We start from the raw sequence: 144,179 nt of genomic DNA, 5'->3' as shown, positions 1-144,179 counted from the left end.
GACCTTTTTTCTGTGACATTATTCTCTGCACTTTTGCTTTATTTTGCATGACCCATTATACTGATGGAAAGTTTGGCTTGCCTGGGTAACATTTCACTGTATATCTATACATGTGACAATAACAATAAACTTCAAAACTTTTCATTTGGCAGACCTGAAAGTAGGGTGTTCCCTCAGTATCACGTACCTTGCGTGGCTGTGCAAGTCATGATAAGGCAGATTATCCCATCATGTTTTATTACTCTGGAGCACTGAAGCTGCTCAGATGGGTTAAGAAAATGGGTTTTCAGTTTGTGTATAGAAGTAAAGTCTGTCATCTTAAGTGGGGTGAAAAATAAAACAAGAGAGAATTTAAAGGTGCGAGTTATCAGGCACATTTCAATGGGACAAACCTCTGAGATTATTTGCTGCTGTACATTCATCCCACACAATAATGAACAGTTCAGCTCCCCCAGCTGCGGGCAATTCATTGATCATCTGACATAAATAGGCACCATTTCCTGTACTCTACCTTATTTATGCCATCGAACTTTTCTGAACAGACACAAACAAAGTTGATCTAATGCTTGAAAAGAACGAATTCACTGGTATCTTATTACTAGGATTCCTTCCTAATTATGTCATGGCCTCAGATGAAACAGATGATAATGTGGTGAGAGGTGAAAAAGGAAGGAATGAGAGGAAAAGGCAGCGATCCTTTATCATTTGTACCACACACTATCGTCTTAGTTCTCCACTGTACTAAATTGCACTTAACTGCTCAATATGCTTCAAGGGTGGGTGTGTGTGTGTGTGAGAGAGAGAGAGAGACAGGATGTGTGTGTGTGTGTGTGTGTGTGTGTGTGTGTGTGTGTGTGTGTGTGTGTGTGTGTGTGTGTGTGTGTGAGAGAGAGAGAGAGAGACAGGATGTGTGTGCCTATGAGTGTGTGAGTATGAGTGTATGTGTATAATTGTATGTGTGTGTTTGTGTGTGAGTGTGTGTTTGTATGTGTGTGAGAAAGACAGGATGTGTGTGTCTGTGTGAGTATGAGTGTATGTGTATGATTGTGTGTGAATGTGTGGGTGTGTATTTGTGTGTGTGTGTGTGTGTGTGTGTGAGAGAGAGAGAGAGAGAGACAGACAGAGAGAGAGAAGTCAACAGCATTTGAAGGTCTCTTAAAAAGCAGAGGGTCATTGTATGGGGCTCAACTGACAGCAGCCACACAGTGTGAGAAACAGTCAACATGAAACACCCTGACAGATGTTATGAAGGGGATCAGTGTTTAAGTGCCTTTTCAGGATATTAAACCACCTTCATAACAAGTGAAAAAGTGAATTGTCATTGACATAATGCGGGCCTCCATGGAGTATCTCCCTGCCCCTTCCCTCCTTCTTACCACACCCATCCCCCATCCCCACCTTCCACTTCTAACCACTGCTCACCACCAGTAGTCTGGGAACCATTACGGGCCATAGATCAATAATCTTATCCGTGTAGGAATTTGAATAACGATTTCCAATAAGCCACATTTTATGCAGCTCTGGCTCGAGGACAGAGACAAGCCATGAATATAATACAGTTAAGGCTTTTATTCAGAGACTGAAATAATGGAAGAAAGATTTTAGTGATAAGGCACAAACAGGCATTTTGACTAACCAATCTGCTTCGTTACTAGCTGTAAACCGACACCTCTAAATGAAATAAAAATGCCTTGGTGGAAGTATATAACTGCACAATTGTTGCAAACACTAAATTCTGTTTGTAATCTCAGTGATGGGTGCTGGGCAGTATGTTGATGCTTCAGAGATTTTTCCATAAAAAAAAATTACATCCAAAATAAAATTAAATAATTTTCCAGATTCCATTGGGGGGAAGAGATTACAAATGATACTTTGTTTAGCATGCTATCTGCAGATGAAATGTTTGCCTAATACTGTGGAAAATCGCCAGGACTTTTCCCGAAGTTACTTTCCAATAAATAATCTGTCCATTGTATTTACTATTTTGGCCTAATTTGAGATTTGAACAGTTAAAGGACTTTGTCAGTCATTTTTATACTACTGTTTCACCATCACATGATAGAGTGTGGCGCTGAGGTACTTGACCCTGTGTCGCAGACTGCAGACAGAGGAAGGACCTTCCAAGTGCATTGGGAGAGAACAACTGCAGTTATAATGGTTTCCCCTGTATCCCCTTCACAGCTTGCAGTTGTCTGATTCCAATTTGGTCCACATGTCCAGCCATCAATCTTTGCCTACATTTGGGTAAATGTACAGGATTATGATGCATGCTGCAATCATTACAATATTTTCATTTTGAGGCAACCATCCGGTAAGCAATAATCGACATGTTTTTACTCCTGAAGTTCTGGCATTCATATGAAAGGAAACACTTTATGCTCATTAGGACTATTGTCACAGGTAGTAATCAATACTTTGATTGTTCTAGTGCGGCTCCAAAAGTTTCCTGTACACACTAGTACAGTTGGCCCACTTACAGTGGCCAAAGATAAAAGCACTGCAAGCTAACCTTCGTGTTTTTCCTGTTCTCTGTCTACCCCTCCTCCTCCACCCCCAATACCTCATAAATCTGCTATGTCAGCTCTGGAGAACGGATCACAAATTCCAGCCTAGTTGAGGGAACAAGAGAGCCAATAAAGTGCTTCCAGCACTTCATAACTAGTTATTGATGTTGGATAATTATCTTCAAGGTATTTTGCCAGAGAAAGCTTGAACATTTTTGCATACAATGGAAAAACTGGCAATCTACTGCTCTCCTTAATCTAATTCTTCTCTTTGATTTTTATAGTGTCCTACTTAAATATGCTATCTGATGGTAAAATATATAACCCCCTGGGCTTAAATACAGTTGCTTTTCAATGCATTTGACCTGGACCTTTGTAAACTTAAGCTCCTTTGTGGCTGTGAATGACATGCCTATTGGGGACTGAACAGTGATTTCAGACCATCTTGTGTTTTTCCTTTCATTCATTACCATGGGCTAACAACTGTTCACATCATACAGAATTATGTAAAATTATATCAACACGCTAGCATGCAGATATATTTTTAAAATTCTGATATCATAATCTACAGCTGATTGCCATGTCTGAGTAAGTAAAATTCTATTATTGTTAAATCAAAGTCTGAAAAGAGATCCCTGCTTTCAGAACATTTTCCTTGGATAGAATTGTTTTTGGAAAGAGCTAATAAGAAGAACTTGCATTATGTAGTGCCTTGAATAGGACAATGTAGCAAAGGTCTTCACAGGAATGGAATTGAATGGAAAATTACACCAAATCAAAATAGTTTTAGGGCAGGCATCAAAAGCATGTTACTTCGAAGCTCTCGTGATTCTCCAAGTCATTTTCTCAGTTTTGCCCAATTGATCACTGCAAGAGCATAAGAAGTAGGAGCAGGAATTGAGTGACGCATCACTCTGACCAGCCACAGATACAGTACGTCGTCATTTTCAGTCAGGGTAGATTAATCACAGGGAGTGTTACTTGGGAGAGAGCGTATCTTTAGCATTTACCCCAACGTAAGGCCACTCAAACCTGTTCTGCCACTTAGTAAGATGTGGTAGTTCTGATCTTGGTGCAACCTGGTCTCTATAACCATGACTTCTCTGACAACCAAACCTTTATCTTGATCTCAAATTCCGCTCCTCTATAAGTGTAGAAACTTCCAAAAATTCACAACCTTTTAAGAAAAGAAATGAATTCACCTCTCCTTTTTCAGTGACAACCATTAATCCTAAATCTTTGCATCCTTATTCTAGGTTCTCCCAGGTAAATCCACTCAGAATGTTGGAACCGCAGAAAATTACAGCACAGAAACAGGCCCTTCGGCTATTTTATTCTGTGCTGAATCATTTTTTTCTTGTCCCACTGACTGACACTCATCATTGGGATCCATTAAATCTCATTGAGAAAAAAGCAGGGTCGCACAAAATTGGGGTTTCACTGTACTTGCATTTTGCCAGATGTCCCTCCTCCTGCTTGGAGCCCAAAATCCCCACTGCTGCTGAGAGCCCGAGGTCCCCAATCGTGACGGGAGTATGAAGTCCTGCTCCTGCTGGGAGCCTGATGACCCCGCTCCTACTGAGATGCTGACGTTCATGCTCCTGGCGGGAGACAAAGGTCCCCACTCCTGCCATGAGCCTGATGCCCGAGTCGAATGACTCATTGCATTATATCTGAAGTTGCGTTAGATTGGGGCGCGTAAAATTGGGGTTTCTCTGTATCTGTCCAAATTCTTCTTAAGTGTTAAAATTGAGTCCGCATTCACCACTTCAGCTGGCAGCTCGTTCCACACCCCCACCACTCTCTGTGTGAAGAAGTTTCTCCTTGTGTTCCCCCTAAACTTTTCCCCTTTCACTCTTAACCCATGTCGTCTGGTTAGGATCTGTGATTTGTATTTCACCTACCCTCAGTGGCAAAAATCTACCTATACGTACTCTGTCTATACCACCTCCAAATTTTAAATACCTCTATCAAATCTCCCCTCATTGTTTTACATTCCAGCGAATAAAGTCCTAACCTGTTTAACCTTTCCCTGTTACTCAGTTACTGGAGTCTGGGCAACATCCAAGTAAATCTTCTCTGCACTCTTTCAATCTTATTGATTCTTTCCTGTAGTTAGCTGACCAAAACTACACAGAGTACTCCAAATTTGGCCTCAACAATGTCTCATACAACTTTACCATAACATACCAGCTCCTATACTCTATATGTATGAAGGCCAATATTCTTTAAAACCCTATCCACCTGTGATGCCACTTTCAGGGAATTATGTATCTATATTCCCAGATTCTGCTGTTATACCGCACTCCTCAGTTCCCTATCATTTACCATGTATGTCCTTTCTTGGTTTGTCCTTTCAAAATGCAGCACCTCGCACTTGTCTGCATTACATTCCATCTGTCATTTTTCAGCCCATTTTTCTGAATGGTCCTGATCCCTCTGCTAGCTTTGAAAACCTTCTTTGCAGTTCACAATGCCTCCTTTCTTAGTGTCATCTGCAAACTTGCTGACCCAATTTACCCTATTATCCATATCATTAATATAGATGACAAACAACAATGATCCCAGCACTGATGCCTGAGGCACACCACTAGTCATGAGCCTCATACTGTAGAAGCAATCATCCACCACTACTCTCTGGCTTCTCATGTCCGGCCAATGCCAAATCCAGTTCACTATTTCACCATGAATACCTAGTATTTGAACCTTCCTGACTAAACTCCCATGTGGGACATTGTAAAAGCATGACGAAAGTCATGTAGACAACATCCACATCCTTTCCTTCATCATCTTTCCTGGTAAACTCATGTAAAAACTCTATAAGATTGGTTAAACACAACTTACCACACACAAAGCCATGTTGACTATCTCTAATCAGTCTCTGGCTATCCAAATACTTGTGTATTCTTTCTCTTAGAACACCTTCCAATAATTTACCTACCACTGACATCAGTCTAGCTGGCCTATAATTTCCAGGGTTACATTTGGGGCTTTTTTTAAACCATGAAACAACTTGAGCTATCCTCCAATCCTCTGGCACCACACCTATAGCTAAGGAATTTTAAATATTTCTGCCAGAACCCCTGAAATTTCTACACTAGCCTCCCTCAAGGCTCAAGGGAAAATCTTGTCAGGCCTTGGAGATTTTCTGACACTTATTTGCTTTAAGACATCAAGCACCTCCTCCTTTTTAATCTGTATAGATTCCATGAACTCACTGCTTGTTTCCCCTACTTCCCTTGACTCTGTGCCTGTTTCCTGAGTGAATACCGATGAAAAAAGCTTTAAGATTTTCCCCACCTGTTTTGGTTCCATACATGACCGACCACTCTGATTTTCGAGAGGACCAATTTTGTCCTTACTATCCTTTTGCTCCTAATATACTTGCAGAAACCATTAAGATTTTCCTTCACATTGTCTGCCAAAGCAACCTCATGTCTTCATTTAGACTTTCTGAATGCTTTCTTGAGCTTTTTCTTTCATTTTTAACCCCCTCATGTACCTCTTTTGCTCCATGATGCTTATACACCTTGTTGCAGGCTTTTGTTAGTTTTAATCTTTATTTTTTTTTGTAAAGTTACTTTGGGGGTTGGCACAGGGAAAGACACTCACAGATAGTAACATTTTAAACAGACAGCCTTGCACCTAACGCAAAGCTCTAAACAGCATTATTGTTCTCAATTGAACGACTATTACAACACGGAAACAGGCCAAATTGTTGTTGCAGCCAATGATAACGGGCAGCTATGATACTGTACTGATCTCACATCGTTGAATCCAAAGCACCATATAGACCAGTTGGGGTCACCACTGTAGAACATTGCTACAGTTATAGCTCAGGATTATTGCTCAAAGAAAGAGGCTCACACCAAGAGAATGCTGGCCCTTCTAGTCCGCACTGATCCAAGTATCCTCCTCTAATTCCACTTACTAGCGGTCTGCCCATATCCCTCCATCCCCTTCCAATCCATATACTTATCCAACTCTTTCTTAAATCTTTTCTTAGAAGGAAGATCTCTGGATTTTTTGGTATGTTGCTTTTTGTGATTTTATTTAATACCTGGTTTAGATCTTCCCAAAACTTTTCCACTTTCTCACATGCCCAAATTGCATGTACTGTTGTTCCCTTTTCCTTTTTACAGTGAAAACATCTATCTGATACTGTTGGGTCCCATTTATTTAACTTTTGGGGCGTGGTGTATAGCCTGTGTAACCAATTATATTGTATCATGCGTAACCTCGTGTTTATTGTATTTCTCATAGTTTCGGAGCATAGCTTTTCCCATGTTTCATTCTTTATCTTTGAAGTAATATAAGAAGTAAAGAACTTGGACTCGATTTGGTTGAAGCACAAAAAAGATTTATTATGATAGCCTTAGCTGTTGCAAAAAAATGTATTATGTCAACCTGGAAATTAGAAGATAGCCTGAGAATACAGCAATGCTTCATAGAAATGAATAAATGTATTCCATTAGAAAAAATAACATATAATTTAAGAAATAACATCACAGTATTCGAACAAATTTGGGAACCGTACATGGAACACAACAGAGAAGTCCTACCGCATACCTCCACCACCTAAAATGACAGAAGGAGAAGAAAACGAAATGAACTGACCCAGTGTGTAAAAGTAGATGACACAAATTTCTTGTTTATTTTCATTGTGTGATGACATTGTTTAATGGGTTTAATGTATTGTATATGTTGAACGTTGAGTGAGTGGGGGGGGGGGGTTGAAGGAGGGAAGGAAGGGAGGGGGGAAAACGGGGAGAAAATGACACTGTGTATATTCAAGAGGGAAAGGTTTATGTGTATTTTGGTCAATATGTTCATAGTATGAAATTTAAAAAAAAAATATTGTGCTTGATCCATTTATCTGCCTTTACAACATCCTCATCCAGCACTTTGTTACTTCTGGTCTAGAGTTTTCCAATGGCCTTTCATTTACCACCCAGCCACTCTTCATAAACATAAATAATCAACTGGGTTCTATCTGTATCTTAATACATATAGGTACATCTCATCGACCATCATTCCTCTGCTTATGGCATATATCACCTTGTTTTCCTACAATGTATCAGTTTTAAAAACCTTATCTTAGTTTTAAATTTATCAGTGCCCTTTAAAACTTAATACAAGTTGAATACATTGATTGTCATAACATAGTAACTGAAGCACAGTGAAAATATTTGTTTTGTGTGCTATCCTGAAGGTCTCCCTATACAAAACTACAAAAGAATAAAACAGCACAGTGTATTTTGGTCAGTGTGGTTCATAGTGTGAAAAATAGAAAAAAAAAGACATCTTTTCAAAGACAAGGCCATTTGCTTATGACTTACGCTTTTGGTATATTGGAACTAAAGCTAGTATTGATCAAGCAAGTCATGTGATTGAGACACAGGAAAAGCAGCATTCTCTCGGTGTGAGCCTCTTTCTTTGAGCAATAATCCTGAGCTATAACTGTAGCAATGTTCTACAGTGGTGACCCCAACTGGTCTATATGGTGCTTTGGATTCAACGATGTGAGATCAGTACAGTATCATTAAAGGTGCTGGGCTTCTGGAAGGTGCAGTCACAGATGTGGTTCTAGCAAGTCAAAAAACAGTTTGCCATTTGCCAGATCTTCCCCAACAACACGCATTACTTCTATGTAGTAAGCGCCCTTGTCCAGGACACTGAGGCTTGGTTAATTGATTTCCTTCAGCAGCTCCCAGAGCAAGGGAAGTATGTGGCCATCAAGGAGTTACTAACCCACACTTTCAGGCTCTTGAAGCACGAGTACATGAGCCGACTGTTGCATATAGATAGCTTGGGGAACAGGACCCTTTCTGCCCTCATGAGTGACATGCTCACTCTCAACCATAGTCACATCTCTTGTCTGCTGTTTCAGCAGATCTTTCTGGAGCAGCTGCCTGAAGAGATCTGGCTGCTCATCGCAGAAGAGGATTTTGATGATGCCAGAAAGGTAGCTGCCTGAACGGATGTAGTATGGCAGCAAAGAGAGATACCTCCACTATGCTGGAAGAGGTGACGACACCTCGACAATAGTGACCAGCCAGGAAACCCACCGACCGATTGACCACCTGAGTGACGGATACCAACGGTGATCCACATTGTTTATATCATCAATGGTGGGATTCCGAGGTCTGTCAATGCCACTCCCCCTGCGAGTTCCAGGGAAAAGCCAAAGCCAGCTGTCATTGGTGGCTGCAACGACCAGCCGACTAGACAGTCTCCTGCACATCCAGGACACCCTGTCGGCCCACCGCTTCCTGTTCGACAGATGGGCCCAAATCAGCGTCCTTCCTGCATGTAGCAGGAAGGTTGGCCAATGACTCTAATATCCGGACGTTTGGCCCCCCACACAATTCCCCTTTGCTTTGAAGATGAACGTTTCACATGGAAGTTCACGGTGGCGGCAATGCAACAACTGTTACTGGGTGCCAACTTCCTCATGGCCAACTCCTTGTTGGTGGGCATTAAGGGGTGTCACTGGTACATGCCCAGACTTTCCAAACTCTCTCATTTAATGGCGCTGAACTTACTGCCCCCAACCTGCACTCGGTGATTACTGCCAAAAATAAATTCGCTCGAATCCTAGCGGAATTCCCCTCCGTCGCTATGTCTCATTTCAACTCAGTGGAGCCTAAACATGGGGTAAGCCACCAGATTGTCATGGAGGGCCCTCCCTTCCATGCCAGAGCACGGAGCCTCCCCACAAGAAACTCAACCTGGCTAGAGAGGAATTTCAAAAGATGCAGGTACTTGGGATTGTGCAGTGCTCCGACAGCCTATGGCCCTCCCCCTTCCACATGGTACCTAAGGCGCCAGAAGGTTGGAGGCCTTGCGGAAACTACCATTATCTCAACCATGCCCATCAGGTATCTCGTGCACAATATCCAGGACTTCACCGCTAACCTGCAAGGGGCATGGATATTTTCTAAGGTGGACCTCACAGGGGTTATCATTAGATCCCAGTCCACCCTGATGACTTTGCAAAGACTGCCATTCTAACCCCCTTTGGTTTGTTTGAGTTCCTCCGCATGCCCTTTGGGTTAAAAACCGCAGCTCAAACCTTCCAGAGGTTAATGGATGAAATGGGCCAGGATCTGCAACTCGTCTTTGTTTATTCAGATGACATTTTGATGGCCAGCTGCAACCATACTGAGCACGCCGCTCACTTTAGACTATTGTGCTCCAGTCGAAGTGAGTTTGGCTTAACCATCAATCCGGTCAATGGGCGTTTGGTTGAGAGACAATTGATTTCCTGGGGCATCACATTGACCAACACGGGGCCAAGCAGTTGCCTGCAAAAGTAGATGCGATTCGATCCTTACCTTGACCATCAACTGTGAAGGGCCAGCAAGAGTTTGCAGGTATGGTCAATTTCTATCACTGCTTTATACCGATGGCGGCCCGCATCATGAGCCTGTTATTCCCCCTCATGACAGGGCCCAAGAAGAACACTGAATGGAAAAAAAGAGGCAGCTGAGGCTTTCCACGCAGCTAAAGATGCCCTGGCCAACGTCACCCTCCTTGTGCCCCTGAGAACTGCCCTCACAGTGGACATCTCCAGCACAGCGGTCGGAGATGTATGTGTGAAACTGGTTAATAGACAATGGCATCTGCTAGCCTTTTTCAGTAAACACCTCAAGTACAGTTCCTTTGATCGGGAGCTGTTAGCATTATACCCAGCAATTCGGCAGTTCCACTACTTCCTGGAGGGCAGGAAGTTCAAAATTTTCACAGACTACAAGCCACTCACTTTTGCTTTCAGCCAGGTGACAGACCCGTGGTCACCCAGGCAACACTGGCACCTGTCCTATATCTCTGAATTTTCAATGGACATTGAGCATATTGCTAGCAAGTCTAACGTGGTAGCCGATGCTCTATCATGACCAGCTATACTAGCAGTGCATGCCCCTACCCCAGGCATCGACTATGCAGCCCTGGCTGAAGCACAGCAAGCGGACCCCGATATCCCAGCATACCTGACAGCACTCACCGGCCTCCGACTAGATCCAAATCACCCCAGGTAACTGGACACTGCTGTGGAATACCTTGACCGATAGGCCTCGCCCCAACATTTCAGCCGCATTGAAAAGGTGGATGTTTGACTCTGTCCATAATCTGGCTCACCCTGCCATAAGGACAACAGTAAAAATTATGGCCAGTAGATATGTTCGGCACGGCCTCTGGAAAGAGGTCACTTAGTGGGCCAAAACATGTATGCGTCAAAGGTTCAAACACACATTAAGGCCCCCCCACCCCAGTCCTTCAAGCCAGCAAACCAATGGTTTAGCCACATGCATATAGACATTGTGGGCCCCATACCAATATCCAGGGGCGCATGTTATCTGTTGACCATGGTCGATCGGCTGACTATGGAGGCATGTGCACGGGCATTGTTAAACACCTGGTGGCACGTTTTGGGGTCCTCAAAAATCTGACATTTGACATGGGGGCTCAATTCACTTCCAGCCTGTGGGCTGCTTTGGCAAACGCCCTGGGGACCCAACTCTACCACACCACAGCATATCGCCCACAAGCCAATGGGTTGGTGGAGAGGTTCCACAGGAAAGGGGATCTTGAGGCCGAGTTGGTTTACAGTGCACCATTAGTCATCCCAGGCAAATTCGTAGCCGGATCCGAGGATATGGGGGAAACACCCGGCGGTGACCTTGTCTTGCCTGCTTGAGCGCCTAGGCGCACTGGTCCCTATGTAGCCTAGGGCCTATGGTCAAGCCACAGCTTTTGTATCCAAAAACTTTACAGACTGTGGGCATGTATTTGTATGGCACGGGGGATCCAGTGGCCTTATGAAGGGACCTACTGCATCATCAGACACAATGGCTCCACCTGCGTGTTGGACATTAGTGGCAAGGAGAAAACCTTCATGGTCGACCAACTAAAACTGACTCAGTTGGACTTTAGTCAGCCAGTCCCTCATCCGACCCCACAGCGCAGGGGCCGGACTCCAAAAAAACAACACTCTTATCGCTGGTTCTGGGGCGGGGGGAGGGGTCATGTAGCTGCTGGCAGCCTACTCCGCAGTCTGACACAGGAAATGGCTGCCAAACATGGCAATGGAACAGATGACATAAACTGAGCTGCCCGTTATCATTGGCTGCAACAACAAAGGCTAAACCAGCCAATCACCAGCAGCGGATTGCAGGGGGACCAATTCGGGCCAAACGTATTTATGGAATGAGTTGCTAGTGGAAGCTGTGGAGGTGTGTACGATTATGACACTTGCGAGGTACAATGGAAAGGGAAGGTTTGAAGGGGCATGGCTGAACAAAGACAAATAGGATGTATGGTAAACTAAAGGGATTGGTAGATGCTGGATAAGTATATTTTCTGGTTGCTTGAGACTTAATCTTACAATGCCTAACTGCATTAAGAATACATACCTTAAAATTCCATAGGTGGTTTGGTGGCTAATAAAATATATTTTGCAGTAAACAATGTTTGAAATATGTAAATGCTCAAAAGTAAGTGCCCCTCATCTACATTTATGAGATTATGTTATATTCCAAACTGACTCTCTATCGGAGCTTTGTACATGCCCACTGCAAACATTTTCATGGAGGTGACTTCTAGATTGATGTTTGCTGCAATCAGTAATTTTCTCACCTCCATTCAACCATTTATTAATGTAGGCTGCTTTGAAATGTCGGGAGCATTTTCCAATGCTTGAGTCCAGAAAAAGGTGAATTCAAGAACTGGTGTCACATTCAGTTAGTTAGTTTCTTCACTCTTGATGTGCTTTCTGGCTGTGAGTTTAAAAGGATGGAATGTTTTCATTGGGAAATGAAGTGGAGGATTCCTGCTGTGGCACTGCATACACATTGCACTCACTGGGAAAATTGAACGGGTTGAAAGATTTGATTTTAAATGTAGCGTACTATTAAAAGCAAAAACACATATCCACATTGGATAAATGCACAATGGATATCTTTTTCAAAGATATATTGTTTTGCCATAGTCATATTCGATAAAAGCATATTTTACTATATCATCCAATAGGCATACGACAAATTTGAGATTGAAAAATATATTTCCACTGTAGAAAAAAAATCCTGACAGAAAAATTCCTTGCAAGGAAGGTTATTTTCATTTACAATACACAAAAATGCTGTAAAAACTCAGCAGGTAATGCAGCATCCATAGGAAGTAAAAGGTAATCATTATTTCAGGCCTGAGCCATTCATCAGGAACCTGGGAAAACAGCCAGGTGTCTGAATAAAAAGGTGGCGGGAGAGGAGAGGAGAAGGTGAAGGGGGAGGAGCTCAGATGAGGTCATACAGATGGGAGGGGAGAAGGGAAGGAAGCTGAGATGTGATTGGGATAGAGGACCTTGGGCTAAGAAGGGTAGCTCTATGATAGGAGAAGGAAGGTAAAGGGATAGGGAGAAAAGGAGACAGTGGGGTAGCGAAAGTGATAGACCAGTGGTTCTCAACCTTTTTCTTTCCATTTACATACCACTTTATTCCATAAGTATTTAAGTATGCCATAAGTGCTTTGTGCTTAGTAAGAGATTAGCTTAAGGTAGTATGTGGGTGGAAAGAAAAAGTTTGAAACCACTGTTTTAATTGTACCTAATTGACTCATTATGTGCACGGGTTCATAACTCCAAAGGAAATGGACCAATGAGAATTTTTCTCAACCAAGATATTTCAGTAACATTTGGGTCTAGACCAGTGATTCTCAACCTTCCTTTCACACTCAAATACCACCTTAAGCAATCCCTTACTAATCACAGAGTACTAATGGCATAGATATTACTTAAAGTGTTATGTGAGTGGAAAGAAAATGGTTGAGAACCATTGTTTTAAAACAATAACCTTTATACGGCCTCCATTATTCTCATTAGCTGCTTTCAGGTGGATTCTCCGCCAAGAATGCGCCTGGAGAAGCGAAAGCGTACCTGTGGAATTGCCGTTCAGGTGGCAGCGTTAAAAGTGCAGCACTGACCATCTGAAAGGGACAGTTGCATGGGAGGCGCCTCTGAGTGCACTCTGGCTCCTGTCCAGTGTCAGCTGTACTCCCACCCACTGATGTGATGTCATTTTGAGTGTGACTAGAAGAAGCACAGGATTATGGCAGACCCGGAGCAATCGAGAAACATAATGATGATGGTTTTAGACTTTCTCAGTGTTCAGAACGAGATACATCAAATCCTTGGTAAGGCCATTAATGCTGTTGATGTTCTTCAAATGTCCTTGAGATCTGAAAATCATATAGGTTCAATCAGGAGAAGGTTCCTGCAAAGGTTATGGGCAAGAAGGCAGCAGTTAGAGGCTGAAAGGTGCACAGAGCGTAGGCGCCGCAGACGAAGGCGAATGCTGCTGGTCAGTCAATTAGCTATGGTGACACATCGGTCTCTCTGGAGGTTGAACCGACCCCAAGGTGCTGAGTTCTGGAGTAATGTCCTCACCAAATTTGATGATGCTGAGTGGAGGAGACACTTTTGTATGTCGCGTGGCATCTTTCACTTCGTGCTGGAACTCATAGAACCTCACCTGAAGGTGCATAGACCAGACTTGCAGCAACCATTAGAGCTGGGACTTCAATTAGCTGTGGCCTTGTGGTGGTATTCCACCCCTTGTGAGTATCAATCCATCAGTGCCAACTTTGGAATAGGCATCAGCACTGTGCGCATTGTGGTGCAGGAGGTGACCGCTGCCTTGAGGATGTTCCTTGGTAAACATTTCATCTCCCTGCCAAGTGGAACACGTCTCCAGGAGACCATTGATAGCTTTGCGCAAAGGGGATACCCAATGTGTGGTGGTGCCATTGATGGGTCGCACATTCCCATTATCACACCCAGTGTAGATGCTGCAGCCTACTACAATCACAAAGGGTGGGACTCAGTGGTTCTGCAAGGGGTGATCGACCGCAGGTTCTGGTGAGTTAAAGCCTTTATTGATCTTTATCATCTCACGTCTCAATGTCTATAACTTCAATGTGCTTTCCATTCATGTTACAGTTTCTCAGATGAGTTTATGGGTTGGCTGGGCCGCACGCATGATGCCTGAGTGCTTACCAATTCTCCTCTGTATAGAACGGCAGAGGACCTGGCTGGATACCTCTTCCCACATGACGTGAGTGCTCACCTTTCAAAGCTCTGTGTGTCAATGTTATGCATGCTTACTGTTCCAATGAGCTCCCTTTTCTGGGATTCCTGAGACAGATGGTCTAGAAGGAGTCTTACCTCTGCTTCACACCAGTTTGAAGCCTTTTATGGAGCCATAGTTCAATTATATCATTTTTCTGTAAGGCTGAAAAAAGTGACTGTACCTGCAATACCCTGCCTGCACACTGTGTTTCAAAATTCGTGCCAAGTCTCTCGGGCTGATGACATCACAGCGGCATCATCAGCCCGCCCCTTTGGCAATCACTTTCAGGCAGCTGCATTCAGGTGCCTGGGGGGACCACTGTGCTCCAGCGATTATCCCTCTGGGAGGAAGTTTACAAAGTGCGCATCCTGCGCTTTCAGGTGGCACCCCAACAGCCGCATATGGGCATAATATGTGGCATTACATTGAGGTATTTTGGCCACCTGAAAGAGCCTATTGAGAATTTCAGGTTAGGCCTTGTGCAGATCATCTTAAATACAGCAAACACTTCAACTGCTTCATCCAAGGTAAATAAATAGCTAACTTGGATCACAGGCACTGGCCTCCCATCCACTGAAGATATCGACATAAAACACGCTTCCTCAAGAAACCAGCCAGCATCATAAAGGACTCTCATCTCCAGGTCACACCTCTTCTCACTGTTACATTTGGACTGAAGGTAAAGAAGCCTGAAGAACCAGCACCTCTAAGTTCAAGAACAGTTTTATCCCCCAAATAACTATTAGACTTTTGAATCTCCTTGTAGTACCTTAACTGTATACTACCCCAGGACCACCAAAGATCCATCTGCACTATTGTTGCATCACCTTTTTGGACAAACTGCAACTGTATGTATTTTTGATCCTTTATTATTTATTATATATTTTTTCTCTTGTGTGGTAAGTTAATTTATTCTAATTGTTGTTAGGGCTTTTAATGTACCTGTATAGCTACAGCAAACAAGAATGTCAGTACATCTGAACATTGTACTTACGCACATGACAATAAACACTCGTCGTCGTAATCATCGAGTCCGGATGCAAGGTGGAAGGGAACAAAGGTGAAAAGACAAAGAGTACTAAAAGGCACCAAAGTAGAGATAATAATAATTATTATTAATCATTCAGTTACACTTGTAATTGCATCTTCTAGTGATTGCTAACTTCAATTATTAAATGTTTTACTAACATAAGATGGTGATCTAGAATAAGTAATACATTGTATTCAAGGCTATGGAGATCATTATGTTCGTGTAACAATGACAGAACTGAATGACAAGTATTACAGGCTCCTGTTTTACTTAGTGAGTGTCACTTTGGGGGTTGGTGCAGGCTGCAACCATTCATAGCTTTCACAACATTTACAGATTTCGTGGCACCATCAGGTCCAAACTATCAACAAGGTTGATGCTCTCAACTAAGGCCAAGAACAATAGTTGCTCATTCAAGGAAAACAGATGGTGAGAGATGGTCATGTGATTGGGACACTTAAAGGAACAGAATTCAGTATTGATCGGTCAGTCATCTGATAAACACAGAGGTGGAATGACTTTGTGTGGAAATGGACATTTCTGCTAATTCTCCTTACCAGAGGAATTGAACCACAGTGACCATTATAATGGTCATTTTGATTGACCCATATCTGGGTAAAGGAAGCAGGTAAATTCCTGGATTGCATCGTGACCATTCTGATGGTCATTTCAACTGACTCATGCCTGGGTTTTGGAAGCATGGTGGAAGTCACACAGTTTGTTTCTCCTGCGCAAGGAAAAGGGGAGTTGTGACAATCATTTATATAAAAGGACATTTCTCTGAAAGCAACTTGACAAGGATTTGTGTGTTTCCGCCAGTCTGATCACTCAGTCTTTCACCTCCTTCGTAATTAATTCTGAGCATCAGTTTAAAAGTCTGAATTTCAACACAGGATTTTGAAGACTGAACTTTGGGAATGACTTTCCAGATTGATGCCTAAGCTGTAATGGTTTGGGTAACACACACCCACACACACGCGCACGAAAATAAAACTGACTTGGTGCATTTCTATTGCTCTGGTCTGCAACGTAACACAGGCCAAATATTTATGTGACCTTTATGAGGAGGTGACTTACTGAGATTATAAAAGCAAGAAATTTGTATGTCAGAGATGATAAGTACAACTTGTAGTGAAATGTTTATTTTGCCGTTCATTACACAAGAGCTGAAGATCTTGTTGAATTGTTCATGGTCATGTGTAATAAGATACAGTAAAATAACTTTGCTTTCATACTTTCCAGGCAAGTCACCCTACACTTATGTAGAGCAGGTTAAATAAAAATAGAGGTGCACTGTATAGTGCCACAGAGAAAAGACTCACTTAAGACAGTGTAAGGGCAAAATCATTTTATGTGAGATATCTGTTCAATGGTCATCTAATGGAGAATAAACTGATCTTAGTTCCAATGGTACATGATTTCAACAGGGTGTTGGTGTGTTCTCACCTGGAATACTGGCTTTGTCCCCTTACCTAAAATAACCAATATAGTAACATTGGAGGTAGTGCAAAGGGGATTCACCAGGCCATTTCCTGAGAAGAGAGGGTTATCTTATCAAGAGAGACTAAATAGTTTGAGCATTCCTTGGAGTTTAGAAGTAAGAGAGTTGATCTTATTCAAACATTAAAAAAATTTTTTAAACACTACACCATGGTAGAAAGCTCTCTGGCCCATCACCTAATTAACCTATCAATTCTGTACTTTTTGGACGGTGGGAGGAAACCAGAACACTTGGAGAAAATCTGTACAGTTCATGGGAAAAGTGTACAAACTCCTTACAGACAGCGTTGGATTCGAACCTGGGTCGTTGGCTCTGTAATATTGCACTAACAGCGATGCTAATAAGGTAGATGCTAGGATATTTTCAGCACTGAGAGTCGCGAACCTCTAATGCTCATTACTTGTGAGCAAGTTCACTCTCAAACCTTAGCTCTTGTCTGCAGTGTGGTGGGTGGAGAGCAGAGGGAAGTGTTGCCTCCTTAGCAACACCGTGTCTACTCATCAAGAGCCATGAAAAATGGGGAGTGTGGACTGATATATTCAAATTTCCTTCTCCCCTTATGCAGTGAAACAGAGGCAAGCAGTGATCCTGGCAGCAACAGGGGAGTGAAATATTGTTAGATCAGGAGATGCTCATTTAAAACTGAGACATGGAGGAATTTTCAGAATTCTCTGCATTGGTGGTTGTGGATTTTGGATCATTAGCAGGTATTTATAGTGAAGGTTCATTAGATAGTTGATCGATCAAGGAATGGAAGGGAATGTAGAAATGGCACAAAAGAGATGAGATCAGCATAGATCAGGCCTGATCATAAGAAAATGGTGGGGAAGGCTTGAAGGGCATGCTAGCCCTCTTCTGCTCTTACTTTCTTGATGTCTTGTATGTTCTTGTGTTATGGAGTTAAAGGAGAAGAGTGTGGTTATTATTGTTTATAACTGCAAAATATATTTCTCAGAGACATTTGTTCATTTATTTAAGTCATTAATCATTTTTATGGGTCTGTTCTTTTTTGTCAGGATAAGTAGTGCAGTTGTGTCAATTTGAGATTGGTTTCCTTCAATAAAGAATGCTCTTTTGTTAACTCTGCCTGGTCTGAGAGAAAGTACATCAGTAAAAACACAATTGTGGGAAAAACTCAGCAGGTCATACCATGCAATTTATATAGCAAAGATAAAGATACATAACCAACATTTCGGGCTTGAGCCCTTCATCAAGGTAAGAAGTAAAATACTAAAGACTGCAAACACTGTCGTTGAAGTAAAATACAATTGCTGGAGAAACTCAGCAGTTCAAACAGGGTACTTTAGGTAGCAAAGATAAAGATTAATAACCAATGTTTTGGGCTTGGGCCCTTCATCAAGTATCCATTGCAGCATGAAACCTTATCTATTTTTCCCTTTCCACAATGCTAGTTGTATTAATGAGTATTTCCTATTTTATGATTTATTATGCTGGAAACACCAACAGGTCAGGCGGCATCTGAGGAGAGAAAGAGTTATTGTTGCAGGTTGATGAACTCCCGTTGCATTTCATAATTTTCTCCATTTAGGACTGATTTCGGCTTCTGCAGTTTTTTATAGATATTTGTTTCATTCCAGTCAACCAAATTGTGATTTTTTTTAGATTATATTTATTAGAACCTGAAATTGCTCATTATCATGCAACTGTTATTTTGAATTTAAATCATCTTACAACATGGTATTTACAAATGTAAGCTTTGAAAATGTAGGATATGTCAGAAATTAGTGCAGCTGTAATACCACTTATCTAAATTAGTGGAGCATTAAATAGTCAGTATGTTTATATTAAAGACCTCTTGAGACAATAGTTTTTAATTAAACCTTTACCTGTGACCCATGTAATCATATAATTGTTAGCAGATTACCATAATTAACTAAGGTAATTACAATCATTTACCATTGCATGCTTCAATGCTTTGATATTTCAAGAGAGAAAAGTAAAACTTTTGCTTTTGTTCCAGAATCAAAGTTAATTTTTAAAGTGCTTCATTCTAATAAAATTATTATTCATGTATTCGTGGGTTTAGGGGATTGGAAGGAGTTTAGACTTAGGCCTGATAGGTTCTTTTTATTGTCACGTGATAATACATTGAAAATGTGATCTACATGATATACTTCAACTTTTGCCTGTCGTAAGGCTAACAGAGTCGCTATGAGCATTGACCGGCATCTCCAACAATAGGAGAAAGGGAAGCAAAACAGAGTCCCGACAGTCACTGAATGTCCATGGATTTGCTTCAAGCACTCCCGTGGCCTCTGCAGCTCCACAACTCATGCTCCAGATCCAAACCATTGATCCAATCAGGGAGCCTTCAGTGCCTGATGCCCTTTGGGAGCCCTTCTTGCTCTAACTAGCTCTAACTTGTTACCATGCGCTAGTCTCCAGCAGCCTGCAGCCTATGTGAGTCCTTAGACTGTAAGATGCCAAAATAGATTCTAAAGCTAATGTCTAAAGCTTAATCTAAATTGTGGGATGAACTTAAAACATTTGTAACTAAGTAACAACCTAAACAGAGAAAGTTGATGAAAAGTAATAGTTTTTATTAATTATTGTGGCTTACGAAAATCAGAAGACTTAGTTACTTTTGGGGAAGAAAAGAGCTTAAATAACACAAACACATTTTATACTTCTTTATAAACAATTATTTCACTTCATTAAGTCTGCATTAGTGAATATTATTGGTTTTTTTTAAATGCGCAGGTCAAGAATTTCCACCCAGAGGCAAAATTGTGGGATTATGTGTCTGTGTTCTGGGATTGGGAGCCCTAGCAGTGGGCATGAGGAACCTTGGGAATTTCCAGTGGAGAGGTCGAAGTATCTGATTTTGGCCAAGATCGAGGTCAGAAACTCCAGAAATGGCCAATGGGGTTGAAAAAGCTTTGAGTGACTGTGATGGAGGCCAGAGACTATTAAAATGGAAGATATTCAGATGACCTGGCCCATTGTGGTAATTTCTGACAAAGAAATATTACCATTTAAATTTAAAATTTTGAATTTAGACATACAGCATGGTAACACATCCTTTCGACCCTCAAGCCTGTGCCGCCTAATATCATCAATTGACCTACAACCTGGTACATTTTGAAGGGTGGAAGGAAACCATAGTACTTGGAAGAAACCCACACAGATGCGACGACAGAGCTGGATTTGAAATGCGGTAGGTGATGCTGTAACAGAGTTTGCTAACCGCTCCATTAACCATGCTGCCCATGGTAGCTGGAGTCTTGGTGATAGCTCTTCCTGATCAACCAGTGCCTTTATAAATCAATGCAAGTAAACAATAGTTATTTATCTGTTTACTTAAAATGCAGTGTAATAATATTAGAGCTAAAAATTGAATTGTTAAAATGGTAACAGAGTTGAAGATTACCCATTTCATTTTAATTACTGAACATGAGTTGTTTTACACCAAAAAAAAGTTTCAATGAGCATCCAGGTAATGCTCAAAAAATCTCTTATTTTCTTAGATGCTTCAGGAGAGGATATCTATTATCTTTCCTCGGACATTGTATAATAGTTGACTCTTTTTTTTTAAAGACTTTATTTAAAATTTTATAACATGAATACAATAAAGAATTACATTTAAATAAAAATAGAAAAAAAGAATTTAAAAAGGTATGATTACAATATTACATCAGAAAACTACACAAAATGACCCCCCCGTTAATTGTAACACAATATTAATAGTCTAACTTAAAATTAGTCCAACCCTCCCCCCCAAATAAAGAGTGAAGAGTTAATAAAATTGACAATATTATATATGAAAAAAAATACCCACTTACAAAAAAAGAGATAAAACTTAACCTAAAACAATTCTAACAACAAAAAAAATTGTCAATACTAAAATATCACACTTAAACATATATTTAAATCAAACTTAAATGCATATAATTAGCAAACAGAGTCCACTTTAACTTATAAAAAGACATCTTATCCTGAATTGAAAAAGATATCCTTTCCATAGTCAAACAAAATTTCATCTCCAAATACCACTTATCTAAAGTTAGTATATTTCTATCTTTCCAAGTAAGTGCTATACATTTCTTAGCCACAACTAAAGCTAAATAAATAAATGAAATTTGATAATCCTCTAAACCTAAATCGATTTATGATTGCATGTTCCCTAATAAAAATATATCGGGATCTAATACAAGATGGATATTATATAAACTGTTAAAAACAGATTGAATACCTTTCCAAAACTGTTGCAATCGATCACAAAGCCAAACAGTATGCAAAAAAGTATTGGCCGTCTGATCACATCAAAAACAAGAATCCAACTTACTAAAACCAAATTTTTTTAATTTCTCCGGCGTTAAATATAGCTGATGAATAAAATTATAATTAATCATCGCTAATCTAGCATTAATTAATTTCCGAATGCTATTCTGGATTGATAAAGGCTTTATATAATAGCCCGAAGGCTAGAATTGCTGTTAATGGCCAAATTTCAGAATCTCTTAGTTTGACAAGATCTACTAGACAAGGATGTCCGTTGTCACCTGCTTTATTTGCTATAGTTATTGAACCTTTAGGACAATTAATACGTCAAAATGAAAATGTTAAAGGTATGAGAGTTCTGAATGAGAAATATAAGATTAATTTATTTGCTGATGATGTTTTATTATATTTGGTGGATCCGGATATTTCTTTACCTGCAATTCAAGAATGTTTAGAAATTTATGGCCAATTATCTGGTTACAAAGTAAATTGGGCTAAAAGTGAAATTTTGCCAATTTGTAAAGGTGATTATTCAATATATAAAAATATTACAAATTTGAAGTGGACTACACAAATTAAATATTTAGGAATTAATGTTAATACGGAATTTCAAGAATTATATTCAATTAATTATTTTCCTTTAATAAAAAGGATTAAATTAGATTTGATTAGGTGGAGGGATCTACCTTTGGGTTTACTAGGGAGGATTAATACCATAAAAATGAATATTTTTCCTAGAATACAATATTTGTTTCAATAAATTCCTTATTTTTAAAAAAAAAGTTTTTTTAAGGATTTATATAAAGCGATTAGAGAATTCTTATGGAAAGGAAAATTTCCGAGAGTAGCAATGAGAAAATTAATGTGGGATTTTCAATTTGGAGGTTTAAGATTACTGAATTTTCAGCATTATTATGAAGCAGCTCAATTCAAATTTCTTAGTGCATTAATGAATATGGATGACCCACCTAGTTGGGTAAAGATAGAAATGGCGGTTATTTTAGAAAAATTTCCTCATGAGTTTTTGTTTTGATGAAATAAAAATTTATTACGAACTTATGATGTGCCAATATTGAAACATTTATTGAATTTATGGACAAGTAAACTAAAAAAATTGGGACTTAAAATATATATATTCTGGAAGATTGCCATTATATAATAATCAACTTGTTCCTTTTACGTTCTCTAATGCCACTTTGAAACAATGGGAAAAGAAGGGAATAAAAAATTTATCTGATTGTTTTTCTGAGGGTTGTTTTTGTTCCTTTGACAAATTACAAAGGAAATATGATATTAGTGGAAATTCTATATTTGTATATTATCAATTAAGATCTTTTGTAAAACAGTTATGTGGTCGACATATGATTTTATTGCCTGAATCTAGTTTTGAAGAATATGTACTTTCAATACCAAAAAAGGGATATGTCACATTTGTGGCCCCAAATGTGAAGTTAATAAAACATTAAACACAACTTTTATCAGGTAAACTTCTCAGTGGGTCTTTATTCTCCGGTTTCCTTTGTTCTCCTGCTTGTGCTCTTATCTCTCTCTCATACCACGTGACTTCCGGTACATCTCATACATATTCATTATCATGACATCCCTCCTTTAATCAGAAATAAACTTTACCTTCACTTACCAATATCTCTCGGAAACATACAAACATCGTAACTAATGGTAATACTATAACTCAACTACATAAAATTTACTTCCTCCAGCACTCGTACATGCACTGTATGATATAAGATTAAAATACTGTCCCAAAGTTCTTATTAAAACTATGGCACAAAGTCTTCGTATCGTTTGGGCACTTTCCGGTTTCGTTTCGGCCTGCCTGCGATATTGTCGTCGCTTCTCGGTTGTTCACTCTCGGCATCGGACATACTGCTCGCCACGGCTTCGGGTGTTTCTGGCGCTCTAGTCACTTCATCAAGAGGGCTGGTAACTGCCTCTGGAACATCATCAGGTCTCTCAGTTTCAGCATCTCGTATTGGCCTTTCAACCTCTTCGCTCGATGTATCTCTGGACTGGTACCTTTTTACACCTGAGACATTTCTCTTATACAGGACTCCAGTCGGAGACTTGACTGTCACCATACTGCCACTTCTGGATACGACAGTATAGGGTTGATGGTAATAAGGTGTATCTAGCTTACCACCAGTTTCATGTCTCACTAGAACATTATCTCCTGGCATGATGTCTGAGTACTTGGCTCCACGTTTCGAATCTGTGTTCAGCTTTGCTGCACCTTTCTTTTCAGCATCGTGGTCCCTCATCTCCTGGTCGTCTCAGATTTCCTTTATTTCTGGCATTTTTGTGCAGATTTTTCTCCCAAAAAATGCTTCTGCAGGACTTTTTCCAGTGGTTGCATGAGTCGTTGCTCAATAGACAGCCACATAAGATAGCAATGCTTCTCGCCAATTTTGTCCTTCTGTGTGTGCAATTCTCAATCGTTTTTCAATGGACTGATTTTGTCTCTCTACTTCTCCATTGGCTTGCGGCCATTTCGGAGTTACTTTATGATGGTGGATACCTGTGGTCCTCATGTAATCCGTAAATGTCTCTGAAATGAATTGTGGACCATTGTCAGAGTATAATATAACAGGTAATCCATATCTTGCGAATATCTCTGCTAATGCTTGTATTGTTTTTTCAGTGGTTGTGGACTTCAACACCACGTACTCATAGTATCTGCTGTAGTAATCTATCACTACCATAATTGATTCACCCGTCGGTAAAGGTCCAAGAAAATCAACAGCTACGTCGATCCATGGTCCTGTCGAAAGTTGCGTACTCCGGATCGGTTCTGGCGGATTACTCCTACTTGTGATTTGACATCCGTGACAAGTTTTAACAAATTTCTCTGCGTCTTTATCACAACCTGGCCACCAAACCTTGGTCCTGAGGTTTTGCTTGGTACCAACAATACCTAGGTGTCCTTCATGTGCTAAGGATACGATCTTCGTTCTCAATCTTTGCGGTATCACCAATCTGCAACCTCTCAATACACACTGTCCGATGCAACAAAGTTCGTCTCTAATGGGAATGTAAGCCTTGTGAGTACACTTGTCCTATTGTCCACTCTGTATGCATTCTCTTACTTCCATGAGTTCTGGATCACGTTTGGATTCTCTCTTGACTTCCTTCGTAGTCACAGCTTTCCGTGTCGCCTGAATAGCTACGAAGCGTACAAAGCTCTCTGTTTCTGTTCCCAATTCTGACTTGGAATGTGGACCTCCATCCTTCACTAAACTGGACAGCGGATCAGCAATGTTTGCTTTCCCTGCAATGTGGATTACTTTATATTTGTAGGGTTGTAGTCTGAGTACCCATCTCTCTATTCTGGCACATGGTTTTGATCTAGGTGCATAGATCACCTCTAATGGTTTATGATCTGTGATGAGTTCAAATTCAATGCCGTATAAATATGCATGGAACCTCTCACAGGCCCATACAAGTCCGAGTGCTTCTTTCTCTGTCTGAGAGTATCTTCTTTCCACATCTGATAATGATCTGCTGGCATAGGCAATGATCCTTGGTCCTCCATCATGCATCTGGACCAACACGGCTCCTAAACCAACCGGGCTGGCATCCGCTATGACTTTGGTTGATGCCTCCGGATCGTAATATCCAAGAGTTTTTGCATCAGTCAGGCTTTGCTTCAGCGCTGTGAACGCTTTCTTCTGCTCAGATCCAAAATGAAATGGTACACCTTTCCTGGTTAGTTTCCTTAGTGGTTCTGCCACTGTAGTGAAATTAGGAATGAACTTTGCACAAAAATTGACCAATCCCAGGAAACTCCTCACCTCTGTTGCGTTGTGAGGTGCACGTGCCTCTGCAATAGCTCTCACCTTGGCCTCTGCAGGGTTTAGTCCTTTCCGTGTAAGTCTGTGTCCCATGAAGTCCATTTCTGACACACCGAACTGGCACTTGTTTCCATTCACGGTAAGGCCTGCCTCCTGTAGTCTAGATAGTACACGCCTCAACCGTTTGTCATGCTCTTCCTTCGTTGGTGCATGGACTATGATGTCGTCAGAAATGTTGGCAACTCCAGGAATGCCTTGAATCACTCAATGGATTTCATACTGGTAGATCTCCGAAGCTGCATTAATTCCAAATGATAGTCTCTTGTAACGATACAATCCACAGTGAGTCACAAATGTTGTCACATCTCGGGAACCTGGATCCAGCTCTAATTGATAATAGCCTCATTTCAGATAAATTTTTGAGAATACCTTGCTGGTAGTTAGTTCTTGAAGTATTTCCTCCACTGTTGGTATAGGGTGTCGTTCTCTAATTATAGCTTCATTGGCCATTCTCATGTCAACACATAGTCTTATGTCACCCTTTGGTTTGGGCACAATCACTACGGGACTGACCCATTGTGTCGAATGTTCCACCAGTTCAATAATGTCTTGTTCGATCAATTCTTTAATTTTGGCTTCAACTTTCCCACGAAGTCCAAACGGAGTTCTGCGCACTGGTTGCGCCTTGGGTTTGACCGTTTCATCTACCGCTAGCTTCAATTGTCGACCTTTCAGCTTTCCTACTCCTTGGAAGACTGCGGGGAATTCTTGCTTCATATCCTCATATGACTGAATTGAATTGACACAAGCTCCAATATGAAGTATTGCCAGGTCTTGCGCTGTGCTTCTACTCAACAATGGTTCTCCCCTCTCTTCTATGACCATAAACTCTGCTTCGGTGTACTTATCTCCAGCTTCAACAGTTGCAGTCAAACATTCAATGGTCTTCAATGGCTTTGTTGCTGTGTATGGATACAGTTTCTTGGAACACTTCTTTGAGGTACAGATGATCTTTTTCCTTTTTAACTTCTCCCATAAATGTCGATCAATCACATTACTGTCACTGCCTGAGTCTACAATGACCTGCACTGTCACTCCACCAATGATCACTGGGACCTTCTCATGACGTACTTCATTCAACGTAAATTGGTAACAACTCTGTTCCTCCTGGGTATCATCATCGTCACCGTCTATCTGGCGAATGGTATCTTTCTTTCCAGGATACTTTCCTTTCCCCCAGGCTTTGCCTTTGGAAGTTGTACTCTTCCTCTTCTGGTCTGCATTGGACTTGCTTTTGCACTTCTTTGCAAAGTGGTCCTTGCCTCCACACTTTCTGCAAACTTTGCCTTTGGCCGGGCAATATGGGTCTTTTCCAAAGTGACCTCGGTTTCCACATTGATAACACTCCACGTCCTGTGTCGACGCATATCTTGGCTGATTATGGCGATGTGAGAGCCTCTTAATTTGCTGGCTTGAGTTGTCTTTCAGGGTCATGGTATGAAATTGCCCTTCAACAGCCTCTAATGCAGCAGCAATGGTTAAAGCATCGGTGAGTTCCAACTCACTCCCTCTTTCCAGTAGACGTCTTCTGAGTTTATCTGATCTGCAGTGCTGTACAACTTGATCCAGTAATTGGTTGTCCAAATCAGCTGGCATGTAATTGCATCCAACAGCTAGCTGGCGTAGTCTCGTCACGTACTGAGCAATTGTCTGGCCATCTTCTTGTCTCGTTCTCCGAAACAAATGGCGTTGAAATGTAGCAATTCGGTGTCACTACATAGTGTGCATTTAATGCATCTACCGCTTTCCGGTACTCATCCTTTCTTCCAGTATTCAAAAGTGTCTTAAATGTTTCCCGAACTGAGGGTCCTGCAGTGAAAAGAAGTAACGCCCTCCTTTGCGCTTTTTGTTCAACCGTACCGGTATGTAGAAATAGGCCACGACTGTCGGCGTAGGATTCAAATTCTTCCAGCCATGCCTTCCCCTTCACACTTACAGTGCTTGCATCACCTGTTGGGTCAAAATGAGCAATTCCACTGTGTTAGAAAGTCTGCCCCAGCCATGAGGAAATATTCCAGCCCAAAAGTACTGAGTCACAGAGAAAATTCTTATCACCTTGAAGTTGTCTGTAATCCTCTGTAATCTTGTTTAGTCTTTAATTTTCTTCAAGCTTCTTTCATCCTCGTCGCCAATGTCACATTTGTGGCCCGAAATGTGAAGTTAATAAAACATTAAACACAACTTTTATCAGGTAAACTTCTCAGTGGCTCTTTATTCTCCGGTTTCCTTTGTTCTCCTGCTTGTGCTCTTATCTCTCTCTCATACCATGTGACTTCCGGTACATCTCATACACATTCATTATCATGACAGGATATATATCTGATTTGTATTGTATTTTACAAGAAATTGATAGTAAAAAAGACTGGGATAAAGATAAGTTGAAATGGGAAAAAGATTTAGGACATAAAATAGCTGAAGAAGCTTGGATGGAAATTTGTCAGAATAATAGTTGACTCTTAAAGGCCACGAAGTGGACAGTAAATGTGAGCTTGCTGGTGAAGTCGGTATTTGCAAGAAATGAATGTTTTTATAAATGCTTGACTCTACTTTAGGAAATTGCCTCATCAATACCACATTTCTAAGTTAGTAAAGCAGGACCAAGCTGTATATTTCACACCTATCTCAAATGCTCATTCTTTGAAAGTATAATTCACTGCTTACACATGGGATGACCAAGTTCACTCTAAAATCTTAGACCTTGTCTGCAGTGTGGTGGGGAGCAACGGGAAGTGTCACCCCTTCAACGACACAAGTATCTACTCATTAGGAGCCATGGAAAATGGGGTGGGCTGATATGTTCAAAGTTCCTTCTCCCCTTGTGCAATGAAAGGGAGGCAGTGATCCTGGCAACAACAGGGCTTGAGTGGTGAAGCAGCTATATCTCATTACTTGGTCTTTTCTTTACCTGATGTTATATTCCTGAGTTTCAGGCTTACATTATCAATCATGCTTGCTGAGCCTGCTGTCTACGATGGATGACGATCAAAGACCAGATGTACGGATTACATAGCCTGCAAGGTAAGATGTATGGATTACCTACCTTGCAATCCAATGCTTTAAAGCAACTGTACCACACTGTGATGCAGTTGACCAGGACCCTCTCAATGGAGCTCTTGAAGAAAGTTGACGGAATGTTGGCCAGTAGACTTGTCTGCCTCAGGCTTCTCAGGAAGTGCAGTCGCTGTTGTGCCTTTCTGATGTCAGGAGATATTATGTGACCAGGATAGGTCACTTGTTAAGTAGAGTCTGAGGAACTTCGTGCTCTCCACTCTCTCCACTACCAAACTATCAATATGCAGCGAAGGGTGGCTGTCTTTACTCCTCCTAAAGTTCACAATCATCTCCTCTGTCTTGTCCACATTGAGACTCAGGTTGTTATTCTCACACCATTTCATGAGATTTTCCACCTTTTCTCTGTAGTGAGACTCTTCATTGTTATACCTGCTTAGAAGTCAGCAAGCAAGAATGCACATTGTACAAATGGATATGACCATGAACATATTGAATATTGAACATTTAAAAGGTGCCTCATTGACTCAGAGAAGTTGTGCCATTCCTTGATTTTGTGTGAGATTCCATATAAATGTAATACACAAAAGAGCTGGAGACACTCAGCAGGTCCCATAGCGTCCATAGGAGGCAAAGGTATGTATCCAAAGTTTTGGGCCTGAGTCCTCCATCAGTGCAGGAGATTATCTTTGCCTCCTGTGGATGGGATGGGACCTGCTAAGTTACTTCAGCACTTTTGTCTATTAACTCCAATCGTCGCTCGCCCATCATCATCAATGAAGACCCCAACACCATTAGTCATTTTAAAATTGGATGCTGTGTGTTTAAAGATGACTGGTCAAGCCAACTTGAGCACAGAATTTCCTGGCACATGTTGGGCAGACATATGTAGGCACTGCAGTTGTTGCACTGATGGCTCTGGACTTGCACAACATGAGTTTCAGAAGTGTGCCTTGCCTCGTAAGCTTGACAGCCCATTTGGATAAGGCCGCATCAGTTATAACCATAACCATATATCCATTTACGGAGCGGAAACAGGCCATGTCGGCCTTTCGAGTCCTCACCGGTTCACTAGAACAACTCCACTAGCTCAAACCTCCCACTCACCGCCAATAACTCTCCAACCCCCTCACCTCCATGTACACATCCAACCTTCTCTAAAATGACAGAAGGGTCCCTGCCGCAACTATCTCATTCGGAAGTTCATTCCATTCTGATGACAATTTTGTGCCAGTGTTTTCCAGGTGGTCATGACAATGTCAAGCAACTTCAGGGAGGCCTTTAGCATGTCCTTTTAATGTTTCTTCTGCCCTCCAAGCGAATGTCTACCAGCAGAGAGTTCCCCAAAAAGGAGCTGCTTGGATATGCACTCGTCCGGCATATGGATGACATGACCTGCCCACTGGGTCTGTGCTGTCATCAGCAGTGTGTGGACTGATTGTAGACTTGCTCTAGAGAGCACTTCAGTGTCTGGGACTTTGTCTTACCATCTGATGCCTAATATTCTGTGAAGACAAGACATGTGAGAATGGTTGTGCTGTCTTGCATGCCTTTGATACACAGTCCACTTTTCACAGGCGTACAGGAGGGTAGTGAGTACCACAATTCTGTAGACCTTCAGTTTTGTTGCTGGATTGATTCTTTGACATTTCCATAGAGTGGAATGCAGCATTCTGAAAGTAGAACTTGCCTTTGCTATTCTGCATTAACTTCTGTATCAATAGTCAATATTTGGTAGAGAATGCTGCCAAGATATGTGAACTGGTCGACTGGCTATAGTTTCTGCCCTTTGTTTGTGATTTTGGGTTCTATGCATGGAGAATGAAGAGCAGGCTGGCACATGACTTCCGTCTTTTTAATGTTGGATGGTGAGTCCAAAGTTGACACAAGCTGTGGAGAATTTGTCCATACTGACTTGCATCTCTGGCTCTGAGCCAGCATACAGGGCACAGTCACCGGCAAAGAGAAAGTATCTCAGAACAGACTCCTTCACTTTGGTAATAACTTGAAGTCTCCTCAGGTTGAAGAACTTCCCATCCACTCTGTACTTGAGGCTGATTTCAACATCAATGTCCTGGTAGGCATCATTCAGCATGGTAATAAATGTCATGCTGAACAGTGTGGGTGCAAGCACAAAGCCCTGTTTGATGCCATCAGTGAATGGGAATGCCTTGAAAGATTCTCTGCTGTCCAGCACTCTGGCTATCATGCCATCATGGAACTGGTGTACTATCTGAATGAATTTGGCAGGGCAGCCAAATTTTGACATGATTCTCCACAGGCCTTGTCGGCTGACAGTGTTGAAAGCTTTCGTGAGGTCAACAAAGGTTGTGTAGAGTTTGCGATTCTGCACCTGACACTTCTCCTGAAGTTGGCGCGTGGCAAAAATCATGTCAATAGTCTAACAATCTTTGCAGAAGTAACACTGTGACATTGGCAGCAGGTCCAGCTCAGATGAGTGAGCAGACAATTTAGCAGGACTCTTGCAAGGGTTTTTTTCCTGTGATGGAAAGCGGGGAGATACCTTGGTGATTGTTGCATACTTGTTGATGCATTCATCTTTAAGTTCTGGGGAATGGATCCTTTTGTCCAAAAGTACTGGAACAACTTGGTGAGCTTCTCTATAATGCAGGACCACTGGTTTTGTAGATCTCTGCAGGTAGGGTGCCTGCCCCTAGGGCTTTGCCTCTGGTTAGCTGGCTGACAGCTTTTGTGACTTTGGCTGCTACTGGTGGGTCATCCATGGCATTGTTGATGTGCACTTTGGGAATCTTGTCTATCGCCTCATTGTTGATAGATGATGGTTGGTTGAGGATGGCTTCAAAGTGTTCAGTCCATCCCTACAGGATCTGACCCTTCTCTGTAATGAGAGTTGCACCATCTGTACTCAGGAGGGGGAACTCCCAAGAGACTGAGGTCCGTAGAGAGTGTTGAGGGCTTCATAGAACTGTTTCACATTGTTTCTGTCAGCATATATCTGTATTTCATCTGCCTTAATGCTCAATCAATCATCTTGTATTTTACGCAGTCTATTCTGGACTGTCCTGTGAGCACTGGTGAAGACATTTTTCATGGCAGCTGATGATGGGTCGTTCCGATAGGCATGATAAAAGGGGTTCATTTCAACAAGTAGAGCCTGTATCTCCTCATCATTTTCATTGAAGCAGTCATGCTGCTTGGGGTAGAGGGCCTTAGCATCATCAGTGCAGATGAATGGACAGCATCCCTGAGGCATTCCCAGTCCCCGTTAGCGCTGCCTGCAAGGTGTAGGTCAACAAGTTTGGTTTCTAAGTCTTCAGCTGGTGCTGAAGCTATGCTGGGGTTCTTCAGCCTGGCCATATTGATTCTTTTCATGGCCTTGCTTCCTTGCGGAACTTCATTTTAGAGACAATGAGCCTGTGATCTGTCCAACAGATCAATTATCTACAATCACAGCATCTGCAGACTTTCTTGTTTCACTTCATATTGTGACAGAGTATATGGATATATATATATATATATATATATATATATAGATAGATATGTTTTACATATACTTACACACACATTACATACACGTACACTTAGAATTAGAAGGGGGTTAAGTTAGGTTAAGTAAGTCAATAGAGATAAGTTAGTTTGATCCTGTTTTCATGTTTAAAGATAATGAAAAGCAACTTTTGTTTAAGTAACCATTTGTCTTGGTTTTGGGGTCCTCTGGGCTCATAACAATATCAATGTAGGTTTTTTCTTTTGACTGTGACTATTACTGAACATCAGAAATACATCTATTGACTCTAATTCCCTGTCATTTGGTCCTTTTTGTGCAAGACTTTTAATTTGCTGTGTGAATTAAGATTGTTGTACTTCATCTCTGGACTTAAGACCTTTCACCACAGTGAATGCTGATTTTGCTTGATGGGTTAGAAAGAGAAATGATGTTAAACTTGCTGGAAGAAAGACATGTTACACATGTCAAGAAGTAGTACGTAGAGTAATCCATTCCCAGCAATTAAAGTTCAATTGTAAGTAATGCCTTTCTCTTCAAGAGCCTAGCATGACAACTTGAAGTGGTGCTGTCTGTCATTTAGCCCCATGTCTGGGCCAGCCATCCACAATTTCACGAAGGGTTCTGTGCATTAAGCCTATATTGAGTTAACAATCTTCCAAGTGATTTGTTACATGCTTAGCAATTTCTGTTTTAGTTCCCCACTTGGAAGGGGGATTTTTATGTCACATATACAAGGAACAGATAAAGTTTCAGCAAATGATCTTGTGCTCCAGCCAGTAGTTAAATGTCAGGTGATGGTAAAAATCAAGCAAAGATAGGAAACAAAATTATGAAATACCTGTCAGGAATATTGGTAAGTAGATGCCCCAGGAATATAATTAATCAATTGATATCAGACAAACACTTAGATCAAATCTTATATAATGTGAGCAAAAGGATCATTTCTTACTCAAAATGCTAATAAGTGACAAAGGTACTTGTAACAGAAGCTTAAATTCAAAGCCACAGCCTATCCAGCCTTTCAATGTAACTCATGCCTTCCAGTTCAAGTAAGATCCTCATGAAAATTTTCTGCACACTTTTCATCTTTCCTTGGTTGACCAGAAGTGTGCACAGTACTCAAAGTGTTGTCTCACCAATTTCTCCAATCATAACATGACATCCCTGCTTCTGTATTCAATGTCCTGACTGATGAAAGCAAACATGCCGAATACCTTCTTTGCCTCCCTGTCACCAGTAAACTAATGACAGTTTCAGATATTTCTGTAATATCCTTGTTAAATAATTTGAAAATGTAATGTCTTTTTAATGTACTAAGCCATAAATATTATTTGCTTTTCAAACTTCCCATGCCCAAAAATCTATATTTCATAATAACTGGATTACAATTGCCTTGCATAAATATTTCAAAATATAATTAATGTTAACTAAAATAATTATGCAATTTTATTGATAATGTAACATCTTTTACCTTGATCAATCTTTATTTTGAATTCTGTAAATGTGTTAAAATATTAACTGAAAGTGGGGATTTTCTTTGTTAGAATTCTTTAATGTGATGGGTCACCAAGGCAATATAATGGCTATTGTTGCTTGGACTAATGTCTGGTTGGAACTGAAGTCAAAAAAGGGAAGCACATGCTATGATTGTCACTGGATTACTTAGCAAATGGCTTTCTTTGGGTCAGCAGCAAAGGATGTCACTTCATCACTGACCACAAAACGCAGGCAGATGTACCAGTGGTTATGTGATTTCAGAAGCCAGAGCTGGTGGGTGGGTGAATGTGTTGGTAGTCTGTGATCAATTACTATGTGCAATCCATTGATGAAAGTACATACACTTTCATTACCAAAATACGGTGGGTACTGGCAGTTCAAGAGAGTTCTAATATCTGTTTGCGGGATGAATTTAATTCTTGGGAAGTTCTTTTTTCTTGAGCCCAAATGTTTTATAGCCATTTAACTGAAACCAGAATTTGAGAAGCCTAACCATCAACATATGTTAAATATTAAATATGAAGTTGCTGCAAAACAATATTTCTCTTTGCCTTGAAATTTGCAGAAAGTGGCCATGGTGCCTTACTATAAGATGTACTGATGTAAAGTTATTTTAACTGAGCCTTTATATTGCATTGGCATCACAATCACAAGATCGGTCAGTATTCTGAATTTCATAAGGCTCTGACAGGGGTGCCATTAGTACAATAGTGTCAGAAGGTAGCCCTGCATAAAATGGCAACACCATAAGGCCAACATTCTCTGAAACATTATCTATTGATATTCTACCCTGACACAAATATTGGTCCTAATTCCATGCTCTCACTGTTCCTCTATCTTGTTATTATTTCCCCTTCCTTCAACCGCTAACTTACCCGTTTCATAATTGTTGATGTGTCTCTGCCATGATTACAAAACTCAGCACAAAATCTTCTTTGCTTTGTCCAACATCTCTCATACATATTCCTTCAGCTATGTTTCACCTTTCTGGACATCTATTGATAAAATAAGGATATGAATTGAATGGATATTTGGTAAGTAGGTTCATGAAGTAGTCTCCAGTACAATGGAGAAAGCAAACACAATCTCTTTCTTTCTTTACTCGGTTCTGAAGAAGGTTGTTCAACTTGAAATGCTAATGCCTGCATGGATGTCATCCAACCTGCTGAGTGTTTCCAAAGCTTTTTGTTGTACTTCTTTACTGTGGAGGGTACAAGTAAAATCCTAGAATAAGCTGTATACTGGGAATGGGAAAAGTTTGAGGAATCTGGCATACTTATGATCACTGGCAAAGTGGCCCATACATTGTTGCAGTGCAATCCTTACATCCTCATGGACTTCATCATTAGGTTTTGAAGCAGGTGGTTTGTGAGATAGTTGATGCTTTGGCTTTATTTTCTATAATTCCCTAAATTCAGGGAAGATTAGGAAATAGCAATTGTGTCTCCTTCATACAAAAATGGAAGAAGAAAGAAAGCAGAACCTCCAGATGTCATAAGGAAACTTAGCAGGTACCATCAAAGTCCTCAGAGGAAGCCAGAAAGTGACAGACAACATGGTTTAATGAAGGGGAAAAACATATTTGACTCATTTATCAGAATTCTGAAGGTCTGACATGAACTGAGAACTGCTAGATGTATATATACTTAGATTCCCACAAGGCATTTGAAAGAGTGTGGCCTCAAAGGTCATTGCAGAAATTAATAGCTCATGATGACAGAGGTGACACATTGACAAGGACAGAAGACCAGTCTTCTACCAGTCAGGAAACAGAAAGCAAGCATAAAGAGGTATTTTCTAGTTTTCCATATGTAAAAGGTCAAGTGGTACCCGGATTAATACTAGGGCCTCAAAACTGTGAAGTTTATATAAATGACTTGGAAGAGTGCACAAAGCTATGGTTGATAAATTTGGTGATGATGCAATAATTGATCAGAGAACCGGTTATGAAGATGACATAAGGAAGCAGTAAAGAGATGTAGATAGTTTATGTGAAAGATCTCTGAAATAAAGGATAAATAAACAGTAGTTTGCAATGCTCTGAGGCAAATTGCAATCAGATGCAAAACTAAAAGGATTATAATAGGAGGATTTTAAATTTACCAATGTTGTCTGGGATTGTCTTAGTGTAGGGTGGAATTCATAAAATGCATGGGGGAGAGTTTAAAGTACAATGTAGAGAGTACTGCCAGGCAAGGGTGTTATACTTGATCTTACCTATGGTAATGAGGATAGGCACATGGTGAAAGTGTCTATAGAGGAACTCTTTGGAAGCAGTAACCATAGTTCAGTCAGTCTCCAGGTCGACATGGAAAAAGATAAGGAGACACAAGGCACCACAAATTGGAATCTTGTTTGAATCTGGAGCATAAAAAAACACCCTGGTGGAGGAACTCAGTGGGCCGACCATTGTCAGTGAGAGAAAAGGAATATTTGAAGTTTCAGGTCAGAACCCTTCATCAAGATTCAAGGGAAAAGATAAGGTTGGTCTGAGATTGTGGTCCTAAATTTGGGGAGGGTTGATTTCAACAACGTAAGGCACAATCTGGCAAAAATAGATTGAGATCAGTTGTTAGAGGGGAAAACAACATTAGATAAGTGGGGGCATTAAAAGGTGAAATATTTAAGAGCTCAGAGTCAGCATGTCCTGTAAAGGTAAGAAGCAAAGACAGTAAGATTAGGGAACCTTAGTTAAGAATGGAAATCGAAGGTTTGGTTAGAAATAGAAGTATTATATAATCAGGATAATGTGAACTATTTTTGTAACCGCATAAGAGTACATCTTTTTGATGAATGGAAACTTAGAGTAGTGACAGGCTACTATTAAATACCACTCTTGATTCTCAGTGAAGCCTGCTGTCACTGTGTGCCATGGCCTGCCTGGTACTTCTGTGGAAATCATTTCCTCTTTTTGTTGTGTGTTTCTGTACTTGTACACTAATTTATTTGCACAACTATTTTTAAATAGTTCTTATCGATATCACACTGGCAGCAGTATATTGCTTTGCCATCTTGTGGATTTGGCTGTGATCTTTGGACTTTGTGTTGCTGGTCCACATGCAGGTGATGTAGCTTGTTGTGCTTCACCTGACAGCTACTGTGTTGATGTTTCGGTATTAGTGGTTGTGGTCTCTTCACTTGATACCTCACTTGATATTGGTGTTGGAGGCTTTGCTGGTATTAAACTTAATGCAGACAAATGCATTATAAAAGAGAAGAAATGCCAATTACTCCTGATGGGGTAAAGCCAAGCCCAGAGAAGGTTAAAGCCATTGCTGAGATGGAGCACCAAAAGGACAAAAAGGAACTCAGAAGTTTCCTTGGGTTGGTCCAATACATGAGTTCCTTCATATCACATATGTCAGAATACACAGCAAACACTAGAGAATTGCAGAAGGAAGACGTGGAATTTCAGTGGTCACCATCACATCAGAGAAATTTTGACCAGCTCAAAGAAATAATACGCAGAGAAGTGGAATTGAGATACTATGATAGAGAAAAATCCCTCTCTCTGCAAGTAGATGCATCTAACAGATGCCTTGGTTTCGCATTAGTACAAGAAGGAAAACCAATAGCTTTTGCCTCAAAAGCACCAACAGCAGAGGATAACAGATATGTCAATATTGAGAGAGAGAGCTATTGGCGGTCGAATACGGATGCAAGAAGTTTCACAAGTTTCTGAATGGAAGAAAGTTTATAGTGGAAAGTGATCATCACCCACTAGAACACATCCAGATAAAGAACCTAAACAAGGTACCAACTAGACTGCAGAGATCATTTCTAATACTACAATGCTACAACTTTGACTTAAAATATATACCAGGCAAAGAGATGGTGCTTGCTGATACCTTGTCATGACTTTCCTCGAATGAAAAATATGAAATGAAAGACATGGGGATCAAGATACAAACATATTGTCAATGTGACCAGTAATAAATTAAGCCAGATCAGATTAAAAAAAAAACTCTAAGGATGATGTCTTGCAAATGCTTTCTCAACAAGTAATACAAGGATGGCCAGAGAGGATAAAGCAGAAACAGCCTTCAATGCATCAATATTGGTCTGTCAGAGATGACATATCATTGGAGAATGGTGTTCTGCTGCCTGGATCAAGACTGATTATACCTGAAACAATGCCAAAAGAGATTCTCCAGAAAATACATGAAGGTCACATGGGAATAGGGAAATGCAAACTCAGAGTGAAGTCAGCCGTGAGCTGGTGTATACAAAGACTTTGAAAATATAGAGGCTACATGTCAAATAAGTCAAAATTACAGAAACACATAACACAAAGAGGAAATGATTTCAGCAGAAGTACCTGCCAGGCCATGGCACACGATGGGAGTAGACTTGTTCACCGAGAATCAAGAGTGGTATTTAATAGTAGCCTGTTACTCTAAGTTTCCATTCATCACAAGGGTGTATGTGGTTACAAAATACTTCACATTATCCTGGCTATATAAGAAGAAGGAAGCATGTCAGGTTTATGGACTTAGTTTTCAATATGTCCTTTTAGGTTTATAAGGGATGTCCAAGAGACCATAGGAAGCAAATTAGGAGGGAAAAGAGAGGACATAACATAACCTTGGCAAGTAGGATTAAGGAGAATCATAAAACCTGTTAAAGGTACATTAGAAACAAGTATGTAGTTATGAAAAAGGACCAAGATCTACACATGGAACCAAAGGATATGAGTAGGATCTTAAATTAATAGTTCTAATTGATACGCACTAGAAAGAAGGATGTGGAGGTTAGAGAGGGGGTGAAGAGGTATAATGCCAGAATGGAGAAAAGGCAGAAATATTGGGAGACAATAAGGTGACAAATCTTTAAGGCCTGGCAGGATTGATCCCAGGATACTATGGGAATCAAGAGAGGAGGATACTGAGGCTCGGACAGAGATTTTTGCATCTTTGTTTACCATGGATGAGATACCAAAATACTGGAGGATGGTTAATGTCCTTTTATTCAAAAAGAGACAAAAAAATTATAAGACTTGAGAGCCTTACACCAATAGTAAGGAAATTATTGGGAAACATTCTGAAGGGCAGGATTTACCTTCACTTGGAAAGGCAGGAATTGATTGGAAGGAGTCAATATGATTTTGAATAGGGGAGATTATGAATATTTGTGGAGGTAACAAAGGTAATTGATAAAGGCAGAGCTTAGGTATGTTCACCTGAAGTTTATTCAGATGTTTGACAAAGTCCTGCATGATAGGTTGGCCCAGAAAGTTATGGGATACTAGATTTGTTGTCAAACTGGATCCAAAATTTGCTTGGTGATAGGAGGAAGGAGGTTATGATTGTGGGTTGTTTCTCTGACTCGAAGTCTGTATCCAGTTATGTACTGCAAAGTTTGATGCTGGTACTACTGATGTTTGTCATATGATTGTGACATGCCTGGGGCGGAGAATGGCTAAACACTCTACAGGATGAAAAATAAGTCCTGTTAAAGGGCGGACGAACTCTCTTGTAGGTATTGGTGTTTCCATACCGGACCGAGATATAGCCAGTCAGCACACTTTCCACCACACCTCTGTAGAAATTTGCCTTAATATATGTTGCTTATTGAATACTCTTTATTTGCCCTCTGGTGAGGCTTCTTAATGTGCTCTTTCAATAGATGCAGAAAAAGGGTTTGATTGGGTAGAATGGTTGTATTTGTTCATGATTTTTAAAAATATTAGTCCTGATTTCATTAAATGGATTAAACTGTTGTAGTTGAGCCCTACTGCTTCAATTCTTAACAACTTACAACAGTCACAACTTATTAATTTTCAATGTGGTGCTTGTCAAAGATGCCCTTTAAGTCCATTACTTTTTGATTTGGCTATTAACCCACTAATGACTGCATTTGGTGAGTGTAAGGATATTTCAGGGATATGGAGGAAACAAAATGAGCGTAAAAGTTCTCTTACATGGATGATCTTTTACTTTTCATTTCAAGCCCTGATGCTCCTTACCTCTTTGATGTCATTGCTTTCACAATTTAATCAGTTTTCAGGTTATAGATTAAATGTGCATAAAAGCGATTTTCACTTGCACTCACCTTCATTGTTATATGCTAGTTTTCCTTATAATATTGGATCGGACTTGTCAGCCACAAACGAGCCTGCAGCTGACGTGGACTTTTTTACCCCCTCCATAAATCTTCGTCCGCGAAGCCAAGCCAAAGAAAGAAAGAAGATTGTTAGAAATCAATTCACTTGGTATTACAATTACAAAGAATCAAAAAACATCTTATTAAGGAATTTCCTTACTTGGTTAAAGCAAGTGAAACAATCTTTAATGCAATGATTGCCTTTGTCTATATCTTTAGTTGGTCATATTAATTTCATTAAAATGAATATCTTACCCAAATGTTTATATCTTTTTTAATCAATACCAATTTTTATTCCTAAATTGTTTTTGATTCGCTTCATTCAACTATATTGTCCTATATATGGAAGGGTAAACACTCTAATCTGCAAAAATGTAAAAGAAATGGAGGTATTGTGCTACCTAATTTCAGATTTTATTATTGGGCGGTCAATATACATTGACAATATACATGTTTTGGTCTCATTTTATACAATATACATTGTATAATATATACAATTTATAATAACAATTTATACAATTTATAATAATACAATTTATACAATTTATAATTATACAATATATATAATTTATACAATATACATTGACAATATACATGTTTTGGTCTCATTTTATAATTGTGACGACCATCTATTATGGGTAGCAATAGCATCAAACTCAGCAAAAATTATATCTTATTTAGTATTTCTTGGATCTTCACTTCCACTTCCTTTAACCATTAATTGAGAATCCTTTTGTTAAGCATTCTGTAAGAATATGGGTATAGTTTAGAAAACATTTTGGATTCGACAATTTTTCTCTTTCAAGTCCTATTTTATCTATTTTTCAACCTTCTCTATATGACTTTGTCTTTCAGGAATGGCATAGAGTAGGTCTTCAATGTTTTAAAGAATTTTTTTTATTGACAACAACTTTGAATCATTCAAATAACTCTCTGAAAAGTTTAACTTAACTAATACTCATTTCTTTAGATATTTTCAAATTAGGCATTTTCTCCAATCTCAGTTTTCTGATTTATCTGGAGCTCCCAATTTGAACTTTGTGAATGAGGTTTTTGTTTTGCAGCCTTCTTGTAAAAGTTTAATATCTATTATTTATGATAAGTTACTATGATTAAGATAGGCTCCATTATTTAAAATTAAAAATGCCTGGGAATGGGATTTAAATCTTTCAATATCAGATGAAGTTTGGGAATTAATTTTTAAATTGGTCAATAACTCATCATTATGTTCTTGTCATTGTTTACTACAATTTTAAGTTGTACATGTCCAAAGCTAAATTATCTAGTTTTTATTCAGATATAAATTCTTGCTGTGATGGATGTAAGTGATGAGAGGCTTCTTTAATTCTTATGTTCTGGTCTTGTCCTAGTCTGGAAAATAATGGAGAGATGTCTTTAATTCTTGGCATAAATTTAGTTCCAAATCCTTTTTGGAAAAATAGGAAAGGATGATGTTCTTTTGACTTCAATTAAATGTCAAACTCTATCCTTTACTGTTTTGGCTTAGATGTGCAATGTTCCTTAGATGGAAGGATGCTGCCCTGCCGACTCAGAGACTGAGAGATAATATGTCATGTTTGAACTTGGAAAAGATTCATTATTCAATTGATAATTCAGCTATATGATTTCAAGTGCTTTGGGGGCCATTTATGAGCCTTTTTCTTAGTTTTTAATATAATATAACATTTGACCTTTATTTTTTATCTGTTTTCATTTCAGTATCAAATATTATACAACATGGATAAAGTAGGGATAGGGTTTGGATTTCTCTCTAATTGGGAAAAAATTATTAATATGTTTATAAATTTTGGATTTATCTTTTTTTTAATGATTGAATCTGTTATTTACACTTAAAACTCCATAATTGCTTTTTGTACTTTTATAGTTTTTTTCAGCTTTAAAATTAAATTAATAAAAATATTTTAAAAAGAAATTTGCCAGGGTTTTTAGTGTCATACCAAACCTCCACAAACTCCTGAGGAAGTAGAGGCGCTGACGTGCTTTCTTCATGATGCCATTGATGTGTTGGGTCCAGGAAAGATCCTCTGAGATAGTGACTCCCAAGAACTTAAATTTGCTCACCCTCTCCACCTCTGATCTCCCAATGATCACTGGATTGTAGGCCTCTGGCTTTCCCTTCTAGAAGTCAACCATCAGCTCCTTCGTTTTGGTGGCATTCAGTGCAAGGTTGTTGTTGGTGCACCATTCTGCCATAGTGTCATCAGCAAATTTGTAGATGGTGATATTGAGATACCGAGCCACACAGCCATAGATGTAAAGAGAGTATAGTAGGGAGTTAAGAACACAGCCCCATGGTGGTCCAGTACTGATGGAGATTGTGGAGGGGAAGTTCTTACTAATTTTCACTGATTATGGTCTGGAGGTGATGAAATCTATGATCCAATTATGCAGTGGGGTGTTAACTCCTGGATCTTGGAGTTGGCTGATCAGTTTTGAGGGGATGATGGTATTAAATGCCAAACTGTAGTTGATAAAGAGCATCCTGATGTATGCATCTTTACTCTCCAGGTGTTCCAGGACTTTGTGTAGAGCCAGTGAGATGGCATTCACCATCGTAGGCCTGTTGCTATGATTGGCGAACTAGAATGTATTCAGCTGATCTGCTTCATCACCAGCCTTTCAAAACACTTAATCACTGTTGATGTAAGTGCTACTGGTCAATAGTCATTAAGGCAAGTTGCTACACTCTTCTAAGGCACCGGTATGTTTGATGCCTGTGGGTACCACACCATGTGGGAGTGAGATATTGAAAATATCTGTGAATAGCTTGGTAAGTCGGTCAGCTCAATTCTTTAATACTCAACCAGGCACTCCATATGGGCCAGATTCTTTCCTCAGATTCCCTCATCTGAAGGCAGCATCCTCAGACATGGACAGCATGGGATTATCAGGGGACGTGGGGATGTGAAGGGGTGGTAGGCCTGATGGTAACAGTGAGTACAGAGTATATGCCAGGTGGTGTGGACCCTTGATGATTGCTGCTGCTCTCTAACGCCAGTGTTTCGTGTGGATGTTCTCGATAGTGGGAAGAGTTTTGCCTATGAAATCCTAGGCTATGTCCACTACCTTTTGCAGTGTTTTCAGCTCATGGGTATTGGTGTCCCCATTGGGTACTCAGACTATTTTAGCAATGATGGGGTCTAAAATTAGAGAGCATAGATTTAAGGTGGGAGGGGATGCATTTAAAGGAGTCCTGAGTGGCAAGTTTGTCACATAGAGGGTGATGGCTCTATGGAATGAGTTGCCAAACAAAGTGGTAGAGACTTCTACAATTACAATAGTTAAAAGGAATGTGGACATGTAAGGATAGGAAAGGATAGATATGGGCCAAGTGTTGGTAAGCAGGTTCAGCATGGAAATAAATCATGGATGAAATGGGCAGAAGGACACTTTATTTTACTGTACAACTCTATGGGGTGCAGAGGGATCTAGATATCCTGGTGTTCTGTTCACAAAAGGCCAGTATGCTGGTGCCACACATAATTAGAAAAGCTAACAGTTTGTTATTGTTTATAGCTGAGTTAATTGAATACAGAGAGGACAATTCCTCTTCAGGGAGAATCTAGAATTAAGGCTCCCTATTAAACAAATAATGATTAATTTATTCAAATCAGAGATGATGTGATTTTTTTTCTCAGAAAATTATGATTATTTGTAATTAGAAGGCAGAAGATGATGAATTTTTGAATATTTTTGAGGTGGAGGTAAATAGATTCTTGATAAGCAAAGTGGTGAAAGGTTATCATTGACAATTAGGAACGTAGACTCAGAATCAAAATTTACTGTCATGAACATGTCACGAAATTCATCATTTTGCGGCACGTCATAGTGTAAACATTTATATAAACCACTTTATGCAATAAATTAAAAAAAAATAGTGCAGGAAAAAGTCAAAGTAAGGCAGCGTGTGTGGGGTTCATTGTTCATTCAGGAATCTGATGGCAGAGGGAAAGAAGCTGTTCTTGGGCCCTGAGTGCTCGTCTTCAGGCTCCTGATTGCAGCAAAGTGAAGAGGATGTGGCCTGGGTGGTGAGGGTCCTTAAGGATAGAGGCTACCACCACCAATTGTAGGTGTCCTCGATGGAGTGAAGACTGGTCCCTGTGAAGATGCAGGCCGAGTTAACAACCCTCTGGATTTTTTTCCTGTCCTGAGCGTTGGCAACTCTATACCAGTCAGTGATGCAACCAGGTAGAATGCTTTTCATGGCACAACTGTAGAAGTTTTCAAGAATCTTTGGTGACATACCAAATCTCCTCAAACTCCTCATGGAGTATAGCAGCTGGTGAGCCTTCTTCATGATTGAGGTTACAATGAGATCAAAGTCATTTTATTGAAAAAGGGAGTGGGCTCTATAGTCTTGGAGGCCCTCTCCTGCTCCTAATTTGTACATTTATAGGTAACAAAATGTAGCTGTGGGATTGTTAAGAATAAATAACAAAGTAATTAGGGTAATTTCTCAGTTATCACAAAGATATTACAGTGCCAGAGACCCACATTTGAATCCACCCTGTCTGTAAGGAATTTATACATCCTCCCCGTGATTGTGTGTGTTTCCTCTGGGTACTCCGGTTTCTTCCCACATTCCAAAAATGTACAGGGTTTGTAGGTTAATTGGTCACATGGATGTATTTAGGCAGCTCAGGCCAGTGGGCTGGAAGGGTGTGCTACTGTGCAGTACGTCTAAATTAAAATTTAAAAATTAAAATTAAATTGCAGGCAATGATGAGGATGAGGTGGGAGGGAACAAAGAAGGGCTTATCACCCAAGAACTGAATTATACAGAGTTTACAGGAATTATGCTCATATCTAAACATATCTATGTTGTCTCACTGAACCTGCACAGTTCATGTTCGCAGAGCAATCCCTTCAGTTCCATTCCTCAGTATTTTTCTCCCTCAATGAGCTGGAAAGAGAAAGGCTCTCCACTTCCATAGGCTTCACAGGATCTTTTTGCTTTAATTAGATCCTGCCAAGTGATGCTGCAGTGCGCCAGGAATGTGGCAAAAAAGAAAAAAAAATGACTTGGGAATTCATTTAAACAAGATTCTTGATGAAAGGTTTTTGCTCAAAACATTGACTATCTTTCACCTCCCATGGATGCTGCCCGACCTGCTGAGTTATTCCAGCATTTTGTGTGTTGCTTGAGTCTGGGTATTCACCTTTCTCTTCCTCCTTGTCCTTACAAGTGCTTGAAAGGGGAGGAGGAAGTATCAGTGATCATCCCATGTGTGTGATCTGTGTGAAATAGTCTTCGATGTATCATTTTGTCACTGGTTATACTGACATGTGCTTGTGTCCTGTTCGAGAAGTGATTTTTTTTTACCAGGAGCATATTATAGTGATAATGGCTTGTTCTACATTCCCATCCACACCCTATTCTCCCATCCACATGCACCTTCGTGAATGCAGGTCTGGTTGAGCACTTTGCTCCATGAACAGGTCGTGGGTCTCTGCCATTAAATCCTGAGTCCCTACTCTTCCTGACTTTTAACGGCATATTAGTAGCTTACAGCTTGCAAATGAGCCAATCTAAACAGTTTGAAACTATTGAAAAATTAGAAAAAGTGAATGGATTACAAATAAGTATTGGAAGTGTCTTTAAATAATATACAACTTCAGCTTTCCATTTGAGGTAACAAAAGAAATTGATGAGGGTAAGGTGGTAGATGTGGTCTACATGGATTTTAGTATGGCATTTGACAAGGACTCCCTTGAGAGACTTATTCAGAAAGTCATGAGGCATGAGGTCCATGGAACTTTGGCTGTGTGGATGAAAAAAAATGGCTTACAGTTAGAAAGCAGAGAGTAATAGAGGAAGGAAAATATTCTGCCTGGAGGTCACTGATAGCGGAGTATTGCAAAAATCTGTTCTGGGACCCCTGTTCTTTGTGATCTTTACAAATGACTTGGATGAAGAGGCAGAATGTTGGGTCAGTAAATTTGCAGATGATACGAAGATTGGAGGCGTTGTGGTTGGGGCTGAAGTTAGTCAAAGGTTAAAAGAGGTAGACAGGATGCAGAGCTGGGCGCAGAAGTGGTAGATAGAGTTCAATCCGGATAAATGTGAGGTGATGCATTTTGGAAGGACAAGCCAAAAGGCTGAGTACTTAAGAGTGCAGATGACCAGAGGGAAAATAAGTCTTATGAGCCAAGGATAGCAGAGATGGGGCTTTTATTTAAAAAGTATGAGATAGATGTAGTAGGATGAGAGGAGACCTAATAGAGGTCTACAAGTTATGAGAGGCATAGATAGGGTGGACAGCCAGCACCTGATTCCCAGGGCAGGAATAGCAAACAGCATAGGACAGCATAGGGCTTTTTTCTCTGGAGCGTAGAAGATTGAGAGGGGACTTGATAGAGGTGTTTAATATTTTAAAAGGCTCAGACAGAGTAAATGTGGATAGGCTTTTTCATTTAAGAAAGGGGGAGATTCAAACTAGAGGACATGGTTTAAGATTGAAGGGGGAAAATTATAAGGGCAACATGAGGGGAAATTTCTTTACGCAGAGGGTGGTGGGGATGTGGAATGAGCTTCCGGCAGACGTGGTCGAGGCGGGATCATTGGTTACATTTAAGGAAAGACTGGATTGTTACATGGATAGGAGGGGACTAGAGGGGTATGGACCGGGTGCTGGTCAGTGGGACTAGGAGGGTGGGATTTGCTACGGCATGGACTAGTAGGGCTGAACTGGCCTGTTCTGTGCTGTAAGTGGTTATATGATTATATGGTTATATGTACAAAGTGAAAGGAGGGAAGTTTAAGGGAGACATCATGGGTAAGTTTTTTACACAGAGAGTTGTGGGTGCCTGGGATGGTGGTGGAGGCTGAAACTTTGGGGGAATTTAAGAGACTCCAAGACAGGGACATGGATGGAAGAAAAATAAAAAATTATGGGGTAGGGAGAGTTTTTTTAAGGGTCAGAACAATATTGAGGGCTGAAGGCCCTGTACTGTGCTGTTGTGTTCAATGTTCTAAGTCAGTGATGCCCCCCCCTAAACTCATAGTTCACCTTAAGCAGTACCTATGCCATAAGTGCTCTGTGATTAGTAAGGTATTGCTTAAGGTTGTATATGAGTGGGAAGGGAAAGTTGAGAACCACTGCTCTAAATCCAATTGTTCTGAAATATTTTGCTTGAGAAAAATTATCATTGGTCCATTTCCTTTGGAGTTGTGAAATGGTGCACATGACGAGTCAATTAGGTATGATTAAAACAGTGGTTTTCAAACTTTTTCTTTCAACTCATATACCACCTTATGCAATTCCTTATTAATCACAGAGCACTAATGGCTTCAGGATTGCTTAAGGTGGAATGTGAGTTTAGGGGGCAGTTTGAAAACCACTGTTCTAAATGGGTGGGGCATACTACTTTCTGACATGATGTGGAATGCAGGAGACAGAGGGCTCAGCACCTGACCTCTGATATTTATACACTGTCCCAGACTCAGAAATAAGGCGTGCAGACAAGGTTGGATAGCTTTCTACATAGTGGGGGAATTAAGGGATATGTGGAAAAGGCAGGTAGTGGAAGATGAGCCTATCATCAGATCAGGCATGATGACATTGAAGGGAGGAGCAGGCTTTACAGACTGATTGGCCTACTCCTGCGTCTATTTTTTATATTCTTATGTTCAGAGGAATCGGAGGTCTGAGATACCTGACTGAGAATGCTGTCAACTGATGAGTATATTGCAGTCATTGTTACCACCATGTTATTGCTTGTCCTTTCTTTGGCAAGAGCAGCTGGACCTGTGTTCCACTTTGATAACTTTGCTGAAAGGCTTCCTTCAAACTCCCTACCCCTTCTGATCCTGGCAGATTCATTGCTTCTCTGGTCATAGGGGGCAAATGAAGAGAATTAATTCCACCTCCCTTTGGGGGTAATGGCATGTGTCGTATAAAGGAGTGACATCTTCATGAGGCAGTTTATTTCTCTGCTCTATTTCAACCTGACCTGCTCCACTTCCCGCCTCTCCACTAACCCTCCCTCCTATAATGCTGGTTCCTGGAGGGGCGAAGGGAGGAATCAAATTCAAATACCTTGTTTTTGCAAGGAGTGAAAGCAATCACCTTCATCGTTTCATGTAAAGGTTAATACGATGACTTATTCCTCTAACCCGATGCATTTGGTATTTACAAGCAAATTATATCAAAAGGCAACCTAAGATTTTTTGTATTAAATTTGCACATTTAATGATAATTGAGGAAATTGCAATTTTATTCTTCTATTTTCACTAAAGTGAACAACTAATAATAAACAAAAAACTAAAATCAAGGGTAAAACAATCTCATGTTAATTTTTCCCCAGATCACAGAACTATTATAAGGAAAGTGAACTACAAAGTATTTATTCTTATCTGGATTCTGTTCTACTTTAATAGGCAAACAACCACTCCAATTTTTTTTACTTAAGTGCTGACTAGGATTGCCTGTAACAAGCCGCAGAAGTAAAATATGCAGTAACCATGTGGAGAAAACCCATAAGTCATATTAGACATTTCAGATGGAGTTCTGTGCAAGTCAAGAACTGTCCAGGTGGTGCTTTGTACATGTCAAGGTCTGTACAGGGGGTGCTCTGTATATTTCAAGATTCATACAGGGGGTGCTCTGTACATGTCAAGCAAGCTCTGTACAGGTGGTGCTCTGTGGGTTGGGGCTCCGTGTGGGAGGAGTTCCATCTGGTGGAAGTCCATGAGGGTTGAAGTCTGTGTGGCTGGAGCTTTTTGTGGGATAATACAACTGAAATTAATTCACCGCCTAAACCAGTGGTTTTTAAATTCCACATTAAGTAATCCCTATGCCATAGGTGCTATGTGATTGGTAAGGGATTGCTTCAGGTGGTATGTGAGTGGGAAGGGAAGGGTGAAAACCACTGCTGTAGACCCAATTGTTACTGAAATATTTTGTTTGAGAAAAATTGTCATTGGCCCATTTCCTTTGGAGATATGAGACCATGCACATAACGAGTCAATTAAGTACAATTAAAACAGTGGTTTTCAAACTTTTTCTTTCCACTCACATACCACCTGAAACAATCCCTTACTAATCACAGAGCACGTTTGGCATAGTGATTGCTTCAGGTGGAATGTGAGGTTAGGGGGCAGTTTGAAAACCACTGTGTGGGAGAAGTCTGCTCAGTTGTTTTTAAAACTAACAATGTTGTAAAGTGGGTCAAACAGCTTCCTTCATGACGGTTGGAATTAGCTCTAAAAGAGTGGATGACAAGAGGCATTGAGTGAGGTTCTGCATGGTGGACTTGTCCAGGGCTGATGCTGAGGCACACTTTGAGAATCACTGCAGGAAATTCTGAAGTATGCTACTTTACTGAAGCTGACCTAAGTGACCTAATAACATGTTAAATATTTTCTGGTTCCCACCATTGTTGTTTCTTGCTTCGCTCAACAAAACATTCGCAAAATAGAAATGTCCAAAATACAGAATGGGGATGAACTGAGGGCATAGATAGACGTGGAAGAGTGTGACGTTATCATTATTACTGAAGAGAGGCTTAGAGGTAGCTAATATTACAGCTCCATAGAAATTTAATCACATAACTCTATTTTGTTTACCATTATGTAATTGAAAGTATAATTTTTTCCTGAAGTATAGGTTTTGGTTAACTATATAAAACTCTTATTAGATCACAGTAGTGGAGAGATCTAGACACCACATTGGGTAATATGGTCAAGTTCAGATAAACTTGTTCTTGTTGGAGTTCTCTTATTCATTGCCATTGACCCATTCTGGCCACATCCTTCAGGACATCCCCACCTTGGCTTGAGATGGCGCCGCAAAATTATTCTTCACCTTAGTTCTTCCAAATGGCATTCAACATGATGCAGATGCCAGGTCTTCCATGCTGGACAAAACACCAATCCATGCTAATCCCATTTGCCTGAATTTGGCCCATATCTCTCTAAAATTTTCCAATCCATTTAACTTTCTGAAGATCTTTTAAATGTTTAATTGTGCCAGCCTCTGCCACTTCTACTGGCAGCTTGTTTCATATACCTACCACCCTCACATTGAAAATGTTGCACATCCACTCTTATTTAAAGCTTTGCTTCTCACCTTAAATTTTGTCCTGCAATTCAAACTCCATTACCCTGGGAAAAAAGACTGTGACTATCTTAGAAACAGAAGCAGAATCAATATTTATTGTCACGAACATGTCACAAAATTTTGCAGCACATTACAGTGCAAATATTGCTGTAAAGTTATATTTAAAAATATATAAATTAGTGTAAAATAAGAGAAAATTAGGTAGTGCCTGTGGTTCATTGTCCATTCAGAAATCTGATGGCAGAGGGAAAGAGCTGTTCTTGTACTGCTGGGTTTTTGTCTTAAGACTCCTGTACCTCCTTCCTGATGGTAGCAGTTTGAAGAGGGCGTAGTCTGGGTGACGAAAGTCCTTGAGGATAGCGGCCGCTTTCTTAAGACACTGCCTTTTGTAGATGTCCTTGATGGAGTGAAGACTGATGCCCATGATGGCATTGGCCAAGTTCACAACTCTGTAGTTTTTTTTAAAATTCTGTGTATTGGCACCTCCATACTGGAGTGTACTGTAACCAGTCAGAATGCTCTCCATGGTACACCTGTAGAAATTTGCAAGTGTTTGGTGACATACCAAATCATCTCAACTTCTCATGAAGTGGGCATCCCTGTAGCTGGTCATGTGGGCTGGAACGCCGAACCAGGCGACCCAGTTAGCGAGCAGGGCTCTGGTGCAGGACTCGGCGGAAGTGTCCCTGATGGGGATGGCTTCCAGCCACCTCGTCGTCCGGTTGACCACAGTCAGGAGGTAGTGGGTGTCCCCGGACACCAGCAAGGGGCCCACCATATCAATGTAGATATGGTCAAACCTCCTGCCTGGTGGGTTGAAATGTTGTATCGGTGCTCTGACAGGGTGGTGGACTTTGGAGGCTTGACAATGCATGCAATTCCTCTCCACCACCATGCGCACTGATGTCTTCACTGAGGGGTGGGCCAGGTCGTGAATCGTCCAGATCACTTACTGCCTCCACTGCGGGGGAACTACCGGTCATGGTGAGCCGGTTGAGACATCGCATAGGACTGTGTTGTGGCTGGCCGGAGCTTCAGGTCCTCGAGGCGCAGTCCGGTGATGGCAGTTCGGAAGGCCTGCGTCTCTTCGTCCTCCCTCTGGGCCTGAGCTAATTGGGCGTAGTTCAGGATAGTAGGTCTGGAAAGCATGTCAGCAATGATATTCTCCTTACCCGTCCAGTGTCTGATGTCGGTGGTGAACTTCTAGATGTAGGAAAAGTGTCACTCTGGCCCACCGGCCAGGGATCCTTGGCCATGGCAAGGGCCTGTGAGTTGCTTGTGGTCCATGAAGGTGCTACTGTCCTCCAGGAAGTAGCGGAAGTGCTTGATTGAGAGGTACGCCAGGAGCTCCCTGTCGAACGCACTGTACTTCAGCACGGGTGGTCAGAAGTGCTAGCTGAAGAATGCCAGCGGGCGCCACTGCCCATTGATCTCTTGCTCAAGGACACCTTCGATGGCCGTGGTGGATGCGTTCACCAAGAGTGTTGTGTGGGCATCGGGACGTGGGTGGGCCAGTAGGATTGTACTAGCGAGGGCGGTCTTGATCTGCGCGAAGGCTGTCTCGGCCTCTTTTGACTACTTGAGTGTCTTTTTTTTTGGCCGAAATCAGGGCAAACAGTGGGCTTATTATGCGTGCAGCCCCCAGAATGAAGCGGTGGTAGAAGTTAACCATCCCGGTGAACTCCTGCAGGCCCTTGAGGGTGTCTGGCCTGGGAAACTGTTGTATGGCCTTGACCTTGTCTTGTGACGGTGCTGCCCCATCCACGGTGATAGTATTGCCCAGGAACTGTAGTGACTCCTTCCCGAACTGACATTTGGCCACGTTGATGGTGAGGCCGAATTCAGCCAGGCGGGTGAACAGTGTGAGAAGATAGTGCTCATTATGATCTCCTCTGGCGATGAGTCCAAGTCTCTAACCACTGCGTCCATTAACCGCTGGAATGTTTGGTCTGCATTCTTCAGGCCAAAGGACATCCGAAGCAATTAAAAAAGGCTGAACAGGGTGATGATGGCAGTTTTTCCAATGTAATTTGGGTGTACAGGGATCTGATGGTAGCCCCTCACCAAGTCGACCTTGGAGAAAACTTTGGCACCATATAAATTGGCTGTGAAGTCCTGTATATGGGGGATGGGGTATTGGTCAGGCATGTTGTGTCATTGAGTCAGCGGTAGTCCCGCATGGGCACCAACCCCCAGAGTCCTTTTGGACCAGGTGCAGGGGAGAGGCCCAGGGGCTGTCCGACCTGCAAACTACGCCAAGCTCCTGGAGGTGGGAGAACTCCTCTTTCTCTAACTGCAGCTTCTCTGGCGGCAGTCTTCTGGCCTTGGTGTGGAGAGGAGGGCCCTGTGTGGTGATGTGGTGGTGGATGCTGTGCTGAGGCATGGTGGTGGTGAACTGTGGCTGTAAGATGGCGGGGAACTCATCTAGGATGCGGGTGTACTCATTCCTGGGTGTGGAGACGATTGCTATCCCTGGGCTGTGCGCGCTGGACGGCTCGAATTGGATGGTCTGGAAGGTATGGGCGTGCACGAGCCTCTTGCCCTTCAGGTCGATCAGCAGGCTGTGTGCTCTGCGGAAGTTGGCTCCTAACAGTGCAGTTCTCACGGTAGCCAGTAAGAACTTCCAACGGTGTTTACTTGGCCTGAGGTGCACCTGAATAGTTCGTGTGCCGAAGGTCTTTATGTCGGTACCGTTCACTGCCCACAAGGTGGGGCCTTGTGCTCTCGTGCAGGATTTGAGGGCGGTCAGGGGCAGCATGTTCAACTCTGTTCCGGTGTCCACCAGGAAACACCATCCATTGATCTTGTCCACCATGTGTAAGAGGCTGTTTGTGTGGCCAGCCATCACAGCCATCAGCGGCGGCTGGCCTGGTCATTTCCTTGGTGCGAGCAGGGCTGGTGGCACTTGCAGGCTTGGGCTCCCCAGTGTTGGTAGTAGAAACACTAGGTGGATTGGTGCTCCTCTGTCTTCTGTCTGGGGGTGGGCTGTGGTCGGCAGGGTCCAGGGCGGGCAACCTAGTTCATGGCGACCTCTCTCTCGTTTAGTTCGCCATAACACATTGGCGTGGGCTGCGACGTTCTGGGGGTCTGAGAAGTCCTCGTCCACTAGTAGGAGCTGGATGTCTTCCACCATTTGTTCAAGGAAGGCTTGCTCAAACATCAGGCAGGGTTTGTGACCTTCTGCCAATGTGAGCATTTCATCCGTTAAGGTGGACGGGGCTCTGCTCCCTAGGCCATCGAGGTGCATCACCACTGCCAACGGGAGAGACCGAAGGTGCTGAGGAGGAAGGCTTTGAGGGCGATATACTTGCCGTCCTCTGGAGGATCGTGGATCAGGTGGTCCACTCTGGCCGCAGTTTCCTCATCAAGGTCGCTCACCACATAATAGAACATTGTGAAGTCCGAGTTGATCTGCCTAAGATGAAACTGCGCCTCTGCCTGCCTGAACCACGTGCGGGGCTGATGGATCCAAAAGGGCGGGAGTTTCACAGAGACAGCGCTGATCGCTGATGAATCCATGTTTTGAGTTCAGATAGCATCTGGGCTCTGTGGGGTCACCAATGTAGTAGCTGCTACAATACAGAAAAACACCACTGAACTCGGTGGGGTTTTCAGTTGAACAGTTTATTTAAATTTTTTCACGTGCCACTTTAAGGCCAACGGAAGTTCTTCCCTGTGTAGCGGTGATGCCATCACGTTGCCTGGGGTGCAAGCTGTGGCCTAAGCCACGAGGCAATGAGCAAGCCCCAACGGTGCCATCTTCTACATTGCCCCACCAGTGCAGCGATACAAGCGGGCCCGGTTCACTCACAGAGATGTGCGCCACCACAGTAGATTATAGCTTTACGTTCAACACTCTAAAGTCCTTAGAAAACTCATTCCCAAACTTTAGGGCCCACCTTTGCAACTGTCCAAAACACCACAATCAGTTAAGATGATAACATCTCCTCCATGATTATTCAATACTGGTGTTCCTCAAGGATATGTACTCAGTCACTTTTATGGGTTAATTGGGTGTAAATTGGGCAGCATGGACTCATGGGCCGAAATGGCCTTTTACAGTGATATGTATCTAAACTTAAATTTAAAGAAGAAGAATGAGGGGACTCAATAACTGAAATTAAAATGATCAAGGTTCATGCCATTGGGCCATAGACTGCCCAGGCGAAATATGAGGTGTTATTCCTCCTGTTTACATTGGGGAGAGAAGGTTCAGGACAGACAAATAGCCTGCTGTTTAACCCATGACGCCATGGTTGAATGATAAACAAGAAAATTTAAGCTCATTCATCTGGGTATAGCCAATCGAGTCTCACCTCATAGCATGTCCCAAGCAATTCTAAAGTGAATGTAGACTGTCTTCACCATTCCCACTCCCTCGTCAAGTGACTGTGGGTTTCCACCAAATTCAAAAAGCTGAGCATGAAAATCTGGGCCAGCATAAAATCATGAGAACAGTCAAGAGATACTTTGTATTTGTCTTCGTGGAAGAAAATACACACAAAAAAAACACATCCGAAGTGCCAGAGTATCAAGGGTCTGGTGAAAATGAGGACATTAGCAATATTACAAGTTTATTGAAAGCAAGTAAGTCCAAAAGACCAGAAGATCTGCATTGCAGATGCTTAATGGGTTAGAAGATAAATGCCATGTGATAAAATGTGAAGTTATCAACTTCTCTGCAAAAGCAGATTTTTTTTTATTGGCGACATATTGGAAAATCTGAGAAATGAGGATGGCACTGTTAGCCTAAGAGTATTACAGCTCCTGTGGCATGGGTTCAAAACTAGCTGCAAGGATTCTGTTCATTCTCCCCATCAGCAGGTGGATTTACTCCAGTTGCTTTGGTTTCCACTGGGTGCTCCAGGGGTGTACATGGGTGGCAAGGGCTCACGTGTTCGACCATCTTCAATTCTAGGAAATAGGAGTGCAGGCTGAAAAGTTTCGCTCCATATGCGCCCTCATTTTGCTTTGAGTTTTCCTGAAGGGTAGTCAATGTATGTCTTCTTCTGCAAGCTTTTATTGAAGCGTATATATTGCTCATTATTTTACATGAAATATAAACTGTTGTTTGAGCTAACCTTTGGAAGAATTGCTTTCGTTTTGTTAAAGTTGGTTTTTGTTACTTTCAGAAATAATTTTGCCATGAGTTCCTCAGCAAAAAAAAGAAGTGTTGGCAGTATTTGGTGGAATACTTATTGCAAGGCCTCAGTAGATCGCTGCAAAACCCTTCTCTGCCCATGTATTTCATTTGCTTGAATATTTTTTCAAATTAAAACATGAGGCCAAACTGTTGAAATAACATTTGGAGACGACATAAAGAGAAGAAAGATTACTTCAGAAACCTTCAAATTAATTTTGAAGGAAGGCCAAGGTTCATACAGATGATTGCTGAAAATTCACAGAAATTAAAAACAAAAGGGTCTCCTTGCATCACCCAAGATGAGTGAATTGATGAGTGGAAATGCTCATAACATCACAGAGTCACTTATTTTTCCTTCAGTGACCATAATAATATCTGAGGTCATGAACTTAAATGCCAAAGGAACTATTTAGGTAATTCCTTCGAATAATTCCACAATTTCTAGAAGAATTCATGAGATGGCAAGGGAGATTAAAAAACAATCAGTTATTTCATTACAATCCAAGAAATTCTCTTTATAGTTAGGCGAATCCAGTCTGCAAGGGAACAGCACTCTTCTCATGGCTTATGCCAGATTCTGGAATGGAAATAAGCTAATGGAAGAGATGCTGCTTGCCAGAAGGATTAAAACTGATACGAAGGAACTGATTATTTCAAAGAAGTTAAGAATTACATAAACAAGAACAGTATTCCATTTGAGAACATAGTTGCCTGTGCAACTGATGATGCAATGGCTGGACAGTACAGAGGGTTCATCGTCATATTCATGAAAAATGTTCTACCTTCAGTTTTTCATTCATAAGGAGCTCGGAGAGCCTAAAAACTGAAGAGGACATTTAAATGCTTTGCTTTCAATTGTCAGAAAGACTGTAAACTTTATAAAATCACTTCCTCTTCAAGACCGTCTATTCTGGCAGCTGCGTGAAGAAAATGACAAACATTTCCAGGTGCTGCTGCTGCATGCCGAGATGAGGTTGGCTGTCCGTCCAAAGGAAATTGTCTTTGTTGTTTGTTGCCCTCTGGGACACAATTGTTTCTTTCTCATAACAAGAATGGAGATAAACTCAATGAAGTAAGTGCAGACGTATTTTATCTGGCAGATAGTAAGCTAAGTCTACTGGAGCAATATCAGGCGTTGGGAATTTTTACAATGTCCAAATCTGAACACGATCGCAGAGGCACTGGAGGAGGATGACATTTCTGTTTATGTGAAACACATACAGATCAGCAGGAAAGATTTAATGACCTGTTAAAACTTAATATTCCATATTGAATATTAGATTTATTAGAGGAACAACCCACCAATATTGATTGATCGTTCGAGTGATATAATTACACGCCATAGGTTCAATCAATTTAAAACAGATTTTGGGTTAAGAGTGAATTGCCAATAGATTTCCAAAATTATGGAACATTTTTCATTGCCTTTCCATCAATATTCTCAGGTAAATGTGAATCCAGCAAGGTAGTTTCCTTGACAAAATCCAGGAAAAGACTTGGATATCACAACAAGAGGTGACCTTTGACTGTCACTATTCCATTTGGAGCCTGACATCAAAAAACTTGTACAGGAACATCAGGCTCAAGAATCTCACTAGCATTTTCATTAAATAAGAATTTTTTTTTAAAAGTTCTTTCTCATAAGTTTTCACATCATAGAACAGCACAGAAAATAGGCCATTCAGCCCTTCTTGTCCATGCCAAAATATTGTTCTGCTAGACCCATTGACCTATACCCAGTCCATAACCCTCCAGACCTCTCCCATCCATTTATCTATTCAATTTATTATTAAAACTTAAGAGTGATCCCACATTTACCACATCAGATGGCAACTCATTCCACACTCCCACCAGTCTCTGAGTGAAGAAATTCCCCAACGTTTCCCCTAAACCTTTCCCTTTTCATCCTAAACCCATGCCCTCTCATATTAATCATTCATAATCTAAGTTGAAAGAAACTACTCGCATTTACTCTGTCTTTACCCTTCATAATTCTGTAAACCTCTATCAAATCTCCCCTCATTCTTCTAAGCTCCAAGGAATAAGGTGCTAACCTGTTTAATCTTTCCCAGTAACTCAACTCCTGAAGACCCAGCAACATCCGATTAAATCTTCTCTGCATTCTTTCAATCTTTCTGATATCCTTCTTGTGGTCAGGTGACCAGAACTGCACACAATACTCCAAATTTGGCTTCATCATTGTCTTAGCATAACATCCCAGCTCCTATACTCAATACTTTGATTTCTGAAGGCCAAGATGCCTAAAACTTTCAAGGAATTATATATCTGTATTCCCAAACCCCTTTGTTCCTCTGCACTCCTCAGTGCCCTACCATTCACCATGAATGTCCTTTCTTGGTTTGTCCTTCCAAAATGCAACACCTCTCACTTGCCTGCATTAAATTTCATCTGCCATGTTCTGCCCATTCTTCCAGTTGGTCCAGATCTCTCTGCAAGCTGTTTACAGTGTCTCCAATTTTAGTGTCATCAGCAAACTTGCTGATCCAATTTATCACATTATCTTCTAGATCATTGAACAACAAACAACTATGGTCCTAATACTAATCACTGAGGCATACCACTAGTCATAGTCCTCCAGTGTGAGAAGCAATCATCCACTTTCACTCTCTGACTTCTCTCAATGAGTCAATTTTGAATCCACTTTATGGCCTCTCCTAGTGTCTGAACCTGATCTAACCTCCAATGTTGGACCTTGTCAAAGGCCTTACTAAAATCCATGTAGACAACATCCACAACCTTTCCTTCATCTATTTTCTTGGTAACCTCCTTGAAAAACTCTATAAGGTTCGTTAAACACGACATACCATGCACAAAGTCATACTAACTATCTTTAATCAGCCCTTGGCTGTCCAAATACCTGTATATATGATTTCTCTGAACACTTTCCAATAATTTACCTACTATTGATGTCAGGCTCGCTGGCCTGTAATTTCCTGGTTTACTTTTGAGGCCTTTTTTAAACAACGGAACAACATGAGCTACCACCCAACCCTCTGACACTTCACCTGTGGCTAAGGACATTTTAAATATTTCTGCCAGAGTCCCTGCAAAGTCTCCCTCAAGGTCTGAGGGAAATATCATGATGTCAGGCCTGGTGGATTTATCTAGCTTTATTTGCTGCAAGGCAGCATGCACTTCCTCCTCTTTAATCTCTACATATTCCATGCCACTACTGCTTGTTTCCCTTCCTTCCTTATACACTATGTCAGTTTTCTGAGTAAATACTGATGCCAAAAATCTGTTTAAGATCTCCCCCCATCTTGTGAGGCTCACCTATAGACAACCATCCTCGAATTTATGCCTACGGTTCCCTAATGACTCATTGCTTAAAACCATTGCGCTTCAAGAATCTTTAAGAAAAATAGTAGTGTACATGTTCATGTTTTCTTCTTTCCTACATGTTTAATAAGAATGATTTCCTATTTGTTTATTTGTTCTGGAATCGCAAGCAATAGTTCTTGTGCTCAGAGTAAAAGACATTTTCTTTCACTTTATGAAATAAATATTTTTATGTTTTTTAATGTAGTCTGTAGGAGAGATGTATAGAAGAAATGAAAACATGACTGATTCACAGAGAAGGTGGTCTGTAAACTTTGAACAGATCCTGAAGGGACATAACCAAAAAAGGTTGAGAATGGTTGCTCTAGACTGTGATTCTTCCTTGAGTTGGCTATAGCAAGCCTCAGTGTGTCCTTCAGCAAGTACTCTTGCAGCCTGGAATGTGCCAGTCGGCAGCATTCCTGCACCGATATCTCTGTGTGCTCAAAGACCAGCAGGTTTTGGGCAGACCAAAGTTTGTCTTTCAGCAAGTCAATGATCTTCCAGCAGTTCTGAATGTCTGACTTGGTGTGCATTCCTGGAAACAGTCTGTAAACCGGAGAATCTGCATTCTGCAAAGAGGTGGGCGACTATCTCCACTTCACTGTAGTCAGCTTGGGGACAACGAGCTGTGGGTGATGTTCTGAATGTACAGGACAAATCTGAATAGGATGGCTCTTTTCATTGTCAGCCAGGCCAAGTCATTGTGCTTACTTGTGAGCACTGGTGATGAGGCATTCCACCAGATGACCTGGACGATCTACTGTGGGAACCATCCTACCACGTTCATTGTCTGCAGGACATTCTGTGCTGACTACTATCTAATGGCCTGTGGTCAAATGTATTCAGAAACAACTTCCACAAAGGTTAGGTGGAGTGGAAAAGTCCAGCTGACTTGGTCATTGTGAGGCAATGGGGCCAAGCCCATCCTTCGCAATACCTGGGATAGGTAGATCCTCACCACATAGCGGTATGCTGCCATCATACTTTGGTTCTACATGCTGCCTGTTGCAGTCACACATGAAGGTGGTCATCAGGATGACCCTGTTGTCTGGTGATTTGTACATGGCAACACTTTAGACCCTTTCCATTGTGGATCCCCATATGAACCGGCTTCTGTGACAGCCAGGTGGTGGTGCAGCAGATGGCCCACACCTGCACTACTTACAGCAGCACCTGATGACTAGGTTTTTCCCCATTATTGAGAGGGAATGCTGTATCTTATGATGGCCATCTTGAAGAAAGAAAACATCTGTCTGCATAGGAGAATGTCAGCCTGTCTCCTTCCTTCCCAACACCTTGTCAGTAAATCAGGTTTGTTCCTTCTTGAGATTTATTTTTACAAAATGAAGAGAAAATTTCAGAGACAGCTTGAAATTAATTCTGAGTTGGAGACCCACTATAACAGATCACATTACCAGAGACCTCTGCAAAATGGTAATGAGCTGACTGTGCACGTTTGGAAGAATTCAACTTGGAGCTTTCAATCACGCAGGAGCAAAAGGAATGTAATTATTCCTTATTAGTAGCTGAAAAATATTTTCTACATGTAGAAATTAGAGTACAACCAGCAGTTCATAATGTGATGAATCTGTTTCTATTTCTAAAAGTTAGGAATATAGTTAGTCGAGTGAGACAGGGAAAGCTTGAGCAAAGCATAAGAATCGACGTGGGCTGGCTATGCCAAAAGACTTATTTCTGTGTATAAACACAATGCTGGAGAAACTCAGCAGGTCAAACAGTGTAGTCTATATAGTAAAGATGAAGGTAAATTACCAACGTTTCAGGCTTGAGCTCTTCATTAAGCTGTATCACATAGGAATTTGGAGAAGCAGTAAATTAACTTTGATTGAATTTAACATGTTGCTGACACATTACATTAGTTCAACTGACCTAAAATTGATCTTCATTTGTACTTAGCATCTGATGCTTCTCATGTCAATGTCCAACAATAGTCGACAAGCATTGATGGATTCCAGTTGCCCTGATACAGATTTTTCATGGTCGCAATGTCCTGGTGAAACCTTTTACCATGTTCGTCACTGACTGCGCCAAGGTCAGCACTTCATAGTTTTGTATCCTTAAAGTAGACTTAAAATGTGACAGGAAATCTCAAAAATAGGTTTTATATATAAATGGTACGTTTAAGAAAATTTCAAGGTGATTTTCATGATCAGCAGCTCAAAATCCATAAAAGGAATTAAAAAAATCTTTGTTGTTCAGTGTTATCAATAGTTAATGGAGGCTGTCATTGTTAATCGAATGCCATTTTTATGGTGGGTAGATTTAAACATAGCCATTATAGGCCTTCCTGGATTAGATGATCAAATCCTATCAGAGGACATTCACTGGCAGCCTAAGAATTATCTAAATCATTACACCTGAACCTCTGGCTAGAACACCTCATCTGATTTTGTATTAGCATACAAGCAAACTCTCCCTCATAGTAGCTTTGTAGGCACCAATCATCTTGTACCTTTCCCATGCAACCATGTCATCCATTGTAACAAATGATAGCACAGGAATATGGGTGTACTCAATCAAAAAGCACAGCGAGTTTGCTGCCAGGTGTATCATGTGAAGATTACAATGGAATTTTTGGCTCCATTGTCAGGTTTTACAATATTTACTTGCTTTATCCATGCAAAGATTTGACATACCATTTTGGTTTTCTTATTTAAAGAAAGATATTTGGCATTGGAGCCAATGCAGTGAAGGGAGAGAGGGGAAACAACAAGACAGGGAATAAGCAAGAATATTTTCTCCATCATAACACCCAACACTCTCATGGACAATCCATAAACTAGGATGTTTACTGAAGGTAAAACTGGATTTAGCCATAAAACACCCACATCAAAGATTAAACAGAAAAGAGGAGTGTTAATTAAATCAATCTTGGAGATGAAATAGCAGCCTTATGGAGAAAGACTGTATTTTATCAAGTTGGAGAAATCAGAAATGCCCTTATTGAAATGGATAAGCAGCTGAGAGGGCTTGCTAGGGTCGGTGCAGTGAAGATATTTCCCTCGATGTGGTTCCACAACTAGAGGACATCAGCTCAAGTGAAGGGCTGTTCACAAAGCTCAGATGAAGAGGAATTTCTTTGCTCAGTGCTGTGAAGGTTTGAAACTCTACCCCACAGAGTTGTAGATTCTGAACTTGAACTATATTGAATGTAAAGAAAGGTTCCTGCACAGGGAACCAGATCTAGAGGGATTGGGAAGGAAAGTAGACCAAAGATCCGTTTAATGTAATCCAGCTCATAGGCACAGCAAGCTCAAATGACCATGTCATCCATCAGCACTCCTCTTCCCCACTTAATCTTTGATTAGGGCACCTTATGGCTAAATCCAATTTTACCTTCAGTCAACTTCCTCGTTTGTGGATTGCTGGTGACCATGCTAGGCTTTATTATGGAGAAGATATTCTTGCTTATTCCCTGCCTTGTTGTTTCCCCTCTCCTCTGCCTTCCTCACCACTAGAGTAACTTAAATGTGGTTGCCCTCTTCTTGTCATGGCTGAGATCAGCTATCTTACTGCAAAGCTGGACCATGTCAAAATATATATCAGAAACCTCCACTAAGTAAACTGTTAAAATTATTGCAGAGACTATCAAAACATTATTAAGCAATTAAAAATCAAAAGGCAAGACCTTCTTTGACTGGATAAGCTGTCTGAAGCGAAATAGGATGGATTACCTTTTACAAATGACATTGCTTGCATTGGAAATGTAAGGAGAATCAGATGGGTACATGATGAAACTGCATGGTTTTCCATTTCTAGACAAACTGAAAATTAGCTGCAACCCCTGCTACAGTCATCATTTGCTCCAGGCCTCTCACATTCCCTCCCTCTCTCCCTTTGCCCCCATCACCCTGTCACAGCTTTAAGCTCTGAATCCTTATATCAGGATAAAGAAACAAACCATCTTGTCCAGAATATAATTAAAGGCAAATGTCTTCTCCAAAAACCTGTACGATTGAAGCCCTTTGAATAATTTTATCTGGTTCCTAACACTCCCCAGACATTTTGAGTTTGAGGCTTTTTTGTTATCCTGTTTACACAGCCGGTAAGGATTCATTTTGAATCCTTGCAATGTGAATGAAACCCTTCTGCTGTGAATTACTGTGCATTTCCATGAAACAAATCTGTTAAGATTCTTAGCTATGAACATCAATGCTGATTCTCGTCTGCAAAGCACAATTAGGCAGATTTTCTGTTCTGTAAACTGCAGAGCCCTCATTTAAAAGGAGATGATCAAGGCTGTGGTGAGCAATGTGGTATCAAGTAACCTACCACAAATCTTTGTAAAAAAGAACATTTCTCCGATATGAAACTGCAGGCACATCCTCTTTATGATGAAGCCATTATGGGGTTGAAGCAGGAATATAAAGGAACTATTTCTTTTGTCGTGGGGAGATCAGAAGAAGTGAGCAAGACCCAGGTACATTGCTGAATAGGAATGAATAAAATGTAGAATGTGCATTCCTGGTAGGGAGGGATGTCCCCTCCCAAACGATTTCATCAGTAGTATATAAAATGCACGCATTTCACCGTGAATGTATGGTGGTTTACGTTTCCTGGATTCTTCCAGGGAAGGAATTAAATCTTCTGAAGACAAGAAAGCACTGATCAGCCTGCTCTACCTCAAAACATTCAGGACCTAAAATTCAACTCAGTGGCACCAGCCTGTTTACACAACCAGAAATCAAAATACTTTGCTGTGGAGTAAAATTAAATCCACACGGGTGGGAGATTGGGCTCCAAAAGAAAATCGAATTGGATGACTAGGCAGTGTTTACATGGCCCCAACTAATTTGGAACAGCTGCACATACTCTGTAGAAAATGGAATTAGTTGCTGGCCATGTAAACAGAGTATTAGGGGATGAATGAGGCAACTCCAATCTGGACAGATCAATGCAAAAAAAAACCCACAGAGGGGATGATGCACTAATTTGGAAATTGAGACACAAAAAAGACATAAACCTTTCTTTAGAAGTTTCTCGAGCTATCCAGACAAGAATTCTAAAACCGATCATAGTTACACACTACCAGCTCATTGAACATCCCACTAAAAAAAGAAAAGGCCATGACACATCTTGAACATGGAGAATGGGCAATCCAAAGCTCGGAGAACTATTCATGAATCTAAATAAAGTTCATTCAGCAAATATGAAATTTTTCCAAATTTAACTGTGTTGCCTAGTTTTGCTGAGATGGTGAGTTTCTTAATGAAATTTGTCTCCTGAAACACCTGAAAACCAGATTTTTATTAATAATCTAATTTCTGTGGTGACCTTCATGTAACTACAATTGAAAAATAGTGTGAAGGAAATATTAGTTTATTCATACATGAGCAGTGAAATACAAAATTCATATTGCAGTTAAAAATAGTGAAGATCAAACTTAATTGAATCATTGTTCTGCCAGCAAACTTAATAACAATGAGGAATGAGGACTACAAAGAGCCAGAGCTATGAAGATCTTCCATGTCCTAATATATACCATATAGAAATTGGTGCATAATGACGGTGACTCCAAATAGAACGTAGAACAGTACAGGCCCTTAGGCCCACAATGTTGTGTTAACTTGTATAAATCTTGTCCACAATCAAGTCCATAACCCTCCCATTTTTCTTACCACCATGTGCCTATCTAAGAGTCTCTTAAAAGTTCTTATTGTATCATCCTCTGGCAGTATATTCCAAGTATTCACCATTCTTTTCACAAAAAAAAACCTCCGTTATCTCCCTGAAACTTTCCTCCACTCACCTTAAACTGATTTCCTCTGGTGTTAGCCATTGCCACTCAGGAAAAAAGTTGCCGCCTGTTCACTATGGCATCATAGTCTTATATATTTCTCCTCTCATCCTCCTTCACTCCAAAAAGAAACACCCTAGCTCAGACAACCAGAAGGCACATTCTCCAATCCAGGCAGTATAAATCTCTGCATCCTTTTTGAACCTTTTACATCCTTCCTATAATGAGGTGACCAGAACTGAACATAATACTCTGAGTGTGGTCTAACCAGATCATTAAATATCTGCAACATTACCTCACAGCTCTTGAACTTAATCCCCTGGCTAATGAAGACCAGCACACCATAGGCTTTCTTAACCAGCCAATCAAATTACATGGCATCTTTGAGGGATCTATGGACTTGAACCCTAAGATCCCTCTGTTCTTCCTTACTGCTAAAAATCCTGCCATAACCTTATACTTTGTCTTCAGGTCAATTATCCATAAAATATCACCAAGTTTTTCCACATTGAACTCCATCTACTACTTCTCTTCCCAACTCTGAATCCTGTCTCTATCCCTGCTGTAACCTATGACAACCTTCTATACTCTCCATAGCACTTCCAATCTTTGTGTCATCTGCAAACATACTGATTCCTTCCACCCCCCCAACCCGACTTCCTCATCCAAATAATTTATAAAGATCACAATGTCCAGGGGGGTTCCAGAACAGATCCCTGCACAATACCCCTAATCATCGACCTCCAAGCAGAATACATTTAATCTATTACCGCCCTCTGTCTATTGTAGCCAAGCCAATTCTGAATCCGAACAGTCAAGGTTTCATGAATCCCATACCTCATGACTTCCTGGATGGGCCTATCATGAGTGAACCTTGTCAAATGCCTTACTAAAATCTAAAATTTCTCTCTCTCTCTCTCTCTCTCTCTCTCTCTCTCTTTCTTTCTCTATCTCTCTTTCTCTCTCTCTCTCCATATATGTGTGTATCTATCTATTCTTATATACTATAAATTCATCCATCTATCTAGTAACTATCTATCACTTTTACACTTCTTCCATCATTCATTCCAGTGAATGTTCAAAACAAAATAAGGATGTCTGAAATAACAAGTTTAGTCTGTTTTTGTGGAGATATACAAGTTGATCATCCCTCATTAAAATTATAAAATGCTAAATAGTTTTGTGATTCAACTGAAGTGTGGAGAAGTGGAGAGAATAAATGGGAGGTAGTTGAGGTGGGCTTGAAGGCAGAAGGGAAATAGTAGAGAAGGGCATTAGTGCAGGTCATTAGGGGACATATAAAACAGAAGTAGTCCATTAACTCCCTCAAGCTTACTCCACCATTCAAAATGATGATTTAATTGTTGAACTCAATCATTATTTTCCTGCTCTTTCAACATTTCTATAGTATCTAGAGATAGATCAATGTTTATTTTGAACGACACCTTCCAGAGTAAAAGTTCTAAGACTTACCACCCTTTGAGTATAAGAATTCAGTGGTTAATTCAGGCCTCTGTGGCCTCACCCTTATTTTGAAGCTGTGAGCTCTAGTCTCTTTAGTTAGGGAAACATGTTCTCTACATCTACTAATTCATTAAGAACTTTGCGTGCTTCTATATTCAAACCATCACTGCAAGCTGTAACTGGTCTCTCATTTCTGGTCATTTTTGGTCAATCTATGGACTCAGTGCTGAGCCCAGCAGTGGAGTGGGATGTTAGAACAGCTGGCATCAGACTTCCAGTTCATCCCCTGATATGTTTTCATGAACAAGTGCAGAAATCAGAAAGGAGCAGATTTGTGAGGGGAACATCACCCCCTGGGTGTCACTGTGCATCAGTCATTAAAAGTGGGCAGGCAGATGCAGCAAGCAGTAAAAAAGGCAAATGGTATGTTGGCGTTCATATCAAGAGGATTCGAGTACAGGAGCAGAGAGGTATTGATGCAGTTGTATAGGGCCTTGGTGAGACCTCACCTGGAGTATTGTGTTCAGTTTTGGTCTCCTTATCTGAGGAAGGACATCATTGCCATCGAGAGAGTTCAGGAAAGGTTTACCAGATTGATACCAGGGATGGCGGGACTTGCATATGAAGAAAGGCTAGAATGACTGGGCTTGTACTTGCTGGAGTTTAGATGATTAAGAGGATATTTAATAGAAACGTTCAAAATTCTTAAGGGATTTGACAGGCTAGATGCAGGAAGATTGTTCCCAATGTTGAACGAGTCTAGAACCAGGGGTCACAGTTTAAGGATAAAGGGGAAGTCCTTTAGAACTGAGATGAGGAAGAATTTTTTCACTCAGAGGGTGGTGAATTTATGGAATTCTCTGCCACAGGAAGTGATTGAGGCCGGTTCCATAGCTATATTTAAGAGAGAGTTAGATTTAGTACTTGTGACTAGGGGGATCAGGGGGTATGGAGAGAGAGCTGGAACAGGGTACTGAGTGCATGATCAACCATGATCAAAATGAATGGTGGTGTAGGCTTGAAGGACCAAATGGCCTACTCCTACACATATTTTCTATGTTTCTATGTTCTAATGTCTGTGAAAAACTGCTAGCAAGATGTGTGAAATATTTGTGCTCCTTGATTTCTTAACATGGTGAAGTCTATTACAGAATTATAGAAAAATACTCCTGGGACAAGAGGATCTCAAGCAAAGTGTGTACAGTTTATTCAGTGTTTCTTTACAGAAAGTTTCTGGGACTTCCTTTGAATAAATAATGCACTTTTTAGTCGCAGGACATGATCCTGAGGGACATGACAGTCTTGAAGCAGCAACCATTTCTCTTCAAAGTAAGTCAAAGGTAACAAGAAAAAACAAAGAAAAATATATTAATTTCATAACTATATTCCACATTTCCTTACCATGTAGAAGGAGGCCATTTGGCCCCTTGACAGAATGCCATCTTACCAATTCCATTTTCCCCATAACCAATATCCCTCACATTCTCTTCTATTCAAAGTCCAAGTAACCAATCCTGCATGTCTTTTGGATGTGGGAGGAAACTCCTGCGGTCACAGGGAGAGGGCACAAATTATGCAGACAGCAGGATTTAATTGTGGGTCACTGAAACCATGAACAGCAACACTACCTGCTGCTCATTTGTGCTGAGTTAACCTTAAAATTTTGAATTCCATTTCTTGTCTTGAAGTTAAAGATTCATCTGCTATTATTAAACTTAAGTCACATCTTGACTCCAGTTGAATACATCACTTATTAAAACATCTTGAATGTTGGACTCACTTGCACCTATGATCTCATAGACTTCTTCAATATTCTCCAAGGTTTCATGGCCCTTTATTGCTCTTCTAACTTCTTGTTTGAGTTATTTCCTGTTTTCCTGTGGCTTAACTTATTTCAACTTTTTAAACTTTGCATAGCTTCCTTTTTCTTTTTGACTAAACATAAAATATCTGTTGTCATGCAAGGTTTCTGAACCTTGCCATCCGTTCTCACAGGAACTCATTGATACCGGATCCTGGTCAACTGGTTTTAAGAGACTCTTACATGTTTCATATGGATTTACCCTCAAACAGCAAACTCCAATCTCCTTTCTCCAGTTCCTGCTCATACTACAGAAGATTGTTGTTAACATTACCCATCTCAGCACTTTCATCTGGGTACCCGTTTTACTTGTATTCATACCAACCTTAAAGCTTATGGAATGATGGTTGATGTTCTCAAAATATTGCTAAATGAAAACTCCAATCACTGGACATGTTCATCCCAAAATAAAGTCTAGTAATGATTCATCCCTATTGGACTACCAATGTATTATTTCAAGAAACTTTCCTGGATGGATCAAATAAATTCTGCTCAATCCAAGCCCCTGCTCTGAAGGGAATATTGGGGAAGGTAAGATCACCAACTACAATAACACTGGTTTTTATGTCGTTCAATGCGTGTCCTCCATTTCTGTGCCTCTAGCTCCCACTTACTTTAGGGAGCCCTACAGTATAACCTCATCATAGTGACTGCACATTTCTTATTCCTGATATCTTGTTAGCAGTGACAGAAATGTCTATATACACTCCAAGTAACTGCACCCAAGTGTTCTGCATATCATACTTCTTTAACCTTCCTTTGTAATTCCTATAGTATCATTTGCTGTATATATCCTTAAAGTTTGCAGTTTTGATTATTGAACATCCTTATCATGACTCTGGTTCAATCTACCAAGTCTATGCCAACTCCCAACAGAGAATCCGATCAGTTCAATTTCCCTGTAAACTGACAACTTATTTTCTGACATTTTTCATGTTTTTGTTGATGTTGATAACAGCATCGATGTTAGGACAAGTCTTAGCTGGGGGTGCTGGGGCGGTGGGGGAATAATGAAAACTCGCAGCGGGGTGGGGGAAAGTTGGAGATAATTGCTCTAACCCCATGAAGACCAAGTTCTTCTTCCAGATTACCTTTCCAAAATGTGTACATCCCCTTGTTCCTTCATTTGTTCTTCTCCTGAATCCCTCACACAGGGAGGTAATGTCAATGACCAACTTTTCACCTTCTTGGCTAAAGCAGTACTGACTGGGCCATGATGGATCTCACGTTGCAGGTACTGAAGTTTACATCGTGACTTCTTGATCCACTGCAGGGGAAAGATTCAATTAGGAACATAGGAACATAGGAAGTAGGAACAGGAGTAGGCCAAAAATGGCCCATCGAGCCTGCTCCACCATTCAATACGATCATGGCTGATCTAATTTATGACCTACCTGCCTTCTCCCCATATCCCCTAATTCCTCTATCATGTAAAAATTTATCTAACCGAATTTTAAATATGTTTAATGAGGCAGCCTCAACCACTTCCCTGGTTAGAGAATTCCAAACATTCACTACTCTCTGGGAAAAACTATTTTTCCTCATCTTTGTCCTAAATCTACTCCCCCAAATCTTGAGACTGTGTCCTCTCGTTTTAAATAAAACTGTCGCGACAAAACCAATGGGAAAATCTGTGAGTATCACAGCGTGAGTCCGCTTGTCCTGTCGGCACCATCCCTGCTGCACCAATAAACCAGGCTGTGTGAGTATCTCACCACTGACATGGTCTATGGTATCAGCACCACCACTGTCTCTCCAACGACCTGGGCTCTTTCCCACCGGATTGCTCGATCGAACCCCAATGGGTGGACCATAGCCGGGAAGATAGCCAAGCACTCAATTGTAGTTTAGCCAACATGCGGGGGAAGTTGTTGGTGCTCACCGTTTGAATTTCAATGGTTGCAGCTTGATGCTCTCCTTGGAGGATGGGGGTGATGCCTCTCACAGTCAGTGAGGTGATCAGGGGAGATGTTAGCAACGCTAGTGCTGTGGGTGGGGGGGGGGTCAGGGGAATGTCATGATACCTTGTCTGATGGGCCAATGCCCGTGAATGCCCCCCCTTGGCACTGACCCTGGTTGTAAACCCTATAGCTGTACTGGATTGGGTGTTGTGTAATGCACCAGAGGTGATTAGAGAGCTTGGAGTAAAGGAACCATTAGGGGGCAGTGATAACTATATAATTGAATTAAATTTGAGATTTAGCAAGGAGAAACTAAAATCAGATGTGTTGGTATTTCAGTGGAGTAAAGGGAATTATTGTGCCATGAGAGAGGAAATGGCCAAGGTAGATTCAAAGGGGCCACTAGTAGGGAAGACAGCAGAGCAGCAATGGATGAGGTTTCTTCAAGAGTACATATCAAAAATAAGAAATATTCGAATGGAAAAATGACACGACTGTGGCTGACAAGGTAAATCAAAGTCAATGTGAAAGCAAAAGAGAGGGCATAGAAGGAAGCCAAAATTTAGTGGCAAGATAGAAGATTGGGAAGTTTTTAAAAATTCATAAGAAGGGAAAAGATGAAGTATGAAATTAAACTAGCAAATAATATCAAAGAAGATACAAACAGCTTCTTCAAGTATATAAAGAATAAACGAGAGGTGAGAGTAGATATAGGACAATGAGAAAATGGTGCTGGAGAAAAAATAATGGGAGTCAAGGAGATGGCAGAGGAACAAAATTAGTATTTTGTATCATTCTTCACTATGGAAGACATTAGCAGTGTGCCAGATGTCCAAGGGTATCAGTGGAGGGAAGGGAGTGTTATTATTTTAAGGTAAAAGTTTCTCAGAAACCAGAATGGTCTAAGGGTGGATAAGTCAACTGGACCAGATGGATAGAACATTTGGGTTCTGAAAGAAGTAGTGGAGGCAATGGTAATCATCTTTCAGGAATCAATAGATTTTGGTATGGTCCTGGAGGACTGGAAAATTGCAAATGTCAAGTCTCAAGAAGGGAGGGAGGCAGCAGAAAGGAAATTATAGACTGGTTAGCCTGACGTTAGTGCTTGGGAAGATGTTGGAGTCGATTGTCAAGGATGAGGTTATGGAGTATTTGGAGGCACATGACAAGATAGGCCAAAGCCAGCATGGTTTCTTTGAGGGAAAATATTGCTTGACAAACCTATTGGAATTCTTTTGAAGAAGTGACAAGCAGGATGGATAAGGGAGAGATGCAGTGGATGTTGTGTATTTGGATGTTCAGAAGGCCTTTAACAAGGTGCCATACATGTGGCTTCTTAACAAGAAAAGAGCCCATGCTATAACAAGAAACATACTAGCATGGTAGAGTATCAGCTGATTGGCAGGAAGTAGAGAATTAGAATGCATGTATCACATTCTGGTTCGCTGCCATTTGCTAGTGATGTTCTACAGGGGTTGATACTAGGGCCACTTCTTTTTAAGTTGTATATTAATGATTTGGATTATGGAATGAATGGCTTTGTGGCCAGTTTTGCAGATAATACGAAGGTAGGTGGAGAAGCAGATAGTGTTACAGAGACAGGAGGCTGCAGAAGGACTTAAACAGATTAGAATGGGCAGAAAATTGGCAAATGAAATAGTGTCAGAACATATACAGTCAGGCATAAATGGGCAGATTATTTTTTAAATGGGGAGAAACTGAAAATACCCAGATCCAAAGGGACTTGGGAGTCCTTGTATAGGTTAATCAAAGGCGAAGAAGGCAAATGCAATGCTGGCATTAATTTCAAGAGGAATTAAGGCTTTACAAGGACTGGTGAAATCTCATTTGGAGTACTGTGAGCAGTTTTGGGCTCCTCATTTAAGAAAGGATGCACTGACATTGGAGAGGATTAGAGGAAGTTCACAAGTATGATCTAAGAATCAAAGGGTTATCATATGAGGAATGTTTGACAGCTCTTGTCCTGTACTCATTGGAATTTAGGAGAATTAGGAGTGATCTCATTGAAATATTCGAATGCTGAAAAGGCATGGACAGAGTAGATGTAGAAAGACTGTTTACCATGGTGTGAGAGTCAAGGACTCGAGGACATAACTTCAGGATTGAAGGGTGCCTGCTTACCATGGATATGCTTGGGAATTTCTTCAGCCAGAGGATAATAAATCTGTGGAATTTGTTGCCACAGGTGGTTGTGGAGGCCAGGTCATTGGGTGTATTCAAGGCCAATTAGCCAGGGCATCAAAGATTATGGGGAGAAAACAAGGCAGTGGGGCTGTGGGAAAATGAATCAGCTCATATTTAAATGTTGGGGCAGACTCGATGGGCTGAATAGCTTACTGCTCCTATGTCTTCTGGTCTTATGGTTTTACTTCCTAAGCTATTGATATACTAAGGGTCCTATTACAGTAATGTAGCTTCACATTAGTGATTTTTGTCAGTGATCTTATCCATTTTCATTGCTATATTTTTCTACTACCTTGCTTTCTTTGTGGATTCTCTTTGGGTAGTATTGGTTAAGACATCTATTGCAGCTTTTGTTTGGATGCCCTGTACTTCATGTCATTGCAATGATGCAAATGGATGGCCCATCTTTGCATTCTCAATGGCATATTGTAGAAATTAAATTTCATTTCAAAAATGGCCAAGAGCAACATGGTCCACAAACTCTGTGTGTGGATTTTCTAGCTAAATTTGATAACATTTTGGAATTCTGAACACAATTGGCGAATGCCTCCTTCCTGGTTGTTGAGTGTTCTTGATGAGTGTGCAATAAACTTTCTTTGGTCAGTTAATCATTGCCCAGCTCCTTAGCTGACAGTATCTCGAGAAAGCTTGAACACTAAATTGATGTCATGGAGATATTTATTGCTGGTCTAACTCAATCGAATTAAAATAAAATTAGACACTTGCAGTGTAATGAAGTTAAGCTAACTGCTACGCTAACTGTGCCACCCAAATGCCACTGCTGGTTTTGCTTTGATAATTGAAGAAGGGCATTTAATGTTGTGGCATTTTTCTGGTTCAAATCTGATGGATCATGACCAGCAATCAGGACCACTTTTAGATTTCTCACTCTGATAACCGCATCAATGTCCTCTAAAAGGCTGCAGCCCATTTCATCTTCACTCCAATTCATAAATTGCTGAATTTTCAATAAAAGTGCATTTGTGTTTTTTTTTGAGTAATATTGATGTGATGTGTGAAGGATGTGCTGTTTGCAATTAGAATATCATGTTGATAATGGTCCACTTGTTAAATGTTACTTGAAATAGTTTAGGGGAGGATTTTCTGTACCAATCTATAAATTCATCTCTTTTATGGGTGTTCATTGTTATTTCATTATATACATTTTTAATTTTTAAAACATTTATATTTGTTTCGAATAGCAAAGTTTTGCAAGTAAGAGGCAAAAAATATCTAAAGGCATTAAAATCACTGACATAAAGATTGGGATACTATGCTTGACCTGATTAATAATACTTTGTGTTGTGCACAACATTGTTTATTACAATTTAAAGTGGTACCATAGAATTCATATGTCCAAAGCTAAACTATCCATTTTTATCCTGATGTTGATCCATTATGTGATAAATCTTTGAGGCCTCTCTGATACATATTCTTAGGGAATAATTTTTCCAAACTTTATCAGAGATTCTTAGGATTAAAGTGGAACCTTGTCCCTTTGTTGCTTTGTTTGGTTATTCTCAACAGGAAAATATTTCCTTGAATTGTAGTCTTGAATTGTAGCCTTTACTTCATAGATAGACAGATGAGCAATTTTAATGATAGTTTACTATCAACTCATATGCAGTGGATACAAGATACTATGTCTTGCCTGAGCTTGGAGAAAATTCGACAAGATATGGGGCTAATTTATGGACTATTATCATAATTTGAATACGCAGATGTGGGTGCTCTGAGAGTTTCCTGTACATTGTCCAGGAGCCGAAACTCAATTCCTTACGTATTATTCACTAGTGACTGTGTTTAGTGAGAGAGATGGGGGAAGGGGGATTCTTCTCTTTTTTTCTCCCTCTTTCTTTTTCTTTCCTTCTTTTCCTTTTTCTTTTTCTCTTTATAAGTAGAAGAGATTACTCTAATTAGATCACTTACCATGAATACGTGGTGATATTAGAACATGAGGGAAATTCCTAAGGGAATTTCCATTGTATATAAGACAATGTATAAACTACTTATCATTCATATTCTATATCGTATTGTATAAAGTTGTGTGGTTTATGTGTGGTTAATATGTTACATAATAGCGCCTTTGGAAGACTACACAAAAGAGTCTGGAAAAACAACCAACTGAAAAACCTCACAAAGATAAGCGTATACAGAGCCGTTGTCATACCCACACTCCTGTTCGGCTCCGAATCATGGGTCCTCTACCGGCACCACCTACGGCTCCTAGAACGCTTCCACCAGCGTTGTCTCCGCTCCATCCTCAACATCCATTGGAGCGCTCACACCCCTAACGTCGAGGTACTCGAGATGGCAGAGGTCGACAGCATCGAGTCCACGCTGCTGAAGATCCAGCTGCGCTGGATGGGTCACGTCTCCAGAATGGAGGACCATCGCCTTCCCAAGATCGTATTATATGGCGAGCTCTCCACTGGCCACCGTGACAGAGGTGCACCAAAGAAAAGGTACAAGGACTGCCTAAAGAAATCTCTTGGTGCCTGCCACATTGACCACCGCCAGTGGGCTGATAACGCCTCAAACCGTGCATCTTGGCGCCTCACAGTTTGGCGGGCAGCAGCCTCCTTTGAAGAAGACCGCAGAGCCCACCTCACTGACAAAAGGCAAAGGAGGAAAAACCCAACACCCAACCCCAACCAACCAATTTTCCCTTGCAACCGCTGCAATCGTGTCTGCCTGTCCCGCATCGGACTGGTCAGCCACAAACGAGCCTGCAGCTGACGTGGACTTTTTACCCCCTCCATAAATCTTCGTCCGCGAAGCCAAGCCAAAGAAGAAGAAATATGTTACATGTAATTATCTCTTCCAAATCAATAAAAATATATTAAGAAGAAAGAAAATCACAGACATAATTATTTTTTTTGCAATAGCTCAATAGTAAAAAAAATGTAATACAGGTCAGGAAATCCAAAGGTGACATTTTCACCCAGCTGTTGTTAGTTTTTATAGCTTCACCATTTAAAAAAACAAATTAATTACAACATAATTAAAGCAGTTTCTGAACATTGAAACCTGCGTTGCCCAAATACACCTTATTAATCTGCAATTCTGGATGTTTTGGAGGGTGGGGAGAAACTGGAACACCGGAGAAAACCCATGCAGACATAGGGAGAACGTGTAAGCTCTTTACAGACTGTGTCAGATTAAAACCAGGGTGCTGGTGATGTAACCACTATGTTAACTGTGTTAACCGCTACACTTACTGTGCCGCCATCTTCCTTTAAAGAACAGTATGGAATGGTGGAAATATCCACAGGCTGATGAGTAGATGTGCTTGTTAAACCAGAAATGTTGCTTCCATTTCAGCAGTTATCCTTATACTAACTCAGATAGTAGTTAATCCCATTGGATGGGAAGATTGAATGATGCCCCACAAGCCACATGAACAAGGGAAGAATTCATTATTCATCTCCTTTACGTATGGTCTACTCTAGTCTATATTAAGTTAAAAAAAACTGCAGATGCTGGAAATCTGGAAATAAAATAAAAACATTGCAAGTGCTCAGTAGTCTTTTCTCCCAAAAGTAAAAGAAACTCAATAATTTATTTTCTGTTCCAGTGAGTGGGAGTTGGAGCAAGAGTGTGCAAGAGTGGAACCGTTTAAGCAGGTGAGAGGTATGGGCAGAAGGGCCATCGTGGGATCAATGAGCCAGAATTAGAGTGGTGAATTGAGGCTTTGGCTCAAGAGGCTTCGGCGAGAAGCGGTAAAGACTAAGGCTCTGGTGAGAGGTTATTATTCTTTTAATTTGTATTTAAATTTAGACATACAGCATGATAACAGGCCATTTCGGTCCACGAGTCCATGCCGCTCAATTTATACCCAATTAACCTACAACCCTGATACTTTTAAAATGGTGGGAGGAAACCAGAGCACCAAGGAGAACATAAAAACTCCTTATAGACAATGTGGGATTCGAACTCTGGTCTGGATAGATGGTGCTGTAAAAGCTTTGCACTAACCACTACACCAACCATGCTGCCCTCTACGTCAAATGTACTGCTCTATTATTTATTGTTTGACCTTATATTAGTGCCTAGTAGAATACACAGAATGTTAACTGGGTTAATGGAGTGTTCATCTTGTGAGATTCATGAATTCTGTGAGACTTGTCATTTCCCTGATAGCTGCATCTGCATGAGATGCATCTCCTTACAAATCATGTTAGTGAAATGGAGCTGCAGCTTGATGACCTTCAGCTCGAACGGGAGAATGAGGAGTTCATAGATGAGAGCTACAGGGAGGCAGTAACACCAAAACAGAAAGCAAAAGCAAGCAGGCATGTAGTGCAGGATACACAAGTAGCCATTACCCTCAATAATAAGTATATAGCTTTGGATATTGTTTGGGAGGATGACCTCAAGGGTAGTAATCTCAGAAATGCTGCCTGTGCCAAGTTCCAGTGAGGGTAAGAATTGGATCATATGACAGATGAATACATAGCTGCACGATTTGTGTAGGGGGCAGGGTTTCCACTTTCTTGATCTTGGAATCTCTTCTGGAGAAGGTACGATCTGTGCAAAAGATGTGTTACACCTGAACTTGAAGGGGACAAATATCCTGGTGGAGATGTTTGCTAGAACTTTTGGAGAAGGTTTAAACAATTTTGGCAGGAGGATGGAAACCAGCATAATAGGGGAGAGAATAGATCAGATGGTGAAAAGGTTGATGCAATATGTAGTGAGTGAGATTGTGAGGAAGAACAGGCAATGGAAGGAGAATAAATGTAGTCAATTGGAAGGATTGAAATGGATTGAAATGTGTTTATGCCAATGTAAGAAATATTAGGAATAACAGAGAAGAATCATGGAATTACAATGTTGTGGCCATTACAGAGACTAAGGCATGGAATCCTTGAAACCTTGGCTATGTGGATTCAGAAAGCAGAGAGTAGTTTTGGATGAAGTGTATTCTGCCTGAAGGTCAGTGACCCCAGGTCAGTTCTGCAGGGGTCTATTCTGGGATTCCTTGCTCTTTGTGATTTTTATAAATGGCCTGGATGAAGAAGTAAAATGATGGTTCAGTCATTTTGCAGATGACATGAAGGTTGGTGGTTGGAAGTGATGCATTTTGGAAGGTTGAACTTGAAGGTGCAGCATAGGGTTAATGGCAGGATGCTTAACAGTGGAAGAACTTAGGGACCTTGGGGTCCAAATCCATGGATCTCTCAAAGTTGCTGTGCAGGTTGACAGGGTATGATGATCTTCATTGGCCAAGAGATTGAATTTAAGTGCTGGGAGGTAACATAGCAGCTCAATAAAACTCAGGTTAGATCACACATGGAATATTGTGTTCTGTTTTGGTCACCTCATTACAGGAAGGATGTAGAAGCTTTGAAGAGGATACAGATGAGATTTACCAGAAGGTTGCCTGGATTGGAGAACCTGTCTAATGAGGCAAAGTTAATAGAGCTAGGGCTTTTCTCTTTGGACCGAAGAAGGATGAGCAATGATTTAATAGAAGTCTACAAGTTTATGAGAGGCATGGGTAGGGTGGACAGCCAGCACTTTTTTCCTGGGGCGAGAGAAGCAAATAACAAGGGACATCATACAAGTTGAGGGGATGAAAATTTAGGGGAGACATCAAGGGTAAGTATTTTACACAGTGGGTGCCTGGGTGGCAAGGGTGATGGTGGAGGCTGGTACAAAAGGAACATTTAAAAGGCACACAGATGCAAGGAAAATAGACTGTTATGGGTGTGTTTAGATTATTGAGTAGGTTTATATAGGTTTAGATTATTGAGTAGGTTTATATAGGTCGGCAGAACACCATGGGCCAAAGAGCCTATACTGTTCAGTGTTTTGTCTTATCTAGAATATAGAGCAGAACAGCATAGCAGTAGCCATGCAGCCCGCGTGTCTGTGTTGAATCTGTTGGGCATTTTTGACCTTTACCTTTAGATTTCAGCTCTCTGTCGCAGCTCAATCTGTATGTCATAATTTTTGCATGATTTTTCTTTCACTCTTTCTTTCTACATTAATCAGTCACCTTGTGCCTTATGAGAACAGGTTGAGTGAACTTGGATTTTTCTCCTTGGAGCAACGGAGGATGAGGAGTGACCTGAAAGAGGTGTACAAGATGAAGAGAGGCGTTGATCATGTGGATGGCCAGAGGCTTTCTCATAAGGCTGAAATAACTAACACCAGGGAACATAGTTTTAAAATGGTTGGGTCTAAGTATGGTGGGGATGTAAGAGTTAAGATTTTCACACAGAGAGTGACGGGTGCATGCAAAATGTTGCCAGCAATAGTGGAAGAGTGGGCACAATAGGATCTTTTAAGAGACTATTGGATATGGACATGGAACTGAGAAAAATGGACAGTTATATAGTGGCTAAATTCTAGGCAGTTGGTAGAATAGGTTCTCAGCACTGTGGGCTGAAGACTCTGCATTGTGCCGTAGATTTCTATCTTCTAGGTTTGGCAGTAACTAAGGAAAGAGAAACATGGTTAACATTCAGATTAAATAATTTTTGTCAGATTTTCACTGGTGTACAGCTAGTTTGAAGTCTAAATCTGGTGACTTCAATGTGTGATGGTCCTCTCACTGAGCTAAAGATTTTGTTTATTTGTCCAAGTGGAAAATTATGATTTGCCTGTCTATTCCTGTGCTGGAGAGGAGTGCAATAACAAGTGAGTCACTTGCAGATCTGCTTCAAGTTCCTTCTTCTGATAGTGCCTTGTGATTGAAGATGACTTGTTTCCATTCCAGTTTTGAGGTGACTGATGAGGCCAATGTAGGTGTGGCACGATCAATGACCACTCGCAGGCACGAAGCAAGAGTCAAAGGCTTTATTGATCAGAAGACCCAGACATGCCTTTACATGCTGTTGGCTCACGTCAAAGGCTGGTATGAGAGAGGAGATTAAGGCTCTCAGCCTTTATTAGGGGATCTTATGGGGAGGGGCCTCAGGTACAGAAGGTGGGTCAATCTGCCCAGCCCAGGGAGGACAAACCCAGTCATGCCCACTGTACCATGTTCCACCACATTCACCCCTCCTTTTTTTGAATGAAGTCCAGTGGGATGATGCAGGGCAATGTCCATCAGCACAGGTCTTGCAGTCCATACAGTTCAAAAGTTCAGCGCTCACATGTTTTTACTCAGCGCTGAGATCTCCAAAGTACTCCTGACTGTATCGTTAGTTCCAGCGGAATGGTGGCTTGTTCGACCGGCTGGGTGTTGGAGGGCTGAACAGTGTCTGTGTTTATTGGGACTGTAGAGGGTGGGGAATTTGTTTGTAATGGTGGGGGAGGGAGACACTCCAGTGGGGGGGACCACTTGGGGGGGCCATGTTGGAGATGGGATCACTACTTCGTCTATTAGGGTGATCCCTGGGGCTGACTGGTTGCTGCCTAGGGGTATCGGGGGCACCTCCTGTGCCTGGATCCCTGCTTGCACCAGGTCCCGGATGAACACTGTATCGTTCTGTCCGTCCAGGTTCCCTACCAGCGGATACTGGGGGTTCGCTTGCAGGAGGTGTAGTTCTAACCTGTGCATTCTAACCTGCTTCCGGAGATGCACTGGCCCAAGGCTCATCAGCCAGATCAGCAGCGTGGTTCCCAACACCGACTTCCTAGGGAAAGAGAATAATTTTTCATGGGGCGTTGTGTTAGTTGCTGTGCAAAGTAGGGACCGGGTGGCATGCAGCGGTTCTGGAAGGCCCTCTTTCCACTCAACTTGAGGGCCAACTTCTGGATCATACCATTCTCCCTCTTCACCTGCCCATTCCCACGAGGGTTGTAGCTGGTGTTTCTGATCATAGCTATGCCCCTGGAAAGTAAGTATTGCCGCAACTCCTCACTCATGAAGGCGGATCCCTGGTTGCAATAAACGCAACTGGGGTACCTGAGCAGAGTGAATACTGTGCAGAGTGCTATAATGACCCTGGATGTGGTCATGTCAGGACAGGGGATGGTGAAATATGAGTATTTGTCCACAATGGTCAGGAATTAGATGTTCTAATTCATGGGTGGGAGGAGCCTCTTGAAGTCCATACTGAGATGTTTGAAGGGGCAAGTGGACTTGATGAGTTGGACTCTCTCTGGTCTGTAAAATTTCAACTTGTATTCTGCACTGACCGAGCAATTGTGAATCAGCTCCCTGACTTCCTCCACTGAGTAGGGGAGGTTACATGCCGTCAAAAAATGGTAGAACCTTGTGACCCCGGGGTGGCAGAGGCTATCGCGGAGGGCCTTGAGATGATCAACTTGAACCCTGGTGCAGGATCCCCTAGACAGGGCATCAGGTGGCTCATTGAGCTTGCCCGGCTGGTACAAGATCTCATAATTGTAGGTGGACAACTCAATTTTCCACCTCATGATCTTGTCATTTTGATTTTACCCCACTGTTTATTGTTGAACATAAAAGCTACCGCTCTCTGGACAGTCAGCAGGGTGAATGGTCTGCTGGCCAAATAGTGCCTTTAATGGTGCATGGCCTGCACTATAGCTTGTGCCTCCTTCTCGATGGTGGAGTGTCTGTGTTCGGGGCCCTGGAGGGTGAGGGAAAAAATGCCACTGGCCTGCCTGCATGGTTCAGCATGGCAGCCAGAGTGAAGTAGGAGGCATCACTTTTCACTTGGACCGAGATGGATTCATCATTGGAGTGCATCCCCGCCTTGGCAATCTTGTCATTGATGCCCTCGAAAGCCTTACGGCCTCCACCAATGGGGGAAAGGTAATAATTTTCACCAGGGGTTGGGCCTTGTCTACATAGTTGGGATCCATTGGGCATAATACGAAAAGAGCCCTAGGCACCTTTTTAGAGTCTTGGGGTTCTGTGACACAGCTAATTCCAGAAGGGGCCGCATGCATTTGGGGTTGGGAGCGATGACACCAAGCTCCACCATGTACCCCAGGATTGCCAGCTGCTTGGAGCTAAACACGTATTTTTTCTTATAATAAGAGATTGTGGTCCTTTGCGGTGGCCAGGAACCTCTGCAGGTTCTCATTGTGTTCCTTCTGGTCTTGGCCGCAGATAGTTACGTTGTCCAGATATGGATATGTAACCTTTAGTTCATTGTCATTCACCAAACGGTCCATTTCCCTTTGAAATATCAACACCCCATTCGTGAGGCAGAATGGGACCCACAGGAAATGGTAGAATTGGCCGTTGGCCTCAAACACCATCTGCAGCAGGTCTTTTGGGCGAATTGGGATTTGGTGGTATGCTGATTTGAGGTCTATGGTAGAGAAGACCCTAAACTTGGCAATCTCATTCACCATATCAGCTATGCAGGGCAAAGGGTAGGCATCCAGTAAGGTGACCTAGTTGATGGTCTGACTGTAGTCTATCACCATCCAGTACTTCTCCCCACTCTTCACCACTACTTCTGCCCTCCAGAGACTGTTACTTGGTTCTATTATGCCCTCCCTGTCTTAATGAATTCATTGTCCTTGGGGCAGTATCACCTGCTCTTAGTGGCCACAGGTTTGCAGTCCAGCATGAAGTTTTGGAATAGCAGAGGCAGAGGGACCCCGAAGGAGGCCAGTATGCAGGTAGGGAGCCTAGCAGAGCATTTGGATGAGTGATTGAGCCTCTTCGGGGGAAGGGGTGGGGCTCCCCCGGAACTGGTTAATACTGATGGTTAGGGGGTGGTCAAACCTCATCAGCACACCCTTAAGCTGGCACTGGAAATCCAGCCCCAATAGGATGGGTGCACAGATTTCGGGCATCACCAGCAGTCTGAAGTTCTTATATTTGGTGACCCCCACAGTAAGGGTCACAGTGCATCTCCCATGGATTTGGAAGCTAGTGCTACCTTGCACTTGGCTGGGGACACAGTCAGAAAATAATGTTCGACCATGCCCAAGTGCATGAAGCTCTTGGTGGTTCCCATGTCAAACAGGCAACCAGTGGTGTGACTGTTTACTTCTGTGCCCATTGTCGATTGTCCCAACTGGTGTGGTCTACTCTGTTTCAGCATGATGGAAGCCAATGTCACCTCACTGTCCAAATCATTGCTGCTATGTTGGTAGGTAGGCTGGTGCCAACATGGCCACCTGGGAGATCATGAAGATGACCACCCCATGGCTCGCACGCGGTGGAGTCTAGAAGTGAAGTGGATGTGACATCCCTCCATGTCATCGCGGCCTCAGCCCGGAGGTTTGGTTCTCAGCAAATGGAAATGATGACAGAAGTTGGTCGGCCCAAGATGGTGATGTAAGTTGCGGTCTGCATGTGGCACTGCTAGAAAGGGGCTTAGAATGGCATACCCTGGCATAGTGACCTTTCCTCCAGCAGTTTGAGCAGGTTGCGCTACAGGTTGGGCAGTACTTTCATAGGTTTTTGCTTTGGCCACAGTAGTTGCACCTCGTGTGCTCAGCGGTGGCAGTGGCAGACAGGGGCCCCGAATCCCAAAATGGCGACGCCCTTTGTCCCCACCTCGTGGCCGCATGGCCCACTGAGTAGGCCTCCATGTTCTTTTGAGCAGTCTCCATTGCTCAGGCCATCTGCACCATTTCCTGTAGGGACCGATCGCCTTTCTCCAGGAGTCGTTCCCATATTTGATGGGAGCAGATACCAGCGACTAGCCCATCGCAGATGAGCTCCTCCTGGTCAGACACTGCAGTCATGTCCTGGCACCCACAGTCTTGTCCCAGCTCTCGTATGGCTCTCACAAAATCATTGACCGATTTACCCAGACCCTGGGGTCGGGAGCCAAGCTGGAGGCATGCATAGATTGCGTTGCTTGGGGCTCCATACTGCTGTCGGAGTAGGGCCATATCCTCTTCATATTCAGGGCAGTCGCGAATTAATTGGTATACTCAGTGGCCTGCCTCTGCGAAGAGCAGGTCGTACCGATTACATCGGCTGTGATTTGTGGCACCTTAGATAGGTCTTCAAACAGTGCAGCAACATATCAAACTTTACAGAGGCCTCTGAATCCTTTGGATTGTCTTGTCCATGGCACTTTAAAATTTCTGATCAATAAATTGTAATGTGATCAATGACCACTCGCAGTCAGGAAGCAAGAGTCAAAGGCTTTATTAATTGGAAGACCCAGACATGCCTCTACATACTGTTGGCTCAGGTCCAAGGCAGGTATGAGGGAGGAGACTAGGGGTCTCAGCCTTTATTAGGGGATCTTATGGGGAGGGGCTACAGGTACAGCAGGCAGACAAGCCTGCCCAGCCCACTGAGGACTTGCCCGCAGGACCATGTTCCACCACAGTAGGAATAGAAGACTCATCCACAGATTGGTCAAGAAGTGCCTGGCAACACAGATAAATGGGTAGATGAAGAAGTGGGGCACCCACTCCACCATGTAGCAGGTCTTCTCCATGGTGCCGAAGTATATACTCAAGGTTCTAAATGCCATCCTGAATGCCCCTTCACTACTTTTAACAGTGGGCAGCATATTGCGTTTTTTTTAAGGAGGCTTTGAGCATATCTTGAATTTTTTTTTCTCTGCTTCTGGCAATTTCTTCCATTGATAGAGAATGGAAGAGAGAGAGAAAAAAAACATAAGTCTGGAGAAACTCAGCAGGTCAAAGAGTGTACTTTATATAGCAAAGATAAAGTTACATAACTAATGCTTCAAACTGTAATGTACTGTTTGACCTGCTGAATTTCTTCAGCCTTGTGTTTTTACTTATATCACGGTGACAGCAGCTGATGCACGATCAATTATGCAAGGACTGAAATTACTGGAACTGAAGGCTTTTATTAGTAAGAGATGGACAGCTTCCTTTGTATTGCTGGCTCTCCCTGACCTGGACTCAAACTGGGGGCAGGCTTTATGGGGGATAAAGGGGAGGAGTCATGAGCTGGCCAGTGAGAGCAGGGTCGAATATAAAAGGTCATGTCATTTACACATACAACAGTGGATTCACCATATTCACCCTCTCTTTTAAAAAGAAATCCCAGGGGGGTGAGGGTGGGTGTTGTAGTCAGATGACCTCATATGTTCAGTGTATCCGGCAGCCTCCTTTAGCATTGTGACGGGTGTGCCCCTGACTGGGGGTCTGTGGTGGTCTCCATTGGCCGTGGCTGCTCCATCTCAATTAGCCCAGCTGGGGTACTTGGTTGAGCTGGGAGGGTGGGAGCATGTGTTTCGGCTGCTGGGTAGCCTGGGGTGATGGGGGTAGGGAACTGAGGCCCTGGAAGCTAGTGGGGGGGGGGGGGTATACATGTCATCTGGTTGAAGGGGGGGTGGTGTCTAGATGCTCCCGTGTGTGCCAGGTCCCGGGTTGATACTGTGTCCTTGCATTCATCCGGGAATACCACGTATGAGTACTCTGGGTTATCATGGAGCATTTGGACTCTCTCGACCAGAGGGTTGGAATTATGGGTCCTCATTTGCTTGTGAAGTAGGACGGGCCCCGGGAACATCAGCCAGGTGGGTAAGGTAGTTCCCGATGCTGACCTCCTGGGGAATGAAAAGAGTCTCTGATGAAGTGTCTAGTTGGTGGCCATACATAGGAGGGACCCGATAGTGTGGAGGATGGGGAGGCCCTTGGACTTTAAGGACAGTAGTACTGCCTTCCAGTTTGTGCCATTCTTCTGCCTACCCTCAATTCCCTTTGGGGTTATAGCTGGTGGTCCGGCTAGAGTCAATGCCTTTGGACAGCAAATATTGATGCAGCTTGTCACTCATGAAGGACAAACCTCTATCGGTGTGGACATAGCAGGGGTATCTTGTGAACAGGTTGTTCTGAGCCTTTATGACAGTAGCTGCGGTCATGCCCAGGCAGGTGATGGCAAAGGATAACCGCGAGTACTCATCGATGATGTTGATGGTTGGTGGAGGGTAAGGGTCCTTTGAAGACCATACTCAGATGTTCAAAGGGGTGAGTGGCTTTGATAGGGTGTGACCGGTCGGGCTGAAGAAGCACAGTTTTCACTCTGTGCAGACTCGGCAATTTTTGCTCAGTGTCCTGATGTCCTCAATCGATTAGGGAAGGTTACGGGCCTTGATAAAGTAAAAAAAATGTGTAATCCTGGGGTGGCAGAGGCCATCACGCAGTGCATGCAATTGATCCATCTGCGCACTGGCACACAGAGAAGGGAATCAGGGGGCTTGTTGAGCTTTCTGAACCAGTACAATATTGTCATAATTGTAGGTGGAGAGCTTGTTTCTTCACCTCAGAATTTTATAATTTTACGCCGCTGCTGGTTGTTAAACATGAAAGCGACTGTCCGTTGGTCAGTCAGCAGGGTAAAATGCTTACCAGTGAGGTAATGCCTCCAGTGCCATATTGCTTTGACAATAGCCTTGGCCTCTTTCTTGATGGAGGAGTGTTGGATCTTGGGGCCCTGGAGCATGTGTGAAAAAAATGCCATGGGCCTGCCCGCCTGTTTAAGTGTGGCAGCCAGGGCAAAGTCCGATGCGTTGCTCTCCACCTGGAATGGGATGGATCCGTCCACTGAGTGCATAATGGCCTTGCAATGTTAGCTTTGATACAGTCGAATGCCTCATGGGCTTCTGCCGACAGGGGGAAAACAGTGGCCCTGATGAGAAGATGGGCCTTCTCTGCATAGCTGGGGACCTGCTGGGCATAATAAGAGAAAAACACCAGGCATCTTTTCTGGGCCTTGGAGCAGTGGGGGAGAGGGAGTTCTCATAGTGGGAACATGTGGTCAGGATCGGGGCTGATGACTCCATTCTCCACAATGCAGCCGAATATAGCCAGGTGATATGTACTGAAGACACACGTCCCTATGTTACACATCAGGTGGAGGTGTTTCACAGTGTGGAGGAATATTTGGAGGTTCTCGTCATGGTCCTGCTGGTCATGGCCACAGATTGTGACGTTATCAAGGTATGGGAAAGTGGCTCGCAGCATCATCCACCATTCAATCCATCTCCCTTTGAAAAACAGACACCCAATTCGTGACTCCAAAAGGAACTCTCAGGAAGTGGTACAGTTGACCATCTGCCTCAAAAGCAGTGTACTGCTGGTCCTCGGAGCAGATGGGGAGCTGGTGATAAGCAGATGTAAGGTTTATGGATGAGAACACCCTGTATTAAGTGACCTGGTTCACCATGTCGGATATGCAGGTTAGGATGTGTGCATAAACCCAGGTGAACCTGTTGATAGTCTGGGAATAGTCTATGACCATCCAGAGTTTCTCCCCGCTCTACACGACAATTACTTGGTCTCTCCTGGGGCTCATACTCTGCTCTATCGGCAATAAGGTGTCTCACCTTGGAATGCCCTGTCCCTGGCACTGTATCACTGACTTTTAGTAGGTGAGGTTAGTGAACGGTGGGGGGGCAGGGGATGGGATCCGGAGCATGGAGAGGCTGCATATCAGATGTGGTGATTGGGTTTTGGGCTGTTGGTTGGCCCTGTGAGATTGGGGCTGCTGGTTGGCCACATGGTGAGGGAGGGGCGAGCGGTCCATAAACTGTTCATTACAGACCTTGACGGGAGGGTGGGGACCATTGTACTCCATGGTGACATTCTTTAAGTTGCACTGGAAGTCTAATGGGTGCGCAGAGCTGTGGCAGTACTAAGAGCTTGATGTCACGGTATACCATACCTTGGATAGTCAGTGTCACAGTACACTGCCATAAACTTTCGCCAATTTGGATTTGGAGGCTAGGGAGATGCTTTGCCTCTCGGGCTCCACCCTGAGGATGTAGTGCTGTACTGTGATTGGATGAATGAAGCTCACCGTGCTTCCATTGTCAAATAGGCAGGCAGTGGGGTGGCCGTTTACCTGGACATCCATCATGGCTCTGGAAAGTTGGTTTGGTCTGCTTTGATCCAGGGTTACCGATGCCAGCATTAGCTCATTGTCTGAAGAGTTCTGTTGGCTGCTGATGGTCCGATAAAATGGTGGCCCCCATGGCACGCACACAGCCCAGTCGTCGTGCACCAGAAGGGAAGAGGGAAAAGATGGAAGTGACATCATCACAATCGATGATCTCCACGGTGCGCATGCACGGGAGTTCCTGGTCCCTGGAAGTGGTGGTGGAAGTGACTGCATTAAAGATATGGTGGCCCCCATTCGCACACGGCACTGTTGGGCTTGGGGAAGTGTCCCTTCTTCACACAGTTAGAGCAGATGGTGTCCTTGGTAGGGCAGCGTTTTCTCGGATGCATGACCTGCCCACAGAAGTAGCACTTCGGGTGGTCACTAACTGCTGCAGAGGTCAGTTCGGGGCAGGTATGGGTTTGCCACCCTGCCTCCCAAGATGATGGCACCCATGTCCCCCATGAGGTGGCCACGTGTTTGCTGGAGAACGATTCTGCGTTGTGGAAAGCTACTTCCAGTGTGTTTGCCAGTTTTATTGTTTGAGGTATGCTCAGTCTTTTCTACTCGAGTAGCCTCTGCCTCATGTAATCGGAGCAGACGCCTGCTACACAGGCGTCTCTGATCAGCAGCTGGATGTGCTATTCTTCACTCACAACCTTGGCATTTGCAGTCCCTTGAAAGCTCCTGCAGGTCCCTGACCAAGTCATTGAATGTTTCCCTGGGTCACTGCCATCACGAGTAGAGTGCGTGCCGTGCATAGACTTCATTCACCTGTACATTGTACTGGTCTTTCAGGGTGTTCATGGCTTCTCCGTAGGTCTGGCAGTCCCAGACCATCCGGTAGACCTGGTGCCTGATGTACAAAAATAGCAGATGGAGCTTGTCTTCATTGTCCTGGATCACAGGTGCAGAGGTTGCGAGGAATCTTTCGAAACAGCAGCACCAGAGTGCAAATTTGTCGGGTGCTTTGGGTTCTCTCAGGTCGATTTCTAGGCATTCTAGCTTCAAGTATTTGTCCTTGTTCCAAAGAAACAAAGTCTTGCTAATAAAATTGATGCATGATCAATTATGCAAAGACTGAAGTTATTGAAGCTAAAGGCTTTTATTAGCTAGAGATGGACAGCATCCCTTGTGTTGCTGGCTCACACTGACCCGGACTCGAACTGGGGACAGGCTTGTGGCTTGACAGCCTTTATGGGGGATAAAGAGGAGGAGTCATGAGTCAGCCAGTGAGAGCAGGGTCAAGCATAAAAGGTCACATCATTTACATATACAAAAGTGGTTTCACCACAGCAACTTTCCATGCATTACTTTGAAGTAAGAGTGTCTGTTTTTAGATTATGGTGTCAGGCAGGAGAGCAAAGTAGTCGATGCAATGTTGCTGATTGAGATTTCCAAGAGCATCAATATTGGGGATGTTGGCCTGAGAGAGTGTCCTGATATTTGCTTATATTTCTAGTGAATTTGAAGAATTTTACAGAAACAGTATTACAAATTTGCATGGGCATCAGGCAAGGGTATTATTAAACTATGTTCTGTGGCTACATAAAGGGCAATTGCCTGGCAAAACTAAATTTTGAAAAATATTCACTTGGGAGAGATATCAGAGATTGGACAACAGCCTAAAAGCATATTACATCAAATAGACATTTCAGAAGAACAGGGAAGAAAAGAGCCAGGAGAATCAAATTAAATTCTGATTTATAAATAAAATAAACAGCATACTCTACTTCAAGATAAGCATCCAACTCAGAAATTAAAATTGCTTATTACGTTCACTTAAAAATATGATCAGTCACACAATATGTTTAGACTACAAATTCACGCATCAATTAAATCAGAATTCTTGGAAATGTTTCTTTCCCCAAGTGGCTGGAAAACATTTGTTACAGACCTTTTAAAACAATTTTGGTTAATTCTGAAACAATCAATTCTTTAACAACTCTACCCTTTAAATAATTAGACTGAGGAGCTTGCAAATTTCCTGGGTATTATTTAAACTGCTCTTGACATAAGACTTCATTAAAACTATAATATAGTAATGAATCGGTGTAGAAACATTGAACCCAATATTGTAGGGAGGTTAACTATTCACTTAAGCAATGATCTGGCCCAATAATCATCAATGCTGTAACAAAAGCAAAATATGCTGGAAATACTTAACTCAATCACCAACTCAGGAGAGAACAGATGAGTTAATGTCTCCAGTTTAATTCAGCTCCTCAGCACCACAGGGGTGAAACTCCTTTGGGAATTTCCTACTGTTTTGCTCTAACTTTAATGAATGCCCCCAACCAATTTTACTCCTCCGCCCTGGGAAAACTGTTTAAATAGTGTTAATATATGTCTTTTTTAAGGCATTCTGAGGTTCTTCCAATCAGATTATAGTGAATGAAAAGCCCCATTGCCTCTATAGTTTAAAGTTTCCTCATCAGGGATACAGCAGAACTAATTACAAACCAAATGCAAAATTGTTAGCACTGCAGAAATTTCATTAAAATAGGGCTTCCCAAGAGTCAGTTTAACTGCCTTTGGCTTTCTTTGGCAGTGGTGTTTGATAGGTTTCCATTTGGTTAATTGCACAATACGTGGATTTGAGAAGCAACGTTGCTGGCATGAGTTCAATATATTGAAATCAGAATCTATCTTCATCATTCATTTCATTTCAATTACTTTTAACATTTTACTCCAACCTGAAAATATCAGCAAATTCCATTGCTCAGATAGAAATATTCAACAGAAAATAAAAGAATGAAACTTATGCTCAATTGGGTGCATATTGATTTTCTATTCTGTTAGGGTTTGGAGAGATTCTTTTAATTATTGATATCTATAAAGACCTCTCCATTTCACCACAAGAATGAAAAACTGGAGGGCAAGGTAATGATCCTCCAAGTACCAGAGTTTTGTTTATGGTTTTCTCCCATTCTCTCCTGAGGCCAGTGAGCTATGCTGGGTGTGATTCTATGCATGCTTAAACTCCCACTGGATTACAAAAAACATGACAGCTGAACCCATCATAGTTCTTCCATCAGACCTCTTTTGAAAGAGATCTGAAGCAGTATGTTTGGCTGACATTTCCTTCCATAACCTGGTGTGCAAAGGCCAGCGATTGCATCCAGCAGTTATCTGCAGTGAGATCAGTCCTTTATGCATACCAAGAATCCACTTGAAGCTTTCCAGGTCTGCATGGCTTAAGTTCTGCTCCACAGACATTGTATTTATCTCACGGATCATTAGGCATACTTGGAAATACTTCAAATGTGGTTTAAAATCATTTGTCTGTCTGGAGTGAGGCTGATACTTTAAGCAGTAAATTGGAAGATTCATCAAAGATCATGAACTAGAGATTTATTTATCTTTTGTGATGTTATATTTATTCATCTCAGAAATATAACCATTTTTCTTAAGTTACTTTCAATAAGGGCAAGCAACCATTTAATTCATAGTACAAAATGAGTCCTGATATGTTGATAACTTGATGTTGACAAATGTTGTAAAATTTTAATTTAAATCGCAATCTAGGAATTTGTAAATGGAACTTTCTAATGGAATATAAACCATGATGATGTCTACCAGTTAATATACAAGATCATGGAGGTTCAGTAGGGTCTTTACCTGGTCAAGCATCTAGTCAATACTCACACAATCAAAATTCAAATGAATAGGAACATTCAAATGTCATTCAGTTGATAGTTCCATCTGAAATGTTTCCCTCCTTGCCAGCAACTGATCTTCATAAGTAATCCAATGTCTTCAAGATATATGAAATAGCATTCTTTTCTGAAGCCCTTCTCTTCCTTTAAGAATATATGCAATTCAGCTATTGAATTTACAGGCTGCACTTGATGTGCTATCAGTAGATCCTCTCACTTTCCACCTTGCTTCTCTTCCCTGTTGATTTGCTGCAGCAGTTTGCCTTTCAGTTTCTCCAATACATTTTGCATGAATGTCTAGTTCAGATTCAGATTCATCGTCAGAGTACATCTTGTTATTGTATGGCATCACATACAAACCTGATATTTTTTTCCTGCGGGCAAGGCAGATTTACCACTTAACGATAGTGGAAAAAAAACACTCCGCACAATGTACACAAGTAAACAAATAAAGAAATGTAAACAACTGTTTGTGCAATACAGAGAGGGAAAAAAGTAATAAAATGTACAAGAGTCCTTAAATGAGTCCCTGATTGAATTTGTCATTGAGGGGTCTGATGGCGGAGAGGTATCAGCTGTTCCTGAACCTGGTGGTGTGAGTCTTGTGGCAACTATACCTCTTTCCTGATGGTAGCAGCGAGAACAGAGCATGTGCTGGGTGGTGCGGATCCTTGATGATTGCTGCTGCTCTCTGATGATGCAGCCGGTGAGCACACTTTCCTCCACACATCTGCACACACACCACCACTCATTTGTGTGAATGCATACATTCATTTATTTCTATATCACTTCATACGTTCATAACTTTCTTTTCCTTTCATTTGTGAAATACTTCCTCTTTTCTTTTCTTTTCTTTTCCTCCCAGTTAACATATAACTAATATGTAACAGAGAAGAACATTATTGAATTTTAATCATCTCATGAATGAGCTTGTTATAATCCTATGTTATAGACAATAGACAATAGGTGCTTGAGTAGGCCAATTGGCTCGTCGAGCCAGCGCCGTCATTTATCGGATCATGGCTGATCTTTCTCTTTCAATAACTAATTCCAGCCTTATCCAAATAATCCTTAACTCCCCTGCCCACAAGACCCTTACCACCCTCCACCCCCACCACCCTCTGTGTCAATGCATTCCACAGATCCATAACTCTCAGGGTAAAATAAATTCTCCTCATTTCTGTCTTAAATGGCCTTCCCTGTATTCTTAAAATATGCCCTCTTGTCCTTGTCTCTCACATCATTGGGAACATGTGCTCTGATTTCACCCTGTCAAGCCCTTTGATAATCCTAATACTTCAATCATGTCTCCCCTCATCCTTCTAAACTTCATCACATATAATCCCAGTCTTTCTAACCTATGCGCATATGTCAATTCTGCCATCCCGGGAACTAACCTCGTAAATCTGCGCTGCACTCCGTCTATAGCAAGTATGTCCTTTTGTAAATATGGGGACCAGAATTGGACACAATACTCCAGGTAAGATCTCACCAGGGCCCTGTAGAACTGCAGGAGGGCTTCTCTACTCCTATACTCCAATCCCCTCTTTATGAAAGCCAACATACTGTTTGCCTTCTTCACCGCTTGCTGAACCTGCATTCTAGTTTTCAATGACTGGTGATCAAGTATACCTAGATCCCTTTGCATTACCCCACTCCCTAGCTTAACTCTTGGTAAAACAATGCCAACATATTAAAGAAGTTTTATTTCAATTTAATAAGATTGGGAACATATCTGACAAGATCATTCTGACTGGTTAAGAACTGGGATGAATAGCATCAAGGTGAAGTTTTGGATGAGTTGGTTTCCCAGCTGGGTAACTGTCTGTAGCAATGAGTAAAACAGGGTTAACTTCTCCATCATAATTATTAATGCCACACTTCATAGAATGTAAGTATATAAGTAAGAATAGGTATATGTGCCTGTTCCATCATTCAGTAAGTTAATAGGTAATCCTTTACTTCAGCCTCACTTTCCTGCACTAACTCGATTCCTCTTGATTCCTTTACGATCCAAAAATCTATTGATGTCTATCATGAATATATTCAATGAATGAATCTTCTTTGGTGAGATTTCCAAAGATTGACTACCCTCTAGATGAAGAAATTTTAGTTCTGATGAAGAGACTTTAGCCACTTTCAGGTGGCCACAATACCAACTGTAAGGCTGCCTATTGAACTCCAATAAGGATGTCGGGAGGCCACCTGAAAGTGGAGAACCCGGCCAGGAGGTTTACCTACTTAACCCTTCTCCTGTAGGTATAATTTCTGGCTCCGAGAATCCCCCATTGCACCTGAATGCAGCGGTGGCTGCCAGAGGGTGAGCTGATGATGTCATGGTGATGTCGTCAGCCATCGACTCTTGGCGTGATTTTTAAAATCCTGTTAGTGTGTAGACTCATAGTTACCGGTGCAGTTTAATATATAATTACTTTGCAGCATTATATCGAGGTTATGGCATCCAACTGGTCAGGTGCCTAGGTTAGACTGCTTCTTGACAATTTATCTCAAGAAGCACAGGAGAGGGATCTGATAGGGATGGTGAGGGATCGTCCCACATATGAAAGAGTGGCTACTGCACTCTCAGCCAGTGGCCATGTCTGCATGAAGATGCAGGTAATGACCAAGCTGAAGAACCTCAGAAAAAAATTCCATGCGGTGCTTGATCACAACCGCAGGAGTGGCAGTGGTATAATGGAGTGGCAGTTATTCCAGCAATGCCACACTCTCTGGGGGTCCAGCTGTTCAGCAGAACCCTTGAGCATTGCCAGTGCCATGGAGAGCCCTTCTTATTCAGCAGAGCTCATCCCTGAAGCATCTCAGACTGAAAACAACAGTGCAGAAGGACTGGAGTTGCAAACCCAGGAGGTGCAGGACACCATGGATGACTCCACTGGTACAGCCATGGATGCCCCCCAAGACAGCAATGCACTATTCGCTGACCGTGGAAGTAGCCAGGCAGCACTCGCAACAGGGGACACAGGCATAGTAGCATTAAAGAGGTTTTGTTTATTGAGAAGCAACTAATTTAAATACTGATGTTCTTTCTTTGGCTTGGCTTCGCGGACGAAGATTTATGGAGGGGGTAAAAAGTCCACGTCAGCTGCAGGCTCGTTTGTGGCTGACAAGTCCGATGCGGGACAGGCAGACACGATTGCAGCGGTTGCAGGGGAAAATTGGTTGGTTGGGGTTGGGTGTTGGGTTTTTCCTCCTTTGCCTTTTGTCAGTGAGGTGGGCTCTGCGGTCTTCTTCAAAGGAGGTTGCTGCCCGCCAAACTGTGAGGCGCCAAGATGCACAGTTTGAGGCGTTATGAGCCCACTGGCGGTGGTCAATGTGGCAGGCACCAAGAGATTTCTTTAGGCAGTCCTTGTACCTTTTCTTTGGTGCACCTCTGTCACGGTGGCCAGTGGAGAGCTCGCCATATAACACGATCTTGGGAAGGCGATGGTCCTCCATTCTGGAGACGTGACCCATCCAGCGCAGCTGGATCTTCAGCAGCGTGGACTCGATGCTGTCGACCTCTGCCATCTCGAGTACTTCGACGTTAGGGATGTAAGCGCTCCAATGGATGTTGAGGATGGAGCGGAGACAACGCTGGTGGAAGCGTTCTAGGAGCCGTAGGTGGTGCCGGTAGAGGACCCATGATTCGGAGCCGAACAGGAGTGTGGGTATGACAACGGCTCTGTATACGCTTATCTTTGTGAGGTTTTTCAGTTGGTTGTTTTTCCAGACTCTTTTGTGTACTTTTGTACACAAAATACTGATGTACTTTTCATGATTTGACCCTCAGTGCCCGGTCCCAGACACAAGCGAAGGAAACCAATGAAGGCTTAGGTTTTCGCCAAGGAGCTGCAGAACATGATGTCTGCAATAGACCAGGAGGAAATGGAGAGGGACCACCAGCATACAGAGGTGGCTCTAGAGCATCAGAGAGAGCTGATGGCAGATTTAAAGACACACGAGAAAGCTGTACGTCGGTCCAAGGGTGGCAGGCACGTGCAGGCGGCGACATGCTTGTCATCTGCGCTTGAGCATCTCAGTGCTGCATTGGACAGGAAGTCCTCCACATTCCAATGATTCTTTACGCAAATCAAGGCCCGTCCATCTCAGTTCCCACACCCCTATGGATCGCCTTCCATGTACCTTACAAGGTGCCAAAGGCAAGCTCCACCACTATCCTTGCAGAATTCAGTGCCTTGTTAAATGTTTGCTGGTCTGCATCCAGTATTCGATGCTGTGTGAAGCCCTTCATCAGCCAGGTTCTAAGAGGGTATGCTGCATCACCCACAAGATGTGCTGGGACCTCCACTCCATCAACATGTTTGGTTACCTTTGGGCACAAAAGTACAGAGATGCTGTTAGTTCACTGACCTGCCCATTTATCCACGAGGCATGAACAACATCACCGTGAGGAGTGTGTAAGGGTTATCACTCACGTCACGTGCAAAGAGGTAACCAGCAAGCTCCCCCGGCTTTCTGTACAGAGGGGAATTGGCAAGCACGCGTTCATCATGTGTGCAGCTAGGCCAATCAACAAACACGTGCGAGAAGTTGCAACATAACGAATAAGGTAGCCTGTACCTGTGGACATGGGCAAGCGAGATGCCAAAAAAATTAAAAGTCAGGGCTCTAACTCACCAGAACTTGTGGTTAACAACCGCTTGCAGAATCACAGAATGCCACCCTTTGGAATTGTAGTAGGCCGCTGGGTCCACGCTGGGTGTAATAATGGGAATATGCAACCCATAAATGGCACCAGCACAGATTGGGTAGCCCCTTTCCATAAAGCCGTCAATTGTCTCCTGGAGGCGTGTTCCACTTGGCATGGAGATGAAGTGCTTACTGTGGACGCCCTTCAAGGCTCCTGTCACCAGCCATACCACCATGCACACAGTGCTGACATCTATCCCAAAGATGGCACTGATAGATCGATATTCACAAGGGGTTACATACCACCACAGGGCCACACCCAGTTTAATTCCCGCCTCCATTGGATGCTGCGCATCTGGTCTATGAGGCCACAGGTGAGGTTCAATGAGTTCCAGCATGAAGTTGAAGGTGCCATGCATCATACGGAAGTGTCTCCTCCACGTCATCATCAAATTTGTCGAGGACATTGCTCCAGAATGCAGCCCCCTGGGATCTGTTCAACCTCCATCAAGACCGATTTGTTATCACAGTCAGTGACTGAAAAGCAGCATTACCTTGCGTCTGCGGCACCTACACTCTGCAAGCCTTTCCACCTCGATCTGTTGCCTGCTCGCCCACAACCTTTGCCAGAATTGTCCCCTGATCTCACTTATGCGCTGTTCAGATCAAATGGAGCTGATAAGAACCTCAACATAGTTCATGATCTCACTGAGGATTTTGCGTATCTCGTCCTGGATGCTGACACAGGCTGCCAACATCCCCATAAGCATTGCTCTTCTGTCCTCCATGATCCTGATCCTGTGCTCTGCTTCAGCCTTGACATGCTGTAAATGATGTCAAGGCAGCGTGGGTGGGACATGGCTCTCCATCAGCTGGCACATTGAGGTGACAGAAAGGCGTCTTCTCCGCGGCCACCTGAACATCCCAGCTGCACATCCCCAGCCCAGTTTGCCGGCGCATTATCTGCATCCATGCACCTGAAAGCAGCTTTTGACTTGAACAGTTACCTCTGCTCGATCTTCCAAATGATGCCTGATCTACTGTTTCCAGAAGGTTTTGTTTTATTTCAGATTTCCAGCATCTGCAGTTATTTTGATTTTCAAGTGTCTTTTCCCTGTTTTGAATGTCTGATCCCTTACTTTGATAATGTGCTCCTGTTGGTGGACACCTTCACAAAGGTAAACATCACTCTTGCATCTACTCCATTAAATCTGAAAAAAATTTTTGCCCATTTCAATAGTCATCTTTCATTCATCTATACTGGAGATAGACCAAAGCTGCTTAGTCTCTTCGCGTATGATAAACCCACCCATTTGGAGATGCATTGGAGTTAGCTACCAAGGAACTTACATGATGCTAGAATTCATTTGTAATTTCACAATCAGATTGATGTATGGAATGATCAGTATTTTAATTTTTGTCAATCAGCTGTCAAATTCCAATCAGTGAAATTTGACAGTTATTTTGCTGTTGACCATGCTCTTAACATTGACTGAATTTTTTTGCAAAGGAGTCTTACAGTTCATTCTCCAGCTGGAATTGTTGCAGTATCATTATTGGGAAATGAAACTAATGGCAGAGCCAACATTAGCCACCTAGTACATTGACAGAAATTCCTGATAGTTAGTGCTTGTTCACTGAAGGCAAGTGCTTACAGACATCTGCTAACTTTTAATCATCTCTTTTCCAAGAATGCTGCACTCTGGAGTTTCTCAAATGGACTAATTTAAATCTATTGCACACTGTTGCATTTTTTCAAAGATTACATTTTATAATTTATCTTGATAAGAGTGATTACAAAACATGAGTGTGGTGTTAATCAAAAATTGCATTGTTTTCTTGTGTGGTGAGTTTTTGACAAAGAAAAAAGATTAAAGTAGTCCCATTAAAAAATGCCCTTCAGGCTCCCTGTTCACATTGATAACCCTAGACGCTATGTGGAAATGACTGTTTGACCTTTAGCCCTGTGAAGGTCTCAGATGACTGCAGTTATGACCTGGAAGTCTCCATGCTGTTGGAACAGCTCGAAATCCATGTTGTTTTTCACTAAGTCACATTTTTGAAACCTGACGTTAACCACAAATGAAGGTTAACTTTTGATTGAATCAAAAAGTTTGTGTTATTTCTTCTCAACCCAAGTGCTATGTTTTTTTTTACAGCAAACTCAATGGACGCATAATCCACAGTTAATTTGCAGAACTTACAATCATAAGTCAAAGCAAGAGGCTTTTATAAATCATGAGAATTATATATTTTTTGTTTCAGGAAACTTGAATAAAGATATAGGGTGGCGCAGTTAGCATAGCAGTTAGCGCAACGTTGTTAAAGCGCCAGTGACCGGGTTTCAAATCCAGTGCTGTCTGTAAGGAATTTGTATGTTCTCCCTGTGTTTATGTGGGTTTTTCCTGGGGGCTTCGGTTTCCTCCCACCCTTTGAAATGTACTGAGGGTTGTAAGTCAATTGGGTGTAAATTGGGCCACATGGGCTTGTGGGCTAAAAGGGCCTGTTCCTGTGTGTGTTGGTTTCACAAGCTAAATTTCAAAGGGATTCCATGAGTTTATTTGTGCCATGACCAAATGAGTGGTTGAACTTTACAAACCAGTTTTCAGTCCATCCCAATAAGCATTTAAATCATGATTTAAATTTTGATTTTTAATAGCCACCTGTTGCAGGCCACTCATTCACTAGCACCAACATTAACAGACATCAAAGTATTTAAACCGGGTTAACTGAAGTAAACAAACTGCCATTTTAAACGCAGCAGAAGTCTTTTAAACTAGGAACTTGATGCCTCACCTCCAAAGAGGGGGATTCAGTATTGAAGAGAGAGAGGGCAAACTGACCTGCTTCAATTTGCTTGAACGTTCAACGATGATGACGTATTATTTTCAAATTCAAATATAAAATTTTGATTAATGATGATGCCCTCAAACATAAGGTTCAGAAAGTTACATATGCATAAAATTCTTCAGACATATAGCAGATGCACTTTTATTTGGTTATTAATTGAGCAGCATGTTAAAATGACAAATCCACATGGTCTTAGCAATTTGAAGCCTTTTGTGAGTGTAATCGGCATTAATCTAGCTTCTGCTTTGTTTGAAGGCCAATCCACAACAAAGGATGCCATGTCCAATTGTGGAGCAATGGGATGATTGGCCAAGATGCTACCCTGGTATAAATCTACTTCACACTCCCATCTGTAGAAGATCCCTATCTTTCTTAATCCCAGTAGAGTGGCTGGGATGGAATGGTAGCATAATGTTTAGTCTGTATTTATGCAGTAATTAGATGCAGCTGTAGCCCCAGTTTTTTTCCCTCTTCTTCTGCAGCGGTCATCTTTAAGAAACCTTTATACAAAGGAAGCAATATCTTGATTAGTGCTCCTTCATACCAGTGCCTGCAGAGTGTAAAACACTACACATCTGAATTAAATTTGTCATCCACTGGTCTCATGGAAATGCAGATGCATCAAAACATTGGAAAACTGGCCTTGTAGTCTTACATTTTGCTATGATTTTAATCACAGTAGAAGCTGAAGTTAAAGCCCAGGAAATGTCTCTTATTTAAAGCAATCAGGATTTTTTTTCTAAATACAGGGCTAGCAGACATTTTGCAATGTTAGTTTGTGACCACTTTTGTCACTGCAAAGATTGACTTTGTACATCAAATTGAAGAATGGTAATATGGTAATGTTTTTAATTTCATTTCAAATATTTACCTCTTTTCGCATGCAGTACAAATTTTACCTCAAGAGTGACCATTTGGACTCCAACTTTACAGAGAACCTTTTCTCATCTTACAGATTTTAAAAAAAGTTTTACTACGAGACTATGGCAGAGTTTAGGAAGGGAAAACTGGGATAAGATGTTCTCATTAGTAGCTAGTGTTCAGGATCAGAAGATTTAAAGTAAATGGCAAAAGAAATGGGGTGAGGAGAATATGAGGAAAACCTTCCTTTCAGAGAGTGGAGTGATGATTTGAAACTCGTTACCTGTGAGATTTGGGCAAACCAAGTTTCAAGAGATCCAACTGCTTGAATGTTTAGATTGCCTGGATTACCAGAATCGGCATTGACACTACTGGAGTCAGATGAATGATCAAACAGAACAAGGAGGGAAAATAGGCAGGAAAAGAAGAGGTGGAAAGGAGAAGCATCAGGTCAGGAGATGTTACTGTGGCGCTGAAGCAGCAGCAAGCAAGCACAAAACTCGAAAGACTGTACAACAAGATTTATTCCAGTAATGGTCTAAACCCAGTTCATGCCTTGATGGTTCCCCATGTGACTGGCTCAAGAGGGGCCAGCTCAGGTCTATGTTCGGTTTGGCTGATTGACAGCCAGCCAGGTGGATTCAGCCCCTTAGGTGGTCTTGCTGCAGGTACAGAGATCACCCCCTGCAATAGGCTGGTGGTCATATCACCACAGTTACGTCCAAGAGAGCGCACAAAAGACCCTACTTTCTCTGAGGCCTGCAGGAATTTGATATGCCCCTGGGGTCTCTTGGATGCACCACAGAAGGTATCCTGTCCAGATGCATCACAGCCTGGTTCAGGAATTGCTCTGCCCACGATCAAAAACAACAGCAGAGTTGTAATAAACACACTAAAATGCTGGAGGGACTCAGCAGTCTTTTCAGTGTCTATAGGAGTTGTAAGCACAGCTCAGTCCATCAATATCCTCTGTATCAACTCTGTCTATATCATCCACTGATTCAGGAAAGGTGTTCACATATTGAAAGATCACCTCATACCAGTCAAACTCTCTTCTCTGTCCTTCCATCAGGCAAAAGATGCATGTGATTGAAAACACAAATTTCCAGATTTGAAAATTGTTTCTTTCCTGCTGTGAGTGAAAAGATAATGACTGGGTACTGGTTTTAACTGTACTTACCTCTGTAGCCTCCACTATGTATTTTTCTCCGTACCCTACATTATATGACTTGTTATAAAACTACTCCTAACACTGTTGCTTATTTGGTATCATTGCACTACCTGTAATGATAGTGATCATATTTACATGGCCACTAACAAGGCCTTAATTATAATTCCTGTTTGATTAGATTTGGCTGCCAGCAGGAGGTTGTCACACAGTATGTTAGATCTGTAATGGAGGCTTACAGCCTGATGGCATGCCTCATGGTGCTGTTTACAACAACATTAAAGTAAAGAACTGTTTCCTTCATCCATGTGTTGTCTAAGAATTCACATATACGAATACAAGATAAAACATGGTGACAGAAGTGGGATGAAGGAAATTAGAAGGAAATATTTTAAAAGTAAAATCTAAAGTCAGAAACTGATCAATGAAAAGAAACTAACAAAGTTAAAAATCGAAAGATTGCATCCACCAGTGAAATTTCAGCTGAAAATTGAAACAGATTTAAACAGCATTTTGGATTGTATTTAGTGGCAGTCGGAGCTGACGAGAAAAGTGATAAAGTGAAAGAGTCAGTTTTCTTACATGTCGTGGGTGATGAAGGCCTGGAGGTGTATAATAACTTCACATTTGCTGCTGAAAGAGACAAAATGAAACTGCAAAAAAAAAGAATAGTTTGACGCATGCTGCATACTTAAACATAACATGACATTTGAGAGGCACAGATTTTTCACACGTATGCAGAAAATGGAAGTAAGTATTGATCAGTATGTGACTGAATTGAGAAACAGAAGCAAAACGTGTGAATTTGGTGGACTGACCGACTCGGTGATAAAAGACAGACTCCTGTGTGGTATTCCAGATAATAGACTAAAGGCCATTTCAGATAGCCAAAAATTTGAGATGTAAATGTGGAGAAACTCCGGCAAAACACATAATCACCTACATCTCTGAATGTGCAGAGGCATTCTCCGAGCTGTATATTTCAACCCCTCTCAGAGAGGGAGAATCTCCACAGCACAGACCTCTGCCGATGAATCTGAATGTACAGCCATGCTAAGCGGCTGTTTTGGGGCAGGATGATGATGCCATCAGCCTGTGACCCTTCACCCCATTCACCCCTCTCCCTCCAAGTCAGGGGTGCCAGGGAGCCCTTGGGGCAGGTGGGGCAGCGGAAGCTGTTAGTGGGGACAGGCTGGGCAGTGGGGGTAGTGGGGACCATCAGGGCAGCGGGAGCTGTCAGCAGGGACCGGTGGGGCAATGGGGGCTGTCAGGGGACGGCCGGTTGGGCTGGAACAGCCACACCTGGCCACTTCGGCCTACAGGGCCACTCTCTGCAGCTCAAAACATGGCAGAGCAATGGCCCTCGTCCCTACCCATAATCCCCCTCACAGCTGGAACTGTTCTAGGAACCATAGAGCAGTTTCAGCTGTGTTGGGGTTATGGGTAGGGAAGACAGCCATTGTTCTGCCATGTATTGATGATGGGTGGCGCTACAGCACCAGTCGTCCCACCTCCGTCAGATCTGAAGGGTGCTACGAGGTGCCTCTAGATATGAATGGGATGCTGGAGCAGCCTTTTAGGATTGCTGTCTAAAAGGTAAGTTCCCATTTTTCTATTCATTCCATAGCCAGTCTCAAGGCAGAGGACGTCATGAAATGGCCTTAAGGGAAAGACTGCAAAGAGAGCAAAATCAAGACATGGCACTCTGTAGAGCTGCAAAAACTGTGAAAATGCAAAAGAGCAGTGAAATTAGCTGCAATGTGGATGCAGTGAGCAAGAACAGACATAAACTGTTTAATAAACAGCAAGCCAAAGTGGAAAGAGATGCATGGCCAGTGAACAAAAAAGAAAGGGACAATGGAAACCCATGTAATTGATGCGGGACACAACACCTACCAAAAAAGTGTCCAGCATATGGTAAAACATGCTATGTGCAATAAAAGCAACAATTATGCCCGTTGGAGTAGGACCCAATTGCAACAAAGAAAGGTTCATGCAGTGGATGAAAGGGAGTTAGAGAATTTCTATGCAGATGTTGTGACTGAAAACAAGAAAAAAACAGAGACTGGATGTTGAAATTAAAAGTGAATGACATATACATTTCAGTTAAATTGGATCCTGGAGCACAAATTAATGTAATATCAGAGACTGATTTTAAGAAGATTAGACCCAGACCAAAGATGTAGGGAACAAAAGTGAAGGTGACAGGATATTCAGGTACCGATATACCAGTGCAAGGAGAATGCATGGTCAAAGTGAAACACAAGGACAAAGAGCACATGCTAGCATTCATCGTGGTACCAAAGGATGTATAGGCTATACTAGGTTTAACAGCCTGTGAGAAAATGAACCTGCTAAAAAGAGTCCTTGTTGTGGAAAGTGAAGGAAAGACAGTCTACGATGAACTCATGAAAGAGTACAATGACCTATTTCAGGGTCGAGGCTGCCTTCCAGGAGATCACATGATCAGAGTGGATAAACGTGTGCCACCGATAATACATCCATGCAGAAAAGTTCTATTTGCACTTCAAAAGCAACTAAAGGCAGAGTTGAACAGGATGGAAAGCCTGAACATGATTCAGAAGATAGATGAGCGAGTGGGTGAGTTCATTCATTGTGGACAAAAAGAATGGAAAGCTTAGAATTTGTTTGGATCCAAGAGATCAAAATAGAGCAATAAAGAGAGAATACTTTAAGCTTCCGACACTTGAAGAAATCATGCCACAGTTTGCAAATGCAAAGTTTTTCAGCAAGTTACATGCATCATAAGGATGTTGGCAGTTAAAATTAGATGAAGCATGTTCAAGACTGTGAACGTTCAATAGTCCATTTGGCAGATAGAGATTCCTAAGGTTACCTTTCAGAATTGCCTCAGCTCCTGAAATGTATCACAAAATTATCCATATGGTCTATGAGCACCTGGATGGAGTTGATACCTCAATGGATGACATCATAGTATGGGGAACCAAGAGAATGGAGCATGATGAGTGACTATGGAAAGTGCTGGAAGCAACAAGGAAAGCAAACCTGAAGCTGAATAGAGAGAAATACCAGCTCAGGGTGACAGAACTAACATTTGTAGGAGATATTATTGGCAGTGAGGGCATCAGACCAGATCCAGAAAGGTGTCTGCCTTTGGGAGCATGCCAGTGTCACAATGCAAAAGGGATGTACAGAGGTTTAATGGAATGATCGACTGTATGGTTAAATCCATATCCAACCTCTCAGAAAAGATGGCTCCATTGAGAAGACGAACAGAAAAACACATTGAATGGGAGTGGAATCATAGGCATGAAAAGTCATGGAGGGAACTAAAGAAACTGCTCACAGAAGAACCAATTCTGAGGTTTTACGACCCAGCGAGACCCATCAAGATATCATCAGATGCATCACATAGTGGGCTCGGTGCAGTTCTTCTGAAAAAAATATGATAACTGGGAACCTATTTCATATGCATCACGCTCATTGGCACACGTGGAGATACGATGTGCTCAAATTGAAAAGGAGCTGATCAGCATCACATATGCCTGCGAAAGATTTCATCAGTTTGTGTCAGGACAGATAATCAGTGTAGAGACTGACCATAAGCCCTTGATTGCATTGTTCCAAAAGCCAACAAATGAATGTGCACTGAGAATACAAAGAATGATGATTAGGCTGCAATGTTATACACTGAATGTGGTGAACACTTTGGGTAAGCTAATGTACACAGCAGACAAGTTGTCTAGAGCTGTTGACACGAGAGAGCCCGCAAACACTAAAATGGATGAAGACGTGAACGCCTTCATGGACATGATCACAAGTGCACTGCCTATATCAGAGGAAGAAATGGAGCTCATAAAGTCAGAGACAAACAAAGATGAAACACTGAGTTAACTGAGAAAAAACATCTTGGAAGGATGGCCCAACATGAAACAGGACTGCTCACATGATGTTTCAGAGTACTGGAACTGCAGGGCAGAACTATCAGTGGTTGAAGAGATCATCTACAAAGGAAGTAAAATCCTTAAACTAAAGAGTCTGAGAAAAGAAATGCTGAAAATGCTGAAAATGCTGAAAAGGATCCATGGAACCAGCCAAGTAGATGGAAAGACTGATACTGTTGAACAACCTAAATGCACATCTGAGAAGACATCATCTGAGGCAACAACAGAAATTCAAGGACAATCAATCAGGAGATCATCAAGATATGTGAATCCTCCTAAGAGATTCATTGAGTAAATTTAAAGACTCCTGTTATAAAATGAAGTAGTGCTATCTTATTCGATCTTCAAGTTTTAGTGTATGTAAATGTGAACACACAAAACAAGTTTAAAAAATGTTAACAATGTTGACAATAATGAAAATGTAAGTTCTTGGTGTTAAAGTTAAAATTGCAATTATACAAAGAAAACATGTTAGTTAAAAGTAATTTACTTTTTCTTCATGGTCAAGAGCTTCATTGCCTCCAAACTCGAAAACCTTCCGACAGGCCTCTCGGACCGAATCATGTCCATGCGACTCCCACTTCAAAACAAGCGTCACATCACCCTCATCAGTGTCTATGCTCCAACCCTCCAGGCGGAACCAGCAGAAAAGAACAAGTTCTACACCGACCTGCGCAACCTCATCCAACGTACCCCTACAGCCGACAAGGTTGTCATCCTGGGCGACTTCAACGCTCGTGTCGGCAAAGACTCAGAAACCTGGCCAGGAATCCTGGGCAAGCATGGCGTCGGCAAGTGCAACGACAATGGGCGCCTCCTGTTGGAGCTCTGCGCAGAACAGCGGCTTGTCATTACAAACACCCTTTTTCAGCAGAGGGACAGCCTTAAGACAACCTGGATGCATCCCCGATCCAAACACTGGCACCTCCTGGACTACATCCTGGTGCGAGAAAGTGACAAACAAGATGTGCTCCACACCAGGGTCATGCCTAGCGCGGAATGCCACACTGACCACCGGCTGGTTCGCTGCAAGCTCAACCTTCACTTCAAGCCAAAGCCCAGGAACAATAAAGCCCCCAGAAAGAGGTTCAATGTTGGAAAACTGCAGTCAGACGAAGCGAGAGGAAACTTCCAGGCAAACCTCAAAGCAAAGCTCGACGTTGCAACCCGCCTCACGGACCCGTCCCCTGAAACCCTCTGGGATCAGTTGAAGACTACCATACTGCAATCCACTGAAGAGGTACTGGGCTTCTCCTCCAGGAAAAACAAGGACTGGTTTGACGAAAACAGCCAGGAAATCCAGGAGCTGCTGGCAAAGAAGCGAGCTGCCCACCAGGCTAACCTTACAAAGCCGTCCTGTCCAGAGAAGAAACAAGCCTTCCGTCGCGCATGCAGCCATCTTCAGCGCAAACTCCGGGAGATCCAAAATGAGTGGTGGACTAGCCTCGCCAAACGAACACAGCTCAGCGCGGACATTGGCGACTTCAGGGGTTTCTACGAGGCTCTAAAGGCTGTGTACGGCCCCTCACCCCAAGTCCAAAGCCCGCTGCGCAGCTCAGACGGCAAAGTCCTCCTCAGCGACAAGATCTCCATCCTCAACCGATGGTCAGAACACTTCCAATCTCTTTTCAGTACCAACCGCTCAGTCCAAGATTCCGCCCTGCTCCAGCTCCCTCAACAGCCCCTAAGGCTAGAGCTGGATGAGGTTCCCACCCTGGATGAGACATATAAGGCAATCGAACAACTGAAAAGTGGCAAAGCAGCAGGTATGGATGGAATCCCCCCAGAAGTCTGGAAGGCTGGCGGCAAAACTCTGCATGCCAAACTGCATGAGTTTTTCAAGCTTTGTTGGGACCAAGGTAAACTGCCTCAGGATCTTCGTGATGCCACCATCATCACCCTGTACAAAAACAAAGGCGAGAAATCAGACTGCTCAAACTACAGGGGAATCACGTTGCTCTCCATTGCAGGCAAAATCTTCGCTAGGATTCTACTAAATAGAATAATACCTAGTGTCGCTGAGAATATTCTCCCAGAATCACAGTGCGGCTTTCGCGCTAACAGAGGAACCACTGACATGGTCTTTGCCCTCAGACAGCTCCAAGAAAAGTGTAGAGAACAAAACAAAGGACTCTACATCACCTTTGTTGACCTCACCAAAGCCTTCGACACCGTGAGCAGGAAAGGGCTTTGGCAAATACTAGAGCGCATCGGATGTCCCCCAAAGTTCCTCAACATGATTATCCAACTGCACGAAAACCAACAAGGTCGGGTCAGATACAGCAATGAGCTCTCTGAACCCTTCTCCATTAACAATGGCGTGAAGCAAGGCTGTGTTCTCGCACCAACCCTCTTTTCAATCTTCTTCAGCATGATGCTGAACCAAGCCATGAAAGACCCCAACAATGAAGACGCTGTTTACATCCGGTACCGCACGGATGGCAGTCTCTTCAATCTGAGGCGCCTGCAAGCTCACACCAAGACACAAGAGAAACTTGTCCGTGAACTACTCTTTGCAGATGATGCCGCTTTAGTTGCCCATTCAGAGCCAGCTCTTCAGCGCTTGACGTCCTGCTTTGCGGAAACTGCCAAAATGTTTGGCCTGGAAGTCAGCCTGAAGAAAACTGAGGTCCTCCATCAGCCAGCTCCCCACCATGACTACCAGCCCCCCCACATCTCCATCGGGCACACAAAACTCAAAACGGTCAACCAGTTTACCTATCTCGGCTGCACCATTTCATCAGATGCAAGGATCGACAATGAGATAGACAACAGACTCGCCAAGGCAAATAGCGCCTTTGGAAGACTACACAAAAGAGTCTGGAAAAACAACCAACTGAAAAACCTCACAAAGATAAGCGTATACAGAGCCGTTGTCATACCCACACTCCTGTTCGGCTCCGAATCATGGGTCCTCTACCGGCACCACCTACGGCTCCTAGAACGCTTCCACCAGCGTTGTCTCCGCTCCATCCTCAACATCCATTGGAGCGCTCACACCCCTAACGTCGAGGTACTCGAGATGGCAGAGGTCGACAGCATCGAGTCCACGCTGCTGAAGATCCAGCTGCGCTGGATGGGTCACGTCTCCAGAATGGAGGACCATCGCCTTCCCAAGATCGTATTATATGGCGAGCTCTCCACTGGCCACCGTGACAGAGGTGCACCAAAGAAAAGGTACAAGGACTGCCTAAAGAAATCTCTTGGTGCCTGCCACATTGACCACCGCCAGTGGGCTGATAACGCCTCAAACCGTGCATCTTGGCGCCTCACAGTTTGGCGGGCAGCAGCCTCCTTTGAAGAAGACCGCAGAGCCCACCTCACTGACAAAAGGCAAAGGAGGAAAAACCCAACACCCAACCCCAACCAACCAATTTTCCCTTGCAACCGCTGCAATCGTGTCTGCCTGTCCCGCATCGGACTGGTCAGCCACAAACGAGCCTGCAGCTGACGTGGACTTTTTACCCCCTCCATAAATCTTCGTCCGCGAAGCCAAGCCACACATACATACTTTTGTTTTAAGGAAGGGAGATATAATGATAGTGGTCATGTTTGCATGGCCACTAGCAAGGCGTAGTTCCTGTTTGCTTAGACTTGGCTGCCAGCAGGGGACTGACATATGGTATGTTAGATCTGTAATAGAGGCTTGCAATCTCATGGCATGCCTCATGGTGTTGTTTACAACAACTTTAAAGTAAAGAACCTTTTCCTTTATCCATGTGTTACGAGCCCAAAGGACCCCAAAACCCAGCAGCAATTGATATTCACCAAGACAAATGATTACTTAAACAAAAGTTGTTTTGAATTATCTTTAAACATGAAAATAGAAACAAACTTTAACTTATCTATTATTAACTTACTTAACCTAACTTAACCCCCTTCTAATTCTAAGCGCATGTGTGTGTAATGTGTATATAAGTTCAGAAAAGTTCTTTGGTTCACAGTCCAATCTCACTTTTCATTCCTCCAAGTTCACTGGTTGCAGGGAATTCTTATACTGTGCACAGAATTAAAAATTTATAAAGTTCACCAGGCTTTGGTGCTCAAAAGGTAAATGGTTACCGCTCAGGAAAGTTCTTGTTGGTTTTCAGAGAGAGATATGTTGTTCCAGGACATCCACAACTGAGGTACTTCCCTCAGTGTCTTGTTGATGAAATTTGCCCCATCAGGGTTCTCCAGATGATAACCTCTTTCTTTCAGGTCACCACAGAGTTCCTTTCTGTTTCACTTATTCCAAGTGAAATATTAGACAGCCAGTCCTCTCCTCTTGCATGAGCCACAAGGGCTGAGACCAGTAGGCCATCTTCCATGCAGGAGTTTCTGTTTCAGTCACAGCAACCTCTGCTGCTTGACACTGCTGTCTCTCTCTCTCACACACACACTGAGACGGAGACAACCTGTTTGACTGTCTCTGCTTGTAAAACCACATGACCCTTTTACAACAGCAAGTCTTCTGTAGACAATAAGGCAACAGCCTGCTCTTTTATCTGTTGCTTTTGGGTAAACAAGAACCCATCAGTGACCATGCTTAGCACTCTTCAAAGCTCCTGCAAAATGGTGTGAGAAGCCACTATGTCTCCTCTGTTGCTTTTAAAGACAATAATCCATTTATTCCACAACATCAGTCCAATTAACACCTACTTCTGAAGTCTCCATAGGCATTCTTCAAAGTTTCTGTAAAGTCACTGTGGACATGACATCTCCAGAATTTCAAATAAGATCTGTTTTAAAGTGTTTGTATGTAACCTACTCTAACCTTTCCTAATTTATCTCCCAAAAATATTTCTATATACTCTGTCACATATGTGTCATCTAAAAACTCACACCTATGAATACAAGAAGACTACTGTCTGAATTAACTTACCTGGATAGCACACAAAATAAAGTTGTTTAGTGTTCGATAGATAGATATATAGATAGATTGAGCTCCATTTTCATTTCCCACACCATTATCATACCAACATGTATGTCCGTGGCCTCATGTACTGTTAAACAGAGGCCACCTGCAAATTGGAGGAACAGGACCTTATATTCTGTCTCAGCAATTTCCAACCAGATGGTATTGATATCAACCTCTTGAATTTCTGTTATTCCCTCTCCCTACCCTCTCTCTTTCCCTTTCCCTCTGCTTTATCCAGCTTCCCACCACCTTACCTTCCTTCTATCAGAGAGCAACCTTTCTAACTCCCTGCCCTCTTCCCTTTCACTTCTAGGGTTCTTTCTCTTCTACCCTCCCTCCTGTATCCACTTGTTACCTCTTAACTGTGATCCCCCCCTCCTTCCTCCTCTTCTCTCCTCCTCCCCACTACCCTCCCCTTTTTATTCGGGTGCCTGCCTGATTTTCCTTATTCCTATTAACGCAATCGGGGCCGGAGTTCGAATCCCATACAGTCTGTAAGGAGTTTATATGCTCTCCGTATGTCTGCGTGGAGGCTCCGGTTTCCTCCCACCATTCAAAACATACTGGAAGTGTAGGGCAATGGGGTGTAAATTGGGCCAAAATGGCCTGTTACCATGCTGTATGTGTTAATTTAAATGCTCAGGCCCAAAACATTGATTTCCTTTTACTTTCTAAGGATGCTGAATGGCCTTCTCAGTTTCTCCAGCATATTTGTGTATGACACTTGACCCCAGCATCTATTGATTTCTTTGCTTAACTCCTATTGGTCTGCTTCAGTGTCATTATTGGTATACGTGCGATGAATGGAAGATATGACACAACTTCCAACATATAAGCTTGATGAGTGCCGCTGCATTGGTACCACACTTTATGTACTTTCAAACAATGTATAACAAAAATATTTACTTAATTAAGTTATTTTATTAAAAAGGTAATACAAAACATGACATAAGACCTCTGTGAAGGCACTGTTGTTTATGTTGTACAGGAATACAAGTCGAGTCATTTTGTGCAGGCAATAAGTTGTAAAACAAAGACTCAAAGGATAAAGAAGTCACGTTCAGCACCACGAATCTCCTGAATCCGGAATGTCTGGGAATGGTGCCATCTCAAACTAAGAAACCCATCCTTTAAAAAAAAAAATGAAATAGCTAATAATATTAATGGGAGAAAAAATGATGGGAAAATATGTCATGTACAAGGTTCCATAAAAGTTAAATAAATTATGTTGGAACTACACTGATTCAAATAATGCAGAGAACATTCATTTATAACTCTGATGAAAAACATTTACTGGCAGCAAACGAAGATTTATACACTCTGCCCCTTCTGTACTCATTGGCTTTCACGAACAATTCCCTCAACGTATTTCTCAGCAACATGTGGAACTTTGCCCATTAATATGTGCATCATGTCGTTAAGTCTAAAATGATTTTTTTAATAAAGTTAACAAAAAAAATGGGAACTCTCAGCCTCCATCCACATTCATCCGAGTCTCCAAATGCATTTCCCTAAGACAAGTTGAGCGATCACCATTCCCCTTTTCTCAGGAGACAGACTCATAAATTTCACTTGTGCAGTAGAATCCTGCTCCCAGTGTTCATGGATCAGTGAACTGAGGCTACAGAAACATTGGAGACAATTTTAACGTGACTTTTGGGATTGGATCAGTGTTGCTTGTAGATCAGGAAGAGCAGGAGAATTTCCCTTAAATCCACTGCTCTCAAAAACAGTACAAAGAAACCCAGGGCCACATGTTGAATTCCTTTCAGAATCATCTGCTCCTTTTAACTGAAAGATCAAAGATCATGGCCCACCTGAATCAGGCATGGGCCCCTGGAAAGTCAGGGTCCTAATGAGGTTATGGATAGGATTTACCTTGTTTTAAAACCAGTTGAGGTTCTCAGCATGAAGGGAAATTAGAACCTCCTTGCTTCCTTCCAGCACTGTCCCACCTGTTGACATCCAGGCCATTACTCCCCTTCAGCCCAGGCAACATTCACTCCACAACAGTCATTACCTACTCATCTAGGTCACAGAAGTAAGTTTAATTCTCTTCTCCAGGGTTCTCACTGAATCGTCTGCCCTTCTGCACAAGGAAAAAACTCCAGTCCTTCCCGATCCGAGAGCCCCTAAAGATCTGACCTCTCTTTCTAACCAAGTCCACAGACATCAAGCTGGATGCTGTAGGCAGGGATGATTAATCTATTAGAAATGGGAATGATATCCACAGCTCTTATTGGCAATGATAGATATCAGTTGATGTTCCCAATGAAAAGGTTGGATGGAGTTGCCATGGAAAATTCAGGCACTGGGAAATTGACTTCCATTTTAGTTGCATATCATATTTAAAAAGGCAAGCCTGGTTCTAAAAAGAGTGCCTACCCACACCTATATTAATGTGTGGAATAGAGTCCACTTATGAAGGAATATGCCACTTCTCTTAAAAGGCAGCCATTTCATTCCTCAACAAAAGACTTCAAGAAACTCTCTCATGGTTGAAATAGATCAAAATGATTATGGTGCGTTTGGTTTGTCCAGCTGTACCCAGTACATACATATTTCAATATCACTTTGCAGCCTGAGAAACACTTTACATCTTTAGTGACCTCTTCTGTGTTTTGAATTCTTGGTTACTCCTTTTCTTCATTTGTCCAGAGGAATGGGGTAAGTGAATATATTGAAAGAGTGCAAAGGAGATTTACTAGGATATTGCCTGGACTTGAACAACTGAGCTACAGGGATAGGTTAAACAAGTTTGGATTTTATTTAGAGGTACACAAAATTATGATGGGTATATCAGATCAGATACTATTTATTATTATGGAATAAATTAGAAATGTATTATTCATGAAATTCTGCGATAAGATAGGCATAGATTCGCCATTAGTGTAATTGCATTAGACTCCAGCGCATTTGGTCCCTCTGCAGCCTTACAAGACTCTAGTTCAGTTCAAACCATTGGCAACCTGAGCCCAGAACCAAACCTCTGATACGATGAGGAAGCTTTCAGCGCCCAGAGCCTTTTGGGAGCCTTTTTTGCCCTCAGCATCCTCTCAAATCCTGGTTCGGATACCTAGTTATCACGAACCAGTCTCCAGCAGTCTGCAGCCTGACGTGAGTCCTTTGACCTTGTCACCAGTAGCCTGCAGCCTGTGTGGGTTCCTAGCCCACATGTCACCAACAGCTTATTAGCTGTGTATGTCCTTCAGCTGCAGAGCCCCTCGCATTGGTCACCATTGTTTGGGTCATCTCCTGTGCTTCTTCTCAATGGAGGTGTTCTCCCTGTGAATAGTGTTCTGTGCCAGTCCGCAGCTCCCCTGGAGTCTGCAACCCATTAGGATGCTGCCAAACACAGGCACTGCCATCTTGGACCCAGACCCAGACCTTGGGCTCACAGATTTTAAATAAAACACCATAGACTCCTTTAACAGGCCGTTGGAAGCCTATAGGGAGCCATCAGCAGTAAGACTGGGTTGTAGGACCATGCATGGGAGTACTGTGTTTCTGCTGCCTGCATTCCCAGTTCTGGAATTCCGGCTGGCTGTCATTTCTTTCTGATGAGTAAATACTGTAGTTAGATTAAATAAAAACTATAGGTCATGGGTTAAGATTGAAAGGGGAAAAGCTGGGAGGGAACATTAGGGGGAACTTCTTCATGTAGTGGTGGGAGTGTGGAATGAGCTACCAGCTGAATTAGTAAACGCAGAACTCAATTTTTTTATTTGTCAAATTTGAAAAGGTTCATGGAAGGAAAGGGTATGGAGGGATACGATCCGGGTGCAAGTTAGTAGGATAGGCAGAAAAAATAATTTGGTACTGATTAGAATGGCCATAGTGCCTGTTTCTGTGTTGTTTTCTTTAGCTTTTGTGGTGGCTATTTCTGAACTGTCAGGGATGAATTACCGATGATACTGCTTTTTAAAAATATTTTATTCTTCATTTTCAATAAATATATTTACACAATCTTTAAACTTTTATATACATCAAGTATATTAAATATTTATAAAATTTCACCCCTCCCACAAATACAAAAATATAACTACATGTACTATCTCATTTTTTTAATTATTCTTTTTCGGGGATACCACATCTTTACATACACTGAAGGGTCAAATTTATAATTGGACCCCTACATAATCTCCAGACCATTACCTCTGCCATGTGTTCCTTCTTTTTTTAGTATCTGTCCCCTTGAATAGGCCTTGAGTGTATCCCATATTAAAAAAAAGCTATCATCAGTAGAGGGTAATTCATTTCACAAAACAATTCTACTTGTCCCCTAATAAAATTACAGAAATCTGTCCTTCTCAACAGTGTAGAATCAAGACACCATCTCTAAACACTCTCTTATTTTTCTTGCATCATTATTGTTAGAGTCAGCAGTGCATGATCAGATAACAATCTAATCAGATACTCCATCTTGACCACTCTGTTTTCCAATTGTGCAGATATTAAAAAAAGGTTAATTCTCATATCAGAGTCATGAGCCTTTGAATAGAATGAATAATCTCTTGCCCTGCCGTGTTACTGTCTCCATCTATCAGATTTAAATCCTTCATAAAAGATAAAGTAACTCACAGCTTTTGCATTTGTCACTGTTGTCGCTGATTTATCAAGGATGGGATCCAAGTAAAAATTAAAAACTCCCTGAATCAATATATTTTGTCTTCCTTTTACTATCTTTAAGAAGTCATTCTGCATAAAAGATTTATCATCAAAATTTGGAGCATAAATATTCAAGAGCATCCAGCATTCTGTGTATATCTTACAATATGCCATTACAAACCTTCCCACGGAATCAATAGATGTGTACTCAACCCACACCAATATATTTTTGTTAATTAAAATTGCCATCTTCCTTGATTTGGAGTTGAAAGAAGGGGAAATAACTTGTCCCACCCAGTCCCCTTTTTAATTTATTATGTTCCAATTTTGTAAGGTGGACTTCCTGAAGGGAAACTATGTCCGCCGTTAATTTTTTCAAGTGTGCAAAGATTCTTTTCCTCTTATGGGTCAGTTTAAACTATTAACATTATAACTAATACATTTTAATGTTTTACTAATATTCATATTTACACATATCCAATTCTACTATATTACCCCTGCTAATTCATAAAATATAGTGATTTTTTCATTAAAAAAAACACATGTGATCCCTTTGCACTGACAATGATGTAAAAAATAAACCCCAGAGGCCTGTGCAAAAAGCCCATGGTACTATCTGAGAGAAAACCCTTCCCCCAAACCTTGGCACTACTCTACAAGAACTCTTCTTCTCCAGAACCATTTACCCCTTTAAATCGGGGTATCCTCCCTGCTACTATTTTACCACTGATTCACCCTCTCCTTATACATTTCAATACTACTTTAATTAACCAATAAAAGACCATTCAAAATATAACTCTCTTTTTACTTTTACCCAGATTTTTAAATTCACAGTTCACATTGAACCAAGTTCGCACTAACGTCTTGAAAAAGCAGCACTTTTCCACCCTCCAACTCGACTTCCCACCTTAAACAATCCCTTACTAATCACAGAGCACCAATGGCATAGGGATTACTTAAAGTGTTATGTGAGTGGAAAGAAAAAGGTTGAGAACCACTGTTTTAGCCCAATGATATGGACATTATTTCTTCTACTGAAATTCTCCATACGATCAATTTTATCCAGGAGCAATTGCTTGTCCATTTTCCATGCTGTTGCATTTTCTTCCAGGGTTTTCAGTTTTTAATGAACCTTTATCAGGTCATTTTTGGCCTGGCCCACCCAAGTTGTCAGGTTTTCAAGCAAAATTGCCATCATCAATATTTTGTCTGCCACCTCTCAGCACGTTTTCTACCTTAGAAAATCGACCACTCAATGTCTCCATTGTTTCCAACAACTTTTGCTGATCGTGTGTTGACCCATCGTCTATTCCAGTCTGCTCGAACATCATAGCAGTACCTTCTTCACCACTCCCTTGTGGTCTTTCTGTCGACTATCTCGGCAACTTTTGATCTTCTTCAACTTTAGGTTTTTGGGTCTTATTTTTCTTACCTATCATTTTCTCCTTTTAGTATGTAACGTATTTATTCTGATAACTTTGAATTTTCTTTTGAATCACTCTTCATGGAAACCTCTTCTAACCCACGTCTGACTAGAACCTTCGCATGGCCTTGCCCCTCCAATTATACTGTTCGGACCTGATCTGACTCACACTCCAAATTGAGATGCTAAACTAGGGTCGTTCGACCAAGTTTGGCTCTCAGCATTGTTTGGCTTGGCCTACTGAACTCTTCGCCACGTACAAGGCCTAAAGGACTTTGTGTGGTGCACTGTTTTCCTGAAGTTATGAAAGGGAATTTTGAGGAAGTATTAGAGAGAAGATTTAAAAAATCAAGAAAGGTTTGTGATGGAACCTGTGGGTGGGCGTGTAAAGAGCACGGTGAAAATTCAGTTCCTGGGGAGTGGTGAGGGGTTCAGACAGAGAATAAAGATTTGGAGGAGGAAGGTGCTGGTGAGAGTGAAGATCATGTACTTTTGAGGTATTTAGAGAGGGAGTGAGAAAGGGGAGGGGAATTAGAAAACCAACTGAGATTTGGGTTGTGTTTCAAGAAAGGATTAATGTTTGGGAGGAGAAACCAAAGAGAGGATGAAGAGCTGAATGGTTTGGATGGATGTGGAGAAGACAGAGACTATAGGGATTGGATTGTGGGACTGTCATCATGGCTGAGTGTGCTGCACTGAAAACCATCCAGAGAGTGAAAGCCCAAGGCAGTTTCACGAAGATCAGCAGAGCAAAAGGTATGTCCGTTTGTATGGCAAGCCACAGTGAAAGAGTGATGTGAAACAAAATGTGAAGTAGCTGAGGAGCCATGGATAAATATGTTTGAAATTTGTATTATTTTTGATATTGGAAAATATTTTGGGAAAACAATGTATGACTGCAGAGGTCAATAGTACATGAGGCATTGATCTACTTTATGTCCTGGAGGATGTAATTGATTGAGAAAAGCTCAGAAAATAATGTATTCATGGTCATGGTTAAAGTACAGGTCCTCCCTGGGTTACCACAGTTTTCCTAAGAAGTGTTCGTAAGCTAAAGAGCCTGTAAGTTGGAAATGAACAATAACAGCGGGTGGGACAGGGTCTCAGAAACAGCTGTGAGCAAGTGTGTGAAGAACGAATGTCAGTTGGCCTCAACAACTCAGTGTGTGAATGTATGAGTCTGCTCCACGTTCTCAGCTCTGCTCGGCTCTGTTGTTTAGGGTCAGTGAGGGGTGGGGAGTGAGGGTGGCTGTGGTGGAGAGATGGCACATGGAGGTATCCTATTCCCACCCCATATAAGTGCCTGCAGCTCCTTATATCCTGAAGATCTCAGAAAGTCTCGATCATAAGTTGGGTGTTCATAACTGTGGGAGACTGAAAAAACATTATGTAGATTTGTTTCACATGAGGGTTTTTATAGGGGAATGTTGGTGACTTGATAAGTATAGTTTGAATTGTAATGTTTGGAGAATTAGAAATTAAATAGATTAATCTAAATTCATAGATCATAATAATGTAAAATTGTGTTTGTAAATAGTTAATCTCATATTTCATTTAAATAATTCACTGATGAATATATTTCAATCTATGTCAATAATGATCATAAATTAGGTTATTTTTGGAGAAAGCAATGATTTATATATTGCACATGCATACTTTTAAGAATTATAAGACATAAGAAATATGTTTTTTGAGATGTTCATCTGGATGTAATTCACCACAAGAGTGTTTAACTATCTTTTACTTGCTTTTCTAAATGACAATATTGAGAAGAACTTACCGGCAAAACAGTGAGCAATAAAGAAAAAGCAATACAGCAACCTGCCTTGAGAGTGTAGGGATTTTGTACACCCCAAATTCCAACTTCTTAATTGACATTGAAGCGGCTCCCACCCTTTGTTCGGACTTGCTGCTGTGTTTGAAGCTTCATGTTGTTTGCATGTCCTTTATGTGTGGTGGAGTAATTTGATATCATTGTATGTGGCCAGTGGCTTCCATGGCCTGTTATTGCATAAATCTAGAAACCAGGACATTAATTAAAAACTTATTTATGGTGCATATTTGATAATACATACAGAACTAAAACTTGGACTCCAGAATTATTGTTCGAGTTAGAGATGAGCAAGTAATAATAATTTCTTGTATTGAGATTGAGCTGACAGTTACAGAAATGATGAGATTTTATAGCTGTGTTCAGAAGAATGAGAGTGGAATAGCTGGGTATCTTGGACTTCTGCTTCAGTATGTTACAGTATTCTGAATGTTTACCAAGAGTAGAATGGAAATCAAATTTGATAGTATAGAAACAAAAAAAAACATGCTGACATAATCTTATATCCATTTGTTCATGCTCCTGTCTTGCATGAGAAACCATCTGATAGGTAGCAAGCCAAAATATCAAAGCTGATGAACCACGGTAGTGTGTCATTGTCAATCAGCAAGGAGAACAAACTCCGTGGAAGTTGTTTTCTTAACCTAGACTTCCTTTGTTGAAATGCAAAATTCCGATTTAACATGTGTCCAACGGTGGCATTTAATAAAAATACAGAAACAGATTGGAACATTTTTTCATTTATTAGTAGTACCTAATTTAAATAATAATTATGATTCTTTTTCACCATATAATTTAATCTTTCTATAGCTTGTTTGGTGCAGGGACTCTATTCACTACATTCATTTTGTCAGTGGGTTCAGCCATTGTACATTGAATAAGATATTCCAAATTCTTCACTGCATGTAAATAAAATGCTTCAGAAAGAAACATTATACCATTAGGTTTATTAGTGTCTTCACATGTGATATTAGGCCAGGGTCCTGTAATTGCTTGCATGTTTTTGATTTTTAGTTAAGTATATTAGCTCGTGTGCATTTTTAGCGAGATATTTTGAGTAAGTTTTACTTGATAGTAACTCAAGCCCCGCCTGCCCTCTCAGGTAGGCGTGAAAGGTCCTGGGGTCATTTTCAAAGAAGAGTGTTATATTAGACCCTTTCAAACTTCTATGTAAAATGGTGTTAATTTGCCCGGTTAGCGCTCCAGTTCCATGGCAGTTTGAAAGGGTCCAACCAGGTCAACCCCATTGGAACCCAACTGGGCCTCTTACCTACCTCAGAGGTAGTCAGGGAACCCAGCTAAACTTACTAGGTCTTGTCCATGGCCGATATGAAAACAAAAAGGGTCGACCCACTTAATCCTGTGACATCAACGTTTGAGAGTGTGTCACCGGGCAGCCAGCATCTGAAAATATGGCAATATTTCTGGTGAGTGCGTGACATGTCATTGCAGGGGTGGGATCCCCTTAAATCACCAGGTTGGCAATTGAATGGGTCAATCCCCCTGAAATTTAAAAGGGGCTTCCAGCACCTTTGCCCCAGTAATCGCAGCCAGGTCCCAAGAGGGCTACCCAGTTGCTGCAATATAAAAGGTGGTCTTGTGAGGTTCAATAGATTAGCTGGTCTAAATTACTGTTCATGGGGTCATAACATATGGAGAGTTAAATGAATGGTCTCTCCTTTATCTTTGTGATATACATTTGAGATGTTAAAGAATCACCATGAGCCTTTGTAGCTTTAATGGGCTGAATGGTCTCCTATTTCATTAAAAAAACTATGACTAATTAAAATTTACAAATACAGCTTGAATAAATTTCCATCCTTTAGTTCATTGGCTGAGTTAAAAACACTCTTGTTCAAAGCTGGTCATAGAGATTGGATGCATGAGGAAAAAAAGATATACATTTATGATTTCAGAATGCCCCAAAGGCTTTGCATCTTTTCTTCAAATGCAGTCACATAGTTCTGTTGCAATGACTGACTCCAGCATAAAGCTGTGATAATAATGCAACATCAGAGGTTTTGCATTCCAGGCGACAGAATGTGAGTGCTAACATCAGGTGGGTATAAAATATCTGTGGCACTATTCGAAGAAGAATAGTGAGCTATTCTGGCCAATAATCATATTTGAACCAAAAAGCAGAGGCATCTATCATTTAAGGTATTTGGTGTTTGTAGGATTTAGGTTTGAGCCAGATGGCTGCAATAATGCTTATATAACAGAAACAACATTTCCAGTACAATTCATCATTTTGGAGGCACTTTGACATGTTGTGAGGATAAAAATGTTTTTATCAACTTCTAACAGAATAAAATTATTTAAGCTTTACTAAAACCAGTACCTTTGGAATAGCAAACAAATTCCCATCCAATTTGTGGCAAGAAACTATTCTGGGGCTTAAAAGGAATCATCAACACCTCAGAAGTAGGTGAAATGGAGGGGAGAGAGAGAGAGAGAGAGAGAGAGAGAGAGAGAGAGAGAGAGAGAGAGAGAGAGAGAGAGAGAGAGAGAGAGAGAGTTGGGGAAGGACATCATAGTGCTAGCTCCCCATATGGGGAAATTCTTAATTTCAAACTTGTTTAGGATGAGAAAGGATGGGAAAATATTTTCCATAGTTTCATGCATCCCAATGGAGTTTGATTTATTAAAAGAAGACAATAGGGCAGAATGATGTTTTGCTGGCTTTCTTCATGTATCAGAGGGACACAAATAGGCATGAGATCCCACTGTCAGTAATGAGAGTTGGAAAGAATGATGCAAGCTGAGTTCAATGCTTGAGAAACTTTTAGGAGATATATAGGCATTATTTCAATGGACCAATAATAAAGTATTTAACTTCCATTGCTTAGTTAATCAATAATGCAAACAGTGAGATACTGGTGGAACTCAACAGGTTAAGCAGCAACAATGGGAAGAAATAGTCAGTCGATGTTTCAGGTTGGGACCATTTATTGAAACAATCACATTTCTGCATCTGCAGTTCTTGGGTTGATCAATAATGAGACCAACTGACGTATCGTTTCCCATTTCCTGGTGTCCAAGAAGGTTGATGTGGAATTTTTTTTACCCTGAGGTGACATTGAAAAAGGCACATCAATGTCCCTACTTTCTAAGGTGTCTGAGTGAGGGAATTGGCATGTCGTCAATTACATACCAAACTTCCACAGGTGCACTGTGGGAAGTATGCTGTCTTGTAGCATCATGGCCTGGTTTGATAATTCCACTGTCCAGTAATGTTGATGCCTTCAGAAGGTAACAGAGCCAGGTCTATCACAGAGTCTGACCACTCATCCATTGATCTATGTGAAATGCTACCTCAAGAAGGGTCTGCATCACCCTGGTCACAACCTCTTCACACTGCGATGTTTGGGCAAAAAGTGCAGAAGTCTGAAAACCAGAACCTGTAGGCTCAAGAACAGTTTCTTTCCAACAGCGATCAGGCTCTTGGTACACGAATGAGGGAGCGCAACTCCACGACAAGAGGACTGAGGGTACTATTATAAAGTCATTTTTTTCTGTGAATATTTATTATCTATCTTTTGTGTTTATTTTCTCTTTTTAATTCAAATTAATTATACTACTGTAGTCTTTTGAAGAACCTGTTTGGCTGCAGCAAGTAAGAATTCTGGTGCATATGTACATTATATAATATAGTTAACAATAAACTCATTATATTGTTATTGAAAGAGAATTTAGAATTTAAAGCCTGGAAAAATCAAGAAAGAGCATCCTTTCAACCTCTCTCTAATTGCCGTATTTCTCTTTTTTGTTCTTTTTTATCTACTCCATCTCCTCTCTCTCCCAATCTCCCTCACTCTCTCCTCCTTTCCCATTCTCTCTCCCCTTTCCTTTTGCTCTCTCCCACTCATTCTCTCCTCTCCACTCTACAGCCTTCCCCTCACTTTCAGGTGCTCCTCCTGACCAGGAGTTGGAGTTGGTGCTGAAGTCTATTAGCAGCTATTCTGGGTGGTAACAACTCTGAAACGTGCTACAATCTAGTTGACCAGAAATGCAGGGAATTGCCAATCGGTGAAGTATTACGGGGTAGGAGACGATAACAGAGATGCCACACTGAAAGTTGTCATTTTCCGCCATTTGGACATTTCTCCTTTAATCAGGAGCTGGGAGGACTAAAATGTCAATGTGGGGTGAGGATGGTGGTTATGTAGTTAGGTGAATGGAGTAATAGGAGTGTTAAAGTCTAAGTTTAGTGTGTGTGTGTGTGTGTGTGTGCGTGTGCGTGTGTGTGTGTGTGTGGGTGTAAGAGTGAGAGAGTGCAGTGATTTCAGTGGTTTGTAAATCACCAGTCATTTATTTCTGTATTACTCACCTCTATAGGGATTCTGCAGGAGAATGGAACTGAGCATTCTGCTAGGCTTTTCCTCTTTGATCCTAATGCACACAACCTTCACCCAGTCATGCATCACTTTCATGAGGATATCCATATGCTTTTGACTAAATGCCGCAGCTCCTCTACCTCCCTCACAGCAGCCATGATATTGCTGTCTGGTTGCCTTGAGAAGCGTCTTCAAGGACTGAATATAGTGATTGGAACACCTCTCAGTGGAGTATAGTCATGTTGGGAAGTGTGCAAGTCCCAAGTTGGCACATCTTTCTGTGTGTGAAGGATGCTAATGTTGTTCCAGAACTGATCTTGGTCAACAACATTAGTTTTTGCAGAAGGACTGACCTGATGCTAAATATAACTTTGTTTTCACACACGGAATCCATTTCCTAGCAACTGTTCCAACTGTAATTCCAAGACTGGTTAGCACAGAGGTTGGTTTCACAGCTGCAGAGACTCAAGTTTGATTCTGACCTCTGGCATTGTCTGTCTGGAGTCTTCACATTCTCCCCAGGATTGTGTGGGTTTCCTCTGTGCTCTCGTATCTGAAAGGTGTACTACTTTGCATGTGAATTGGCCATTATAAATTACACTGAGTGTAGATGGGTTCCTGAGGAAAAGTTGATGACACGTGAGAGAGAATGGATTACATAAAAAATGGGATTGTTCTGTATTCTGGTATAGACTTCATGGGCAGAACAGCCATTTTCTTTGTGAAATGGTCCTGGACAATCAAGGATCAGGACCAATGTTCAGGTAAATGATCAGAAGAGAACATATGCTAATGAGCAAGACTGGGGTGAGAATGGAGAGTGGAAGAGGTAGTGGGGTTGGGGTTTTACATGTTGGCTTCACCAACAGAAGCTTAGCCTATAAAAGCAGACATTCTGGAAATGGTTATTATTGCAACTCACTTTGTGGTAAGCACACTTCAAATGCATAGTGCTGAAATAAGCAATGCTTTGCAATCGAATTTCCAGGGAAATGTGTTTGCAGCAGTTATAGTATGATGTATTATCAACTGGGGAGTTTTGAGCAGGTTACAGCTGTTGGATCATGAAGCAAGAAGATTGGAAGGTGGCAGAAGGGGATTCAGAAAGAATCAGCTCTGGTGGTGATTGTGTGACATGGAGAAGAGTGAAATTGTAGCTGGAAGTGTGTAACTTCATGAGGATTTATGAAGATGCAGGACTATAAACCATGAACCAAGAAACAAGAGATTTTAAAATTCTCGGCCTACAATGCTAGTATGAATATGAAGTTGCTAAAATATTAGACACTAGAGGATCATGGTAAATGGCAAATATGTATATTTGGAAAGGAGGAAGGTTCATAGTAATGTTGACCAGGGATTGTTGTTGAGGATTTTTAGTCAATATTAATGGCCTGAAGTTGGAGCTGCCAACCAATAGTTCTAAATGGCACAAAACCTGGCAGTACTGTGAACATAAGCAAGGACTCTGAGAGTTTGTAGCAGGCAATAAGCAGACCAGATGCTTGGCAGACGAAGGTAAATGTGGAGAAATTGCATAGAGATCTTATTTGATTGGAAGAATAGGGAGAAACAATGTAGAATAAAGAATCTGTACTAAAAAGACTAAAGGCATAAATAATGTAAAAACAATCTTAAGGAGAAAAATTAGAAAGGGTAAGAGGAGATATGAGGTTGCTTTGTCAAGTAAGGTGAAAATAAATCCAAAGGGTTTATTCAGATATATTAGGAGCAAGAGGGATAAAATGGGTCCCTTGAGGAAGGCGAAGTTGAATATGTATATGAACGGGAAAGGAATGGAGGGTTACGGGTTGTGTGTAGGTCAGTGGAGTTAGGTGGGAGAAAGTGTTTGACGTGGACTAGAAGGGCCAAGTTGGCCTGTTTCAATGCTGTAATTGTTATATAGTTTATATGGGTTGAAAGACTTTGATTTGCACAAATCATTGCAATTGGCAGGACAGGTTAAGAAATTGGGGTTAATAACATATAAAACATTCTGGGCTTATCAAGAGGTTTATCGAGTATAAAAGCAGGGAAATCAGGCTAAGTCTTTATAAAACACCAATAACTCAGCTGGGGTTAATGTGTTCAATTCCATTTATTACATTACAGAATGAATCCAGAAGGAATTATGAAAATGCTTCTTGGGGTGAGGGACCAGTGTCACAGGAATAGGTTAGAGAGGCTAGGACTGTTTTCTGTAGAGGCAACAGGATTGAAGGGAGATTTGAGAGAAGGATATAAAATAATGAACGATCTTGACTGAGTGGATGGGAAGAGGCTGTTCCATTTGATGGAGGGATCAAGGACTAGAAATTGTAGGGACAACATAAAGGGAAGAGAATTAAGTGTGACACAAGAAAAGACTATTTTACGTGGAATGTACATGGAATGAGGATTACGCAGATGTGCTGAAGGCAGGATCCCCTGAGAAAAAAAATTACACGGCTAAAAAAAAAGGAAGAACTAAAGAGCTGCTCTGTTGGGTGCTTGCATGTAGATGATGGGCTGTGTAACCTTCTTCTCTGCTGCTAGATTCAATGTGTTTCTACCTGTGTGAGCCAATAATCCTATGCCATTTGGAACATCCATGTGATCATCTGGATGGGATAGGTTGATGACTTAATGGTTGGTGTAGAAATAGTGGGCTTAAGGCCCTGTTTTGTGATCTCTTCTGACCTGAGCTATTAGGCTCACACTAGTTGAAAGCACAAATGTCCCCAGTAGCATGGCCACCCATGAAGCTCAAAGCTACTTGAGAACAAGTATCTCTGGTGGAAACTGTTTTAATTTGTGCTTGGATGCTTCCTGATGGCAGCAGCACTTCTGGTTTATGTTGCAGGTTTCCACTGTTGGCAGTGTAAATGATAGGACCCCGGTGGCTGGATGCTGGACCTTTTGTGCATGCATGGCCTGGGGACAGTGTGGCTATATTATTGCCCCTCAATCTCTCCACAATAGATTGTTTGATCAGGGTCATTTAAAAAAAAACCTGAAGCAGGCAGTCAATCAGTGACATTTATTCAAGCATGAAGCAATGGTATTTTTACTCCTTAACCTGCTTTTTGTTCTTTAATAGCTTGTGCTTTGGTTGTTCACCTCCAGGATGGAGGAAACCTTTGATTCTTGCATACCTGTCTTGTGCAGAAAGTTAAAATTTTCTTGGAGGAGCAAAACCTAATTTTCTGTCGTGGCACCCTCCAGCCAGATAGCATTAACTTCATTCTCTCCGGTTTCTGCTACCCCACTCCCCATTCCTCCTCTCTCTTCTCCATCCCCTTGTCTCCTTTTTTCTAGCCCTCCACCCACTTCCCTCTCCATTCACAGTGCCATCACTCCTCCCCTTGTTTGCAGGTGTGCCCTCACTCACTTATCCACCTATTATCTCCTCCCTGTAGGACTGTGATCCTCCCCCCACCCCACCCCTCTACCATTTTGCTCTGGCATCTACCAATATTTTGTTAATACCTTGATGAAGGGCTCAAGCTTGAAAGATTGGTTATATATTATTACGAGCTCCCATTTCATTTAGTGTGAATATCACTTTAAGAGCTCGTACAGGCTGCAACTATTCACAGCTTTGGAGAGACTGGGTGGCAACAGATAATATAGGCTGTACTCAAATTCACTACTTTGATAGGAGAAATGACTTTTGGGAGCTTTTTCCAGGGAAACACGTGGTGAGAGAGTCATATGTGTGGAGCACTGAAGGAACAATGCTTAATGACCAGCGACCATCTCATCGAAGATGGAGCAAGAATGATTCTGTGAGATAATGGACAATTCAACTGATTCTCCCTGTCATGAAAAGGAAAATTGCTGCATCGGATTGTGACCAAAGTTATGGTCATTTTGATTGACCAGTACCTGGGTTTTGGAAGCATCGTTTCGTTTCTCCTACATAAGGAAAACAGGAGTTGTGAGAACTGTTCATGGGAAAGGATATTCCTCTGGAAGAAACTCAACAAGGATTCATGAGTTTTCAACAGTCCAGTCACACAGTGTCTCCTATCTCCTTCATGATTCCTTCTGTGCATCAGTTTAAAAGTCTGCATTCCAACAATGGATTTCTAAAACTGAACTTTGGAATGGTTTGGGTATTTCCCCACCACCCACCCACCCACACACATGTACGTTCGCACGTAGCTGAGTTTGATTTGACTAATGTGTAATACTATAGCAGTTATTAATAAATAGTGTTTTAAAATTAAAAAAACATAACACTGCCTTGGCGAATTTCCATTGTTGCTGGTCTGCAATGTAACAGTATCTTTATTTTTGCTATATAAAGTACACTATTTGACCTGATGAGTTTCTCTAGCATTGAGTTTTTACTTCAAACTCTTGTGTAGAAAGTTGATGTGCTGCTGCTTTCTCCATGCTGCCAGATACAATCGAATCAATCAAGTTTATTGCCATCTGATTGTAAAAGTCCAACCCAATTAAATAGTGACACACAATCAGACATAATAAACATACAATCAATAGGACAAGTATTTTATCTATACAAATAAATATTGTTTTGTACATACGAGAGTCTCGGTTGGTTAGTGTGAGCAGTTCCTTCGGTCACTCAGAATTCTCACTGCCTGCAGGAAGAAGCTATTCCTCAGCCTGGTGGCGCTGGTTGTGATACTCCTATATCTCTTCCCCGATAGAGGAAAGGGAGGCTCCAGTGATCCTCTCGGCTACTCTTATGGTTTTTTGGATTAACCTCTGATCCATTTCTCTACAACAACTGTTTCATTCTGTAATGCAGCTGGCGAGGATGCTCTTGATAGAGCTCCTATAGAAGGTTGAAATAATGGTGGCCAGTTGTCTTGCCTGCTTCAGTCTTCAATCTTAGGTAATTTTTTAGGAGATGTTAAACTAGATTTCCTGGAGGAGTGGAGGAGGGAAAAGATGATGTGAAAATTGCAAGCACCATTAGAAGTCAATGGGTTGTACATAGTGGAAATATTCTCAGGTGCATCTATTTCAATGCAAGGAGCATTGTAGGAAAGGCAGACGAGCTTAGAGTGTGGATTGACACGTGAAATTGTGACGGTGACCATTAGTGAAACTTGGTTGCAGGAGGGGCAGGACTGGCAGTGCAATGTTCCTGGCTTCCGTTGCTTTAGATCTGATAGAACAAGGAGAGGAAATGAGGAGGAGTGGCATTGCTCATCAGGGACAGACCAGAAAGCTCGTCGACTGAGGCTTCGTGGGTAGAGCTGAGCAATGGGAAAGGTATGACCAACTCATGGAATTGAATTATAGACCGCCCAATAGTCAATGAGAATTGTAGGAGTAAATCTGTAGAGAGATAACAGATGGGTGCAAGAAACATAAAGTTATGATAGTAGAAGATTTTAATATTCCACATATTGACTGGGACTCCCATACTGTAAAAGGTTGGATGGCTTGGAGTTTGTCGACTGTGTTCAGAAAAGTTTTCCAAATCAATATATTGAGATACCAACTAGAGACAGTGCCATGCTGGATCTCTGATTAGGGAATGAGACAGGACGGGTGACAGAATATGGGCAGGTGAACGTTTTGGGTCAAGTGATTGTAATCCCATTTGTTTTGTTAAATATGAGGAAGGTTGAGATTCTATATTGGAGAAAGGCCAATTTTGAGGAAATAAGAAAGGATCAAGAATGCATGGACTGGGGTAAGTTGTTTTCAGACAAGGATGTGTAAGGTAAGTGGAAGACCTTCAAAGATTAAATTTTGAGAGTACAGCGTTTGCATGTTCCTGTCAGGATTAAAGGCAAGGTTAACAGACATATGGAACCTTAGTTTTTGAGTGATATTGGTTATCTGCTTTGGAAGAAGAGAGCAGTGTATAGCAAGTATTAGCAATATGGAGCAAATGAGGTACTCGAGGAGTATAAACAATGCAAGAACAAGAAAGGAATCAGGAAGGTTAAAAGAAGACATGAAGTTGCTTTGGCAGACAATGTGAAGGAAAATCCTAAGGGTTTCTACAGGTATATTAAGAACAAAAGGATAGTAAGAGGCATGGGGTTGGTGCTATGCTCAAGTTGCCAGATGTGGGAGCCATGGGTGACCTCCACCCTCCCAAAAGACCATATCTGTGCCAGGTGCAAGGAGGTGGGGTTCCTTAGGGGCCGAGTTGAGGTACTGGAGCTCCAACTAGATGACCTTAGGCTCACCAGAGAGTGTGAGGAGGTTGGTGACAAGACCATAAACATTTCCACAGGACATACCTGCAGGGGATGTAATGAGACACAAGCATTTAGGAAAAAAATTAAAGAAATAGAGATGCAGCTAGATGATCTGAGGCTAATCAGAGAGAGCGAGGAATTTATTGATTCAACACTCAGGGAAGTGCTTACCCCTGGATTGGGGGGGTCAGGAAAGTGGACTACTGTCAGGAGTGGGGCAAAAGTTGCTAGCTCTGTGGAGAGCACCCCAGTGGCTACAGATCTTAGCAACGAATATACAGTATTGGATGAAGTAGGGGAAGATAACCTGCCAGAGGTAGTGCCAAAGGAGACAGTGGTACGGAAGGAGAAGAAGGGGAACAAGGTGGTCATTGGGGACTCCATCGTTAGGGGAACGGACAGAAGATTCTGCGAACCTGACAAGTGTTCCCGTATGGTGTGTTGCCTCCCAGGAGCCAGGGTACGTGACGTCTCGGATAGGGTTCAGAGTATCCTGGGGGGGGAAGGAGACCGGCCAGAGGTCCTGATACACGTGGGCACAAATGACGTAGATAGATTGAAGGAGGAGATCCTGAAGAGAGACTACCGTGAGCTCGGAAGGAGGTTGAGAAGCAGGACCTCCAGGATTGTAATCTCGGGGCTGCTTCCTGTACTGTGCGAGGGTGGGGGCAAGAATAATAAAATCAAGAGGTTAATCGTGTGGCTGAGGGAATGGTGCAGAGTGCAGGGATTCAGGTTCATTGACCATTGGGATCTCTTCTGGGGAAGACGGGACCTATACAGGAGGGATGGTTTACACCTGAATGCGAAGGGGGCCAATATACTGGCAGTTAGGTTTAATAAAGCTGTCGGAGCTGATTTAAACTAATTTGGCAGGGGGAAGGGAACAGGACTGATAGGGAAGTAGATAGGAGAGAGAATATAGGGGTGGTTCTGATAGACGGTGAAACAATAAGGAATAAGGGAGCTAAAAGTGATAGGAGAATAAGAACGAATGCACCAAGAACCAAGGTGGAGGGAGAAAGGAGGTATGGCATCAAGGTATTGTGTATGAATGCAAGGAGTGTAAGGAATAAAATGGATGAGCTTGAGGCGCAAATGGCGATGGGAGGTTATGACATTGTCGGAATAACGGAGACATGGCTGTGGGAAGGGCAGGATTGGGAAATAAATGTTCCAGGGTACACGTCCTTTAAAAAGGACAGAAAGTTAAGAAGAGGAGGTGGGGTAGCTCTGTGGTAAGAAATGAGATTCAGGCGTTTGAAAGGAAGGACATTGAAACAGGTGAGGTAGAGTCTGTTTGGATTGAATTAAGAAATTGCAAGGGCAAGAGGAATATAATGGGAGTCATAAAAGTAGCTCAGATATCGGTAGTAGTATAAATCAGGAATTAAGAGTGGCATGTCAAAGTGGTAGCAATACGGTAGTTATGGGGGACTTCAACATGAAGGTGGACTGGGATAATCAGACGGGGGCAGGAACACAAGAGAGCGAGTTTATAGAATGTCTACGAGATGCTTTCTTGGAACAGCTAGTGGAGGAACCTACCAGGGGGAAGTCGATTCTGGACTGGGTGCTGTGCAGCGACGCAGACTTAATAAGTGACCTTGATGTAGGGGAGCCATTAGGGAATAGTGACCATGGTATGGTTACTTTTAACCTGCAATTAGAAAGGGAAATGGAAAGGAAGTCGGAAGCATCTGTACTTCAGTTAAATAAAGGGAATTTTGCAGCTATGAGGGAGGAGCTATCCAAAATAAAATGGGAAGATACTCTAGCTGGGAGGACAACTGGGGAAAAATGGCAGGTTTTTATGGACATTTTTCACAGGATTCAGGACAAATTTATTCCAAAGTGGAGGAAAGGCTCTAGGAGATGCAAATGGCAGCCCTGGCTAACTAAGGAAATCAAGTGCATTATCAAGTCCAAAGGGAGTAATTATAAGATAGCGAAGTGGAGTGGGAAATTAGAGGATTGGGAAACCTTCAAAGAACATCAGAGGGTAACTAAGAAAGCAATAAGAGACGGGAAAATGAAGTACGAGAGGAAATTAGCAGATAATATTGCGGAGGATAGCAAAAGCTTTTTTAAGTATGTGAAGAGGAAGAAATTGGTTCGGTCTAAAATTGGCCCTATGAAAATGGGCAAGGGTGAAATTATTACCGGAAACAAGGAGATGGCAGAGGAATTTAACAAATACTTTGCAACTGTCTTCACCAAGGAGGATATAGATTATAGTCAGTTAAGGGGTAGTGGTCATGCGGTACCAAGAGACTTGGGGAACTTTACTGGGGAGGTAGGGGATCTAATGGATATCCGGATCAAGAAGCAGGAGGTTATGAGTAAATTGTTGGGACTGAGGGCTGATAAATCCCCAGGGCCTGATGGGCTGCATCCTAGGGTGCTTAAAGAGGTGGCTATGGAAATTGTGGAGGCACTGGTTGACATTTTCCAAAGTTCCATAGATTCCGGGGAGGTCCCTGAGGATTGGAGAGTGGCTGATGTGGTGCCGCTTTTTAAGAAAGGAGGGAGGGAGAAAACGGGAAATTATAGACCGGTTAGCCTGACATCAGTGGTGGGGAAGATATTGGAGTCCATCATAAAAGGAGAAATAGCAGAACACTTAGTCAGTAATAATAGTATAAGGACTAGTCAGCATGGATTCCTTAAGGGTAAGTCATGCTTGACTAACCTTCTGGAATTTTTTGAGGATGTGACAAAGAGGGTGGACTCGGGAGAGCCAGTGGATGTGGTGTATTTGGACTTCCAGAAGGCCTTTGATAAGGTACCACACGGGAGTCTAGTGGGCAAGATCAGGGAGCATGGTATTGGAGGTAAGGTGCTGACATGGATAGGAAATTGGTTAGGAGATAGGAAACAAAGGGTTGGAGTAAATGGGTCTTTTTCAAAATGGCAGGATGTGACGAGTGGAGTGCCTCAGGGATCGGTGTTGGGTCCTCAGTTGTTTGTAATTTATGTTAATGATTTGGATGAGGGGATTATAAATAACATGAGCAAATTTGCAGATGACACTAAACTGGGTGGCGGTGTGGGGTGTGAGGAGGATGTAAGGAAAATGCAGAGGGACTTGGACAGGCTGGAGGAGTGGGCGGCTAAATGGAAGATGAATTTCAATGTGAACAAATGTGAGGTTATTCATTTTGGGGGAAGTAATAGGAAAGCTGAGTATTATTTAAATGGAGACAAGCTAGGGAGTGGGGAAGTGCAAATGGATCTGGGTGTACTTGTTCACCGGTCACTGAAGTCTAGCATGCAGGTTCAGAAAGCTGTGAAGAAGGCAAATGGAATGTTGGCTTTCATAAAGAGGGGATTTGAGTATAGGAACAGAGACGCCCTTCTGCAGTTATACAGGGCCCTGGTGAGACCCCACCTGGAGTATTGCGTCCAGTTCTGGTCTCCAAACTTGAGGAAGGACATACTAGCTATAGAGGGTGTGCAGCGCAGATTTACAAGGTTAGTTCCAGGGATGGCAGGGTTGTCATATGCAGCAAGGCTAGAAAAACTGGACTTGTATCCATTTGAGTTTAGAAGGATGAGGGGGGACATGATTGAGGTATACAAAATCATCAGGGGGATAGACAAGGTGAAGTCTGATTACTTGTTCCCAATGATGGGGGAGATGAGGACTAAAGGGCATAGTTTAAGAATACAGGGTAGGCCCTTTAGGACGGAGATGAGAAAGCATTTTTTTACCCAGAGAAGTGTGAATCTGTGGAATGCTCTGCCACAGAGGGTGGTAGAGGCGGATTCGCTGACTATGTTCAAAAGAGAGTTAGATAAGACTCTTGTGGGTAACGGAGTTAAGGGTTATGGGGATAAGGCTGGAAAGGGGTACTGATGGTAATGATCAGCCATGATCTAAAATGGCGGTGCTGGCCCGACAGGCCAAATGGCCTACTCCAGCTCCTATTGTCTATTGTAAAATTGGTCTCCTTCAATATCAGAGTATGGAGCCAAAAGACATGGGAGAAAATGAATTCTTTTTATCAGTATTCACTCAAGAAATGAGGACAGAGAGGTGGGAAGTAAAGAAAATGAGCAGTGAGGTCATGGAACCCAATATACAGATTAAAGAGGAGGAATTGTTTGCTGTCTTAAAGTAAATAAGGATGGATAAATCCATAGGGCCTGACAAGATATTCCCTCAGATCTTGAGGGAGGCTGGAGTAGAAATTGCAGAGACTCTAGGAGAAATATTTAAAATGTCCTTAGCCACGGATGTGGTGCCAGAGGATTGGAGGGTAGCTCATGTTGTTCCGTTGTTTAAAAAAGGCTCCAAAAGTATCCCTAGAAATGATAGGCCAGTGAGCCTGATGTCAGTAGTAGATAAATTATTGGAAGATGTTCCAGGAGATTAGATATACAATTATTTGGATAACCAGACAATGACGAGGGATAGTCAACATCTCTTTGTGCATGCTAGATTGTGTTTAACCAATGTTATAGAGCTTTTCAAGGAAGTTACTAGGGTTGTCTACATGGACTTTAGTAAGGCCTTTGACAAGGCCTCACATGGGAGATTAGTCAGAAAGGTTCAGACACTTTATATTCATGAGGAAGTAGTGAACCAAATTTGACAAAGGCTAGATTAGAGAAGCCGCAGATTGCTTCTCAGACTGGAGACCTGTGACTCATAGTGTGCTTTAGGGATTGGTGTTGGAGCCATTGTTTTTTGTCATCTATATCAATGGTCTGGATGAAAATGTTGCAAATTGAATCAGCAAGTTTGCAGATGACACAAAGATTAGAGGCATGTGGACAGTAAATAAGGTTTTCAAAGCTTGCAGAGGGATCTGGACCATCTAGAAAAATGGGCTGAAAAATGGCAGATGGAATGTAATGCAGACAAGTGCAAGGTGTTGCATTTTGGAAGGTCAAAACAAGAAAGGACATACACGGTAAATTGTAGGGCACTGAGGAGTGCGGTAGAACACAGGGATCTGGGAAGATAGATACATAATTCTCTGAAAGTGGCATCATAGGTGGATAGGGTTGTGAAGAAATTTTGACATATTGGCCTAAAACTGAAAAGTGGCAAAGCAGCAGGTATGGATGGAATCCCCCCAGAGGTCTGGAAGGCTGGCGGCAAAACTCTGCATGCCAAACTGCATGAGTTTTTCAAGCTTTGTTGGGACCAAGGAAAACTGCCTCAGGATCTTCGTGATGCCACCATCATCACCCTGTACAAAAACAAAGGCGAGAAATCAGACTGCTCAAACTACAGGGGAATCACGCTGCTCTCCATTGCAGGCAAAATCTTTGCTAGGATTCTACTAAATAGAATAATACCTAGTGTCGCTGAGAATATTCTCCCAGAATCACAGTGCGGCTTTCGCGCAAACAGAGGAACTACTGACATGGTCTTTGCCCTCAGACAGCTCCAAGAAAAGTGCAGAGAACAAAACAAAGGACTCTACATCACCTTTGTTGACCTCACCAAAGCCTTCGACACCGTGAGCAGGAAAGGGCTTTGGCAAATACTAGAGCGCATCGGATGTCCCCCAAAATTCCTCAACATGATTATCCAACTGCACGAAAACCAACAAGGTCGGGTCAGATACAGCAATGAGCTCTCTGAACCCTTCTCCATTAACAATGGCGTGAAGCAAGGCTGTGTTCTCGCACCAACCCTCTTTTCAATCTTCTTCAGCATGATGCTGAACCAAGCCATGAAAGACCCCAACAATGAAGACGCTGTTTACATCCGGTACCGCACGGATGGCAGTCTCTTCAATCTGAGGCGCCTGCAAGCTCACACAAAGACACAAGAGAAACTTGTCCGTGAACTACTCTTTGCAGACGATGCCGCTTTAGTTGCCCATTCAGAGCCAGCTCTTCAGCGCTTGACTCCTGCTTTGCGGAAACTGCCAAAATGTTTGGCCTGGAAGTCAGCCTGAAGTAAACCGAGGTCCTCCATCAGCCAGCTCCCCACCATGACTACCAGCCCCCCCACATCTCCATCGGGCACACAAAACTCAAAACGGTCAACCAGTTTACCTATCTCGGCTGCACCATTTCATCAGATGCAAGGATCAACAATGAGATAGACAACAGACTCGCCAAGGCAAATAGCGCCTTTGGAAGACTACACAAAAGAGTCTGGAAAAACAACCAACTGAAAAACCTCACAAAGATAAGCGTATGCAGCGCTGTTGTCATACCCACACTCCTGTTCGGCTCCGAATCATGGGTCCTCTACCGGCATCACCTACGGCTCCTAGAACGCTTCCACCAGCGTTGTCTCCGCTCCATCCTCAACATCCATTGGAGCGCTTTCATCCCTAACGTCGAAGTACTCGAGATGGCAGAGGTCGACAGCATCGAGTCCACGCTGCTGAAGATCCAGCTGCGCTGGGTGGGTCACGTCTCCAGAATGGAGGACCATCGCCTTCCCAAGATCGTGTTATATGGCGAGCTCTCCACTGGCCACCATGACAGAGGTGCACCAAAGAAAAGGTACAAGGACTGCCTAAAGAAATCTCTTGGTGCCTGCCACATTGACCACTGCCAGTGGGCTGATATCGCCTCAAACCGTGCATCTTGGCGCCTCACAGTTTGGCGGGCAGCAACCTCCTTTGAAGAAGACCGCAGAGCCCACCTCACTGACAAAAGGCAAAGGAGGAAAAACCCAACACCCAACCCCAGCCAACCAATTTTCCCCTGCAGCCGCTGCAACCGTGTCTGCCTGTCCCGCATCGGACTTGTCAGCCACAAACGAGCCTGCAGCTGACGTGGACTTTTACCCCCTCCATAAATCTTCGTCCGCGAAGCCAAGCCAAAGATTGAATATAGGAGTTGGGATGTTATGGTAAAGTTGTATAAGACATTTTTGAGGCCAAATTTGGAGTATTGTGAGCAGTTTTGGTCACCTAACTACTGGAAAGACAGCAATAAGTTAGAAAGAGTGCAAAGAAGATTTACTAGGATGTTGCCTGGACTTCAGAAACTGAATTATAGAGAAAGGTTAAACAGGTTAGAACTTTATTCCCTGGAGCAGAGAAGAATGAGGAGAGATTTGATAGAGGTATTTAAAATTATGAGCGGGATAGACAATTTAAATGTAGATAGGCTTTTTCGACTGAGGGTAGGTAAGATACAATCCAGAGGACATGGGTTAAGAGTGAAAGGGGAAACATGTAGGGGGAAACATGAGGGGGAATTTCTCCACGAAAAAAGTGATGAGAGTGCGGAACGAGCTACCAGCGTTGAATGCAGGCTCCATTTTAACATTTAAGAAGAATTTGGACAGTTACATGGATGGGATGGAGGGCTATGGAGTGGTGCAGGTCAGTGGGACTAGGCAAAAAAAAAGGTTTGGCCCAGACTAGGAGGGTCAAAGGGGCCTGTTTTTGTGCTGTAACGTTCTTTGGACCTTGACTCCAAGTTGTCAGTTCCCCAGCTTGCAGACTTGTTTTTTTGGATTCACACAGTGAGTATGCTTGTCAAATATATTTCACACAACAATGCATTTTTGTGCTAACTACAGCCACAGTGCCTGCAGACGGTCTTGTTGAACTTGGAAATTATATTGTCATGTTCATGGAAATCAGCTGCTTCTGTTATTTTATAATTTATTGTCTTCAAGGATATTCTATAAACATGAAACTGCACATGTAGAAGGGGCAATTGCTGAAAGAATGTCTCCCAGTGGGAGGAGGGAAGAGGGTATGGTTTCAGGGTTCCCTTTTGGTCACATCACTAAGATGCATGAGCTGTGGTTGCTGAGTCATTAAGTGTGTTCAAGTATGAGGTCAGCACCTGGACATTGGGGGATCAAAGTAAAGGAAGGAATATTTATTTATGATTTTACTAAACAAACTCTGGTTTTTAATCTCTTTATTGTGCTTTTGAGAAGGCAACAGAATATGAAAGCCCAGATCCATTTCTTAAATTTTAAATTTAGAGATACAGCATGGTAACAGGCCCTTCTGACCAATGAACCATGCCACGAAATACCCCAATTAATCTGCAACCCTCATACTTTTTGAAGGGTGGGAGGAAACTGGAGCACGCAGGGAGAACCAATGCAGAAATAGGGAGAACATATAAACTCCTTATAGACTGCGCAGGACTCAAAGCTGGGTTGCTGGTGCTATAACAGTGCCGTGCTGGCCATTATGCTAATTGTGTTGCCCTAAACAATCTTGTCCTAAATTTGGTTCAAAATAATTGCTTGCCCCTGCAATGTATGTTGGGAGATGCTTTAGCTGATGCTGTATTTTGCCAGGGCTGATTAAAGATCTCAGAACAAAATTAGAATACGTTGAACACTATTTCAAATTCACAGGATAGATAACGCTTGTTTTAAGAACCCTTGGAGTAATGAGAGCAGTTCCGCACATCATTCATAAGGTAGGTAAATTGGTTCTCGAGGGGCAAGAACACATATTAAGTTAGAACTACTCAAATATTTATGGTGGACAGAAAGGGTTCAGGAACCCTGGACGCAGCAATAAATAGAAACAAACATGCCTAGGGAAGCAGAGGAGTTTCTTGGCTGCTAAGCTTATTTTAGCCCTATTTCCCTCTGGCTTGTAGGAAACAAATGTTGTCAGAGAACAGGAAGGAGCAGCAAGGAAGCTATTGGCAGGGGATTTTAAATTTAAAATTAAATTTAGTCATACAGCATGGTAACATGCCCTTCTGGCCCACAAGCTTGTGCCACCCAATTTCACCCAGTTGACTTACAACCCCTGGTACATTTTTTTGAATAGTGGGAGAAAATCAGAGCTCTCCAGGAAAACCCACACAGACACAGGAGAGCGTAAAACTCCTTACAGATAGCATGAGATTTGAACCACGGTCCCCATCGCTGGCACTGCAACCGTGTTTCACTAACCGCTAAGCTAACCATGATCCCTAGCAATCCACCCCTACTGTCCACTCCTTCATCCATCCCAAATCCACTTTGATTCCCTCAGATGATGTTCATAATGATGCTCACGAAAATGCTTCTGATATTGAACTTGAAGGGCTTAAATAAATAGTAAGTTCCTCCCTCTGCTCTTTCAATAAATTGAAACAAATATGTTGATTTATGTATGAAAGAAAGAGAAATGTGATTAAAGTCATTAAGCTTTTGTCTGATAATCAACTGTGACCTCACAGTGACTTGACAATACTTTTCCATTAATGTCCAAATTCTTTAGTTAACCTACAAGTCCCCATTGTCTGTTTTGTTATCCCCCATCTCCAGCAGACCAGACACTAAGAAAAAAAAACATGAGAAAATGCAACAGGCAATAAAGTATGAATAGTTGGCCATAAACCAAAAGGTCTATGCTCCATTTGAAATAGGAATTAAAAGTCTCTCGCTGTGAGACTTTGGTACTAATAAACGCCAGAAAGTTATAGAACTTTGAAGCCAGGCTACAACATTGGCATTTGTTGAGGAAACCAACAAGATGGCCATGATAATAGAAAAGGAGAACAAATGAGATAAATTTAATTTTAAGTGGATAAATTATTTAATTTTAAGTGATAAAACCCCAATCAGGGTGGAATGTATTCACACATATTAAACACACTTGCGATAGAAGAAAAAATATATAACATATGCATTTAAAGATACATTAGCACAAATGTTGGAGTAAACTGCTAATGTAATTCTACCTCAGTTATAAATTCAGGGAACCACAGAGCAGTTTTCTTATAATAATGGAAAACTTACTCAAAACCATAATAGAAATCATATGTAAACCAATGTTAATGCAAGGTGTCTGTGGAGATCTCAAAAGGGCTTAACAAATTTTATTGAATTGTATACAAGAAGAATGTAATACTTTATAAATATTTATATTTTATATTTAAATTAAGTGTTTAGATTTTTAAGGGTGCTCAGTTGGTAGGTTATGGTCTGAACATATAGTGAATCTATGGAAATTTCTGCCCGAGGAAATTGTGGAGGCTAGAACTCTGTAGGTATTTAAAGAGAAGTTAGTTTCTTAGGTGCAGGTTTAGAGCACAGGCACCATTCAATAAGATCATGGCTAATTTGCCACAGGCCTCATCTCTTTCCTTTATATTGTGGCATTGTCATCAACTTAAGCAGTTTAAGATCATGCTTACTTCTGTTACCTGGTCAGGAAACATAGAAATGAAAAGCAAATGCTGTGACACAGATAATGAGAAACTGGTGATCCATCTGTAGTTCTGGGGTTATCTAATGGTTATTGGACATCGATGCCATGTTCCACTCTCCCATCTTCTCACCCCACTGTGTCTCAGTGTATTTACAAGTTAAAACATTGCCCTAAAACACATGGTAGTGCTGCCAGAGCCTGCTGTAATAGCAGCACTGACTCTGGTGCAGACCTGTGGAGAGTGGTGAGCAAAGTCACAGTGCTTCCCTGCGAGATCCAAAATCCTGTGACGGTGTGGTGTGGCCTAAAGATTGCAGTGCCAATGGTCATTAGCGTCCGTGAGGAGATGCAGACTCTGGGGAAGCGGAGGACTGGCATTTGAGAAGGAAAAACAGAGGAGATGACCCATGGGATGGTGACCACAGTGGCGGACCAGTGAGGAGCTCTGAGGCTGAAAAACACACAGGCAGGTTGTTGGTTACTCAGGACTGCGGGAGTGCTGGAGGCACTTGATAAGTCTGGGGGATCTCCTTTTTGCTTTTCTTCCTCTGACTGTAAGAGGCGCTTCAGGCAATTTCTGCCGATGGCAAATCTGTCTGCTTTACCGCAGACAAAATGCAATTTTGCGTAATATGACACTGTTTTTTATTACATGACAATAAATTGAATCTTGAACCTTGATTGTGTCAGAGGAGTGCATCTGGAGCTCAAATTGCTGGTGGCTTGGACTGAAGCCTGTGTGGCTGCGAAGGCTGCGGGAGTGCTCTAAGCAAAGCCATGGACATTCAAGTGACTCTGGGGGATGCTCTTTTGCTTCTCTTTTCTCTGGCTGAAAGAGTGCTGGGCAATTTGTACTGATAGCAAATCTTCATCTGCTTTACAGAGGTTAAAGGAAATTTTATGTAATATATTTTTTGGTTTCAAGAATTCAAGAGTAGGGAGGTTATGATGAAATTGTACAAGGCATTGGTGAGGCCAAATTTGGAGTACTGTGTACAGTTTTGGTCACCAAATTATAGGAAAGATATAAACAAAATAGAGAGAGTGCAGAGAAGGTTCATAAGAATGTTGACAGGATTTCAAGGTTTGAGTTACAGGGAAAGGTTGTGCAGACTTGGGGCTTTTTTCTCTGGAGCATAGAAGATTGAGAGGGGACTTGATAGAGGTGTTTAAGATTTTAAAAGGGACAGACAGAGTAAATGTGGATAGGCTTTTTCAATTAAGAGTGGGGGAGATTCAAACTAGAGGGCATGGTTTAAGATTGAAGGGGGAAAATTATAAGGGGAACATGAAGGGAAATATCTTTACGCAAAGAGTGGTAGGGATGTGGAATGAGCTTCCGACAGACGTGGTTGAGGCGGGATCATTGGTTACATTTAAGGAAAGACTGGATAGTTACATGGATAGGAGAGGACTGGAGGGGTATGGACTGGGTGCTGGCTAGTGGGACTAGGAGGGTGGGGATTTGTTACGGCATGGACTAGTAGGGCCAAACTGGCCTGTTCTGTGCTGTAAGTGGTTATATGGTTATATGGTTTATTATATGACAATAAAATAATCTTGAATCTTAAACCTCCATTTGGAATCTAACTATAAGATAGTCACTGAATCATCAATGAATAAAGAGAAGCTGGAGCATGGAGGCACAGAGTTGTTTGGGAAATAAAATATAAGTGGATTTAAGGGAAGGAGGACAGAAAAAAAAGTGAGAAAAAAAATGTAAAGATATTATGTGGGAGTTGGCTTCAGTGGGACATTTGACAGCAGGGAGTATTTGGATGGAATGGCCTGTTGTACAATCAACCTGACATTATTTGTGTTGTCTGCTTTTAGCAGCATGAAACAAGTCGGATAACCTTAGAAAACCCAAATATCTTCTTTAGATTGGTATTGATAATTGCTTTTTTAATCCAGTTTTAAAAAAAACAATTTTCAGTCTTAGGGCATTGCTAGACAAGGTCGGTAATTTTATTGCTGTCCTTAAATTGCCTTTGAGAAGATGGTGGTGAGTATTTGTGTTGTTGGTTAAGGAATTTCAGGATTTGGATCCAGCTGTAATAAAGGATCAACAATATATTCCAAACCAGGATGGTGCACAATTTAGGGGAAAACCTGAAAAGTTATTGGAGAGTAGAACGCTGTTCCAGTGTTTTATCTCACTTGACAAGAAAAAGCTAGCATTGATTTGACAGATGACACGGTAAGGAAAGAATCTAACTTGCTGGTTTGGCAATAATTGAGTGTGTCCATATGTTTAATCTTGAAACTATCTAAATATTTTATGACTTGAACAACATATGTCTGTGTAATCGCCTACAAGCAAAATAAGGTCAGGAAACCCTGTGTCATACAATTATTTGAAAGTCATTGATCATGATGATCCCTTTTGAAATGTTCATGTTTATGGAAATTAGGAGATAAAAGAATCAATTCCAGTCAATTGTGGGCGTGACATTTGATTCCTGTTTCTGCAGCAATGCTAATTGTTGGGCCTGGATTTGATGTCTGATTGTCAGATAATGTGCTGACAGTCACTGAGAGACCTCAGATGTGCAGAATATCCAAATGCTGTGTTTTTTGGCCTATTCAGTGTAAATGAATGAGTGTAAGAGAAACACTAGACATCTGGAGAGAATAGTATATGTAATCTACAATCAATCAGGTACTTCAGCAAACAATGAGAAGCCAGAGAAACTCAGTGAAGCAGGCAGTATCCATGAGTAGAAATTGCTAGTCAGATTCAGATTTCAGGTTTCAGATTTATTGTCAGTGCACATACATGACATCGCATACAGCCCTGAAATTCGTTTTGCTGCAGGCCAGGTAGAATTACCACTTGTTGGTAGTGTAAAAAAAACTGTGCGCAACGTACACATGAAAACAAATCAACAAAAATAAACATCTGACTGCGCATGAGAGAGAGGGAAAAAGACCAAATAATAAAGTGCCAAAGTAAGAGTCTTTAAATGAGTTTGTTGTTGAGGAGTCTGATGGTGGAGGGGTATCAGCTGTTCCTGATTCTGGTGGTGCGAGTCTTGTGGCACCTAGACCTCTTTCCTAATGGTAGCAGAGAGAACAGAGTATATGGTGGGTGGTGTTGATCCTTGATGATTGCTACTGCTCTCCGATGGCAGTGTTCCTCAGAGATGTTCTCGATGGTGGAAAAGGTTTTGCCTGTGATGTCCTGGGCTGTGTCCACCATCTTTCGCAGGGCTTTACGCTCTGAGCTTTTGGCGTTCTCATACAAGACTGTGATGCAGCTGGTTAGCACACTTTCCACCACACCTCTGTAAACATTTGCCAGGGTTTATGATGTTATACCAAATTTGGCATAATAAAGATCAGGACCTTTTCTTAAGTCTACATCTGAATCTGTTCAACTTTTCAATGTTTATTCACGAATATCTACCTTAGGTTGCTGTAGAAAGGGAGGGGAAGAGATAGCTGGGGCATTGGTATATGATCTTTGAGACCTGCTTGGCCACAGGGGAGGTGCCAGAAGATTGGAGAATGGTGAATGAGATCCCCTTGTTTAAAAAAGTTAACAGGGAAAATCCTGGGAATTATAGACCAATGAGTCTTATGTCAGTGGTGTGCAAATATTGGAGAAGATTCTTACAAATAGGATCTATGAGCATTTAGAGAAGTACAGTTTACTCAAGGATAGTCAGCATGGTTTTGTAAAGGGAAAGTCATGACTCGCAAGACTAATTGAGTTTTTTGAGGAGGTAACAAAAGAAATTGAAGGAGAAAGGGTGGCAGAGGTGGTTTATATAGATTTTAGTAAGGCTTTTGACAAAGTGCCCCATGAGAGATTCATTCAGAAAGTCATGATGTGTGGGATCTATGGAACCTTGGCTGAGTGGATGAAAAATTGGTTTACATGCAGAAAGCAGAGAGTAGTAGTTGATGGAAAGTATTCTGTCTGGAGGTCAGTGACTAGTGGAGTTCTGCAGGGATCTATTCGTGGATTCCTGCTCTTTGTGATTTTTATAAATGACTTTGATGAAGAAGCAGAAAGAGATGGGTCAGTAAGTTTGCAGATGATATGAAGGTTGGAGGAGTAGTGGACAATGTTGAAGGTTGTTGTAGAGTGCCTGATGGAGTTCAATCTGAATAAATGTGAGGGGATGCATTTTGGAAGGACAAATCTGAAGGCTGACTACAGGGGTAATGGTTGGATATTTAACAGTACTGAGGAACAGAGGGAACTTGGGGTCCAAATTCATACACTTCTCAAGGTTTCCACACAGGTTGATTGCATAGTTAGGAAGACCAATGAGGGATGTTGGGCTTCATTAGTGAGTGGATTGAGATCAAGAGTCAAGAGTTCATGTTGCAACTGTACAAGTTTCTAGTGATACCACATATAGAGTATTGTGTTCCATTCCAGTCACCTTATTATGGAAAGGATGCAGAATTTATGGAGAGAGTGCAGAAGAGATTTACCAGCATGCTGCCGGAATTGGAAAATAAGTCTTATAAGGCAAGGTTAGCAAAGCTGGGACGTTTCTTGTGTGGTGGTACACCACCAGCCTACTGCAAGGGGCAACCTCTGTACCTGCAGGAGTGTAAGGGGATAGGACAACAACACCTGGCCGGCTGTCAATCAGTCGGCCTGAATGGATCAAGTCCCACCTGGTCGGGTGTCAATCACCCTCTGGGATATAAGCCCGCACCGGCCTCCCGAGGCCTCATTCAGAGTTGCTGCAGCCACAGCCAGCCTGGCTCTGTGGAAGTCTTTGTGGATTAAACCCAGTTGTACATTCTTTATCTTTGTGTGTGTCTGATCCTGGCTAACAGTGCACCTCATCTTGTTGGAGCGAAGAAGAATGAGACAAGACATAATAGAGGTTTACAAGATTCTGAAAGGCATAGATAAGGTGGACAGCCAGCGCTTTTTGTCCCGGGACAGGGATTGCAAGCACCAGAGGACATTTGTATAAAATTAAGGGAGGAAAGTTTAGGGGAATCCTCAGGGATAGGTTTCTTATACAGAGTTGTGGGTGCCTGTAATGCCTTGGCAGGGGCAGTGATGGAGGCTGAAATATTAGGGGCCTTAAAAAGACTCGTAGATAGGCACATGGAGAAAAAATAATATAGGATTATGGGGCAGGAAATGGTTTGTATTTTATATAGGTCGGCGCAACATCGAGGGCCTATACTCTGCGGTAGTGATGTGTGTTCTATGTTTTGTTCCAGCATCTAAAGTTTTTTGTGAAACAGTACTTGATTAAATATATTCCTATATTGATCACTTCAGTGGTGTTTGCTGAGCATCAGTGTGGTCTATATGCAGTTCCCGAACTTCATCGACAGCACTGTTGCTAAATAAATAGAAAAATTTGCTTCAGTCTTTCACAATGCATTGTCCTTAAAAACCAATAGTCTTGAAGGTAAGTAAGTTTTTAAAAAAAATGTAGACATACTGCATGGTACCAGGCACTTCCGGCCCGTGAACCCATGTGCACCAACACCCCAATTAACCCCCATATGTGTTTTTGAAGGATGGGAGGAAACCAGAGCGCTCAGAGGAATCCCATGCAGACACAGGGAGAATGCACAGACTGTGCTGAATTTGAACTCGGGTTACTGGTGTTGGTGCTGGCTCACTATCCTCGGCACCCAGATGTATACTTCTATATAAGCTTCCACAGCATAATGTCATAGATTTCTTCAATCTAGAGATTGGATGCTGCAATAATCTTTTTTTACCAAAGCGCATTCAGGACAAGAATGCCACAAAATAATAGGAGTGCAGCAGCACAGATGAGGCTTCACACACAATCACAACAATCCTCCAACAATGACTGTTATTGAAGGACAAATCCAGTGTTTACTTAATCAACTCACAATTTGCTCCATTCATCAGTACCACACACAGTTTGTGAACACAGCAGAGAGTAACTTCAGTCTTCAAGCACTCCTCTCCATGGAGAGACTGGAGGTGGATAAATGATCCAGATAAGTCCTTTCTGATTGAAAATTGTGTTCTTCATTTTTGTTGACCAAATGAATTCCAAATAGAAACTAAATCACAAACTGAAAAGCTTGAGAAAGATAACAAAGTAAAGCCTGGTGACAAAAGGGTCGATCTTTTTGAAGCTGATCCAGTTTTTTGGGGATTAAAACATTGCTGGTGGCTGTGGGACAATGAAGGTGTTTGTACTCTCTAACTGAATTACATTTATCCTCTTTAATAAGCAACAACAATTTCTTCACAATGCATCCTGTATTAAATAGGCCTTTTCCATATGGTTCACACTATAAAGTCCAAATTACTCACTCTTTTGGAAACTGGTAACAAATTAGTTGTTCTGCTGAATGCATTTCCTTTTAAATTGAAGTGTAGTGGTTAACGCAACACTACTACAGTGCCAGAGATGTGGGTTCAAATCTGTTGCAGTCTGTAAGGAGTTTGTACATTCTCCCCATGTCCATGTGTGCTTCTTCCAGGTTCTTCAGTTTCCTCCCACATTCCAAAGACCTACGGGGTTAGTAGATCTATTGGTCATACAGTGTGTGCTTGTGGGCCAGAAGGGCCTGTTACTGTTCTGTGTCTCTAAATTAAAAATGTTAAGGTTAAAAAAAACTGCTCTTCCCCTTCCAAATCATTTTTTTTTAAATGTTCTTTCTTTTGGATTATAATTCTGCATCTTTTTAACAGTATGATAATTTTCAATGGGAAATTTGTTGAAGTGAGCAATACAGGGTCAGTTAACATCAGGAGTATTATAGCTCAAGTCATAGCTTCATCATGCGAGATGGTTTGGTGAACTTTCCATTTCTCTCCAGAGACACTGATTATCAAGTTGAAAATGAAATCTTAGCTGATTACCTTTCTCTGATATGAGAGTACTTTGGGCAGAGGTATAGATATTCACCATTCTTCTGGCCAGACCAACCTCACAGAGTAATTCTAAGGCTTGTGTACACCAAATTGACAATTACTTTTGTTAGGGTTAAATATGAGTGCAAGATTAGGGAACCACAGATAACAAAGGTTGTTCTAAGTTTTGGTCAAGAAAGAAAAGGAAGCACATGACAGATATAGACAAGTATAATCATGCTTCTGATGTGAAGAATACAGTGCGTGTAAGGGACTTGTTAAAAATGAAATTACGAGGGCAGAAAAAGGCCATGACTTATCCTTGGGAGGTAAAATTAAAGAGAATAATGTCATTATATTAATATATTTGGAGCAAGAGAGTAGCCAGGGAAAGTGGGTAGTTAGGGAAAAAGTGGGTCCTCTTTGAAAAATGAAGCGTTTCTGTTACCCTTGGCTTCTCAACACATTAACATCCAGCTACTTTGGTCTCTTCTGATGCCAAAATATAAATTCTTATCAACAAAATCTTTAATATATGATGAGAACATCCACGTCTGGAGCAGGTCAACATTAAGAAGGTGGAGGTGTTACGTGCTTTGACTACATGGAATGGTGAGAATCTAAGGGCTGGATAAGGTGCTCTCAGAATACTATTGGAAACATGGGAGGAGATCGCTGTGGTGCTAGTGGAGATTTCTGGAGGAGAGCTAATGTTTATTATTTAAGAAGGGAAGCCAGCTTGCCGTTCATCAGTGGCTACTGGAGACAATTCTTTCAAAGAGGGGCAGAGACTGCTCAGGGACAGCATGGATTTTTGCAGGGGAAGTTCTACATCACTAACTAGACTGAGATTTTAGAAGAAATAACAAAAAAAGATGAATTAAGGCAGGGTAACTCTAATAAGGAATTTGACAATATCCCAAAGGCTAAGGTATGCAGAATCTATGGTGAGCAGTTTGTGCCAATGTCCTCAGCAGACATACATTACTAGTTTCTGAAGGGGCCAGATTGCAGTGATTTAAA

Source organism: Narcine bancroftii, chromosome 6 (assembly GCF_036971445.1).
Source record: "Narcine bancroftii isolate sNarBan1 chromosome 6, sNarBan1.hap1, whole genome shotgun sequence".
NCBI classification, from domain to species: domain Eukaryota; kingdom Metazoa; phylum Chordata; class Chondrichthyes; order Torpediniformes; family Narcinidae; genus Narcine; species Narcine bancroftii.
This window is presented reverse-complemented; position numbering follows the sequence as displayed.